Source organism: Anopheles gambiae, chromosome 2, assembly GCF_943734735.2.
Source record: "Anopheles gambiae chromosome 2, idAnoGambNW_F1_1, whole genome shotgun sequence".
In the NCBI taxonomy this organism is placed as follows: Eukaryota; Metazoa; Arthropoda; class Insecta; order Diptera; family Culicidae; genus Anopheles; species Anopheles gambiae.
The window spans coordinates 79397775-79515382 of NC_064601.1; the positions used below are offsets into that span (position 1 = coordinate 79397775).

The 117608-nt window shown below is 42.3% G+C and overlaps 8 protein-coding genes and 1 pseudogene across 14 annotated transcripts; 5 read left to right on the plus strand and 4 right to left on the minus strand.

The window, feature by feature from the left end:
• Positions 1-1446: 1446 nt before the first annotated feature.
• On the minus strand, positions 1447-78484 carry LOC1274821 (mucin-5AC). 5 transcript variants are annotated; one of them, XM_061651251.1, is made up of 9 exons: positions 77540-78484; positions 52562-52597; positions 22322-22386; positions 19741-21232; positions 18305-19660; positions 8122-8284; positions 4957-5192; positions 1947-2153; positions 1447-1868 (listed from the first exon to the last, which is right to left on the minus strand). In XM_061651251.1, the coding sequence occupies exons 4-9, from the start codon at positions 21088-21090 to the stop codon at positions 1590-1592; spliced, it is 3591 nt and encodes a 1196-aa protein (XP_061507235.1). In that variant the 5' UTR covers positions 21091-21232; positions 22322-22386; positions 52562-52597; positions 77540-78484; the 3' UTR covers positions 1447-1589. The 5 variants fall into 5 exon arrangements, with proteins under 5 accessions (XP_061507235.1, XP_061507234.1, XP_061507236.1 ...); XM_061651250.1 differs by lacking the exons at positions 52562-52597; positions 77540-78484 and adding exons at positions 48206-48740; positions 50965-51118; XM_061651252.1 differs by lacking the exons at positions 52562-52597; positions 77540-78484 and adding exons at positions 48206-49765; positions 50008-51114.
• LOC1274822 (replication factor C subunit 5) lies at positions 12275-13777 on the plus strand. The gene is made up of 4 exons (XM_314028.4): positions 12275-12512; positions 12638-13088; positions 13182-13396; positions 13482-13777. Exons 1-4 carry the CDS (start codon positions 12416-12418, stop codon positions 13700-13702), a joined length of 984 nt encoding a protein of 327 aa, XP_314028.4. The 5' UTR covers positions 12275-12415; the 3' UTR covers positions 13703-13777.
• On the plus strand, positions 55969-60973 carry LOC1274825 (nose resistant to fluoxetine protein 6; annotated as a pseudogene).
• Positions 61996-67676, plus strand: LOC3289907 (nose resistant to fluoxetine protein 6). The gene is made up of 11 exons (XM_061646959.1): positions 61996-62143; positions 62300-62610; positions 63356-63518; positions 63608-63739; positions 63820-64004; positions 64100-64272; positions 64431-64599; positions 64840-65033; positions 66013-66157; positions 66280-66609; positions 66801-67676. The coding sequence occupies exons 1-11, from the start codon at positions 62056-62058 to the stop codon at positions 67074-67076; spliced, it is 2166 nt and encodes a 721-aa protein (XP_061502943.1). The 5' UTR covers positions 61996-62055; the 3' UTR covers positions 67077-67676.
• A 4306-nt stretch (positions 78485-82790) lies between the features above and the next one.
• LOC1274828 (activating transcription factor 7-interacting protein 1) lies at positions 82791-93452 on the minus strand. Of its 2 annotated transcripts, none has more exons than XM_061650432.1 (4): positions 93297-93452; positions 87252-90090; positions 86527-87167; positions 82791-84060 (listed from the first exon to the last, which is right to left on the minus strand). In XM_061650432.1, the coding sequence occupies exons 2-4, from the start codon at positions 90068-90070 to the stop codon at positions 83624-83626; spliced, it is 3897 nt and encodes a 1298-aa protein (XP_061506416.1). In that variant the 5' UTR covers positions 90071-90090; positions 93297-93452; the 3' UTR covers positions 82791-83623. The 2 variants fall into 2 exon arrangements, with proteins under 2 accessions (XP_061506416.1, XP_061506415.1); XM_061650431.1 differs by lacking the exon at positions 93297-93452 and adding an exon at positions 90288-90421.
• A 126-nt stretch (positions 93453-93578) lies between these two features.
• Positions 93579-95234, plus strand: LOC1274829 (transmembrane protein 223). The gene is made up of 3 exons (XM_061650433.1): positions 93579-93647; positions 93717-94815; positions 94886-95234. Exons 2-3 carry the CDS (start codon positions 94410-94412, stop codon positions 95179-95181), a joined length of 702 nt encoding a protein of 233 aa, XP_061506417.1. The 5' UTR covers positions 93579-93647; positions 93717-94409; the 3' UTR covers positions 95182-95234.
• LOC1274830 (H/ACA ribonucleoprotein complex subunit 3) lies at positions 95223-95649 on the minus strand. Its single transcript, XM_314037.5, has 2 exons — positions 95487-95649; positions 95223-95427 (listed from the first exon to the last, which is right to left on the minus strand). The coding sequence occupies exons 1-2, from the start codon at positions 95538-95540 to the stop codon at positions 95287-95289; spliced, it is 195 nt and encodes a 64-aa protein (XP_314037.2). The 5' UTR covers positions 95541-95649; the 3' UTR covers positions 95223-95286.
• Positions 95650-97339: 1690 nt separating this feature from the next.
• Positions 97340-107590, minus strand: LOC1274831 (transmembrane protein 170B). Of its 2 annotated transcripts, none has more exons than XM_061650436.1 (2): positions 106455-107590; positions 97340-100969 (listed from the first exon to the last, which is right to left on the minus strand). In XM_061650436.1, the coding sequence occupies exon 2, from the start codon at positions 100011-100013 to the stop codon at positions 99600-99602; it is 414 nt and encodes a 137-aa protein (XP_061506420.1). In that variant the 5' UTR covers positions 100014-100969; positions 106455-107590; the 3' UTR covers positions 97340-99599. The 2 variants fall into 2 exon arrangements, with proteins under 2 accessions (XP_061506420.1, XP_061506419.1); XM_061650435.1 differs by having other exon boundaries at positions 100124-100969.
• Positions 107591-109079: 1489 nt separating this feature from the next.
• On the plus strand, positions 109080-110907 carry LOC1274833 (craniofacial development protein 1). The gene is made up of 2 exons (XM_314040.5): positions 109080-109310; positions 109476-110907. Exon 2 carries the CDS (start codon positions 109487-109489, stop codon positions 110366-110368), a length of 882 nt encoding a protein of 293 aa, XP_314040.5. The 5' UTR covers positions 109080-109310; positions 109476-109486; the 3' UTR covers positions 110369-110907.
• The last annotated feature ends 6701 nt before the right edge of the window (positions 110908-117608 follow it).

Sequence of the window (117608 nt, forward strand, 5' to 3'; positions counted from 1 at the left end):
AATTTCTTCCACATTTTGTGTGTTGTATGTGTGTTTATGTTTGTATTTCGCGATCGTGCACCGCAGAGTGCAAGCTTGCAATTGTTTGCAGTAAACTAGCTTAGTTTATTTTACTAAAATCGGCTTCGATCTTTTGCTCCCATCACACACTCACACACACTCAGAGACAGAGAGAATAAAAATTACGACGGTAAAAGGACATGGGTTTTGGGAGAAGGAGTAGGAGTAAGGTTTGCAGCGGTTATATACGCACAGCATAAGTACAACGTTGCGAAGCGATTATGTGTATGCATGAAGTTGGCTAGCTTCAGCTTGGGGGGGGGTGGGGGGGGGGGTGGTAAGAGGGCAGGGAGATGAAAGGATATACACTACACAGTATACCACGCAGGCAGTCGCATGGAGTCGTTGTAGCACGTGGGACATGACCCAGTACGCAGAGCGATTGGGCGAAACGCGTCGCATGCCAATTGCAAACCAATCACACGTGTGTAAATATCACAATTCTTTTATTACTCACTTTAATTAATGTATGCGCGGGCTTGCACTGTTTGCGCTCACGTTCGTATGGTTAATGTGTGTGTGTGTTTTGTATTCTCTGTATATAGATATATGTTTGTATATATATTTGTTTCATATATATGTTTCTTTTAAATATGCACACCATCAATGAAGCGATGGTGCGGGAGTTTTAATTTTCTAGCAAAGTAAACGAAATACGCGCGTTGTTTCCCCGCGTAGACGCGTAAGCAGCACCCGTGTTCGATTCCCGAATTTCACCATTCGCACGTTCTGGAATGCTCTGTTCAGACGGAACGGGGGTTTTACCAATCTTTTCTATCTACTCTATGCGCAAATACGGCCGTAATGTATCGCAGAACGTACGGTAAGCACATCAAGTCAGATGTGGAACTAAACCCAAAGACAAACAAACTAGGGGAAAACCGGACCGTGTACGATGTTAATCGAACGACTTTTTTTCTTTCTTCCCTCACCTAAACGCTTTACAAATGTAAAGAAATAATGGAAAGGAAAGTCCACAATACTGGCTGGTATTATTGAATCCGTTCGTAGCGGCGGCGTACGTCCCGACGCTCATTTTCTTAACGTACTAGATGGTTGCTACAGTTATTTACCGCGGCGTTGTAGGACCGGGCTAAAGAAATGTGTTGCCATCCCTAGAATTTCTTGTGAGCGCCGTACGTCCCCGCTACGAACGGATTCAATAATACAAGCCACTGACGTGAAGCGACAGAATAAGAAAAACAGCCTACTGCGTTCGCACGTGGCTGCCTGCTAGGAGCCCACGGTTTAAAACATCACCACCACGGTGTGTATGTGTGTATGTGTACAGTGTGGTTTTCTACTTGTGTGTGTGTGTGTAACCCGTAAGCAAGAAGTCCTGAAGTCTCTTCAGCTCTGTAGCTACTGTGAGGACGGCGAATCGAAACCACACGGTTCGCCTGTCCCTCGGAAGCGCGCAAAACGGAAACCGAACGCGAACCCTCTACTGCTAAGACGGCTGCCGCAGGTGTCGGCTTCACCGTGCTCCAAAATGTCCTCTCGGTCGATGGTGCCGACTCGTAGACCCTTTATCGCTGCGGCCCAGTGCTGCTGTGCAGGGCGACGGCTGCATCGTCGTAGTCCACCTCGGTTTCCTCCAGCTTGGCGGCGCCGCTACAGATGCGACACTTGCAGCACACTATGCAGGGTGCGGCCAGCAGGAGCAGCGGCGACGCCACCAGCAACAGTATGCCGAACCCGGCAAAGATCCCGATCACCTGGGCCCGGTGCCACACGACCGAAGCGCGCGAATGGCCCAGCTTGTTCTTGCACGGGCCCTTATCGTAGTGCCGAAGCAGGAAGTCGTCCTGGAATGGGATTGGGGAGAGAGAAAGAGAGAGGTGTTAGTGGGGTTGATGCAGAACGATAAGATGCAGAACACTTACGTCCAGACTGGCGAGACAGTACCAGCAGAAGACGTGCTTGCACCGTTTGCACATCATCTGCGCGCAGCCCTCGTCCTTCTCGATCGGCACGGTGCACATCGGGCAGCACTTGATGAGATCATTGTCGAACGGGATGCCCAACGCGTCCGTTTGGCCATCCACCGCGAGGCGGCGCGAATTTTCCTCGCACGACATCGTTGGATGCCACTGCACAATGGGAGAAAGAAAGAGAGAGACACCGAAGAGAAAGCGTTAGTTTTTATGCATGTGTTCATTTATTGATATGACTAGTAAGCTTTTACTGATCCTGGATCTAAAGATAAACCCATGCCAGTCCTGCAATTGATCTCAACTGTTCCTGAACTTATCCGCTCTTGGAACGGCTCCATAGCTCATCTCAGACATCGATCTGATCTTAAGCCCACACCGATCCAGGAACTAAACCTGAACTGATTCCAGTCTGGCAACTGCTCCTAAATCCATACAATCTCTGAAACTATTCCTGAGCCCATCTGGAACAGATTCGTCACCAATAACCATATGTCCCGTCGAGCTGATCATAAATTCATGATCATACCAGGAACTCATCCTACACTCATATCCGTCCTGGAACGCATACCAAAACCCATACTGGTCTTAAAACTAATCCTGAACCCATGCAGTTCGTTGAGCTTATACAAAACTCAAACAGATCCTGGAACTGGTCACCAACTCATACCAGACTACGATACTCATACCGATACGATAAGGGAATATGAATGTCCATTGAGCTTCTTTGTTGCACTAAAATACCACCTAACAACATACCCGCCATGGGTTGAAATCACATTTGGACCGAGTCCACCATAGTGATGTGCTCTATGGAGCGCACTCCGATCTGACTCCGGGCTATTGTTAGTCCGAGTCTGACTCGGGCAAAATCCGAACCAATAGTGCTGCCCGGAGTCGGAGTCGTCCAGAGTCTACCGGAGTCGTCCGGAGTAGAGTTGGGCAAAACGCACAAAAAAGCGGAACTGGGTCCGGACGATTCCAACAAATTTCGGACCCAGTTCCGAAGGGTAGGTTCAATCCGACAAGCTGGCACCTCCCGGAATCGTCCGGAATCGTCTTGAATCGTCGGAATCGTCGGAATCGTTCGGAGTCGTTGGAACCGTCCAGAATCGTCTGGAATCGACGGGAATCGCCCGGAATCGACGGGAATCGCCCGGAATCGCTCGGAATCGCCCGGAATCGCCCGGAATCGCCCGGAATCGCCCGGAATCGTCCAGAACCGTCCAGAATCGTCCGGAATCACCCGGAATCGCCCGGAATCGTCTGGAATCGTCGGAATTCCATTTCATTTCATGTCATTTATTCAGTGCATAACCTAATACAAATACATACAAACAGTAACACAAGATGCTAGCGTCCATATCGAACTATATTGATGAACTCAGTGCGCGACATTCCTGGTTTAAATGTACGACAGACAGCATTGACATATGCGCGGCGGCCGGAACGTGAACTTGAATCGTCTGGAATCGTCGGAACAGTCGGAATCGACCAGAATCGGCTCTACTATTCACTACTATCGATTGACTACGATTCCGCCCGATTCCGGACGATTCCGGTCGATTCCGGGCGATTTCAGCCAATTCCGGTCAATTCCGACTGTTCCGACGATTCCGGACGATTACGACGATTCCGCACGATTCCAGACGATTTCAGACGATTCCGGACGATTCCGATGATTCCGGACGATTCCGGTGGAACTAGCGATTCCTTCTCTCTGGAATCGGAATCGGAATCATACTTGCCGGAACCGGAGCGGAACCGTGGGTGCGATCCGCAGAACCCATCTCTAGTCCGGAGTCGATTGGAGTCGCCTGGAGTCGTTTGGAGTCGGTGTCGTCGTATGTTGTTATGCGTTGCCTTTGTTTCCGGCCGACTCCGACTCCAACTGACTCCGGACGACTCCAACTCCGAACGACTCGGAACGATTCCGGATAGTGTTGGTTTTCATGAATCTTTCGTTGAGATTCATTCATATGAATCTTCAGTAATGAGTGATTCGAATCTCGAGTCGAATCTTCACAGATTCATGAATCTCTAAAGATTCACGAATCTTCAAAGATTCATGAATCTGTAAAGATTCACAAATCTTCAAACATCCATGAATATTAAAAAAAAACTTGATTCTCTAAATATTTATGAATCTTAAGAGATTTATAAATCTAAATTCATATATCTCTTGGGATTCATTAATACTTAGAGATGTATGATCTCCAAAATATTGAATTTGCCCAATCCCACCTACAAGTTGCCCGTTGTCGGTTCAACTGCGTGGTACTTTCCAATAAGTCTCATAAGTCTGTACAGGCTGGCATAACCACGTAGGTTGTTACGCAAAAAAAGAAGAATAACAAAAAGCTTAAGCTTTATAAATTTTAGAAATTTATGAATCCTTAGAGTTTAATGAATCCCTAGGGATTCGAAAATCTTTCTAGATATACAAAAACTTTTGAGATTCATAAATCTTTTGAGATTCATGAATCTTACGAGATTAATGAATCCTTCGAGATTCTTTCTTTGAAGATTCATGAATCTTTGAGATTCGAATATCGAAGAAATTCCACACTCTATGTGCTTAGAATGCAACGCTATCCGGAGAATAGTTGTATCACGATTATATGTGATCAACTGCTTACTAAATGTTTCTGGGAATAGACTAACAAGTCCATCACGTAACTATCTAGTAAGTGCGATTTCATACGCGTCAGAATATGACTGAGTGTCCGGAGTAATTAAGCGTAAAGCGGTAAGCGCTGGAAATCATCCGACAATTTTAAAACAACTCATTGCAACGCACAGCAACTATTACAAAATGGGGCAATTTTCTTATTTAGTGCGGTTAGGGTATGGAAATACGGTGCTTGATATTAACCATTATTAGCATGAAAACATCCAGTTTTCTCCGTGTTTAATTTTAAATGGTTCGATCAAATTGTGAAAGGTGAAAACCCAAACTTACCGCCTTCTTACAGCCAGAACAGAAGTCCTCCCGACACGTGGGACAGTGCACGGCGCACGGCGACGGCATGCTGGAGGACGATGGCGACAGTGGCACGATACGGTCGGAGCAGATCGAGGAGCCTGTTTGGTTTGCTCCGGCCTGGTCACCTGCCTGCTGCTCCCTCGGCCCAACGAGACAAATCGTTTCGCAGCCCGCTTTTGGGCACCAGGTTCGGAATCGGTCCAGTTCTACCTCTGTGAAAGAGAAGGAGTACAAACGCTTTAGTATGTCGTACGGAAAAGAAAAGCTTCCTTTTGTGTGCGTCCCCAAATAAATGTAACACACCGGCAGCTAATAAACCTCACCGCAGCGGCGGACCGGAAAGCGAAACTTAACATGCTAATCCCTTTTCGGGAAACGTTGAAGCTTCCGGTGGCCTATGCCTCGTACGCCCTTTATGCGAGAGCGAATTGATGAACCTTCATAAATCAAAGCTCCTGCTGTGGGGACGGTTTGTACATTTGCTGTTGATTTGTATAAATTATTCATCCCATTTGCTGGTACTGGTGGTTTGCTGATGATGCTACTACCGTGCAAACTGCTCGTCATTGTCGTAGTGCGCGATTAGTGAGACCACAGCCTGGACACGACGGTGGACACGTCCGGCTGTACGAATGTGAACGGACGTCGGTCCGTTTGCCGCGGATTGATTTATCATTTCTGGATGAAATAATTCATCGATAGGGCGATGCTTTCCCATGCACTTATCATGGAAGGGTGGCGTGATCGTTTGTTTGCGTTTCTTGATGTACAACGTCAATGCCATGCGTTTCATTTAGCTCAGTTTGAATGTGGGCAGCAATATCTAAATCAAACTCTTGATCGATTCAATCGCAAGAATACAGTGTCATTTAATTAAATATGATTGTAATCCGTTCGTCAGAACTTACTTGACACTGACTTTATCAAAAGAAACAAATTAAATAGACATTTAAACTACTCAAACTATTTCATTCATTCCACGCCGTTGTGCTCCCATTCAATGCTGAATACGTTTCCACATAAGACGCCTCAACACTTTCACGCTAACCACCCGGGCGGGCTGGGAGAAGATGCTTGATTTGGAATTTTCGCTCATCGCAAGAAGAACTTTCTCGCCACGAATCCTAACCGGTTGTAATAACTGCATTTTGTACTTTCGCGGTTTACAGCCGTCGAGTGAGAAAGATGGCGAGCGTTTGGCGTGCAGACGAGAAACTGGTGACAAATGTATCTCGTGAATGTCGCCGTTCGATGCCGCTTTAAACAGATTCAAGTTGATTCAGACTAATAATGGTGGTTAATTAATTAATAAATAATAATATTAATTAACCACCAATAACTAATAATTGGTTGAAATTGCTAGAAATTTTAGCTGAAGGGAAAAGAGAAAATTCCCATTAATTGTAAATTTGTTCTTGGATTGAACAACTCTTTTGTGATAATTTTTAAAATTTATAAAGTTGAAAGATGCATTCAATCAGCACAAAATTAATGCTTGCACGTACATTAAAAATATATGCTATAAAGAACCGCATTGAATGCGCTAAATTGACCATGGCATTGAAATTAGTTACTATCCTATTGTTTTTTTAATACATCCTCTTAGAAATAAATAGTTTTCAGATGATTCATACATTATTATTTTTAAATTCAGGAGATTTCCTTAGAACAGCATATGCAAAAGCTATTATAATTGTCTTTTTCTATGGAAAGGTTAATTAACGCATGATTTAGTAAAATTCTGTTTTGGTAACAAAAATAGATACAGTCTTTTCCAGAGTTACGTGAATATTGTGTTCCGAAGATATTCGCGTAGCTCTAATTTTCACGAATGTCGAATATCAAGTTTTTAGCCAAAAGATAGTTGATAAATAGTTATTTACGATTAAATTTAGTACTCATATGCAATTATTTACTTATTAAATACAATTCTAGTGATAAATTCGCTTCATTTTTATTTTTTAGCGATTTCAAACTTTTAGGAACAATGTAATTTAATTTTCATTTGACAATTGTTGGAGATAATTGTACTGTAATTTAAAATTTGCGTAACTCGAATTTACGTAACTCATTTCTCACATAACTCGGTGAGAAAATGTGGCTAAAGGATAATTATGTTGAAATATTGAAGAGAAGCTTATTCCAATATTTATCAAATTGGCAAAGGCAAACTTTTATAAAAACTATTTTTTTAAATATTTTATAATGAATATTATAGCAGCTTTGGGCCTAAAGCATGATATTTGTGAGTTTTAAAACCAATGAAAATAACCATATAATTAAGTAACTAAAGTTTTCAATCTTTTTAGTTTGCGTTATATTTATTTATTTATTTAAATAAAATCAAAATAAAATCAAATTAAGAAGGAACCTTCTTCTTCTTCTTCTTTGGCTCAACAACCGATGTCGGTCAAGGCCTGCCTGTACCCACTTGTGGGCTTGGCTTTCAGTGACTAATTGATTCCCCCCCATAGCAGGATAGTCAGTCCTACGTATGGCGGCACGGTCTATTTGGGGATTGAACCCATGACGGGCATGTTGTTAAGTCGTACGAGTTGACGACTGTACTACGAGACCGGCTAAGAAGGAACCTTCATGACGTTTAAATTACTCATGAGCTGTGTAGTAGCAGTGGTGGATTTAGGGTATCTGGGGCCCTAGGCGGTAAGATTATTTGAGCACGGTTTACAGGGTTAACCTAGTACTATGTAATCTTTTATAAATACTGCATTCTATAGACCAGGGGTCTCTAAACTTTTCTGTTAGAGGGCCTCATTGCTTCACAAATAACGTTGTTACCTTTAGAATGATTAAAAGTTCAAATCTTGTTTTTATTAGAAAATACTAATCTGAATATATCAAATCAAACTAAAAATGTTGTACTAAATCACTATCACCAATCCTTACGAATATCGATAATATGGATTGATTTTAGCAGGAATTCCTCTTTTTTCTCAAAATTCAACTAAATTTTGCAATTTGTAATCAATTACAGTTGTTTAAATTGATTCCTAAACTCATCATACGAACTTTTTGTTATAATCAAGGAATAAAGAATTAGGTTTTATTAGAACTTAATCACACATGAAGAGCTGAAAAGTAAATAAATACAAGTCTTACGGATATTTTTTACTAGCTCACCTCTATTCAGTCGATAACGGTGGTGCTTCTCCACCAGGGAAGATGACGCTAGCGCCGTTATTTCCGCGATCGTTATGATACCCTGCGCGGGACACATCGCATCCGGACAGGACACCTCGTACGCACCTTCGGAAATTTCAAACTCGATGTAGGCCGTCATGCACTGTTGGGGATGGAGAGATGAAATGATCGAACAATTAAATTAAATTATGCTGTAAACGACGAACTTAACATTTAAAATCCAAACGAATGTAGTAAAACCATGATGAAGAAATAACACACAGCTCGAGTGGCAAAATGGCTTGCACAAAGCACAAGTTCGCCTCGCTGTTCCCATTTCTCCTTCGGACAAAAATGCAATTAATTAAACCAATCACTTGCACCGGCAGTCAGTCGTTTCCATGTGAGGGTCAACCAATTATTTTAATTTTTCGCCACAATCCAAAAATTTCTTCATCATTTTACCATTTCCGTCTTGCGTGACAAAGGTCAAGTCTTAAAAGCGGCACATACATAAAAGAAGGGTTTATTGTCTCTTTTTTGTGTGTCGCTCATCTGGAGTTTCTTCATTAAAGCTGTGCTTTCGAAGGCGTCAGTTTGCTGTCTTTTCATGGGCATTGAATTAGGGACTGATGTCTTAACTTAATACATCGTAATTGGTGCTAAATTAAGTTGTGTCGTTTAACGTCCCGTTATCGTTACATTTTAAAACTTATTAAAACAAATTCAATTCAAAGTAAAGCTCGGACACTGAAAAAACGGTTGCAAATATAAAACAAATAAAACATTAGTGGCCGCGGAGGTGGCCGTGTATTGCAGTACGGGAGAGACTAATATTCCGTCGCAAAAGTATCATTACACCGCGATAGCAGTGATTACGAAATGATAATTGATGCTTCGTGACTCTGGCCACCTGCCCACCATCCCATCCCGCTGCATTATGCAAATGTTCCACCATCCTCTCACTAACGTACAATTAAATGCATTGTATTTCCTGACCGATCGATTTCACACATCTGTGTATGCAGTTGGGCCACGCGTTAGTTGCAACCAGGTGTGATGTGTATTGCAAACCGATCGAAACTGTGTCCATATATCCGACATTTTGTCATTTATCGAACGTTCATCAGCTAGCTCGACGCTGTGAACGGTAATTCTCCTCCTCCGTGTTCTGATGCTTATCAAGCGCAGCAAGTCCGTCTCAAAACGGTCCGACATGAAGCGATGGGCTGTACAATAATGTTTCGCGTGTCTAACGGCGATGTTGTAATCGATCTCCCGCCCGGTAATTGTTACTCAAGTTCCGATTTTGAACCGGCCCATGACGAACCGGACATACCGAGACCGCGAGATTCTAGCCGTAAGATAACGAACGAGAAGCGTGCGCCCTCATTCTAAGCCTACCCCCAAGCCTGCCCGGCGATCGTGTGCTTTTGTGCATCTGAAATTGCAAAACGATCAACACCCACTAAAAGTCGCTCGTTTCGCCTGTGCCATATGAACGGTCGGCCGTTGAAAGGAACAATTGGCAGTTTAGCGTAATATTTAGCTCTATTGGTGTCCGTTTTTCCGCTGGCCCGGCACCGTCACGATCAATCAAATTGGTAGAGATAAGCTCGAACTCATAAGCGTCAAGAGGCTTGTTGCAAACCAGCTAATTGCCAGTGGGTCAGATCAGATTGCAAATTGGGTATGAGTTGTGCTTAACCTTCTTCGAGAGGCATTGCTCTTGAACGGTCAAGCGTACAAAACCACTTGATCTCTCCTCTTGAAATTGGTGTTTCTTTTAATGCTTAGTTCTTTTTTTTAAGTAAGCTTCAATCCAACAAAGTCAAAACACTTGTAGCCTCTTTTTTGTACTCATTCGATTATTATTTTTCTTTTAATAGTATCACTTATCGTTCGGTCTGGCATCGAACGATCGAGAATTTGATCGTTGTTTGAAGCGTCCAATTAATTCTAATGATTGCAAAAAATAACGAAAATAAATACAAAAGAACTTATACGTTCTGATACATCTTGAGCAAATTATTCAATCCGTGTGGCAAAAAAAGGAAATATTGAAACAAGATTCTTGCCAAGAACACGCAGAACCAGATCAGATGTATTCGATTCTATTCATTTCTCTATAATTTTGTAGCACGTGATGCAATGTCGATATTACTTTCAACATAAATTCTTACTTCTACCCTGCCCCTACTCTCTTGACGGATAAACACACACCCACTCAGTCAGTTTGTTGATTGAATCAATTCCATCCGCTTCAAGTCATCGCGACGAGTGTGTACACTTTATCAAGAGTTGTGCCTTCTCTTTACGGTTTCCGCATTGGCTTAAGAGCAGCCGTTTTGGTGGATTTCGATAATCATCAGCTAGTGCCGCACTGAAACGGGCAAGCCGTACTCGGGCAAACCTCACACAAACGACTTCTGCATCGTCAGCATCACATTCGTATATCGATTAGCGACGTCCCAGCCGAGCAGCGACCGACTCGTCCCCACGATGCTCCCCACGGGGAAACGGTTAAGAGCTGAGTTTAGCTTAGCTTAAAAAGTATCTTACGTAAACAGTGCAAAACTAAACGAGCCCAAAAACAACATCCTGTTTGCTGAGAACACAGCGGCTCTAGGCCCGTTGGCAAAGGAGCTTTAATCGAGAAAACGAAACGATGACTACAGTCGCAGCGCCATCATCATCATCATCGGCACCTAAGGCGATAGTCTGCCGCTCCCGCGGTCGTATTCCGCCGCTGGACCGCTTACGAAAATTGTTTAGCTAAGACTCTTGGTAATTCAAAACCGATTGAGCGGTTCACGGCACAGAAGCTGCATCGGAGCAGCGAAAAGCTGGCTGGAATGTGTCGGATCTCGATATGTGACACCTCAAGAGAAGGTAGCGTGTGATATGGATGCTGTGGTACCATGAAAAGTACACAACCTTCTTATCTGCTTTCGAGCTTCTGGCCGAAGGAAAAGCACCGTTTAATAATGTCACCGGGATCATCGTGACGTTGGATGGGAAGCGACAAGGCAGCACATTAAATTACAGCGACAGTGTGCTGCTTGCTGCGGAGCTTTATTGCAGTCTCCCGAACTGCTAAGAAATACGGTTCACGTTTCGGCATTCCGACTACGAGCGAGTCGGTACGGGTGAATGAATATTCGATTAAACGATCTCACTGTAAAAGGGTGCTTCCGTACTTGGTGCAATTTATTCCAACCATTGGGAAGCTTCTTTACCGGTTGCACAAAAAAACGAAAGAAGCGGACGAATTCCTGCCGACACTGGTGAAGAAGCATTGAATTAGAAGAGTACTACCACCACGTCGTAATTCGAGAATTTATCGGCTGACTTCCGAATGCGCGAGCAAGTATTGGGAGCCGTAAAGCAGCTTCCATTCTATCCGCTCAGAATATTAAATGAAATGCAGAGGAGAGGGCCGGAAAAGACGGTCGAATAGTTTTAGCAAACGCGTCGATCATCCCGAGCCGCACACCCCAGCCGTGAACAAATGGCGTATGTGAGGGTAGTGTTCAAGTGGATCGTTACTTCCATTGCATTTAATCATCGGTTGAAAGGCAATTCCGGACGGTATTGATGCTGAATATTTCATTATTGTCATTTAATTAACGATTGATTTCATTGTAGGGCTTTAAATCGCGATAGGAATTGAAAAAATGCAATACAATATAATACGGTATGAACAACATTTCGAACGCACATTAGGATTCCAACACATTTTTTAATAAAAAAATAAATATAAAATTATATATAATCCAATAAAAAAGAGAGATAACAATTGTTAAAAGTGTAACTTATAAAATTAATGAGTTCAATTAACAATGTAAACCATGTAAAGCATTATAAAACAATTGGCCTGGATTGAATTGGAATGATTTTTTAAATATATATTTACTGACAAAAAAAGTAAATAAATGAGCCTGTATTAGACCATCTTTATAACCACCATCTTTATAATCAAATAAAAAAACGACAAAAATAGAGCGAAAGAACATCAAAAAATCGTTTCATTATTCAATTTTCCATGAAATGTGCTAATCTTACATTCCCGCCACGTGCTTTGCCATGCCACAAGGGTTAACTTTTGCTCACCTCTCAAACTAGGGGTATAAACGCTACCTCTCAAACTGTCAAAGCTGGGCAGCGCGCCAAAACAAACACATTCTGTCAGACAGTTGCTTGTTATTGCGTGCATGTAATCCATCCATTGCGGTAGCGCTTTCCACAACAAATCGAATTAAATCCGGTGTTATTCGTGTACAGTTTCGTTAGAATGGATGCGAACGTAAAATCGAACCTTCCGTGGGTGGAAAAGTACCGCCCGGCCAAACTGAACGACCTTATTTCGCACGAGGAAATCATTGGCACGAGTAAGTATGGGCACCCGGTGGCTACACGCCCGTCCTTGAAACGAAGGCGTTGAGCAATACCCGGGTGTTGCTAGCCTGGCTCGTGGGGTTGGTTGTGTGTTCATTTTCTGCTTATCGTTCAACAGTCAACAAATTCATCAAGGAAGAACAACTGCCACACTTGCTGTTTTACGGACCTCCCGGCACGGGCAAAACTAGCACAATTCTGGCCTGTGCCCGGCAGCTGTACAAACCGCAATCGTTCGGCTCGATGGTGCTCGAGCTGAACGCGTCGGACGACCGGGGCATCAACATCGTTCGGGGACAGATTTTAGATTTTGCATCCACGAGAACAATCTTCAAGGGCGGATACAAGCTGATTATCCTCGATGAGGCGGACGCGATGACGAATGATGCGCAAAACGCGCTGAGGCGCATCATCGAAAAGTACACGGAAAATGTGCGCTTCTGCATCATTTGCAACTATCTCAGCAAAATCATTCCGGCCATCCAGTCGCGCTGCACGCGGTTCCGTTTCGCACCGCTGTCGCCGGATCAGATTTTGCCCCGCCTGGAGCACGTCATCGAGGCGGAAGGGTATGTGCGCACTAACGCTCTAACGAACGACGGGCCTTCTTTTTTGTTGTTGCGAGTAGGTGCAGTTTAAAACGTTGCCCTATTGTCTTGCAGAATCGATGTGACAGACGACGGTAAAAAGGCGCTCATGACACTGGCTGGGGGCGATATGAGAAAGGTGCTGAACGTACTGCAAAGCACTTGGATGGCGTACAAAAAAGTGACGGAGGTGAACGTGTACAATTGCGTCGGGCATCCGCTGAAGGAAGACATCAATAATATAATATTCTGGCTGCTAAACGAGGAGTCGTTCAAGGCGTGTTATGAGAGTATGTGTGCCTATGATTTGTTAAGTTTTTTTATGAGCTTTTGAAATAATTTATTTTTTCATTCTTCATGTGCTCTGTGTTGCAGAAATCCAGCAGCTAAAAACGCAGAAAGGTTTAGCGTTGGAGGACATTCTGACGGAAATCCATTTGGTCGTCAATCGGTTGGAAATACCGCCGCGCGTTTCCTCCCAGCTGCTGATCAATCTGGCATCGATCGAGGAACGATTAGCGGATGGGTGTGTGGAGAAACCTCAAATCACAGCGCTGATAGCTGCATTCAGCAAAGTACGAAGTGTAGTTGTGTAGCTTATCCACATTTTCCACTTTACGTTATTCCATATTTAAACAATAATAATAAAAAAAACCCATCAAGTGAAGAGATTTATAGTAGTTGTAATTTTCTTTCTACCATCAATCCGTAAATGGTTAACAATAGCAATAATTATTCTCTTACATAGAGCGCATAAAAGTGTCGGTCTTTTGCTAAACACTATTCATGCAACACAAAGAAACTGCATTATGAAACGCAGATCTCCATCCCATCCACTCGGCGGGCCATTTCTTTTTTTCCCCTTTTTCGCTTCATTCCAGACATGCAAGGGCGTTGGGCGCTTGTATCCAGGATCCTACGCAGTCTCGAAAGAATGGTACGCGGCGCTCTTGTAAAAAATGTAGGTCATGAATTTTATACCGAAACAGCGCTCTCCCGTACGCCATACGTTGGCGAGCCAATTCTTATTGTTGAGGCACCATTCACCAGCGCAAGAAGCCGTTTAGAAAATGCCACACATCCGAGTGCTCTCCTGGGGCGGTATCTTAAATCACAATACAGTCACAGCATTACGCTTCGAAAGCCAAACTTTGTTCCACCACAGAGATGAAAGATCAGAGCAAAGAGAGAGAAATACGATCAAACCTCCAGTGGGCAAAATCGGTGCAGCGTGAGCGGTGTTCCGGTGAGGTACGGAAAACGGCAAAGAAAGAATTCAAATAAAAAGGAAACTTTTGTGCAAAATCGCTCCACAGCGCTGTGAGTCCTGTGTGCCCCGGAAGGGTAAAGGTAACAACCACTGTCCTATGTAATCTACTTAACACAAAAAAAGGCTGACCCTGGTGAGCGTGTAAGTGAGCTCCATTTAATTTTCTCATTTTTTATACACTTTTTTGTCGACTTCGTTTCACCGGCCTGTAGTGACTGAAGAGGGGAATTGCAACTGACCTTCGGGGGGATTTCGTTTTGTTCTATCCTTTTTTAAGCTAGCAGCACGTTCTCGCAATACAAACAATTAAAAAAGTTTCAATTACGGAGGTGGCATCAGTAAAGTGGGGAGCAAAACTGTTGAAAAGAGTGCTTTACAGTTTCTATTATCATGTTTTTTCTTGTTTGAGATTGAAACAATTATATTATCTTCTCCTTTGGAGCTTGAACAATTTAAAAGAATAATAAAAAAACATGATAATATAAGCTTTATCGCCGAGGGAGAGTTTGAAACAGTGTATACAATAATTCGCACTGATATGCTACACGAGTCGAACTGCATACAGCCTGTCAAGAATTTGCATGAAGACAGATAAGAATAACAACTATGCATACAACACAACGTAAACGGGGTAAATTTACGCTCCTAGATGGCGGGTCGCTTCATAGCCACGCTGGAGAAAGAAAACACTACAAACCTCTGCCGCCACAATAGCCGCTGCACACACCAAACCAGAGCGTACGCCGTTGGGAGCTGCAGATCATTAGAGACTGGAGGGCGCACCCAGCGATGTTGCTGACTGGTGGATTAATTTACACCGGCAGTCGCTCTTGCAGGCATCATCAAGAACGCAGAAACGCAGATACGATGAATGCGGCTGCTGCTGCTGCTTTTACACAGATGAGAAACAAACGTCTTGCGTGCTTCAGGCGTGCGATGGAGGCGCATGGCTTCCTATGCATAATCGCATTGCCATGTGAAACGTACAACACACACACAGCCTTAGACACACACACACACACACATGGGTTGATGTAAATTTGAAGAAAGTCATGCAAACACGATTTGCCGAGTGTCCAAGTGGACCGAGGAGTTCTCGAGCAGGAGTTCAGTGACTTCGAGGCACACCAGCCTTTTCTTAACCATTCAAAAATGGACGCAGGGCGTAGTGGATGAGTAGTAGCAGCCGTGCCGGCGACGCGCGCACTGTGCTGGGACAAAATCTGCTTGACATTATTCCACGCCATGAAGTGGTGTGTTTGCAGTGTTGAATAATTTAGACGGTCTTTTGTTGTGTAGTGCAGGGCGGCTGACTGGCTTGCTGAAGAGAAAGCAACGGGGCTGATGTGCTGTTGATGAAACTGTTGATGTTGATGAAACCGAAGCAGCATGAAGCCTTCCAGGCTGGACACGTTATTTGCCGATGCGATAACGGACTTACAGTGTTTGCGTAGGATATAATAACCAATTAGAAGCAAATGTTAATATTTTAACTACCAAAACATCTACAGACGAACTTAAGGTGATTTTTGTAATGAAGAAACTAGCACCCAACGGGAAGACATTATGAAGTAAATCAATCATCGAATGCTTCAGAGTACACTGGAACGGACTTGTTCGCTTAAAAAATCGATCAACGACGAATTTATAATAAGTTATACATCGTAATGCTTGTTCGTAACTGGCTATTTTTAGAATAGTTTCTTGTGGACTAGCATGCCCAAAATCGATTCATTTCCTTCTTCTTCCGCATGGTCTTGTTCTTGCAAAATTTCAACCTTTCAACAGATATCAACTATCCGGTCACACAAAACGGCTCATATTGGATATGAAAATTATACTAATAACTACCTAAAACGTACTACGTAATAAACCGATGGCTTTAGCTGACTTTAGATAAAAAAAAGAAGTTAATATAATGAGTAAACATATTCTATTTTTAGAAACAGCCCCAAGCTCAGATACTAATGCCACCTAGACATTATCAAAAAATCCTTTATCCCAAACCGAACGCAATGATAACAATGTGCGCTATTGACAAGACCCGTTAGGTGTTTTTTCCCTCCCTCTTTCTCTCTCTTTTGTTGCGCTATTTAATACATGCGCAGTAAAGCGAGCATGACATTGATGAGTTTTTGACGACACAACAACAGCAGCAGCAGCAGCAGCAGCAGCATCGGTAGCAATAGCCTAGCTACTACAACACACAGCTGAAAAAGAATGTCTGCAATGTCATGCAATTCATCAAATGGCAAATATTTGCCCCGACAGAGAAAAACCGGTTCCAAACCGGAATCTTGCCGTTAATTTGGGACCGTCGGTATATCATTCTCATTCTCTTTCTCATCACTATGTACAACGTACCACACGCGGTTGGAGAATTTCGTGGAATCACCATCCTTCCGTAGAGCAACCGTACCCCGTAGCCCCGAAAAACATCTTTATTTCCAGCACTGCCCGTAAGCTGCATTGAAAAAGTGCTTCTGCAGGCGGTGCTAGCAGGAGCTGGAAAGTTGCGGAAAATTGCAGATCAAACTAGACACCCCTCCCCAGCTCGGTTCGCCCTCGGTTCGGGTTATGGTGGTTCAAGGTGGAAATGAGGTGTAGGTTACTGTCAGCAATGCTGAAAAGATAACAAGCTAATAAGGTTGATTACGCTTAACGCGACCGCTGTGCGTTGGTGCACTAGATTCGATGAAGAGCTTAAGGGCGCACCAGGGCAAATGTAAGCGAAATGTGCTATACATGAGATGTATTTTGGCCTGGGCAAGGATTTTATTACAGCTCTCTGCGTGGCTTTATCGCAAGCAACTCTCCATTTGTTTGTTTTATTAGCGCCATTCATAATGTGGTCTCGCTTTTATTAGCAATGCGGACCAAGTGCCAAAACAACACGGTGTACACCTATACATAACGGCAGCGGTGACACACCTTGAGATTGAATGATGAGTGTAAGCGTAAGCGTGCGAATGAATAAGCCTGTGCCTACATTTTTATACCGGCCATCATGTACCGGGTCATGCATTGGACAAAAGATGGCACACACCAATCGCGGATATCGCCATTTATTTACGACGCGAAACTGTTGGGTCACACAGAACGCGTTCAGCAGGCTTCCTGGTCGTGCCTACACTGCACAAACACACACACACATACAAACGTACGCACACACATGACCCGAATGTGTGCTCAACACTCAACTGACTCTTCTCCGCGGATGCAACGATACCGGTTTTCACGAACTACATCATGACTAGTGCCCCCTCTCTCTCTCTTTGTACACCACGAGCTGTGTCTGTGTCTACGGAAATGGCGCCGGACTACAGTTATATCTGTGGCCAGTGGCGGGCACGTACCTACCCCCCCACCCCCACGTTTCGTTTCAAACAAGACAACCAAACCAGCTCTATCGGAGTCCAACGAGCAAGCGTGTTAGCTGTCCTTCCGGAAAGGTGGATTAAAGGTGTGTTGGTGCGACAAGGAACTATAGTATGAGGCATGGGGGGCACTGCATCTGTAATCGAGCATCGTGCGAGTTCACACGCAACGGAAGTTCGATGGCATAAAACGGTACTTGTCGCGCACCGAGGCCATCCGTCATTTAACACTAGCGGCATGTATCGTATCACACTTAGAGTACGCCATGTGACATTCTAGAGCACTGTTCGTTCGTCTTAGTTCAAGAGTGCGGGAATTCCGTTAGATCTATAGCAGCAGTGAGTTAGAATCATGCCACCGATTCTTAAACCCAACATGAGTGTTTCCCAGACAAGCTCGAGCCTAAGCAGAGCTGGAGTGAACTGGTATGATCGTACCATATGGTTTTCACGCTGGGGTTTAACTGGAGATCAGGAAAAAACTGATTGCTCCCGGGGTTTTCGCAGACATTGATTTCCAAAAGTTTTGGGAAACTTGAGACGTAACTTACCTCGGTGCAGAACGAGCAAGCACACTGCGTGATGCGGGTCAGGTTCTCGGCACTGAACTCGCCAAGGCACAGTTTGCAGGTGAACTTAATCGTAGGCGTTAAGGCCTTCGTCGTTGTCGTCGTCGTTGTTGCGGAGTGGCTGTTGATCGGCGATACCGGTAGCAGCTGCGTGGGACTAGGGGAAAACATAACGGTTTTGGACGAGACGGACGCACCGGCCGGACTGCCCGTCGCCGAGTTGGGGCTGGGCGAGGAAGCCCCGGACGAGGACGAGGACGGCGTGGACGACGAGCTGGGCAACGAGGCGCCCGAGGACGAACTGGAGGAGGAGCAGCTGGTCGTCGTGAGCCGCAGCAGGTTGCCGACGTACTTCCGCTTCGAGCCACCGTCGAGGGAGCCCTTTTTCGGGTTATTCGGCACTTCGGTCGGTTCGTGTGCCTCGGTCGCGGACACGGGCACGAACGCACCATTGGATGCGTTGAGCGAGTAGCGCGAACCGGCCGCGGCCAGTGACAGTAGACTAGAACAACGGGAGCAGGTGGCCACGGACGCACAGTTACGTAGCCGGTTGAGCGGCCGGATCGGTTCCAGCGTTTGGGAGGTGGCGTTCGTCAGTGCCAGCACGGTTTCACACTTCCGCAGACCGCGGGGACCGCCGGCAGCACCCGCCTTGAGGCCGCCGAGAGTGAGCAGCCCCGGGCCGCCGCCGCCACCCTCGCCGGACGACGCCATCTGGCTGTCCAGCAGCAGGGGCGTCGTCTTGGGCGAAGCGAGGCTGTTGCAGCTGACATCGCGCTTCAGCAGCGGGACCACCGACCACAGCCGCTGGTGCACGGACGACAGCGAGGTGGTGGAGATGTTCAGCCGGCTGCGCGCTATGTCCGCCAGATTGTGCTCGGACGGGCTTTTGCTGATCTTGATTTCGGGCGAGCTGAGCAGTGGCGGGGGCGGTGGTGGAGGAGCTGCCGGTGGAGGCTCTTTCGACGGTCGCCGGCCGACGAGATTCTTGAGAAATGCTTCAAAGCGCCGTTTGCGAGGCACCGGACCGGTCAACGACCCGGTGTGCGGGCTGCCTTCCCCATTGCCACCGGTGCCCCCGACGCCACCGCCGCCCGGTCCAGCTCCAGCACCCGTACCGGCGACCCCACTCGAGGGCACCATCGGGGACGACTGGATCCAGCTCGCTGGACCCCGCCGAAGCCCCTGCCCGGAGCCTCCGAGCGAGGTCGGGCGCGCTGCCCGCGTCGGGACAATCTGAGGCGAGTGCTGCTCGAGCAGGGACACGGACTCATGCGTCCCATTCGCAAGGTGGTGATTCCTTAGCCCAGCCAGGTTGTGAATGATAGAGGCAAAGTCCTGTGGACGAAAAAACCCGAAAGCGATATTAGTCAAAATCATCACTCACTAGGAAACGTGACGTCCTAAAGTCAACGCACCTTCCCAAAATCTCCACCCCTTCGTTCGACTCCCGAGTCTTCCTCGAGTATGTCGTATCCTGGTGCGTTCCAGGAGTGGCGAAACTTGTTCGCAGTATCTGCGCCGCCCCGCCGATTTCCTTCGACGAGGTCGGCCAGCTGTGTCGTCGTTCTGCTATCACCGGACGTTAAACCGATGGGCCACTGTAAGCTGCGCCTTTTAAATTCGACTTTCTCACCGTTATCCACACTTCTGCCCAACCAATCGCCACTGAGTCGCACACGACGGCGCACAAGCACTTTCGATGCACTACACGATGACGCACCAACGCCAGGTGACGTTAAATCACGCTCACTGGAACGGCGAACGGTCGCCGCTGCTTCTGGAATCTTCTTTCTGGTAAACACCAGGGTCGCTTTCTTTTTCTGAAGTGCTAGTGCGGTTGGCGCACGGCCATCTTCGTTCACGGCTAGCAGCGGGCAGTGCTCGTCCACTTGATCGAGCTGGTTCACGATGACACTTTTGTGCACTGGCGCTGCTGCCCTTTGCTTCGGATATTCGTTATTTGCACACTCTTCCCCACTTTCCGACTCGGATTCACTCACTGGCGGTTGACGGTCTGGACCATGATCACCACACTGTGTCACACTGGGCGTTCGTTCGCACACACTTATCTCCACCCGCTTGAACGAGCCGGACGGCGGCGGCGGTTTGCCCGGATCAGGTTCTAAGATCTTGGTATAGTTCGTACCAGCACCACCACCAGGTCCTCCCCCACAGCCACCGCTGGCATTCGTGGTCGTGACTACCGTTGACAGCCGGCTCAGATTGTTACCATCGCTCGAAACGCGCTTCAACCGTATGAGTTTGTTCACCGAAGTGAACGTATCGCACAGGGTGGTTTGTGCGCGACTGTCACCACTAGCGGCACCACTACCACTACTACTAACACGACCGTCGATAGTACCACTTCCTGTAGTGCCGATGCACTGTGGGTGCTGCTGCACCACCGGTCCCGATGACGTCGCTGGCTCGAGCTGCTCGAGTGTGTCGGCGTGTGGGCGCCGTTCGGACGTTTCGCTGCGTCTCAGGCTTAGATTTTTCACCAGAATCTCACTCAAATCACACGACAGTGTCTTTAGCGATGTGGTACGATTGGACTCGCCCAGAAACTCCTTCCTGCGTATCAAACGACCACCGGCACCGGCGTTTGTACCACCCGTACCGTCGCCGGTATTCGGCAGCTCAGCACTGCGAATTGTAACCACCGGCACGGCAGAACGGCACGAAGACGGCAGGACGGCTGGGGTAGAGGGAGCGACCAGCGTTGGCGCTGTCGGTGCAACCGGTGCGATCGTTGTCGATGTCATCGCTGGTCGGACGGTAGCAAGTTGCGAAAGGAAAGGATGCGACGGTATCTACGAAGGTGATCGAGTCAAGATCCTTACAATCATTGAAATTCGCACTGTTTAGCGAGATGACAGGGAGAGGATTCTTTGCCGGTGAAGTAGCCTGATGAGTAAAAGAAACTCTCATTAATTACTTTCATTCAATATTACGTATGTAATTCAAAAGATCGGTCAATAGGCTGGTCTTGTGGTACATTCGTCAACTCGTACGACTTAACAACATGCCCGTCATGAGTTCAAGCCCAAAATGGACCGTGCCATCACACGTAGGAGTGACGTAGGAAGATCACAGCTACAAAAGATAACTATGGTGATGCTACTGCAGTATTGAATTAGTTAAAAAAGATACAACCTTGGTTGCTAAATGTGGGCTCTAAACCACCAATGTTTGACGATCTACATCAATGTTTGCCTCTAAGGCATGTATTTTTATCTGTAAAACAACAATTTCTGGCTCTACTAGAAATCGTTATACATTCATAAAGTATTGTAGCAACTGTATGGCAACTCTATTGTATTTCTACAAAATCAAAGTGAAAAAAGGTAAATTGATTAATGATTTACGGCATTGTTTTTACATCAACATACATGGCAACTTAGAATATTCCATTAGAATTTGTAAAATCGACATAAAAATCGTAATTTTTCAATGTATACGCATTAAATAGAAAATTATGCTATTTACACGGATTAACATAGTTTCAAAAATGAAGTTCAACTTAGTCAACAAAGCTGTTGAAAACATAAATAAATTTGAGAAACAAATTGATGACAACCAGGCAAGTGTTGTTACGGAAGAGGCAAACATTGTGAGTTGCTGTTTTTAATGGATGCTTTGCAGACAAACATTGTTGTCTTAGAGGAAACATTATGTTGACATGGATCGAGAGTAAACTGGTTTGAAGGTCCACTCAATGTAAAATATGTTTTAATCATTAATAAGACTATATGTTGATGTCAAAGTTTAAATCAAATCAAGATCAATATCAAATTCAATGCTAAACCTATTAAATTAGAATAATATTATGCTTCTCCTCTACAAATTGCAAGTCGAATTTTCTTGAACAACCGTCTCATCAATTATTATCATCAATTAAGCATAGCATTGGGCGGTTAAGAATATATATGTTGAAAGCTAAACATACTAGAATAATAATGCGTGTTATGTGTAACGAATCAAATGGAAACTTACCATCTTGAACTAAGACAAATGTACGCGTGTAAATTAACGTTGTCCACCTGTCGACGTACGGCTTCCTGAAAATGATATCAAAAGAAGACATATATGTTAGTAAGATTATAGCGCCATAATCATGTGTAGCATGTAAACGCAACCCTTGCCCCGTCCCATTCTTATGAAACTATTTCAATTAGTTTTCCAACTGAAGGCGATAATTTTTCCACCAACTGGCAAGAAACCATGTCGAATGTCGCTACGAAACTTTCAGGCCCTTATCACGAACCACCCTCACACGCCAGACCGTCCGCAAACCGCACCCGAGATGTGGGTGCTTGTTTGTGTTTACAGAACAGTTTACGGTATGCTAAGTATCAGCAGCCACTGGGTCGAGGTCTGAGTGAACAAGATGCATCCAACAAGACGCGTACTGCCGCGCAGTGTAAACAAGCCATAAATTGCAACCCTTCAGTGGAAGCTCGCATCGTCCCCATAGCGGTCCGCAACAAGATCCGATGAAAGTGGCAACCACATGGGCGGTACAATACTGTTGGGATGTTACTATGTAGCCATCGTGATTCTCGGCGTTATCAGATGCCACAGTTTCATCACCGGATGCGGTGTCCCATCGTCGCTTGGTCGGGTTGGGTGCTACCGATGTAGCAGAGAGCTTTCCGTGCCGGAAGAGATCCGTTTAATGCACGTGTTTTTCTCTATTTTGTACCTATCACTAAGCTGCAAATTTAGCACTTCCGTCACAAAGAGGTACCATCTCGATTCTTTATCTTGGGAGACCTTTAACATCTCCATGACATGTCATTTTCAGAAGCTTGGAAGAGCTGGAGACGATGTTCTAATTTACTCGATCCAACACAAGGGACGATAAATAGTGCTACATCCATTCGGTCGATCTTGTTCTATCGGAAAAACAACATGTAGGAACAGAAGAAAAAAATACATAAAGAAAGCGTACGAACAAGACAAGCCTCGACAACGCTGGGAGCACTATTTTTAGTTCGCCTGCCGACGGATGACGGATGTCCTCCACCTTCGTACGAGTTACAGGCGGTTGTTTGTAAACTTCGTTAGCAAAACGGCGTTCAATATCACGGCCGAGGTCAGGTCGTAATTTATCTCTGCCGTCGCACATTGCACTGGGCCGCTCCGTGCGCATGGGGCCGACCGAAGCCGGGTCGGGTTGGCCGCGGCACACACCAAGGCACACCGCTACAACAACTTAATTAGACGTAAGGTGCGCTATCCTGCCGACGGATTTGGTCACTTAAGGTATAATTGGTTTCAGCAGGCAGCTGTTTTGGATAAGGTGACAAATTAGTGACGTTTCAATGATAGAAAACGTAATGTTATCCGAGTTCTGATAAAAAAGGAATAGGAAAAAATGACATTTTACACACACAATGACGAATGAGAAGAAAGCAACAATTTGCAGTTCGTTACACAACCATTTTCTGCTCAATAGGATAACCGACCGTCAAGTACTATCAGACGCAGCAATCAGCTACAATATTGCACTACCAAGGACTTTCGTGCGTGCAACCGGAAGCCACACGGTGCCAACAAGCCGCTAGTTGTATGGCAAAAAGGAGTTACACGGAGTAAACTGTTTGCTATGGATGCTGTTTATTTCCGCACAGGGCACAACTCGTTGGAGAAGCCTTGGTTTTTAGAGTGGAAAGCAATCATCGCCACATTCTGTCGACGGTGGGGTCAAATATTTACGCGCGTGCGATGGCATTGCAACGAGCTACACACGAGAGATGGTTCAATACAACACTTCATTGTCATGTAATGTCAATCGATCAAGGAAGGATTCGATGTTCTCCCGAAGAGCACAAAAAAGTAAAGACTATACTGTGCTACTATCTCTAGCTCAGCACACTTGGGTGGCACTTTTTGTTCCTTTCTTTTTGCTGCAAAAGAATGACTTGCGAGGCATGCATTCTGTCCGGCAGGAACCGGGTTTAGGAGAAAATCAATGACACTGCTAACACCCGGCGAGTGTTTCGCACGAGCAACGATGATAATGCGACCGTCGTCGATCGCCGTTTGACGTCACCGGTCGCCTTGGATAAGACCAATAGACTGGAGTGGGATATTTAATCCAACGTGTACATGTGCTGGGTTCGTGTGTCTATTTTGTTGACTTGCACTTGGTCCGTTGTGCTGCATTGTAAGGTTACAAACGTTCGCGTCAGCTCTTAACAAAAATATACTCTAATCGATGAGTGTCGATAGTCCCGAGAACGGTTGGGCAGGAAACAAAGCATCGACAGAAGCAAAAGCACTTCACTGTTTCGTACTGAGAGCACAGTGCTCCAGTAAGATGGTGTTTATTGTTTGATTTTGACTGAGTACATGTGTATATTGGTGAGCATTATCTCTATTGGTTGATTCCGAGCATTCAGCTGAAGGTGGTCTTTGTTTAAATGTTATATTTACTCTATACATTATGTAGTTTGTAAGGCATTGAACGATTCGTTGAATGCTAATAATACGTAAAATGAGAAACTAAATCTGCCATAAATTACAATAATTAACTTTAATTAGTCTATTAGCGTTATCAAAAACCAAATAACATTAGATCATCGATATGCTTTCAACAAATAACATTAGATCACCGATATGCATTCTTAGAACTACAAAACGTTACACTTTTTGTATTCAAAACAATCTCCACACAATCTCATGCAGTCTATTGCACTAAAGAAACATTGGGTAAACGAACTTCTAACATGCGAAACAACATTTCAAGACAAACAATCGTCTCTACTACTCCATTCCATTGCTATCTTCCAATCTTAGTACTTAAAGTCATTTGTTGCACGATGCTTTTTCCTGCTAGCAAATCCCTTTCAATTAGCTTCTTTTTAAAAACAATCCACATCCAACAACATTTGTGTGATATTTTTTTTCTACACTAATGAGAATGTTTTTCGTGTTTCAAACGTTTTTCGCTTCAAACACGAATAATTTGTGATGTTGTACAAAAGCGAATCAAAAGTATGTTGTTTACGATTTAGTGAGCTTAGCGGTGGTATTCTCGTTACAACTCCATTTCCTGTATCGAATACAGCGTAAACACATCTCAACTACTGCCCAAAACAACAGCGGATGACTTAACTCAAGCTAGATGACGTCACCGGCAAAGGTTTGTGTGTGTGTGCAATCGACCATGAACGGGTGAGTTGCATCTTGTGTGAAGGGAGCAACACATAAACAACGCTTCCAACAACGACGGGAAGCGGCTGTGCGCGATGCAAAAGACGGAAAATTGCACCGAGCCGATGCATATGTGCGCATGCATGCACATGCTGTGCGTTACAACTTCCTGATAAGCTCGTCGTTCGCCGGCATGCGCATATCATTTGACTCACATTTATGGTAAATTTGCTGCTTCTCGTTCACTGTCTTCCTATTTTAGCTCTTTACAGTAGAGGTTTGGTGTGCATGTTCGCACATACATTCAGTACATAGCAATGTATAACACGTTTCGAAGCATGCCTCGATGCTATGAACGATCATTCCGATGCACATGAATGATATAAATGCCTTCATAATGGTGGTTTTTATATGATCGGAAGTAGAACTATAGTATGCTAACCGAGAGAATGGTAGAAGAAGAGCTTTTGTTTATTGTTTTTTTATGGTATCTGCAAACAATTCGATGCTTTGTATAGGCATGCTTAAAAATACGTTAAACAATATATTATCATTTATTGAGTACACAAAAAATGTCACAATCGATATAACCAATAATTACTTACTGAGCCTTGCAGTACGTAAGGCAGTTTGTTCGCAGTTTCGCGCAAAAACCTGCTACGACACAGCACACCAAACGCTGTGTGGCCCGAGAACCAAACGACAAAGAAACAGGAAATATAAGCGTGTCTTACCACGGTAACCGTTAGGAATTGCGCATCACCTTTGGTCGACCGTTCCTCCCGAACGCGAGCGGCGCGAGGTAAACAACGACCGACCACAGCACCTTGACTGACTTTAACTATATATCTTGATTATCCAGGTGTCATCCGTGTCACTGGTCATCTACCTTTTTCGGATGAGTCAACAGCGACCGCCACCGGCGACAGCGTTGAACGCCGTGTGAAGGAAAATAAAGTAGAACGATCCTGAGAACGGCGCCAACACCGATGCGCTAATGGGCAAAACGAGCGATTTTGTAGGGTGACAATAAACATGTTTAATGTGTACTTTTTTTTGCTGTACTACCTTCTTCAAGATAAAAAGAAGCCAACGTAAGTGCACGTTAGTTGGCACAGTCGCATCGCACCGGATGACTTGTTATTCGTGTTTCACAAGTGGTACACTTTACTTTTAAAAATAGCACGAAACACGAAAAGAAATATTATGTGTTGAAATCGAAACACACGACATTCCCTTTTATGATCAAATTCTATTCACGAAACTCACAAATCCATAGAGCACTACCCAAACATAGGAAACAGGTATGAAAGGTATGAAATCTACAGTCACTTAGCTGTTCAAACTCACTACGCAACAACCCAAGGTAGATTTTTAAGCAGTGTAAACAGTTTGGCTTAAAAAACAATCTATAACTTTACTGCCGTACCCTACCAAAAGAGCCGTATCCACGTCTAAATGTAAGCCGTACGCGTTTTGAAGCGTTCGCTACACTCCGAGTTCCAGCAAACATAGCAACTCGCATAGCAAACGACAAACCAAGCGAAAAACAATGTTCCGTTTGCGCACACCTATTTTCGAGCGTGCAGCTCCCAATATGGAGCTAACCTTCATTGATACACGAAGGCTTCTTCCGAAAGTTAAAAGCATACACCCTAGCAGTGGCGCGCACAATTCTATTGTACGGAAATCTGCTTCGCTGCCATTGCCAAAAATCCACCCTGGCCAGCGTGAACGTCAAATGGAGCAATCAATCAGAGCGTGAAAGCTAATCTCCGCTTTGCCAGCTGTGCAATTTTACATCGAGGGCAACAGATTAAGTCCAGAACTAGAGATGAACTGTTGAAATGATGAACAGATTAATTTCATTATATAAAAGAGTGTTGAAAGTATTCGATGGCATCGCATATCTTACCATCAGCTTGGTGTAAATGGTTGAAACTCATGCATCGTTGCAGCAAGGTTGTGGTTTGGTCGCCAAGGTTTTACCAAAATGTGAACTCTTTCCCCTGTTGTCTTGGCAAACATTTTCTGACATTTAAATTCATTCTGTTTACCAATTATTAGAGTAGTAGGAGGAAACCGGATAGTGTCACCATCGAGTTTCTTATCAGCGTGTAAAGTGTGTATCATTTCTCAATGATTAAGCAGATGAAGAAGCCTCGAGGTAGCTGGAGAGTGAAGTAAGACAGGTTGATGAAATAGTTAAAACCTTGCTTTAATTTGAGACGATCAAAGGCGAAGGAAATCTGGTTCGGTGGCTGTGTGTAAATTTAGGACTTGAAAGTTTCCCCAACAGTCGAATGTTTTGTAATACATCGTTCACGTTACTACATTTTCTGCGGTGTGGAAATCATTCGATCGCCATTAAATACCAAGGTATGCTGGATAGTGTGAGAATTGGCCAATATTAAACAACGGTTAGCTATCAAAATCATCTCAAAATACATTATGATGCCAATAAGATATCACCATCGTTGACCAAAACAGTAAAATTCGAGACCTTGTTTGTGAGATTAAATGTGTCAAAATACACTGTAAAAGCAGCCGGTATCAAGTGCAAACCTAATCATCGTCTAACCTACAGAAACCTACATCCGAAAGATCGGATAATTGTTAAAACTTTCATGCAGGACAACAACCTTTCCCGAGGGCAAGTAGATTTGAAACATTTTTCACAACAAAACAACCTATGTGTTATGTGATAACAAAGCAAGGTCAAAAAGAGTACACACACTTCATTTGAGCAAACAAGCTTTAAGGCCCATTTTGATTCGATCGTGTCTCATTCTCCAACAGTATCCTCACAACCACATGAAATACTTAAAAAGTTGATAGAAATGTGTTTGCCAATAAAGTCGTTTAGCCAAAAACAAACAATGTAGTTAAAATTTGATGTTGCTGATTGCGCTTGTGACGCTTGTGATTTGCTACATTGATACTGATTATCATTGAAATTGTGCACGCTATGATTCACTGAAAAGACTTTCCCTAACAAGGCTAACAAGAAAACAGTGAGCAGATTTAATCATGCCATCTTTCATCCCTAGAATACACAAGAACGATTTTTTTTTATCGTTCTATAACTATCTACTCCCAGTTCGAGAAGTAAATGAGTTATCGGTTTGGCTGCAAATTGCAAATAATGTACCATATTTTGACACAGAAATTTACTAGTAGCTTAACTGTTTATCAACTTCCACCCACGACACGTGGATGAATGGATGTAATTTCCCGACAGGTATCGTGATGATTCAACCTCTGCTTTGGATGGGATGATGTCTTATCGGTAAATCGTGCCCATCCTTCCATCCGGCACCCGGATGATATTTGTTTATGCGCCGGAAATTGTTCTGCTGGAAAAGAACGGAAGGTTGCCTCAGTTCTGGAGGTGGAAAATCGCACTGTATCTGATCCATGCGCTTTGCGAAACCAAGCCGAAGGAAATTTAATTTGATATGAAATATCCGACCGTAAACTTTGGAAAGGTTTGCAGCCGCAAAGCAAACTGACACCCAAAAATAAATTCAATTACTATGATATTCGTTAACTTTGTACGAGCAATTTTGCTAAAAACTAGTGCTTAAAAACTCTGTTATTAATTTTTATCTATTTAGAATAACTACGTTTTTTGTTATTTCACCAATTTAATTTGTAAAAATACTACAATATTATGTTACGTTTTGTTAAATAGATTAAGATTTTAAATCTTTTTTATGAAAATATTTACAAAACATTCCAGTTTTGACTCCACTACATGTTTCTATCAGACTTTGTAACCACAGACAGTCAAAACAAATTAACATCGAATCAATATTTCATATTATTTTTTGATATGTTAATGATATTTGTTGAGATATTTATTTAGTTTTGGGATACTATAAAGTGAAAATCGTAAAGAAAACGTTTCAGGATTTTGAATGCTGTCGCAATCCGTATTGCTTTAGGTGTCTTATGCATAAAACTCTCGAATCAAAATCGCCACAAAGACTGGTTGCCACTGAAACCAATACGAGTCAAACAACGAGCCATGAAGAGCTGGGGTAAAAACGCTTGATTGGATTTTGGTAAGCTGATGAAACATTTCTTGGAACTCAGCTAACCGATGTCACGGCTCTCGGAACATGCCAGCATGCAGGATCAATAGAGACAACAGCAGTGAAATTTCACCACGTTTCGTGAACATGCCAAAGCAGTGCAGAAAGTCCACCAGAGCTTACAAGACACACAATATTGTTTCCCGGAAGCCTTGGGACACTTCTGCAAAATAATATTAGTTACAGATCGTATGTCGTTCCATGAATTGAGAGCATATTTTTCCGATAAACACAGGCACCTCAAGTAAAGCTTTTTTTTAGATATTGTTTTTTGCCACGGATACTTTGCCTAATAAAATTTCCCCCATACAACTAATTGCACTTGGCTAAGTACACACGTTTATTTCATTTACCCAGCCATAAAACATTCTACATTCATTATCTTATCGCTTATCGCGACGAATCATGAGATAGATCGTTGTATGTTTGCATGGAACTAGATAAGCAGCTGGAATATGCAAACCCAGCGAACTGTGAAAAGTTCATAACTATTCTTGTGATGTTTATTCCAATTTTAGCATGGTATATTGTGCATTCTAGTAAGTAACATAAGAAATTGCTTTTTTAACCAAAAATCCATACAACGGACTAGTACGATACTTTGCCTTTCCTTGAAGTGAAATGACAACGGTTTACATGAAGTTGTGTTTAAGCCCTCCGTGGTAGTTGGTAACTAAGACAAAAAGAGAACATCGCAAAGTTCATTTGCATTTTGAATCCGGCAGCGGTGTAATTTACGAGCCTCGTGAGACTCCATGTCTTGACACGTAACCTTACACTGCTCCCAAATCCCATAGTATGATAAGAGAAGCACTCAACCACAATGTGCACAGTCAATCACACATTTTAAATGCAACGCGATGCGTGTCGATAAAGAGCATTCACGCCATAAAAATTGCAAACATGTGCGTTTTTTTTTTTTGTTAGTTGCCAAAATGCAGCATCGCTACACCGCACGATGAACAGAGGGCGCATAAAAAGGTAAACTCCATTACAGGCGCTATCATCTGCAAAAATCCACTATTTTTTTTTCTTTTCTTTGTAATGATCTCACACTGCAGTAGTGAGCCATAAAACCACTAATCCTCACGCAGGAAAAAACTTGCACAAGCAGACGCTTTGCGAGCGTTTTATGTTGAGATGGTGATGATAGAAGCTTTCAATTCAGTGAGCGAGAAAAAGAGCTAGATTACTATGAATTGAAACCTTGAAAAAATAGTAGCTACTGAAAGTTAAGCATAGCGCTATTGTTGGAGAGTGATAAATAAACGACTTCGAATCATGAAACGAATCATAATTAATGTTGCAGTAAATTTGTAAAAATAGTTTTGTAGATCATTCCTTTAAATGCACAGGTTGATTATTATTTCATCTCTTCTATTCACAACATATTAGAAAAGTAATTAGAAAGTAATTTGAAAAATAATTTGCTATATCTAACAATTGTTGATCCACTAAGTTCAGTTTTAAAGCAATAAAAAGTGGAATACATTCCAGTAGTCGATATTTCATACTTCATATGCAAAACGGCGCATTAAATGGATCTCTTTACAAACGGTCAATTATAAATTCGAACAGTATGTTTACATTAACTCGAACCGGTTCAGCATGTACACAACTTTAACTCAGATTCAGATTCCAAACCACACCAACAACACCCACAGGCTAGCGATAAACATTTCCGGCAAACGAAATTCAAGGAATGCGTTTGTTATGGTTTGAGTTTGAACACGAGCGAGACATTATATTGCATATTTCAGCATATTTTACGGTGCAACAAAGCTGCAACGACAGCTGAAGCGTAAAAGTGCCGGCAAAACTGCTACAGCAATGCACAACATCCTGCACTCGCCAGTGCATGATGCGAGAGAAATTGCACAGTTTATCGAATTATTACCACATCAGCAAAAGTACTTTGACGGTAGTGTGTGGCTCTTCCGAATGAAATTCATCACCGCAAATTGATTGTCCTCGGTAATGGTGGGAAACATTAAAATCGTCTTACCAGATGAGATTTCTTGGGCTAACAACCATCGCATGTCTCCCCGGTCGTGCGAGTAGGAACGTGAGTCGATCCGGCGAGACACTTTATACGAAACATGTCGTCACCCTGTCCAGCCGGGCAAGATCGGTTTCGCGAACTTTGAACTCCAATCGGCTGATTCAAGCAAATGTGTTCAAGATACGCATTAGAGGGAGGGTGATGTACAGTCGGAAAGCGGTGGAATCTCGGGAGACATTATCATAGGGCAGGGAGCGATCAGGTCGGGATAATTGTTTCCCAACCATTCCCCGCCCGGATCATGCAGCTGATCATGATGATGGTGATGATGACGATGAACGGCGGTGATGAACGGCGAACCAGAAACAGATCAAACCCGTGACGGTGGTGGGTTTGAACTTTCAGGTGAACGTGCACACTCATCTTTAGACTTTAGACCGGGTGAACGCCAGGCCTACTCACAAACGGCCGAACCGCCATCTACCGCAAACCGGCTGCAGTCACCCGTAGGGTGTTTCTAGGGGTTAATTAAAACCAGCTAGCATCTTTCCCGCATGCGCTCGGAAGCATGCAAAACTGCTCCGCAATCCTCGTAAGTCACCTGTTACAGCGGAAGGGGCACCTGGGATGGGCTTGCGCCGGGACAGAATTCCCCTTGCAAGATACCTCGCTACGGTTGGGGACTCCCTCCCCACTTTTGTGGGTGTAAAAATCACGTTTTTCCAGCGCAAAGCACGTGAAGCACACGGAGGTCTTTGCACAAAGTAAAAACATCCCGCGACGAAGATGGACGATGACGATGTTCGACAATCCGTCCGGCATCGCGATGGCTGGAACACGCATTCGATAAGTCACGAAATCTCGCATGGCACGGAACGCCTCGTGCTGCACGCACAATATTTCGCGACCGACGGCGCCGTGCGGCGGCCTCGTGGCTTAGAATGATTATGCTTTACGGTGGAACACGCGCCGTAAACCGTGCTGGACGGTTTTGCGATAATAATGTTCTGCCTTTAGAAAAAGAAATTATGCTGCAGTTATAAAAAAAAATATGCAATTTTCAAATGAAATCATTAATCGATTGTCGGGATGTCATTTAATGATACAAAGGAAGTAAACTAAAGTGTAAAACTGATATTTTTCGAAACTTTCATGTATACTATAAATAGGTGTAATATTTCATGTACTCTAATATTCAAACAATTACAAATAGTTGTAATAGAGCATTCCTTTTTTATTACTCCGAGCTAATGGTCAATTTTAACCCAAAAGTATTGATTTGTTTTGCCAACATAAAAAGATGACTAGAAACACAGTTTGGGTACAAACATGAAGAGATTTTCAAATAATCATCTAATAAGGGTATATTTCTAAGAAATTTGCACCTTCAACTGGTATTTTTGGTGCCGTACGGTGCTTGATACCAGCTCAAAACTCGAAAAGGTATTTCTACGAAGAGTCTACTTTTTGCCAACCATGTGACTCTTAAATTGCCTACCATGAAGGTGGGTATACAACACAAAAAACAGCCAAAAATATGCCGTAGATTTCGACTAAATTTCGTGATTCGCGACTAAGAGACAGTCTGGGGACAGTTTAATAAACTCCACGGTTAGAATGATTCATAATAAAGAAGCTCTGTATGATTTAAAAACTATTTCGCTTATCTCTTGAACAATTTATGGATAAACACACTACGAGATTGCTTTATAGGTGCCTTCAAATCTAACGATCTATTGTTTAAATCTCGCCGTTGAGAAAATCGATGTACCACGTATAATCATATTGCTTTGATACTTTTTCTGTATTTCAATTAACGGCCACACTATACCCTGCGCACACCCCTACGCGGGACAGTAGACAACAGATTTTGTCATTCAAATCTCATACGACCTTCGGAAATTGGCCGACCGAGGTGCGGTTTGTATCGTCAACAGATATTTGCGTCATCGTTGTTGCCTCGTTTTATCGTCCAATTCGAGGACCGAGCACCGAGAATAACTGTCACCGCTAACGAGTAGCACACTTTTGCAATATAAATTATTTATTCGTCCCAATATGTTCTCCGTGTAGTAGCTCGCGGGAAGGCACTGCACAGCGGTTGGGCGAGTGTGGAATACCTAATGCTGCCGACGAGTCAGGACGACCTCTAATTTTATGGCACTATTAGCAAGGGAAGTATGCGTTTTTTTGCTTTTTTTTTTGCTTTCTGTGCGGTCTTATTCGTAATATTAGTGTATGCCGAACAACTTTAGCGTAGGCTTTTTGTTCGATAGTGAGGGTTATTGTGGTTTGAGGTTGCGTCCGTCCATTTAGCTTCAACTTGTCGATTTTGTTTTTTCTGTTTTTTTTTCTTCAGGAAATATACCAATACATGTAAGCCATAATAATGCACTACCTTTGAACAGAATGACATAAAATACAAACGAGCAGCACACCTTACGACAGTCGGACCATATCGTAAAAGCTGTGAAATTTCAATCGACCACCGACAGACAAACGCCATGGCGTTTGTAAGTGGTGTATTGGTTTCCATATGCAAACCGCAACGAAACACTAAGAGCGAAACGAAACATAGAGAGAGAGAGAGAGTAAGAAAGAGAGAGAGAGAGAATAAGAAAGAGAGAGAGAGAGAGAGAGAGAGAGAGAGAGAGAGATAATAAAAAACACATCCATAAATGTTCGCATTTCGAAGAAGGTTACACGTGAGCCGTGTGCCTAATGAATGACAGTGATAAATGTGAAGTGGTAAACTTTTTGAACCCTTCGACCAAACCGAGCCACCCTCTCTCGTGACGTGTGTTCATTTGTGATTCAATCGGATGGTGTCACGGTTTCAAAAGAATTCATTTTCGATTCATTTCCTTTAAAGATGTTTACAAGCAGCTGATCAGTGTCTACTTGCGTGTACTTAGCGCATAAATAAGATAACTTACTGTAATTTACAGCAATTCTACAAATGTCTACCAGCTTCAGACATCGGCATCATTCGCTCAATAAGGGCTCGAATCGAAAGGCGCAATTAAAAACGGAACGAACGGTAAGAATCTGTGTTCCTCCAGACTGGCACAATTATCATTGTGCAGGTGTTAGACGCTATGAATGGTATGTGCAAACGTCGATCTCGGTGCGTCCGTCTCCGGAACGATGAAACGATAACTACATCCCCAAACACAAACCGGCGACACCAACACACATGGGAAATTCTGCCGCCAGTCAATAATGTATCTACACGATCAATCAGATCGGTTTCCGTTCCATCGGCCGCATCCGTTCGAGCGCGAAACGCTTGCAACGTAATTTCGCACATCGCAGTGGAGCCGCCGCGTGTTAATTTACCACCCCGCTGCCGGAGTGAAACGAACGAAGATGTGATGATGATATTTTTGTGTGGCAGGGAAGGCACACACGAACGAATGGAGCGAAACAACAACAACAACAACAACAAAACATTTCCATTTACATGCCCTGGTACCAATGATGACCCACGCTAACGCTACCCTCGGCAACGCGGTTCGCGCGATAGCATGTCACAAACACTACACAGTGAAGGTGCGTTTTTGCCTTCCCAATATCACCACCACCAACACCGAACCAGCATCATGTTGACCAGCCCACTAACGTAACAAAACTAACCGCGCACAGTGTACTGTAGCTTCGCGAGCTGCGGCCACAAAAGCGCACAATAGATTCGCGCGGGCTGACATTCGTCCGGTTGTGCGGCAAACAGTCTATAGACAGCACATCGAGGGCAAACCGGCGAACGATCCGGTCACGTGGTGTCGGTGTCTCCGTCGATAACGGATCCTGGCCACGGATCAGCGTGATGGGCTGTTTTGGGCAAGATATGGTAGCGGAATTTGGGGCAAGAGTGCCACCAAGCATTTTTTTCCATTAAAACTTTAGTTAAATGACCAATTGAGTATACTGATGGTTTCGTTCCAATGACTAGACGTTTCGTTACTGTGCCAAATTTCATATAGATTAATCAATTTTTCTCATCGTTTTCAACTATTTTATGTTGAATTTCAAAATTGGGCAGAAAAATAAAAAAAATCAACCACAACAAATAAGCTTCAAAAAAATATAGGAACAATGAACTGAGACAATATTTATACCACCGTAAAGCTAAGAAAAGTATTTTTAAAAATCCAATTTTAAAAAAGTTACATCTTTTGGGGCAAGAGAGACACCTCTATTTGGGGCAAGTGTGCCAATATACAACATAGGCGTGGGCTGTCAAATATGTAAACATTGTTGTAGCGTGCAGCGGAATGGTGCGTTTTAAGGTGCGAATTCTGCCCCGGAAAACTGATCAGTAGCTAAGATATTGCAGTACACTTTGTGGCCAAAAATTGTACATTGGTGACACAAGACATGTGGGAACACGTACACTAGTAAAAAAAATCAATTATCCAAGATATTCAATTATTTTACCCATGTGGCCGTCTTGCCCCATACGAGTGGCACCCTTGCCCCATAGCCCCATCACGTCTTTTTCGACCCTTTTTAAAACGCCTCAAAACAGTTTTGTTTGCACTTATATCCACGGAATCTTTGTTATAAGTGAGAAAATAGGTGTAAAATAGTTATGAGATATAAATCGGTTTTTGATAAACGGGTTTTAATGAGTTATAACATGAAATGCTTAAGGTGGCACACTTGCCCCAAATTCTGCTATGCTTTTTTGTATTAGCTAGAATCGTTTTTAACATACCCCACACACACAACCTTCGACCTGCGCATGATATCAGGAGGCGCATGATTTATGACAACCTTTGGTGGATAGCAGCATGCACAGCGTCAGCAAAACATGTCGGATTAATAAATACATGCTTCTGGTAAAAGGTTTAGTTGTTCACTTTATTTTTCTTATGAAATAACAAACATTGATTTTAATTTGTTCGAAAGCTTTTTTTATTTAAAACTAGTTTGCCTTCCATTAAACAGATTTACCAGTTTTCTCTGATCATACAATGGCAAACAGAAGACGAGAAGGGCAACAGATTCGGAATAAAGATGCGATTTATCTCTCCAGCCTTGCAAGGATAAAGCTCAATTAATAACCATTACCGTGAGCATCCTTATTAAAATTCACAAAATATGACACCCAACGCCGCTGCTCAGATTGCAGTAAATCATTACGCAACCAGGCAACAGCCCGATACCCAACAATCTTCGATAAATTCTGGTCAAAGATCATTGTCGTTGACAGGAGCAATTTTACCTTATGCTAATGAACAACAGTGCTGCTGCTGCTGCTGCTGCTGTTGGGCGCGAAAAAGTCAGTGCTTGTTTGCATAAATTTTACCATTCAACACCGAGACCCATTTAAGGTAAAATACGAACCTACAAAAGTGCCTTCTCGCTCGGAAAGCCGCACGCACGGGCACTTGTTTTCTCTCTCACACGCTGACAACGGCGTGCGCGGTGCCGTACTATTTCGGTTAATTGAACAATTTACTTTCCCCCATCGTACTAGCTTTAGCCCCGTTGCGATGGGTAGGATTAATGGGACAGGATAATAACCAAGCCCAAAAGATAATCGTTAAGAGCATAACTTCAATGTAAAGAAAAAGACAACCTACAATCCCAGACACTGCAAAGACACGTGAAGACGTAGTACTTTATAGTAAGCCCCGCATACCGACGGTTATGTTTTGGGGCGGTACAAAATTACACGAGCGGACACCCGGTTCTGTTACCCTCCCATTATCACTTACTCGATGGGGAAGGATGCTACACTGCTTTCGTACCAAATTAGTAGGCTGCAAAGTGAGATCGTAAATGGATTTTATAGATGCAACCGTAGTGGCGAGCGATCAGAGTCGAAGATATAGTACAAACGATACATGATGGTTTAGTGATTACAGGGTTTTCGAGGATTATATAGACATGTTCAGCGAGTTGTAGATTCGTTCAGGCATATACAGGGTTTTCAATGATATTACAGGGTTTTCAATGATATTATTGACATGTTCAGCGAGTTGTTGATTCGTTCGGGCATATAATTGACACTTTCAGCGAGATATTGAATTGTTCGTAAGCAGGCGTTGACAAGTTCAGCAATTCTGTAGTGTTGTCATTTGTTTTGTTTACACACTGTGCCGCAGGGTTCAATTTTTCATTCTGAAAAGTCCTAAAAGTAGCTAATAATCATTCCCCAAGCTGTTTAATTCATGAATTAGTTAAAACAAACATATTTTTACGAAAACCGTTTGTTTACCTTCTGATGAGAATGATCCAAGCTGCAGTCCAAGGGGTACGAAAGTGACAGCTCTATAGTATCGCCGAACTTGTCAACGCCTGCTTTCGAACAATTCAATATCTCGCTGAAAGTGTCAATTATATGCCCGAACGAATCAACAACTCGCTGAACACGTCAATAATATCATTGAAAACCCTGTATTGACATGTTCAGCGAGTTGTTGATTCGTTCGGGCATATAATTGACACTTTCAGCGAGATATTGAATTGTTCGTAAGCAGGCGTTGACAAGTTCAGCAATTCTGTAGTGTTGTCATTTGTTTTGTTTACACACTGTGCCGCAGGGTTCAATTTTTCATTCTGAAAAGTCCTAAAAGTAGCTAATAATCATTCCCCAAGCTGTTTAATTCATGAATTAGTTAAAACAAACATATTTTTACGAAAACCGTTTGTTTACCTTCTGATGAGAATGATCCAAGCTGCAGTCCAAGGGGTACGAAAGTGACAGCTCTATAGTATCGCCGAACTTGTCAACGCCTGCTTTCGAACAATTCAATATCTCGCTGAAAGTGTCAATTATATGCCCGAACGAATCAACAACTCGCTGAACACGTCAATAATATCATTGAAAACCCTGTAATAGACTCTTTCAGCGAGATATAGAATTGTTCGGAAGTAGGCGTAGACATGTTCGGTTATACTGTAGAGCTGTCACTTTCGTACCCCTTGGACTGCAGCTTGGATCATTCTCATCAGGAGGTAAACAAACAGTTTTCGAAAAAATATGCTTTTTTCAACTAATTTATGTATTAAACAGCTTGGAGAATGATTATTAGCTACTTTTAGGACTTTTAAGAATGAAAAATTGAACCCTGCGGCACAGTGTGTAAACAAAACAAATGACAGCTCTACAGAATCGCTGAACATGTCTACGCCTACTTCCGAACAATTCAATATCTCGCTGAAAGAGTCTATTTTATGCCTGAACGAATCTACAACTCGCTGAACATGTCTATATAATCCTCGAAAACCCTGTATATTAGGGTGTTCTTACTTTTTTTTGGAATGATTATGCATTAACATGCAGAGGTAATAAATTAAAAAAGTTTGATTCAAATCACACAGAAATAAAAATTAAAAACAATATTACAGCGATGTGGCATAGTTTGTTAAAGCAACTGATTTCAACCAAAAAGGAAATAATATTTTAAATTCCAAAACATAAATTTTTAAACAAGAGAATGACTGTTAATGCTACTTTAAGTATATCGGAAAACGATTAACAGTTAACTGCTGTAAACGAGTTGAATATAGAGATACAAGGGCACCGCTAAAATCCTTCTTGTTAAGTATTCATATGCAACTTCCCATCCCCACACGGCTGGGAATGAATTTATTTCATTTACGCTGTCCTCACTGTGGTCCAGTGCTTTCAGCACAAAACCACGCAAATGGGTTTATACTTATTTCTTGCCCGTACGTTTTATACTGTTCTTACATAGTGCTTGTCTGACCCCATCCGAAGGTGCGGAAAGACTCATAAATAAAAATTAACCTTTCACGATGGGAGCGAATGGTATTTGTTTCATTTGTTTTGCACTCTCTTAAGCAAGGTGTGTTTTATTAATTTAGACTCGTCAACTCTTTAAATACCGATTTATTTTTATTAATTTACTAACAAATATTATTAAATCTTGAATGAGCGTAAAATCGCTTTAAGACTTTATTAAAAATTGCCATTTATACAAGCACAAATTCAGCCATCAATAAAAGCAAATATTCGTGGCACGTTAAATTATCACACAGGGCAGATGAAAAAGGTTCCTTGACTTACTTTCACACCACCCTGGCCATCATAATGTTTGATTGGATACGCTTCGTGTAACCTTTAATTAATTATATCTCTTGCCTATCAACACGAACACTCACAGTTCTCTCTAAAGGAAAAACAAAACAAACAATAAAACGCAAATTGCTAGAAAATCATTGCAGGGTGTTTTTTAATAATCAAACAGCTAATTTCCGTGCAAACTTAGAAATGGTTCATAATGACTGCAGTGCTATGCATTTTTAATTCGGAAACCAAGCATGAATGGTTTGCCCTATTCGGATGTTCTGGTGAACGTTGTGCATTGAACAACAGCTTCGTCAACTACAATTACTTGCCCAATAACATTATAATTATGTTTAAAAAACCTATTTTGTGGACTATTGTTAAAGTCTTTAGTCTTTAGTCTTTAGCTTAGTCTTTATCTATATTTCGTTTAATAATAGTCTTCCGAAGCTATACAACTAGAATTGGCAATCTCACAACACAATACGGAATTTCGCCAACACACTTTCGCTGAATACTTTCTAGTTTCGATCATTAGCGCCATTGGTTAAGTACAATGAACGAAAATTGCAAAACGATTTCAATCATCACAATGCAAACGGTACACGTGTGCAACCGTTCCACGTGCCATAACTTGTAGGATTTCTGCGCCCGAACGCCCTTGAAACGAAAAACCCACAGAACGCATGCTTTAAAACGTGAAGCATACTAATATCCCCAACAATCAATACAGGCCAGCCGATGGCATCGTTCCCAAATCGCCGATTCTCTTCCTTAAAGACACACATTATCATGTACGTTGCCATACGATGATACTGTTCAATGTCAAATGCTCGCACACACAATCTCACATTCAAACACAAGCACACATTCGAAAATGTCGATTTCTGGCTAAATCTTAATGGTCACGTTCCTGCCCGATCGGCCACTAACCACATCGGTCCGGTAGGCACGGTGGTCCTGCATGATGTTGCAGCTTAGTGTACTAATTGAAAACAATCGGACAAAAATAGCTTACACTTTGCTGTGTGGTTAGCTCGGCAAAGCTTTAAGAGAACCGTACTAGAACCGGATAGTTGGGCATTTGGTAATCAAATTAGTTCAGGATCGGTGAAAATTGTTTCAACCATCGTGCAAATAAATGGCAGTTTGTCGTATTTTTGGTAATTTTCCGTGGAAAACTAATTCAATTATAGTAACGGGTTGGGAGTAGTACGTTATGATAGTGTGTATCAGCTGGTGGATAAACAACACCAACACGCCTGATTCGCCTTTCCCTTTTCTAGCACGTCTGATCTACAACCGCTTCGTAAACATGCACGAATATTTCCGTTCATCTTGATATCCGTACAATTTATCATGCCATCAAACGCTGCCAAGAAAATGAACAGCAACACAGAGCCTGGCCCAGTTTTTGACCCTTTGGATCAATGCCAACCCTGCTCCACGTGCCCAAGTGGAGGCCACACATCGATCCGTAGTGAGTCACGGTTTACTCTCTAGCAGCAGATAATCATTAGTGTGGCCGGAATATAAATGATTATACCTCTATCGGCCATATGACCCAAGGAGCATGATAATAAAACGGATGCATCTAGCCGATAGAACTTGCCTCTTGCAGTAAGAGTGTGTGTGTGCGTTTGAGTGTATTGGAGTGAAACGGGCTTTGCAGCTTCCGCCAATTTCGTAACCAACAATCTAGCAACCGAAACGAAACGGCCTTCCGAAACACGATTCTTGCGCACCAGGCACCACAGTACATTCAAGTCCAAGGTTACTGTGACAACGCCTACATTTCGGATAAACATCCAAGGGCCGAGGAACGCGTCACATACCTTTATTCTTGGTTTCACCACGGCAGCAGGGCTGCGTACGTGTGAGTGAGTGTGTGTGTGTGTGTGTGTGTGTGAACAATTTGTTCACACACTTCACGGTGTGCTCCATCCGTCGCAAGTGGAAGAGGCTTTTACAGTCCGTCGGTTCGCAGTTCGCGTTACGCGAAAAAGTGATACTCGAAGCGTGACATCAATCTACTACGACTTCCGCCTAGCAGCGCACGGACGATTAACACACCTTCGTCCTTGGCCGTAGATGTTGGTGGCTGTTACTAGCAGGCACACACTAAATACACCCAACGACGACACAGACATGTCAACCCAAAAGCCACCCACCCCCACGGTCTCTCACACCGTCGAGAATTGTGTTCTACTACGCTTACCCACCTTATGCGACGAGCGTTCGAGGGGTGTTGGGTGTTCTTCCTTTGCTCCGCTTTACGAAACAAACACGGTACAACAGCAACGGTAACGGTGCGTGCGGTAGTGATGGGAGGATATTGTTATGGCAATGTTTTTCACAACCACTTGGGCGCGACGATATCTCTCCCGTCAGCTCATCAATGTCGATGAGGAAGAAAATTAGCGATTCAAATATGTCATCACCATGCACTGCCCTTCACACGACGCGTTCCGCGGTTATGCATTATTCCATGTACACCACCACGATGAACTGCTCGTGGAGGTCTTTAAGCCATTGATTGTGCAACGGGATAGTGTCAACTGGATGGGTAGCTTTTGTGCTTACGTGTAATTATTTTTCCACTAGGATTATCTGAACTTCGTATGGTTTAGATTCCCCATAACATGTAATTTCACTTTTTATCTCTTGTGCGAAACCTTAAAATTGGAATTGGATTTGGTCTAATACTACCATCCTCCGAGGTCAATACAGACTATCCCCAAGATATCCTAAACAAGAGGACCGAGAAGAATCCGCGTATCTATCACTTCCACGCATATCGTATTTCACGGTTTTCAACCAAAATGTTGCTTACTTTCATGTAAGTTTGCATGAGACGGTTCTGACCACTTAATTGATTCTTGGATATAACTCTGGCCGAATATTAAAATTTATAATCTCGTTGAACTAAGTTTAAAATTCGATTGGTTGGAAAATTGTTTTTCATTTGACAATTGATGTGTCAAATCAGTACAATCTACTCAAACAACTGTCAAAGGGGCCCTTTCCGTTTTAAGTTCGTAGGCTGAAACAAGGTGTGTTTATTAAGGAGGTGAATTGTTAGCGCGTTTTCCGGGCGCCATCATTGAGTATTGTTATGTCAAATCGCATACAATTTTCTATACCCCCCTCCAGCCCTCCCCGATTTTAATACCGGAGCTCCTAGTATTGTTATGTCAAGTCGTGAAATGTCAATTTGCTCTGAAGCACTTCACCTCCTAATATCCATACACCTTGGGCTGAAATTTCAGCCTGTCAGCTTTTTGCATTGTATAGCAGTTTTCGAGCAGCTGTCTAAGTGGGTATAATATATAGGTGGGCTTATCCTAAGGTGTATGAATTTGGAAGGCTGATTTTTATTGCATCTGCTTCTGAATGAAGATTTTAAGAGTATTTTGAGTATTCGTCAAGCCTCCAGAAAGCTTGTTTGAATAAATATGTTCACCCGTTCTGCCAAAAAGAGATGTTAAAATTTTGTTATAAAAATCATGATATGAAACAACCTGGACTACCTGCACCTTGCATCTTGGGATAAATGAAAACACCACCTTGTTTTGCCATTTTTTCAAGCAGGTACTCGAATCTAATTCTAGCTTTGAGGCTAAAATAATCTAGACTGAAAATCGCAGGCTAGTTTTGTGTGAGCGTTTGTATGGAGTGTTGACATGATTACAGCCTCAAACTGTCAAACTCCATACAAAAAACCTGACCAGAATTGTGAAGGGCCCCAAATTCAGAAAACCGCATATTTCTGAATCCGCGAATGGGAGGTACCGCGTATCTCGGGGACTACCAGCAATTATGAAGATCTATACAGGGTTTCCCACGATTTATTGGTTGGTTCCCACGATTTATTGGTGCGTTCCCACGATTTTTTGGTCATTTCCCATAATTTTTTGGTAGCAACCCACGATTTATTGGTCGGTTCCCAAATATTATTGGTCGGTTCCCAAATATTATTGGTCGTTTCCCAAATATTATTGGTCGGTTCCCAAATATAATATAATATAATACCGACCAATAATATTTGGGAAACGACCAATAATATTTGGGAACCGACCAATAATATTTGGGAACCGACCAATAAATCGTGGGTTGCTACCAAAAAATTATGGGAAATGACCAAAAAATCGTGGGAACGCACCAATAAATCGTGGGAACCAACCAATAAATCGTGGGAAACCCTGTAATGTGAGGAAAAAAAACAATTTTCCGTCAATACAATGAGGATTACTCATCTCGCGTTACGTTTGAGAGGAAAAGACCCGTGTTCAGCTGAATCATCACACAATTATCTGAAGCTTGAAAATACCAGCAACATCTTGGCACGATATGAACCGAACTCTGCTTGAATTAATTTGTTTTTATTCTTCAAAAGAGCGTAATTTTGTTTAACTACAACGACGTTGACTATTTAAACCAAGCGCTGTCAAAGCCCTTTTTTACGCGAAAGAACAAACGTTCCAAATATGTGTAGCAATAATTTAAATTCCTTTTTCATAATCCGTTCAACATAAACAATAAAGTCCCTTTTCGTATATGTTTCACTATTATGCTACTGTCCCGCAATTTAATCCGTAGACCGTTCAGACGCTAAACGCTAAACCATTTCTAAACCGATGCTGTTTGTGGCGGTGTTGGCCAATCGAACGGCTGCTGACCAGACCGCGTATGCAACCGCGCACGTACGTGCCGCACTATTTCGAGAGCCCAAAATCCAAAACCAAAACAAACAACCGAAACCAACGACCGACCTCTAAGCATCAGGGACGGAGGAATGCTGCTGCTGAGCGTGAGGGAAGCTGGCGGAGACGATTGCGCGAGAAGAAGCTGGAAAAACACGAACGGCTAGCAAAGGTTTTGGTCAAACGCATAACATTCATCTCCGCTCAGTAGAGTGCCACGGCCATCATCACTACCACCACCACCATCACCAGCCAAAGGCAACGAACTCGGTGGAAATCGCTGCTCGTCCCCCACTCAGTTCGCCCTCATATGCAAACGCATACGCATACTCCGCTCGGTTTTCCAACGCCACCGATCCCGCGCACAACACCACCGAACGCATGAAAAGTCACAGAAAATTTAATTATGCCCACCATGCAAATGCACGCGACCGCACGCATAAAAACGCACTGCACCGCACCGATCCGATCAGGTTGACGTAAGCATTTGGGAGTGTGTTTGTAACCCTTGGGCTTTGTTTGTCTCCGACAACATAGCACACATACACACGTACGGCATCAGTTTGCTTGTTTCAATTCTTTCTCCAGGTCGTCAAACGGTTGAACAAATAGGGAACCTTCACCTGCTTTACCTAATCGCGGTAGTGCGCACTGCACCGGTGTGCGCAGGAAACAATCGCGGCAACAACAACCGTCAACCGTTAGGAGCTCCAGATGACAAAAAAGCAAAAGGTTTGGTCGAGCTTTCTCCATGTGCTTTGGAAAAAAAACACAAACCAAACGTACACAGTGCCAGAGTGTGGTAATGCACGTCTCCCTTGCGCAAATGGCGACCACAAGCACGCATGGCACTTTTGCTGCGCACGTTGATAGGTTGTTTCAAGTGCTTAAGGTGAGCTTGGACCAAAACCGCGCACTAAACGTTACGCAACAACCTTCCGCCAGCGGAAGCTCCACACGCAAGTGGGGGTGGTTGAAGGAAGGTAAAGCCATCGACTGCGGTCACGTTTGCATTTTTTCTTTTCACTCAACTACAGCGTATTACATTAGCATGCTCCAAATGCTTGGAGAGAAAAAATTGTTATCCAAATTAAATAGATTTTTTTTTTTTGTTAGTTGAAATTCCCAACACATCCACTCCCACAAATTTGAAATGAGGAAAGGTTCTGTCCGCCTGTGCGCATTAGGAAAGTGCATAGATCCGTACCCACAGTGCCAGCGCGCACTTTCTTTCGCGACGCTTCACCACGCTCCACGGCAGAAAACATTGCGGAACTGCTGCACTGTTGCTGCTGCTGCGGTTTAAGTGGCGTACTTGTTTCTCGACCCCAGCAGACCATGACGGGAGGACTGAGGGTTTGTATGGTTAGTACAACCGTCAAGTTTTTTTTTGCTGCATTTTTGTTCGCTCTCTCTCTCTCTCTCTCTCTCTCTCTCTCTCTCTTTCCCTCGATCTAGGCTCGCTCTATCCGTTCGATCTTCACAGTTAGGCAAAGCAGTTTGGTTTCTTTTTCTTTCCCTCCGGAAAACCGGAAACGGAGTACTGCTGCGTACATGGGAATGGGTGCGCAAAATCGGTCGTGTGGGTTGGCCGCGGCACAGGGTGAAGGAGAACACTAACTTTCACTTTCACGCCGTTGCCCACCACCAGAACCCCCCTCATTTCACCCGCAGCAATAGAGAGCGAGCGAGGAACACACGGGAACACGCGCAAGACGTGAATCAGGTTTGCGTAGTCAAGCTTTAAAGTGTCGATGTCACCGGTAGAGTGGAGTGCGTTTTTGCGGCCAAGTGTGGACACAAAATTCAGCCCCAAACCGGACCAAACGGAAAGGCTTCTTGTCTTCTCAGCCTTTGATGGTGACACGTTGGGGACAAAAGTGCGGTGCGCCGGGCTAAAGAGTTTTGGTACGATTGCGGCTCGCTTAGTAGCGCCTGCGTGAAACCACTTTCACGCAAACACCACCACCACCGACAGCAGTGCAGGCGCGATGAGAGGCCCCGATGAGGGCAAATACGACTAACTTTTGTACATTTCAAGATGGGCTGCTTTTGGCTCGATTGAAGCGCGTATATAAAAAAGGGGGCTCCCCCAAAATCTTGCGTCTTGAACGCCAACCGATGTTTGACTTTCGCTTGCATAACATGTGCGCCCTTGCACGCGTGCCGCTGGTTCAAGAAGAAACGAGAAACAGACAGAGAGAAAGAGGGAGAGTGAGGGAGAGAGAGAGAGAGAGAGAGAGAGAGAGAGAGAGAGAGAGAGAGAGAGCGAATTGCCGAGGGATACGATTTATTATGACATTCGATACTTTTCAACAAAACAAAAGCCACACACGTGCTTGTTTGCTGTATTGCGAGCATGTTTGTTTGTGGAATACGAAATCAAAGCTGATTTCAGGGTTCGAGGAAACGAGAGAAGCAAAAAAAAACCCTATAATCAAATAAACTTCCACGTGCAAATGCTCTCGATCAATTCCAGCTCAAACGGTTGAATTGGTGTTGCGTAAGATGTGAAATTAAATTTCTGTGCTGATCGGAATCAGATCAATTATTTGCACTTCACACACTTAACTTCACCGGACCCGGCCGATCAAGCGCCGAACGAGCGAAGCACAGGCACTGTCAACCGCAACTGGTTTCCTGCCGCCAGGAGGCTGAATTTAAACACGAGATATAAATAACAAAATAAAAGGGACGGCAAGAAACGTACGCTATCGCAGCCACATTCGTCACCGTGGTTGTCAGCTGATAAGTTCAACAATATTACATCACCATTGTCGTCCGAACGGTGCCGCACTGTTGATGTCGTTGCGATCGCTGGACACTCTCTCTTGTGCTGTGTGGCTCTGTTCAGCAGTGGGGAAGGCCCAGGCCCAAATGCATACGAAAAACGTCGGTCCTTGCATGAAGAGCATGATTAGACTCATCTGTATGATAAAGTCAGGTATGATAAATGAGCAGTAAAATCGCTCAAGGACAAACCCTCATGCTTCTGTGCGGTTGTGATGGCGTGAAGTTGTCACTTTTCCGAAATTCGGATACTACAGAGCATAGTCACTAAGTCACCGATCGAGAGATGAGAGCAAAAACAACGCACATGGAACGAGGAGCCATGGAGTCGTACAGGCCACTGCTGCACACACAGTGACAGTGCCTGCCGGAGAGGAGGTTGATAATGAAGGCAACGTCACCTTGAGGCGCGTTTGACACTGGCCAAGCTGGATCCGACTTAAGCCCGACCCTGTCGTAACCGGGGCCCTTCGCTCGGTTCAATCACACTGCGTTTGAGCCAGTGCTGATTTCGATAGGAATGGAACAGTTTTCAAACCTTAGCCCTTTCGGCCTTTACCTTGGCCCTATCCAAACACTAATCGACTTGTTTTTATGCAAAAGAAAAAAAATGCACTTCTAGATGTAGTCTTGACATTTTTACGTAAACATCGTAATGATGCTATGGAAACAACGATGACGATAATGATAGCTTTGCAGTTGGTGCGATTTAAATACGTCATGATACTTATAAATATAACCGCTGCTGGAAACATACGCCCATAAAGGTAGGAATTATACATCAGATATCAATTTTGTCACAAAAAAGACTGTTATGATAACGAACACTATAGATCAGAGCGGTGTTGTTGCGAGGAAAAATCGGGTCAAGAATGTTACAAATCAGAGCATTATTTAAAAACTTAAATAACTAGCATGCGTTACGTTTGCTCACTCAAACTCTTATCCCCTGTACATAACATACATGTTTAGCTTTAGCTGGTTCGCTATGTTGTGCTCTGACGACACACACGAAAAACGACATTCTTAGGTTCGGCATTCTTTCACAACTGCCAACTACAATCATATGCATCATGTTGCTATTACCTGTTATTTTTTTATCTCTTGCTTTTCACATCAGGCCTCTTCACACATCACACATACACTCAAATGCAACCATTCACCACATCAATACCAGCATAATATGCCTTCGGACGGGGAGAGATCGATTCTGCTATCTTCCGGTCAAGTTCACAAGATGCTTCTACACTCACACACGCGCACTGCAATTACCCTCGATGCTCGATTTCAAACGCAGGGCACGACACACGCCGCAGCACGAGGGAAGGAAAATCGCACGCGAGAGCCTCGCGCGCCGTAGAAACTCGCGATGTTTACACTTCTTATCAATTCTGCCCCGCCAGGCACCGCCACACCGCGCCACCGTACATCGCACACCCGCGCGTCAAGCACAGCAAACAGCACTTGATGTGCGATTGTATTTATTTCTTTTGCTAGCTATCTATTTTTTTTTATTTACTTTTTTCGACACTTCTAGCACCACGGAACATCACACCAGTCGTGGCATGTTTGCACACTCACTCTAATCAGCACAACCACCGTGCCACGGTGCCCGCCTGGACTGCAATATGATATGGTAGAGACAATTATTTGGTTTCACAGCTGCACACGACACAGTGCGCACACACACACACACCCAGCACTGGGCTCGACACGGATGCTGCAAAGTTCACGATGGTTGAATTGGCTCTCCTTCATTCCAGCGACACTTTTCGCTGCCAGCCCAGCTTCGTGCACGGCACACTAACCTCTCCCCCTAGGACACGACCACTGACAAAGCCAGTGCTTGAACGGCCCTTCACTTTTGAATTCGAGCAAGTGCCCACAAAATCAAAACAACACAAATATTCACTGCGGCTAGCGACTAGCAGGTCACAGAATGCTGCCACACTGACACGATTAGCATTGTGCCTCGACGGAAGCAACAGAAGCGACAGCAGCGACACGAAAAAAACAAAACAAAAACCACCCCTGTTCCACTATAGAAATGTTTTACTTTGGCGTTCGACAAACTGACCCTCATTTGTTGAGCAGAGCAACGGTTGGATGAATTTCACAACCATCACAACTATGCGTTACCAAATCGGCCGCAACTGATTTGACGCTTTTTTGCGATATTCTGTGTGCCTGCTTTAGGCTTCAGTAAACTTTCTACTACTAAGAAAAGTCAATCGAAGTCGCCCGCCCGGTTGTCAATGCGGCAAGAAACACGTACGCAAAACACTAGCGCGAACTTGAGTGTACGGACGAATCGATGCGACTGAAATGGGGTGGCGTACGCAACAACCCCGTCGATGTTGTTCGTAAAGCGCACAGGGGTTGCACATTGGGCTGATACGTTGTTATTTCAATTGTGGACATTTTTTTTTTATTTATTATGCACGAATATTAATAGATTTTTTAATCGATTTTTTATAAACAAAAAAAATATTCCACAGACTGTAGCTTTAAATGTAGCTTTGATAAATAAATATTAATAATTAAATAATCGACAACTCATTGATTCATTCAAAAGCAGCATAACAGTGAAATAAAAAAATGGTAGAAGTAGTACAAAGCAAGTAAGAAAAATGACCACATCCAAAGCTGGCAACAAAATATGTGGCATATAATTCGTTGTTTTCTGCTCTTACAATTGAACCAAAATTGTGTGTTTATTTTTTAATGTCTATTCATTTCAAAACGATCTCAACGGGTCAAGTAAAACCCAAACAAGCATTTGCAAATTTGAGCTTTTTGAACAATTTTAGTAAAACAAATTTTTGTCATTGATACTGCATTTCTGTGCACTATTCGCCTCGGAGATACACAACTGCGAATGCCAAGACACATCTGCGCGCGCACACGCAACCACAAATCCCGCACACGATACAAACATCTTGGCAACGAAAAAAGTTTCTCTTTCTGCAAAACGACTCTTTCCTGTAGCCTTCTCCTCTAATGTTGATGTTAAAATACATACCAAAGAACAATTGTGCAGTATTACAACACTATGGAATAATTACAATGGTGTCTGAAATATATTAATTCCTTTATTTCATATCACTACCCTACACATTGGGATAAAAACAGCGACAGATTATTTGACAAAAACCGGTCTCGTGAACGCAAAATCTATCGTTTTGCTTTTTATTTACTTGGGAATCGGAAAGTGGAAGGTACGACCAAGCTGAATAGTTGGTTTGTTTTCCTTTTTTGATTGCCTTCCTCACTTCGTCTCGCTTGTTTCACCCAAACATATTCCTAATCTGAATTGGCAGGCAAACGCTCTCGCTCTTTCTCTCTCTCTCTTGCTCACGCTATGTGTCACACTGAAGTATCTTTCAAATCTTTTTCATTCACTGTTTGTCACACGGGTTTTCATCTCTCCCACAACAGCAATGTATATAACACGCCTCGCAAATAATGACTCGTTTTTGCGTGCTTATGGAATGTAAAGGGTGGCTAATGTGAACCATCGGATTGCAAAGAATCATCTTTCACAACAATTTTGCTCACTGACACTTTGCACACATCAACGCTATGCGAATATCTGTACACCAAGCTTCAGCCACTGTACATTTCGATGCATTACCATCGCCCTTTGCTTTGAAAACAAAAATATCTGACACGCTTCCTAGTTGAGGCGTTCCGGCAAAAAGGCAAACCTCACAACAACCCTTTACGGTTGCTAAGAGCTGAATTAAGTGCGATTCTTCAAGAAAAAAATGTAAAAAACAACAACACCACTGTAAACATTGCAGGTTCTCTTTTCCACCCAACTCCGTCCTCACTCACACACTTACGCAAATTTAACAACTCAACAACACAACACAGCTGCCGTGCACGCCGCACGGAAGGGCAAAGTTTTTTTTTTGTTATTAAAAATAAACTCGCGAGAAAAAAATTGCGTTCTGCTCTCCGCTACGGACTTTACTCGACTGAGAAGCTGAGTCAGAGTATCCGCTACGAACATCGTTCCCGTGTTTGCAAACTATGGGCTTATACGTAATTTGATAGAGTAAGTACTGTAGAACCGTTTTATTTTATATATAAAATCATTGCGCTCATTAGAGTGAACAATTAATTTAAATCCAAATAAAATTACTTCATAGGTTTATACGTTGATGCTTTACAACGAACTCGCAAATGAATTATTTAAAAATACATACAAACCAATAAAGTATAACGGATACATTTAATAAATAAAAAAATATTTGAAAAATTTGAATAAAAAATTAAATCAAAAACAAACAAATATCAGTTCGGATAAACGGAAAACGTCATCTTAATTTGACAACTAGCGGCGCGACAGCTTGACTTCCCTTCTGACAAAGTTGCAATACTTCATGTTGCATCTAACTTTGGCTGGTTAACAATGTTTGAAGGTATTTTAGATAAAAATATTTTAAATGTATACTCTTAGCATAAGCAAAACTTACATTATTATTACGATTTCTTTCTTTTTCTTAAATGGAAATACTTGGAGTGTTTTGAATTGATTTAGTTTTGCAATACCATCATATTGAAAATACACAATAATGCAACTAAATCGTTTATTAAATTAATTGTACATTCAGTTATGCTTTGTAATAATACAAAGATAAAATAAATAATTAAATTGCAGTCGTAATTGCATTGCATTAGAGATATAGATATAAATAAATATTTAAATTCTTATTTCTATATAGTCCCAATAATGCACATAATTCGTAAAGTTTGGCAAAATAAAACAATTATACCATTTATTCACTCTATAATTAGCATTCAAACAACTCGAAGGAACAATGTTGCACCAAAAAGAAGCATCTGCGATGATAAGGGTTATGTTGCTTAGCATAAGCTTGCAAAGAAAAAGCTTTCGACTAGTTGCGCTACATTGGATAGCAACTGCTCGAATGCTCGAGCTAATGTGAGCTTTTATGCGAAAAGCTTTTATCATAGCAAAGTCCTTTCAATTTCAATTTCAAAAGCAAACAAAAAAATAGCATATGACTTTTTCTAAACTGTAGATTTAAAAAGAAATAACACAACTACATCGGACTGTCTCATAACGATTAACCCACTAAATGATTTTCCCCTTAACGAATAAATCTAAATATAGACTAATTGACAAACATGTCAAAAGAGAGCAACGACCATTACGTTCTTGGTACATTTATTGTTTGATATATTTTTTTTAATGTTTTTTTTCTTCATTATTTAAATACATATGCAGTCTGTATGTACTAGCATTGTTTTAACCATGGAACCAACTATTTTACTTATCATACGTTGTATAAATTGTAAAATATTGTACCATTTAACGAGCGTTTTGTATAACTTATGAGTGACAGGAATGGATTCAACTCCTTATAATAAGGTTCATTGCATTACTATTAAAATAATAATTTGTATACGTACCACACACCGGAGGATTGGAGGCATTGCTACTGGGTACTGCAAAAAAAAGAGACACATATATATTTCAATACACAAAATAAATTATTCTCAAAGCAAATAGTTACAGTTTGACAATGTGTAATACCACAATAAGCAACAAAAACTCACTACATGCTTCACATTGCATCAGATAGAGTCGTGATACACGATGGGGAACTAAAAAAAGTCGGAAGCCTTCTAACCGACCGCCAAACACCTACACACTGTTGCTCCCAGCGGAAGCAGTCTTCGATTGTCATCCCATAGAAAGTGGCGATACATGAGACAGGAAAAGTTCTTTCCAGTATCGGATTCATGTTCATTAATCCCCTAGCGGATTTCGACTGGTACTCTTCATTACAAGACGCAACAACGATGACGGGCATTCGAGTTTCAGTGCCCTAGCAAAGACATTTCTAGTAGCTACAAAGTCTTGTCTCTTTTTTGTACTTCTGCCCGCTGCAACCGTAGCATAGATAATTGTTTCCAAGGATTTTCCTTTTCGCCCCTTGTGTATATATCTCAAGGCTAAAACTTTTGCTTCAGCACTTTTTTCCCACACGAAGGGTAAGTGGATACGTACGCCCTTGTCGTCAGGGCATAGTTTGAAGCGTTTTCAATATCAGTCATTATTATTATAATTTTTAGATTAAGAAAAATCACCGTAAAACATTCGCTGAATATTGAAAGAGCATAAAAATCCTAAAAAACGATTCATTTTTTGCCATGCCTACCATTTTACATTTTATACAATAAAAATCTTTTCTATAAAAAAACAATAATAATAATGTATTACCGCCAACAGAAAGGCAATAAAACCAGTTTTACTTTCAGTATGACGTAAGCATATAACACGTGTTGTTAGTGCACTATAAAAAAACATCGACATAAGTAACTATAACCAGTTATTAAGCATTCAAGGTCGGCAGTGTGTGTTTGGTGCGTATATCCTTTCATCTTAAACGAGAGTATTTCATTACCAAAAAGTCCGATTAGCAAAGTTGTTGTTCGATCGGCTTTCAATGCCAGTAATAAGTTAAATTTTACTTATAATTATTGAGTTTGAATTTCATTGTCTTATCGGTTTATTGCAAATGTATTTATGAAAATCCATGTTTATCTTTGTTTTGTGGACATTATTACGATTTATTTCGAAAGAAGATTTACATCAACCAATACTTGAATGCTTCAATTCAATGTATTCATACTCTAATTGATGTATAAAAAATTGAGATATAACGCCATAAAAAGTTTGTTATTTGTAAACTCGACCGTATCGATCCATTCGATTCCTGGTAGCCTCCACCCACCACCAAATAACCTTGAACCTGCGACAATTTCTTTCAATTATGCTACCGAGCTGCCTTCTTATCCAATCGACTGCTGCACATCGAATAACTGTCATTTTCCTTGATTAAACTGGCACCCGCGCGCTTTCCCCTATCCCTTTGCAGGAAAACAACGGCCTGCACGAGCGGTCGTAACAGTTCGCTGCAATGGAAGGAGCGTCGAATGAATGACGTTGATGCAGGTTGCATGTTCACAGTCATAAGCGAGTGCGGCGTGGCGTAGGTTCGACGACCGAGTGTGCACTTCTCTGCAACGATCGTGCACATTCAAAGCAGGAACTGCAACCGGTTCGTACGTTACTCGCGATGCTAAGATACGCGGCGGTGCTGTTCACTGTTTTTCTGCTCAAACTCCGGCTTCTTCAGCTGATGAAGATCCGTCACTCACGGATGGATGGGTCCCACAAACCGACCGCACTGTAATGAACGTGCCGCATCAGGCGAAGCACTGCAAGGTGTGGTTTTACATTTCACAGATTAAAACACATCCGTTCTCGACAAAATGTTACGGCGTCTCCGTCGTATTGAAATGCGAGAAAAAAAACAAAAGACAACTACACCGGTAAGAATAAAAGTGATTTGTCCTAGTCTTGAATGCGACCATCATTCATCTTCCCTCACAAAACACATCACGTACTGACTGTGACACCGTTTTTTGTTTTCCCTTCTTGTTGCATTCCTTTTCACCTGCGGAAAACCGGGGGTACAACAGAAGAACAACATCAACACAACACGTAAAACAAAGTATGTGTGTGTGTTTGCATCCTTCTTCCTCCGCGGTGAAAATGCAGTAGGAACGCTGTGTACGTGAACGCTTTGCAATGCACTGTCGGAAAATTGTCATCACAGTACGTGCTCTTGACGATTGTCCTCGCAAACCGCACCAAAGCAAAGCGCAATGGAATGGGAGTGCACTATTTTGTTTCGCTTCTGCAACGACTGCACCGAGCAGAAAAGGAGGAGTTTTGCATCCGTTTCTGGTTTGTCTGCAATTAAAAGCGAGCGAATGTGGAACAGTGGTTTGGAGGTGTGATTTACATCGAATTCAATCGCAACAATTTTAAAACACGCTACTGCGGTACGGACAAGAGTTTTGCACGTGTGCTGGTAGGTGGTGCCGTTGCAACCGATAGCAATTAGATTTGCTTTTCTGAATACAAACAGTAACGCTGTAGTGGAAACCGTTTCCTTAATGACTTTGTATCTAGTTTCATAGGGAAGTGGAGATTTTTTTTAATTCATTTTTGCTCAGAGAATGTCCATTTGATGGCCTAAACTATTATTTAAAAAATATATATTTCATGCTATGCTTAATTGCATTTCTCTAGCCTTCGTTATCCCAACAACTAGTACACTGGCATACTTATGATTTATTGTTTGGCCTTTGCATTGAGTAATCCGAATTTAAGTACGGAAAATATGATAGATTCAAGATTTGAAATCAAAACTACTGTAATGTAGGATAAGAACCACAGATTACATTTGTATAACTCACTGTAAAAAGAACAAACGAGAAATATATAAAGTAGATTGAGTAAGAAAAAAACATTTTAGTATTGTATGACAACCACCAAACCATGCTCGTTATTTTAAAAATATTGATTGAATGATTCAGATATTCGGTAAGTATATTTCTGTGGTTTTTCCACACATTTTTTTCATGTTTGTTTACCACCCGTTTCGATTTCGTATTTTATGAAAGGTAAATCAAATTTCACTTTATTTGTTTAAATTTATGCATCGAATATTTTTATGCGTGGAATATTCTGCTAAAAACCTAAACCAATGGAACCAGCATCCGTCATTGGCGTCACACGCACATCTGTCCAATAATATCTCGCCATGCCCACGACCAAAGCACATAAGGTCCGAAAAACTCACACTTTTAGCATTTCATCCCCATCGCTTTAGCAAAGAAAATCGTGTTTAGGATCGGGCAGACGGCTGGTTCACATTGAACCAGACCCGCCGCTCGATGATATGTCATTCACCACGAGATGCTGCCGAACGCTTGCCGGCACGGTTAAAGCACCCGATCGCCGAAAATTTGCGTTCAGTTTAGATTTTGTCGCGATCGCGGCTGGAACGCACGCACCCAGTATCTAAAGGGTTGGAACCGACCGAACTGGACCGAACCGAACAGAACCGGGCTGTAGAGGAAGTGGCAGGATGTCGAACCGATTTGGACGGTTGTGGTTTACGGTTTCCATCGCGTGTGTCGCAGCCGCTGTGGGTGCCGTGAGCAGCGAAAGTGATTTACGGGCTCTAGAATGTGCGTTTTTTTCTCTTCTCTCTTTGTGATAACCGACCTGTTTAGCCATTATTTGGAGTGATTTAGCAAAATTTCAAACTTTCCAAAGGTCCTTATTCTAAGTGTATGCTCTCGTTCCAGTGTCGGAGTACTGGCGGATGCCACGCGTGTTCAAGTATGATGATTACGATGTCTGCCTAAACGATAATCCCACCATTCCCTCGGTATACTGCGTAGTAAAGGCAGTCATCCGACCGGACAACAGCTCCGAAGTGTGGGGTTTGATCGAGCGGATATCGAGCAAGTGGAAGATTAAGCTTAACCATGCCCATCTCGATCGTGGTGTTTGCGTACGCGACTGCGAAATGCGGCTGCAGCGCTTATCCGGCCGGCTAAACGACAGTGAACTGCTCGTACCCAAGTTCAACACCAGCTACCGGGTAAATAAAATTACATTTCCATATTGTTTTCCGCCATTCGAATGTATGAATTTTTCGGTGGATAGAACCACCGGGCACTAACCCTTCATGTACAATGTGTATAAATTAATTATTTCATTCTAATATTTGCATAATCTTCTGTTCATCATAACGAGTTTCATAACTCAAAAAGTAAGTTGTGGAAAATTTTATCACAATCGGGATTCCAACAAAGAAATAGATTCTTTGTACTTTATTTGTTAGAATACAGTTAGCAGCTATACCTGCCAAATAATCATTACTTTATGGAAAACCAGCTTTAATTCAATAATTTATTTTGTTTACACATATTTGGTTTTCACAATAATTCAATTGGCTTGATTATATTTTAAAGTTATTAATTCAACTCAATTCAATTCAATTCAAGAATATAATGTAGTTGACCCATCGTAAATTCTCAACAAAAGGTTAATTTTGCTCAAAACGGCATGCCAGATGCTTCTGTCGCTATGCTCACAATGCGTAACGATGATAATGATGATACCTCAGACGTATCGCTTAGGAAAAGCTCATAATTAATTAGGCAACCGGCACATTAGCGTACTTTGAATTACAGGTCACGATTGTGGCAATCGTTTCGGAATCAGTTCAAGGTTTGCCTACTTGTGGTTCTCCGCTAGCCACCGAAGGTTCAACAGATGAAGTGACAACACAAAACAGTCAAACCGTTACGATTCCAGTTTTTAACACTTTTGCTCTTTGTCGCCATATTACAGCTGGAGCGAATGAAAGAGCAACGAATCTAGGCGCAAAACAAATAAACCTCGAACTTACTCGTCCAAATAATGGTGGACCTAACAAACAAAACCGGGTGCACGGGATATTCAACGCGTCGGAATTTACTTAGGCACAGCCCGAAATTATTTCCCCCGAATAGAAACCAGTTTGCCACAATATTTAACATTATTGGTCCGCGGTCACCACCGCATTCGGATTGCAACGCATATTCTATCACGTTTTGGTTTTGAACGGAATCCAGACCTCCGAGGTTGAAAGGGAAATTAACTTCAAAACCTGTATTCGATATGCGTGGATGTGTCGGTGGTATCGGTTTTGCGAAAACGAGCATCACGTTCGATTCTTCGTACGATTCCGGTTCATTCTTTCCCATCAACAAGGTGTCTTCCGATTTCTGACTGATCAAAGCACCCGGTTAACACAGGCTAATGTTTTAGAACATCGGCCTAGCAGCTCCCCATAAGCGTGGCATAAATTAAATGTTACCACGAACAATCTTTACGACGAACTATCTGATCGACGTCATTTTAGGGCCAATTGGTTGTTATTCCAGTCTCAGCAAGGGCCTATCATGAGTTAAGTATATTTTAGCTAACGCCTTGACATTGTCGTTTTGAATGGGTCAGCAACCGACTGACAATCTGCTGTGACCCAGAAGGTAGCTTCTGCTGCGACTGTTCAGCTAGTGTTGATTGTGTGTGTGTATCTGTATCTTTATATTTCCGGTTTATTAAAATCTTGCTCATCCGTTGTCAAAAGCGCTGTAGTAGGCCTTGGTTGAACAAACGCGGCAGACATAAACTGCGTGTTGTTTCAACCGTGAAAAGAGAGTTTGACATTTCGCACCAGTTTTTTAACCCGAATTCCCTCGATGCAAAAAAGCAAGAAAAGGCGGTTTGGTGAGCTTTATATAATTTTACGGTGATGGAGACTCAACATCTTGACATTGAAAATGATCATAATCGGCATAGTTTACCATACGATATGCAGACGAAAGAAAGGCCTTACTCCACATCAACAACTGGCATTGACTATGATAAAATCGAAACAATGAGTGGAAGGAAGTCCCCAAAGTGGAAAGAATTCCGCAACACATAATAATAAGTAACTTTTCTTCTTGTACACGAAAGTATACTTTCAAACCAGGGACATTCAGAGATATTGATCATTATCGACAAAACTATTCTGAATTATTGGAGAAGTGTGTCAACATAGAGCTGTCGGAAGAATTCGGGCTGAAGGCGCAGACAGAAATAGAATATTGCGATAGCAATACAGTATCCTATCCAATAGGTAAGAGTGCCATTAATTATAGGTTAGAATAAAAATCTATTAAAAAAAAAAACATAACCTTTCATGTCCATTTTTTCCTAGATTGGTTAGAAATAACGTTTATAGTGGTGATACTGGCAATAGCAGGCATTGTGTTTACCTCCAGTATGTACGATTTCCGATGCAAAACGACGCACGGGCTTGACCATTACAGACAGGACCTGTCGTCCACGAGGCAGATGTATCTGGTGTCCTTTTCAATCATCCGAAACTGGTACCGCATCACATCGCGAGGGGACGATCAACTTAGCCACGATTTGCGCTACATTCACACCATTCGCATGATCGTCTTTATGGGAGTTACCTTAGGCCACGTGGTGTTCTACGCTCAGCCTAGAACGGCACTAACCATCGAAAGCGTACGTATGCACGCGCGGGTGTATGCAATATTTGACATGATTTCATTCAACTGCTTCCCAATCTCTTACCATTCTAGCGTTACAGCGACCTTTCGACTATGATAGTAATCAATGGTACCCAGATTGTGACGACGTTTTTCGCAATCAGTGCCATGCTGCTGGTGCTGTTCTTCATGCAAAAAGTAGAAGAGACAAAGAAAAAGGTCGGCATTGCGGAAATATTCATCATTTCCGTTGCTCGTTACGTTCGGTAAGAACCTATTCCTCTTAGGAACGCTAATTCCGATGTTGGTAACTTAAGCTAAACCTTCCTTGCTTGCTTCCATGATGCCTACAATCATTGGCAACATAGACTAACTCCTGTGTACGCGTTCGTGATGCTCTTCGAGGCCACCTGGGTGGTGCGGCTGGCTGATGGACCACTGTGGCAGAAGGGCTTTGAAACTGGCCGATCGTACTGCCGCAAGAACTGGTGGGTTAATCTACTCTACATCAACAATTACTACAAAGTCGACGAACCGGTAAGCGCCGATCAAGAAGTCGGAAAGCAAACAATAAAATTTGACATTTTATTTCACTATTCACAGTGCATGCTCCATACGTGGTACTTAGCAGCCGATTTCCACCTCTTTGTGTACGGACTTGTGCTGTGTGCAGTGATTGCCCGCTTCCCGAAAGTGCGGAACGCACTGCTGGGAACGTTGCTGGTGCTGAGCTACCTGGCAACTGCCGCCATCATCTATCTGAAGGAATATGATGCCATACCGATTTTTGCAGCAGAGTACGCGACTAACAATCCAATTCAATAAGGAAAAAATGTAAAACAAGCATGCCCATTCTCACTTTCGTTGCAGACAAATCCGGTACTTCTTCTGGTACTGGGATGTGTATCGGGATGCCTACGTTCCGTCGCATATGTATCTGGTGAATTACACGTTCGCGATCGCTTGCGCATTTTATTACATGCACTTGGCAAAAACACGAACCAATTACCACTGGGTAAGTCGTCATGTCATTGTGGAACAAAATTAAACGCTTTAATGCTTCTTATCTTTCCTGCATGCCTCTTTGTCATTCAACAGCTTATTAAGGTCGGCTGGTTTGCAACCTACCTAATGATTCCGGCACTGTTTGCTATGGGTTACTTCTTTTATCACTACGATTTTGCGACTCCTTCGTTGTGGATGGCACTTCTGTTCCCGTTCATACGTCTGCTGTACAGTGCGATCATCTTCATTGGAGGAGTTGGCCTATCCTTTAGATTTTTGAAACTGTTGACCCGACTATCAGATATCCCATTCCATACGATCATCGGAAGGCTTACCTACAGCGCCTATTTGTGTCATTTGTGTCTGATTAAGATGTCCTTGTTTAACACCAGGAGCTTCTTCCGTTACGAATTGATTGATATTGTAAGTATATTTGAGACATTTTGCTTTAAATGCAACATCATCTCATCGACTACGAATCTTCTGATCATCTGTTCGACAGGGTGCCATTTGGGCAGCTTCCATGTTGCTTTCCTATCTCGTGGCTTGGGTACTCTGTCTCGTGCTGGAGTCACCGTTCATGGCACTGCAGAGGCAGCTCTTTAAACGTCATTCGCGATCGTCAGATGAAACGGATCACTCGTCTAGTGCAGGGGACAATGGAATCGACAATACCTACTGTGAACATCCCGATGAGAAAAGCTATAAGCCGAATGTGATTTTCAGTCAACGATTTTAGCTGCTAACACGAGTGCTATTGAAACAATTGCCATTTTAGAGATAGTTTAGTAGTGTCCGAAGCTTAACATGCCGTTGTAACTTGAACTGGATAGAATAGAAGTTAATGAAGTTTAAGAAGTTAATGAAAAGTTACAATAAACCGTCATCAACCAGTTATCACTACAATTTATTTATTTTAGATTACAAAGATAATTTGAATGACATACTTGGAAGCTAAAAAATGGATAATTCTCGTACAAAAACTTTAAAATCATTATAATTTTTACAAAATTGAAGCTTCACATAAGTTACTTATTTCATAATTCATTGGTGAAATAGGTGCATCATTTTTATCTTTTCCTGAATAGGTGACATCATTTTTATCATTTCCTGTTTAATCAATCAAAAACAATTGAACAGTTGAACAATCAATCACGATCTACAGCTAATTGAAAAAAACAGGTCAATGCTCACCATTTGGTAATATTACATTACGATTAATACTGTTTATGATATCCAAGCGACCTCCCAAAACGTACACCACGACACATTACCGGATCGTAAGTTCGTATGCCTTACTACACCACGCACGGCCGAATCGGTATCTGTTACAAAATTTCGTAATGACGTTTTGCTTGTGCGCATCCTCCCCGTCCTTTGGGCTGACACACCAACGTTCAACAAACTCGAAACTTAACTCTTGCCGCGTCGCGAATGTGACAAACTTCCCGGCTCTGGTTCAGTGAAAAAAGAGGTGGGATAATATTAAGGGTGTAAAACTCATTACCCAATTTCGATCGTGTCTGGCCTCGGTACAATAAACCATAGTAGCCCCATACGTGAGAAGAAAAACGGTGGCTTACGATTGTGAAACGGCTCAATAAAACATATAAAAACATTGCGCTTTTCCTTTCACTGCGGCCCGGCCAAGTACAGGGCTGTTTAACGCAGTTCGGCTCGGAAGACCTCCTTCTCGCGATGCGTCGACTCCCGACTCCATTCTCTTTGGTGTTGCGTTCTCTCGTTTCTACCGATTATCTGTTTCTTTTTGTCCGGCGCAAACTGTACGAATGGCTTTGTTTATCATTCGGTGCTGCCCTTGGGGTAGGACATCCAGCTTATGACGTCACGGAGCGGTAATAGAGCGTCATCTAGCCATCAGGATCGCCCCAAAAAGTAGTAGCGACAAGTCGAGCCGCTAGCAGGCAAGTCGTCGACCACCAGACGGCGTGCAACTGTTAATCGGAAAAGACGTGATCATGGTCTCGATCATGCAACTGCTGATAGTGCTGGTGTGCAGTGTCCTGTGCTGCACCGGGTGGGTGCAATGTGCCGAGGAATTCAACAGTAAGTTCGATGAAGTGATCTGTGCCTCTGATAGAAAGTGATTGTGATGCTGGGATTGCCGAACAAAACTAGTGATGTAATGGGTTTCGGTTTGCGGCCCACAATAAATTAAACCCGCGATTCTTACACCTTTTTTGTGGGTTCTATCGTTTCCAGTGACACAGTATCGGCTGATGCCGCGAGTGTTTCATTTCGACGACTATGATGAGTGTCTTCGAGACGATCCGTCCGTGCCGGATGTTTACTGCATGGTTAAAGCCGTAGTGCAACCGAACGCATCCTCCCCCGCTTGGAACGTAATTGCTGACTTCTCCAGCAACTGGAAGCAGCACGTCAACCACGCACATCTGGACCGTGGGCTTTGTCTCAGCGGTTGCATCAGATTGCTGGACGAGCTGGAGCGCGCTAACGTCACGCAGCAGGAGCTGCAGTCGTTGATCGTACCGAAATTTCAGATCGATTTCCCGGTAAATATGCATGTGATCAAGTAGTGATAGTGACCGTACTAGTTCAACGGGTGCGCGAATTTTGTAAAGAAAAAAAGACCATACCAAACTACACAGCGCTTACAAGGACATTGCAGTTGTTTTGAATGTGTCAATGAGTGTGACCGCTCGAAAAGCACGTTCTATAAATTGTGTTATTTAAAGACTTTGGACAATAATCTTCGTTGGAAACAAGTTATTTTGGTGAATGTCAGCATGATCGAGTGCAATGCCAAGCGAGTTAATTTAATGTTGCTTTGTTTACATGGCAGTTTTGTGCAGAGTGATCATTTACAGTGCCTACGGCAAAGTACATCTCTGCGTAGTTTGTTATTTCAAATTTGACGAGTGTATTTCAAGCGTTGAATGATATTGAGAGATATTGTGGAAAAGAGTAGTCGTAGATAATAGTTAAGGAATGAAAGTGTTAGAAACCGAGAGAGAAAGTAATTTTATTTTGGTTTGCAATAATTTTGTTCAAAAATTGTATCTAATTTCATGAGCGTAAAATCATTGTTTTTTTTTGGCAGAAAAAAACGCGAAAGAATTGAATGTTTTGGTTTCTTTTCTTTGACTGTAATTATTAATCGATTCTCATGAATAAAGAAACCATTCGACCATAAAGCAAAAAGCAAACAACCTTGCAGGACTAATGAAATAGATTATCCCTCCACTCACACTATGCTCTCAATTTGATGTTAATGTACGGTCATTTACGCCATTGCAGTACATCATCAAGAACGGCACGTTTCGGGACGTGGACACGTATCGTCGCAACTACTCGGAGCTGTTTGCGAAGTGCATCAACTACGAGCTGCAGCAGAAGCATGGATTGCGTGCTTATACAGAAATCGAGTACTGCGACAGCAACCGGGAATCGTATCCGATCGGTAGTGTAGCCCCCGCACCCTCAATGTCTGCCTTGTTAGCAATTTCCCTAACCTTTACCATCCTGCCACTGTCGTCCTTATGTTTGAAGATAATTTGGAAATCGCTTTTCTGGTCGTGCTGGCCATGCTGCTGCTGGTGGTGTTTTCCTCTAGCTGGTACGATCATCGCTGCAAGCAGGACCACGGATTAGACCACTACCGCAAGGAACTGTCAAGCAAAGGTACTTTAATTAATGCATCAGCGCGTTTACTAACGATAGGCATCGATTAACAAAAATCCATTATATTCCCGCTACCGCAGCCGCCATGGTGCTGGTGTCTTTCTCCATCATCCGCAACTGGTATCGGTTGACGTCCCGAGGCGATGATTCGCTCAGCCGCTCGATACGATACATCCACGCGGTAAGGTTTATGATTTTCATGATGATCAACATGGGACATAACATCCTTTACGCACAGCCCCGAACGGCCATGACTATCGAGCGGGTAAGCTACGGTACAAAGAAGCAGACTGCGGATATAAATGTGACCGGATTATTTGCGGGATTTCCTTTCCTTTGCGCCCATTACTTTAATTACAGAAATTCAGCGAAGTTGATTCGATGATTGTTGCCAACGGTTCGCACATTGTTACCACGTTCTTCGTCATCAGTGCGCTTATGCTGGTCCTGTCGCTGGTAACCAAACTGGAACAGACAGGGCGGAAAATAGGATTCCTTGAAATCATTATGATTTCAATCGCTCGCTACGTTCGGTACGCAAAACTTGTCAATTTATGTTTGCCCTTTTCCCCTCGGGGAGACACCGTTTTTCTTGGTACATTTTCGGCCACAAACAACATATTCCCACGCAAACGTTTTCTATGTACTAATTCCCTTACTCTTGCTTCTTTTTTCGTCATTTATGAATCAGTCTTACGCCCGTGTATGCTTTCATAATGTTTTTGGAAGCAACTTGGCTCGTGCGATATCTTGACGGTCCCCTGTGGCGCAAAGGATTCGAGACAGGGCGCACGTACTGTCGCAAACACTGGTGGGTCAATCTGCTTTACATCAACAATTATTACGCTACAGATGAACCGGTAAGTAGCGCTTTTCTGAACTTAATTTCTTAATTTAATCATCTTTTCTGTACAATTTTACACACAATCGATACCAACAATCATTGAAAAATGACAAAAGCAACACATCAAGCACTCTGCTTTACGCCATGCAGATAAGGGCCAACATGTTGATTAGATCACGTTTTTACGATCAAGTAGCTCAATCTTGGCAATCGTATTGTTAACGAAATTTTACAATTGCTCTCATCTTTCGTGCAGTGCATGCAACACACCTGGTACCTGGCAGCCGATTTCCACATGTTCGTTTACGGCCTGGTAGTGTGTGCCGTGGTGCTACGCTTTCCCAAATACCGGACGTACATACTTTCCTTTCTGCTGCTGGTCTGCACGATGGTTGCTGCCGTCGTGGTGTACGTGAACGAATACGAAGCTGTGACGGTTTTACCACCGGAGTAAGTTTTAAAATGAACGTTTTCATATTAATTAGATTCATCCCAGTCGACCAAGAAGTGGGCACAGTTAAGCACGCAAGCTGAGATAATTGTTATCTTTCGATATTTGTGTGTATTATTACTATAAATTCAGTTATCTTTCAAATCATAACATCTACTATACAGAATAGTTGTTTTACATTTCCACTAAAAATATTTAGTTTCAATAACTATAATGTTCATTGGTGGATTTTGAGGAACATTAAGATTTTTTACGACATGCGAAAGCTTTTGAGTGTAATTAACCATTTAAATACTATCAAAAAGCCCTTTTTATGTATTACAGTTACACATTTTAGAGTTGTTTTACTAATTAAACCAAAAATGTACTTTGAGTGCTGTATTTTTTTTCTTCTATTTTCTATTAATTTATCCTACAACAATGTTTGTGGCCTCGTTATCACTATACCTCATTAAATATCCTTGCCTTTAAAAGATTCTCTACCAGTACCAGTATTTTTAGTTCGGTTAAATAAACAACAAATGTTATTTATGGAGTTAACTTCAGCGTACTCTTTCAAGTCATTTCTGATTATAAAACTCCAAATCGCTTATTTTTCAAAATACGTCTTCCTAGCGTCTTCTATCATGCCGTAAATGTGTAACATAAGAGTCCCATTATACAGTGTCATCAAAATTAAACTTGACTAAAACAGATTGACTAAAATAACACAAGTTATCACAGTACAATTTTTGTTTTGTCCTTCCCTCAAACGAAAAAACTATTTAAGCAAAAAACGTTTACTTTTGAAAAAAACATTTAACGAAATTAATTGCATTTCTATTCTAATACATATTAAATACATACTAATTACAATGTAGTGTTTTTCCCATTCCTCTTGGGAGAACAAAATCGCTCATGTCGTACTATACGTGTTCCGAGCCCCACCTGCAACACTTCAGTAACCATATCCGTTTTGTGCACCTTTTCCCCCACAAGACCGCTCAGATTTTTCTACTGGTACTGGGACATGTATCACGGAACGTACCTGCCGACGCACATGTACCTGGTCAATTACACGGCTGCCATCATGGGCTCCTTCTACATGCTCCATCTGCAGAGCAAGAACTTCAAAACTCCAAAGGTAACGCACACCACAGCTCGTAGCAATGCTGGACCGTGCAGATGTTTGAATTACGCTGTGCGTACATTTGCCACCATTGTGTCACCTTGTTTTTGCGTCCTGTGTTCTTTCCCCGCCGACAGATGTTTTCATTACTGTGGTTGCTTGGCGTGCTGGCCATACCGGGAACGTTTGTAGCCGGGTACTTCATCTACAGCAACCTGTTCGACACACCGTCCGTGTGGATGGCGCTTGTCTTCCCGCTCGGTCGCATATTCTACACCGCGCTCATGTTCCTGCTCACCATCGGTTTTATCTTCCGCGCCAGCAAGCCCGTCCTCCGGCTGCTCAACATTCACTTCTTCGGTATCCTCGGACGCCTTACGTACTGTGCGTACCTGTGTCACTTTTTCATCACGCGGGCCACCTCGTTCGGCACCAGACGGTTGGCAAATCTGGGCGTATTTGAGATGGTAAGTAAGGCTCGGAAGGTAAAATCAACCGTTCGTAGAAACAATTACTAGCACAAGGACCGACATGGATGCTGCCACTCGTGTAAGGTGTTACGCACTTCTTTCTCGCTCTCCCGCTATTCACTCTGCATGTGCATATTTCATAATGTACTTATTTTTGCTGTTGTTGTGTCTTTCCTTCCTACGCACAGAACACCTCCAGTTGGTCGACACTCGTAATGTCGTACGTTTTCGGTTGGATGCTCTGTCTGATGCTTGAATCTCCGTTTATTGCTCTGCAGAAGATTCTGTTCGAGAGCCTGCATCGCAACAGCAGATCGAACAACACTGAAAGCAATCAGCATCTACAGGAGAACGTTCCAACGCCGTCCACATTTCTTGGAGCCAATGGGAAGTCTGCGAAGGACGATGTAGAATCTTACACAAACTCTACGGCACAGCAGACGGCAGCTTTAAGCGTGCATTGAAGCAGGATTGAACATGCAAAGTTTTGACAGTTCTACTCATACCAAATCAAATATCTGCGTGAGCGAGGAACTACGCTTAAGGCAGTGATAAGGGGTAGCATGCAAGTGAAAAAGAAAATTCGTGCTTTTGGTTGTACTTCATTTCAACACGAGCTGTTACATCAAACGATAGGTGATTGATTTCCCCAATGGATAAACATGAGTTCCAGTGCAATCAAACTCTATGATTCCAGTTTGTCATTGTTCCACCATTTGTTTTCATGTGATTATCGGAGAATGATTAAAAATGTATTTAGAAAAGATTGATTGTACAGGAATTTATAGTTATCAATAGGAAAATTAAATAACCTCTACCAACAGATTGGTAGAAAAAAAAAACATAATATTTCAGCATGTTCAAAAATACTTTTCAGCCAAAAGTTTCTTTATCACATTCACGCTCTCTCTTTTCACACATTCATCCGTAAAAAATGTGCGCAAATACTCATTGCTTCTATCAAATGCAATGGATTTGATACTGTATAGATTTCAATCCTAACTTTAATTTAGCTAATAATAAATATACATAATGCCTGCCCCACGCGTGGTTTGTGTTCATGCAAATACGAAAACTGAAAGAAAACATACACCCCCACGGTGTTAAAATTGAAAATACTTTTTCCCAGAAATAGCTTTCACTGACGTCAACAAAGCATCGATTAAAAATGATTGCATTCTAAAATCAATTAAGCATACTGCAGTGCAATGCACCATCCTTTCCTCCGGTTTTCCTCATTCCGGTCCGTTGAATTCACTTAAACCAGCGAGGTCACGACCGTAATCATCCTGCTGCAAAGAGGTCGCGCCCACAACAGTGCGTCTTCATTAAAACTCGTTAATTATGGGTTTCAATATTGTTCGGTTGGTGTTGTTTCTACTGCTTCTTCAGAGCCAGACCACTGCGACCACTCCACCCGACATACATTCTAATCGAAGAGCCATCCTGAGGGGCGGGTGTGCAGAACAAATATAACTAAGCAAAGCGCACAGCGCTACTGTTTGTCGTAAATAAAACTCCTCGAAGCAACAACAACAAAAAAACCTACATTCGCACATTCCCGCATTGCGGGACACTGGGAAATGGCGAAGGTCGTGCCGCTCAGGGGGCAAGGAATGGAATGGCCACCAACATTTGTGTGCGCTCTGCAAACCTTCTGTTACTGATCGAGGCACGTTGCAACTTAGGTAATCCTGCGATTTTGTGCGCCACAAATGAAGGTGAGAAGAGAAGCATCTGTCCCACCGCCGTGAGCCGGAATGCAAATAAAAAGTAAAAGCTCTCTCGGTACGGAGGCTAGCTTTCGGGGCTGGGTGGCAAAATACACTACGGCAGAGGGTTTTTAGCGATTTAAATGGATCACGGAAAGGTATGGGTCGGTGCGCTACGTCGCGTTCGCTGACGATGATGTAGCCTTAAAAATCCTTTGCTGATAGCCCGTTGAGATTTTTAAGCTTCCCTTAGTGAAAAGCAGCATTGAGTAATGTTTTCCGTATGGTTTATTCAGTTTTATTTCACCTTTAGCGTAACGTTTGTTCCCAGCTCCCAGCTTGCTGTGCCGCCAAGCGCGTGGGGCATATTTTCTTGTTCGTTAAACCAAGCAACACAGAATATAAAACAACGTCCACCCGTAGCAATAACACCGCCAGTCACGCTACGCCGTCAACCTTGGAACCTTGCCGAAATGGATTCACGCACGAATCCGCACCAGAAAACCATCCGCGAAGGCACATCAATTGATACTCATCATTTCTTCTTCCTCCTCCACAGGGCATGCTCGCTGCGTCCTCTCTAATGCGCCTGAACTACACGCGACGGAGCAGAGCCACCCGAAATTGCACACGAACATTCTTGACTTTCGATCGGAAAATCGTGCCGAGGGAATTTTCCCGGAAATGTGCCTTCATTATTCGCACAACGATGACGCTGGAAGAGTAGTGGAAATACACAAAAAAACGACCAGCTTAAAGGTTTTTCGAGCACCTTGCCTCAGCCAGGAACGGGGTTGCAGGACGCGAACGCGAGAGCCATTTGCCAGAAAGTCATGAAAAGTAAATCTTCGTTTTGTTTTGCTTAACGAACCTGCAAAAATGATAAGCGTAGTTACAAGGGCGGTGCTTTAGAATAAGCAAGCGATTTTTATGGCAATTGGGCTTTTTTGTGCACTCCTGGTACCTTCGCAGGACGGAGGATAATAAAGAATGGATATGATTCGCTGATGTGAAGTGATTCTTATCGTGTTTTTGTTTCTTTGCCTTGTGGTTGTGGCGTGTAGAGTTCTTTGTTTTCTGTAATCGCCCATGGGCGGAGGGTTTTAGGGTGTTAGGGCACAGACCGGCAAACTTTCAACACTGGTGAACTTTGGCAGTGACTCATCGGAACCCTTTCAAACAGACACAATTATTGTGTTTGGCACACATTACAACGGCCTGCAGTAAATGGGAATGTTCCTTCCGATTATTTAACGTGCGTGAGTCATTAAGACTTTATGTAGAAAATCATATTGATTAGATTTTATCTTCCTTTATCACAATACAGATAGTCCCCATTATCGTCTGGTATGATAGCTGTAATATTCCATCATCTCTTATGCTCACTAAAGTATCAATGGGGATTTTCAATTTTAAATAAAATCTGCAAGAAGTACGCGTTGTGCATGATGATAGCGAGTCCCATCTTATAACCTGATTAAGAGGAGCGATTGTAGCTTATAGATAATGGATTAATAAAAACTTGTTAATGATGGAAGTAAAACATATTTTAAGCATCAGTAGTTTTTTTTATTATTTTTTGTGAAGAGTGAACCCTATCTCAACACATAAGAACTGCTTTTATTTCTCTTGTAAACCAGATTGAGTTCATGAAATAGAATGTCATAAGTATATGGGAATAGGTTATTTAGAGCCATATTTGATTATTTTAATAACGACAGCATTACTAAAAGCAAGTAAAGCCACGATCTTTAAATTTATGTAATATTAATCATGCGATTACCATCAGGACCGTCACAGGAAATTATTAAAAAAAACAGCAACGTATATTTTTGTGTGTTTCTACCGTATTTTCCAAGTACCCAAACTTTCATTCGGATCAAACGAAATGAGTAGCTACCCGATAAAAAAAACCCCAAGAAATCAATACCGGGTAGTAGGGTTTTGGGGCCGCAACTATTTTCATCCGACCATGACAACACGGTTAAAATATACCATGCAATGCCACAAAATTATTATACTTTTCAATTTATAAAACCACTTTTTAGATTCTTGGCAAAGTTTGCACATTTCAATCAGTTTTTTTTCGACATCCACTATACAGAACCAGTAAGCGACGCATAATCACTTACAGCCCTATTAAATGACTTTCGAGACGAACAACTTTGAGAGACCATTCGTTATTTCATTAGATTCATAGTGATCCATCTAAGTCAGGAGTCTGCAAAGAGTTCAGTTCGTGGGCCGCATTGCTTCAAATTTAACGTTAATTGTTAATTGAGGGCTGTTGAGGGCCGTTTGAAGGCTACCTTTAGAAGGAGTGAAATTTGAAATCTCGTTTTAATTAGAAAATACTAACTGAATGTATCAAATCTCTACAGCTTTCTTTTATGGTATCTTACTTTTCCTCTTTCAAAAGCAAAAAAATAAATTTTGATTTATTAGTCAACCAATAAAACTATATATTTAAACCGTCACAAATGCGGCCCGCGGGCAGTAGATCTAAGATCACAAACTGCATTTTAAAAAATATGGCACCAGAAAGCCCTTCCCAAGGAATGTTTATCGGATCCGACTGACCGAAAGAGGTACGATCATGTGATAATATGCATTTTTGGAGTTCTAATCACGAGAACGTCACGAAAGGTGGCATGTGAAGCTCGAGCTTCGGCATCAAGCGAACGATTTTCCAACGGACTTTCCATAATTTATTAGCAGCCGCAAGAAAATTTAGATCAATATGACGAAGACGAAGATCCTGTTTGCGGTAGGTTCGATCCATGACTCGAGGATAAATTTAGAAATCAGTGTTTTAATGGTAGTGTTGAAGACGTAGTTGATTTTTTCTCAAGGTCGTACATTTGGACCGTGACATCGGATAAAGGAAAATCACAAACTCAGACTTTATAAACTCACAAGAGATATCGTACACACACTTTATGGCTGTTTACGAGTCCTAGACTCATAACTGAGTACAGAATACAAACGTTCTCCTGCAGTCGACACGAACTGTAATGGAATGCAGCCTGCTCTTTGGGTGGTTCAGATGAAGCAGGACTTAGAGTTTGGCCGGGCTCAGGGGCTTACAAGAATGGCAAGCTATAGCCAGAGACCGAGCAACCAAAGAAATTACTAGTGGCTTGAATTGTTGACTCATATGAATCTTCTTATTCATACAGGGTTTCCCACGATTTATTGGTTGGATCTCATCAATTTTTGGTTGGTTCCCATATTTTTTTAGTGCGTTCCCACGATTTTTTGGCCGTTTCCCAGATTTTTTTGGTCCAATTGTATTGATATCCATTCGGAAAATACCAATAAATTATGGGAACGAACTAAAAATCCATGGGATACGACCAAAAATTCGTGGGAACTCACCAAAAAATCATGGGAACTGACCAAAAAATCGTGGGAAACCCTGTAACACATATAATTATTTAAAAATATTTCTTTTATTCTAGAAATTGAAAAAAAACCTGATTTTGATTAAATAAAATAAACCGTATTATTCTAAACGCTAGGTAAATTCTTATTTAGGTGTGTTGTGTAACCAGCAAAACGCGAGGATTTGCACAATCTAGGCTCATGTTTTTATAAATAAACTGCAAATAGCTTGCCTCCGAAATCCCAAACTCACTTACATCACTTTACATGGTTTACCACTTTTACATTCATTTAAAACAAATCTAACCTTTTTACAAATGTGCATTCAAGCAGTATAGCCTGGTCATTCCTTCCGATAGGTATTTATATTACATTAAATACAAACTGTGCCACTGTCCTTAAAACATTTTCCATGTTTCATGCCGAAAAACGCAAAAACCATTCTCGACCGATACACGCACACGTTCTATTTGCTCTATTCTTAAACGCAACCGTTCTCCTCAGCAAAGAAAGGCGTGCAGGAGAAATTATTTTTGTCCTACTCTCTAGCTCGCTAGTTTCAGAAGAACGAGGTCCAGTTAAAGGATAATTTATGTATCACTGGCAAACGCTCCATGTATCCATCGCTAATGCAGTGCCAATGTAGTCAAGGAAAGCACGCTCAATTCTTCACCGCTAGCCTCACATAGCACATTCTTTCCCGGGCAGCGCCGGGCGGAAATGAAAAAACCACCGCACCCCACATTCCACTTCAACCCAGAAAATGAGTCATGCGGAAAATCGATACCGGTAAATAGTTTATGCTGAGTTTAAACCGAACTGAGGTCAAATTTGATCACTGCACAGTTGGCTTCGAGAAATGTGGCGAAGAGCCGGGGTTGCGCCACGGTGCTAACTAGGAACTGTGCAAATTCATACAGCAAATGGGACGACGCGTTGAGCGGGTGTAAAGTTACACCTTAATACCATTAAGTGAGTAGCAAAGTAAGAGCACAAGTAAACATAATCCTTTTGCGAGTGCACACGGCCCTGGGCTTTCACCTCTGCGGCGAAACGGGACGCAGATGGCACTTAAGTGTTTAATAAACACCTTTTTCTGCCGGTAAAGCACACGGGCAAGGGAATAAGCATTGGCACCAGCACTTGTAGAGTATCCGACGTTCTTTGTGTTGTTTTGGATGTTGTCTATGCTTAAAGAAACTTGCAGATCTCCCCCACATCGTATCGTGAGCAAAGACTGTGGGGCTCCTCCTTCGCTCACACCGAAGACCAGAGCTCATAAAAGATGCAGAATTTAATCTTCACATCAACCTTTTGGAGGCAAAAAAGACAAAAAGAGGTGAGCCATGGAGGTGTACATTGCCAATTATGCATGTAGGAATGGTGTAGGAATTCCAAACAAAACACAAACATTACGTGAAACCCCTCATTCGATCGATTAATTAACGCATACGGCAACGGAAGACGCTTATCCTGCTGGACAAACAATGCAAGATGCGCCATTCGTATGGGGATCCTTTTGGAGAGTAAATCCGGACGGGATGGTTGTAAAAGAATCCGACTAAAAATTGTGCAATTTGGAAATCCTCCAACTTGGTTTGTAGAAGGTTTGTTTCGTGCTCTTTTCGTTCAATCAACGGAATGCAATTAAAGCTTTCTACCCTTTTCGACCTTATGCCAACATAGTTGATACTGTCAGCACCGACTGTGTTTTTGTCTTGGTAGTATAATAAAATGCCAGAAAAAATAGCTACTGTCTGCTAGTATGACATTAAACAATTTCAGCCCTGTCAGTGACACATTCATCCTAAACATAGCAGCTTAAATGTCAGCAATTCCTTTCCGAAGAAAATTATCCTTTCGAGAAACTTTGCATAATTGCACCGGGCAGACTTTTTTCCTTTCTTTGCTAATTGAACAAACAGTAAAAAAAACAAAGCTACACTACAAACACACCATCTAAATGCATGCTCCATCGCTCGAAAGTGGTACGGTTAAGTGAATAAATTATGAATTGCTAGCACGCCTAGCACTGCTCCGACGGTGCTTGCTAATTCATCCGTCCATGACGCTGAATCTGACGGTCACATCAAAATTTTGGCACACGTACAGCAAAATGGCTTCGGGAACCGACCGAGCACAGCGATCCAGCTGTGGCCATCGTTCGTTCCTTCCAGCCAACAGAGATTGATGCAATTTCTAGTAACCTACATCGGGCGGACGAACGAGCAGGATGAGTTATTGTCCTTTCCGTGTCCCCGCATCATCCCGCATGGTTGTCGAGGTCAATGTGACGTCCCCGGGTCGGTGTGATGGTGCCCAAGCGAGGAGAAGCAATAAAAGTCACTTAAATTAAAATCAAGCTGCACGGGGAGCTGTCAACGGCGATTTCGGTAACAACGACTCCGCTGAGCCGCTGAGCGTTGACATTTTCCGGTGACACATTCTGCATGTTTCGTTCGGTCGGGTGTTTATTGGAATATCTTTGGCACTTTCTCTCACTCGCTATCTTCCATCCCGCGAGGAACGATCAAGAGGGTATCCGATGTTCGTAGTAGTACAAAAAAGTTTCCTCTTTCGTGCCGTGAGTGAATAATTAATCAAACATTTCCTAACGCTTCCCAAGAACTGTACCAACCGAGCCGAACCGATTCAGCCAAGCAGTGGGCCAAACCACTATACCAGGCCGGCCGCTTTCCACATACCGTGTTGTGTGGAGGGCAGATTTACATAAAACAAAATAATCCCATCGCAAAGCTCAGTAGGGCATCAAAAAAAAAAAAAAAAAACAGAAGGACGCCAAATCCAAGCGCAAAAGCGTCGCATAAAAAAAGGGCCAGTGAGGAATTTTGTCGCGTTGCGACGATTTTTCTCACTTTTCACTTATGGGTCGACATTTCTTTTCTTCCTACTGGGAGTTCACATGCTAGTGCGCTCGAGATTTGATTTGCATTCGCCGAGGGAAAGGTCAAAAATCGATCATCGTTGCAAGAAGGACAAGAGGCAGTAGCGACTGTGAAAACAAAAAAGCAAGGAACACGAGAACGTGATTTTGAAGATTTTGGACGATATTTATCCTGCGGCTAGAGTGAAAACTTTACACAAATCCTGCCCAACGCACTGCCAGTGGGAGGTGAGTGGCGTTTTCATATTCTACCCAATAGCGTGAGAAACAAAACGAGATGGGTTAAACAAAAATCGATCGACCAACTGTATACCGGCCATACATACAAACGGAATATGACCCATACACCATATAACCCATTTTATATAACCCACATGAAAAATAACAAAGCATTTTGTCTTCAAAACCTGTTCCAAAGCTTATGGAAACACTGCAACATGTTTTTGTTACACGAGTTCACTAATGACACTCTATAAAATGATACTGGTCCCGCAAAGGGATGCATTAGCACTCAACAGATCTTACACTCGGGCCGACCGTTAGCTTCCCTTTCGGACCAATAAGATGCCCGCCCAGTATACTGTTACCAAATTTGTGCTAATTAGACCGGGCTTCCCCCGAAAACGACAGTAACAGCGACTTACTGTCAAACCCTAACGTTGAGCGCGCGGATTTCGGTTTCCCTCGTTACGCTAACGCGTCCCGCGTCAGCCGTACCGGTGTGAAGGATACCGTCCATCAAAGTTACGAAACCGCTTAGTAGGTACCATTCTCTCCTCCCCCCTCATTCACGCACTCGAAGGACGATTTTGGTGCTGAAATTTCACCAGAATTTACCATTACCATAGCATCCCTCCTACCCATTCAATCGGTTCTCCGCGGCGTAGACACTCTCGGTGAAAACTTCTTCCAACCTGCATTTGGGTGTGTATGTTTTTTTTTCTCTCTCCTTCGGAATCTGCCAAAAACGTTCACTGAACTTTAAGCACCACGCCATGATAGGAGGATTCATTGAATACAGCGGGCTTCGGCATCGAGGTTAGAGGCCAACCGGAATGTCGATTAGCTCGATGAGTGATTTTCATATTATTTTAATGAGGTCCAAAGCATGGCAACGTACGGAGGAAAGACAAATCGATCGCAAGCGATTCGTCGGAAAGTATGTTCAAGGGATACTCCAAGAAAGTTATCCGTGTTTGCGGGAAAATATCTATTAAAAATCAATCAAAACAATGACAAGAGCTACATAAAAGGAATTCAGGTATGTGCAGCAGAATTTCACATGAGTTTCAATTAACGTTGAAACATAGGTAAGTAAGGAATCGAAATGACACCAAATTTAATATAAGTCATGAATGTTCGAAGAACATACAAGAAATTAATTGTTTCATCTCGTTCGTATGAGATCTTACCCAATGGTTTATTGCATAAGAATCTACATTGTTTATCTTAAAATTAACAACACTTCTTCTCAATTGGCAAACAAAGGTAGCCGGTGCTAAAACTTGTATGAGATGCTTTTAATTTAAAACTGCAAAAAAAAAATCTTTTTCTATACCTCAATGTATACTTTATATAATTTATATTTATTGTGCAAAAAGACATGCCTTTAAAGTAATGGTGGGAACTCAGAATCGGACCTATCCGATTCCGATTCCGTGTTCGGAATCAATTCCGGAGCCGATTCTGATGCTAAAATCGATTCAGATTCTGGAGTCGATTCCGGAGCCGATTCCAGAGTTGATTCCGAGTCGATGCCAGGATCGGAATCGGCTTCGGAATCAGAATCATCTCCGGAATCGGAATCGACCTGGAAATCGCAATTTGCCTCGGTAACGAAATCAGGATTGATTCCACAAATGGAATTAGCTCCGGAATGAGAAATAGTTCTTGAATTGAAATAAGAAGTTTCAAAAGCGAAATCAGTCCGGGAATCGCCAATGAGAATGGATCGTTTACAAATAAATTTTGATTCTTTGCGGCTATCAATACGTAGCATCATTGGACCCAAACGTTTATTCCTATGAAGATGCCGAAACCGACTCCGTTTCGAAGCCAATTCTGATTCCGGAGCCAATTCTGGCACCGATTCCGATTCTGGAGCTGATTCAGGATCCGGAACCGATTCCGATTCCGGATCCTGATGCCATTTCCGATTTCGGAGCCGATTCCGGAACCAAGTCTGGAACCAAGTCCGGAACTAATTCCGGAGCCGACCTTGAAACCAATTCCGGAGCCGACCTTGAAACCAATTCCGGAGCCGATTCCGAAATCGATTCCAGAAACTGATTCCAGACCTACTATCCGGAATCGATTCCAGAAAACTTCGGGGCTAGCCGGAATCTATTCCGACGAAATCTTCATTTTTCCCATCACTTCGGTGAAGTGAGATTGAGTACACTCGGTGAATTACTATTTAGCCAAATTATGTATCCATATTGGGGCGGTCCCGCGGTACAGTCGTCAACTCGTACGACTTAACAACTTGCCCGTCATGGGTTCAAGCCTAGAATGGACCGTCCCCCCGTAGCAAGGATTGATCATCCGGCTGCGTGGTAATGAATTAAGTCTCGAAAGCCTGTATAGGCCGGGCATGTCCGATTAGGACGTTACGCCAAATAGAAGAAGAAGATGTATCCATATTAATTTCATAATGTGCACGAATGGGTATAAAATATTTGATGAATTTGTGAGGCACGAATGGGTATAAAATATTTGATGAATTTATTGAGTCTTTTAGTGAGTTTTTCTTTTAAATACGTTATTATCCTAAATTATTATTTTTATCTATTTTCTTTGCGTATATAACCTTCTTTGGTGAAATAAAGCGAAACCAAACGAATATTTCTATTTCATATTGAAATAAAAATCCAAAAAAATACTGAAATAACTAGTTTTTGCCAATAATAAATCATAAAAAACTCACCAATATATCCTCCATGTTGTATAAACGAGCTCGAGATCCTTGCTGGATAAGTTTGCTTCACCAAACAAAATAAAACAATCACGCCCCACTAACTAACATTACACTCTACACTCTGTGTAAGCGTGAACTTATAGCTTACAATACTACTATCGCACACACACACACCCACAATGTAGTAAATAAATTCAACAATTATGTTCGCACGACACAGATGATCGATTCGCACAGCAGCAAAGACCGGAAAAGTACTCGAAGCGATAACCTTGTGGGTGATTAATCAAAGTGACTACGAACGCCCGGTGGCAGGATCCTGAAGGACCCTGAAGGGAATCGATTGGTATGAAGCCACAGTAAAGAAACTAAAAAAACACACACAGACTAACACACACACCCGTACAGCAGAAACCCCACAGGCACTATACACACGTTCCACTCCTAGCTTTACTGGATTCACGGTTTAACGAACAAAACGGTATAAAATACGACCGGTAACTGTTCACCGAACATTTATAGCTCACAAGTTTCGATGGCCGCTAGGAGCTACAGCTACACTACGTACCGGGCGCGAATACCTTTGTACCGCCGTGGAAACCGATCGGCTTTTAATTAGGGAAATTAATTTCCTCCAAGTTTCACTCGTAACGTCACTCGCCATTTGCAACCGTTGTTCGCACAACAAACCGCCAGCAATATAATGACTTGCTGCATTTGTGCCCCGAAGGAGGCAAAGCATGGATATTTTCTCGTGTTTTTTTTGCCCCCACATACACTACAATCCACAAGGCAAGTTGAAAAAGAAACACAAAACCATTTGAAACACCGTGAAACGCTCTGGCGGCTTGTTTACCAACCAATCCACGCCGAAGGATGTTGTCGACTAAACGTAAACGGAAAATTTGATGGCCAGCAGCGACAGCACCAGCCTACTACGAATAAGCGCTCTTACTACTGAAACTACGGCGGCTAAACCGATCCTGTTTCGGCGAATTTTAAGGACTTTCTCTCACTCTCACCTTCTCTGTGCGATGAGTTTTTAGCTCTCTAATAACAAAGCATGTACAGGGTTAGTGAATAACTGGGCATATGAGGCAACATCGTTTAATAACTGAATGATTTATGATATTTATATAATTATTTTTATCTAGCCCTGAATTATTAATAAACACTAATAGCTCTTTCTAATTTAATGCCCAAATAAGTCTTATACCTGACTTTTTAAATAAAAAGAATAATAAAAAAACTAGATTAGTATGCAGGTCAATGCGCCAGTTGTGGGATGAAAATTATGGTTCGTCAAACCTATGCAGAATGGAGCTTATCTTGCAATGAAGCTAGTTACAGAGCTTTTGCAGAAGTCTTGATTTAAAATAAATCTGAATTTGAATATTATTGACGATATTTTGAGGGTGTCCGGAATATGAATCAAAATATTGTTGCAGTTTCATTATGTTTTGAAATTTATCGAGTAAAATTATTAAAAATCTTTATTTTTTATTATCTCTCTTTTGAACTGTAGAAGGTTTGCTTAGGTGAAGTGAGTTATGTGAGGGTTTGACTGATTAAAATTGAATCAGTAAAAAAAAATATTAAATGCCAAAAATGGCTAAGTGTCCGTAATTCGAAGCTATACGGTATACGAACAATTTTGTATTTAATAATGTCGAGAGGATATTTGTATTGCACTATGATTATCGTCATTGAAAAAATGATCGATTGGTTTAGTGTTTTCTTTAATATTTTCCACATATCCACACATAATAAATACATATCCGTTATCGAATATCATTGGAACCGTTCGTTCGCGTACTCATTTTCATTAATTATTCTGATGTACTAGATGGTTTATGAATAATTCCTAACTGAATAACCCTGCATTCTCAGTGTATTCTCCGTTGCATTGCTCCGAGAAACTTGTTCTCTTTCTCTTTCTCTGTCTTTTGCTTTACTCAAAATATGTTGAAAAATTCGCTCGAAAGACAGAACCGTAAGTCCTTAAACTGTTGTTTTATCACGTCAACCGTTTGTTTGCGGCACATTGTTTCGAGAGTGACAAGAATTAGGCAATAAAGATCAAAGACCCTCGGAGAGGAATTTGGCTGTAGGTTTCCGCGCGGGAAAATGTAACTGCTGAAACATGGGTTTGATCATACCGTCATACACTCCTGCTGCAAATAAATATTTTATTTCTATTTCTTATTTGAAAATGACTTTTTTAAATCAATGTTAGTGTTCACTATAAACCCAGGACCCGATATCCTTTTTATGTTTGAATGCACCATCCGCACCCTCGTATTAGAAAATGAAGTTTAAACACATTTGTAAACAACACATGCGACCACAGCGTGTGCAAATAAACTCCTTCTTCCTAAGCATACATCCACACCACAACAACATTAAAGGACACCGGCGTGGAAGAACAAACCGCCGAGTGGGGAGTAATGGATTAGAATGGTACTAATACGGCTATAGCGCCAAGGACACTAGCCGTTGTGGTACAAGGGCAAACAAAGCAGGATTCGTGGTTTGAGGGCTGTATGTGTGCGTGAGTTTTGCTTTGTTTGTACATGTTAGTTCGTTGTTGCTACAATTATGATGAAGCTGTATCAGCACGGGCTAGATGTTAGATGCTTGATAGTTTTGGTCTTATTCTTGTGTTGCAATTAGTGGTGGGACCTCGAAGTCAGATCCACCCGATTCCGATTCCGTATTCGGAATCAATTCTGGTGCCGATTATAACGCTAAAGTCCATTCCGATTCGGGAGTCTATTTCGGAGATGATTTCGCAGCCATTTCTTTAGTTTTTCCACTATCAGAATCGGCTCCGGAATCGGAATCGACCTGGGAATCACAATTTGCCCCGGTAACGGAATCAGGATTGACTCCACAAATGGGATTAATTCCGGAACCGATTCCGGAAATTGATTACGGACCTACGATCCAGAATCGATTCCAGTAAACTTCGGAGCTAGCCGGAATCGATTCCAACGAAAACTTCATTTTTCCCATCACTAGTTGCAATAGATGCGTTCGTATGTAGTTGTAAATTTGCAGTATATCCTGAGAGGATGATTTGTTGTATTAATTTTGAATTTTATTATTCCTAAAATAATTTTAATTCCACGATAATATTGAATTTCTTTATCTTTTATGAAGAAGACGTAAAAAAAACACAACACGAACGAGAATTAAGTGCATAATTAAGATAAGATTTCTTTTTAAGTTTATGTATTCTGAAATTCTATAGCAAATCCATTTTTCTAGGACTAAAATTACTAATTTCAATTACTTTCGGGTTTGCCATCATCCCTTTATTGAACAGCAAATTGGTAAAAAATTCGAATGCAAAACTGAAACATTTTAGCAAGTTCATGGACAGGGTAAAAGAAAATTTTCTGAAAAGAATACAATGTTATGTTCAAATAGAAACAATCACATTACATCATGTGCAAAGTGGCCGAATAAGAAAACCGTCCAGTGTAACTTCATCCATCTCGAAATTGTTGCCTGCAGAGTACATAACGTTCTATTGCTTACCAATACAACAATCGAATGCATCATTTTTCTTTAGCACAGTACAGTGGAGCTAGATTGAGGAATTGCTCAAATCCGTACAACTGCAAACTAAACTACAATTAGCGGTGGTGGTGCAATAAAAGGTTATGCGACCAGTGACGCAACGCAAAGACGACACTTTGCGAATGGGGTGGTGAACATCATCTTGATTGGCTGTTAATTCCCGATAACTTCCCGATGACGCAGAATTTTACAATCGTAACGTGATACTGATAGTTACGTCCGGTTTGTTTTGAACAGTGCACAATACGCTTGTACTCAAAGAACATCAAAGACGTGAGTACTACTAATAGCATTTTTGCAGAAGAAAAAGTAAGTGCAAGAAAATTTACTTAATTCGAGCGCAACACGATACGGTGTGAATGATAAAGGCAAGCGATAGGAATAAGAATACTGGGATGAGCTGAATCGAAGCAGGTGAGCATGTATCCGTCATCAAAAAATGTACTTTCTTATACCATAACTCGGTTTTAAAGAAAAATCTAATTAATGATTCCAATAACAGCTTACAGGGTTTACCAAGTCAGTTTCGAATGTAAACATTGTTATTCACCGCGTGCAAAATGTTGTTCCACATCGATATGACATTTCATTTCCATCATAATAGTTTTTAATTTCTACAGCATGATTTTCAACAAGTCTCAAGCTGGATTGAGTTTGACAGTTCTTTGTTGAAAATCATGTGTTGAAAATTCATTTTTATACAAATAAACTATTTGATAGCTGTTGAAACACAATTGGATGCCGCGAATAACAATGTTTACATTTAAAACTGACTTGGAAAACCCTGTAATGCAAATGTTGGATCTTAAGATTCATAAATCCTCAGCGATTATTATTCATTATTAAGATTCATATGAATTTCAAAAGATTAGTATTTTTTTAAGATTTCATGAAAAATGTATAATACACAACACTTGTTAAGACATAACGCTCACTATGACAGTTTTGACTGGCATCTGTACTATGAGGATATCATAAATCACGCAAACAGAACTGCGAATTGTTTAAGATGACAAGAGATTTTAGTGACCTAACTGCCTTTACCGCACTTTATGCTAGTCTGGTTAGATCTATTTTAGAATACACGTCTATTGTGTGGTGTCCTTACATGCACGTGTTGATAGAGAGGATAGAATCAGTCCATAGAAAGCTATCTCGTTACGCTCTTCGGGGGTTACCCTGGAATGAAAGCTCTCAGTTGCCACCCTACGAATCGCGTTGTCTACTACTAGGTCTTGAAGCGTTGGGCAACCGCAGGAAAAAGGCTCAGGCTCTGTTCGTAGCAGGAGTTCTGAACCGAACGATAGACGCACCGCGTATCCTAGAGCAAATCAATTTCCACGTACCCAGAGTAGCAGCCCGGCATCGTGTACTTCTCTCACTCGATCGAGGCAACAAGCGTTACGGAGAAAATAACCCTATAGCGTCCGTGTCTAGAAGCTTTAACACATCCGCTGATTTGTTCGACTTCGACTTAACTCAGGCTACATTCAGGGAGCGTTTACGTCTATCTTACACTTACACGCGTAAACTAATATTAGAACACCCGTTTAAAGCACATGAGTTCGATGGGTTAACCTTTAAACAAATAAACAAATAAACTAGAAAAATATATTCACTTACTTGGTATTATAATTTTAGGAATAACAATTGAATAGTGAAGAAAAAAGGCCGATTTTTACTGCATAATTCAATTATTTATTTATTTATTCTTATTCGTTCATAACGAAGGAACACTGGAGGTTCTACAACTGCACATTCTACCACCTTGTCTCGTTCATGTTGACATCGTTTTGCGCTGGTATGAAAACAACGGCACTCCTTCCTTTTTAGGTTAACCGGCCGTCTGCAGGGTCCTGGCTTACAAATCGTTCTGGTACTTTTAAAAACATGTCATGAATTGTGACGTTACTGACAGCCATTGTAATTCAATCCGTTTGCTAATGTATTCCGTTCTGTAGATAAAATTGCCTAAGTTGCCATGACTAAATATTTGGGCGATGTATGTTTTTTGTTGTTAAAGATTCTAACATCCAGATCGTTTTGCACAGCACACGTGTTGCACAGAATCATTTGTTAATAGATAATTCCAGCATGGCACGCCTCACCTTCTTATGAATTTCATTGTACTGCACCACGCAATTCTAAGACAGTTATTTGGACCAGATAACTCAAAATGGTGGACCTACGCTTTTTGGACTATTCGGTTCCTCCCAGCTGAACACACACACGAAGACCATACATACAAAGATAATTTAACAAGAGGATAGATGTAGATCATCAGCTGAAAGATAGATTATTCCGGTTGAAAGTGGAGTTAAAAGAGTATGTACAACGGAGTTGAAATTTTACAACTAATCGAACAAGTCAGTCGGTCTGTAGCAAAACTAAAAAGAAGGTTTGTTTGTTGGCCATGTTTATGAGCATATTATATTATGCAGCGAAAGACCGTGCAATCGTGTTCTAGACAATATTTCAAACGCGGCTACCTTAAGATAACGCTTAACTCTAAGCATTGGACACGCTGCATTCGCTCCAGGTGCGCGGGTCACTGAACATTCCTACACGTTTGTGTTTGTCGATAGCACGTACGGCGAAGTAATAACGCTGCCCTTCCTGGAACTGGGTGAGCGTCACCGCCATTGGCAATAGCAGTGCCTTAACGTCTCCGACATGCCTCCATTCTTCCACCGGGTTCGGGACCGCTAACTCCTGATATGCATAGATCTGATAGTTTTCGATTTCGGAATGCCTGTGGTCGAGGGTAGGCATTAACCAGGATATAACGATGCCGGTTTGTACATTATTCACGCATATAGTTGGTTGTGGTGGGGGCAATTTCCACGACGGATCGTTTTCCGGTTGCGGTCCAGGTGGTGGAAGCGGTACAATCAGAGCTTGTATGGACGGTTTCACTACGATGCGCTTTTTCATCAACGCTTGATCTGCAGGATCCGAAAAGGAAGAATCAAGATTTTGTTTTATTTTTTTAATAATAATGTTATATTGAAACAAACTAAAACTATTTGCAATATTGAATGATTTGGTGCATGAAAGATAAATTGTTACAAATAATTGTGTTTAACTGTTGCGTTTCGTTTCGTTTATAGTTCGTATAAACGTAGATGATGATACGTCGATGACGACATGTTCGTATAAACGTGTAAATGATAAGCTATTCGTGATTTATTTTTGGACAACGGCGCCTATAAACCGGCATCAATGTATCGTTTCGTTTATGGCCGTCTAATCAAAGTGCAATGAGTAACGTGATTAAATTTAGTGCTCTTATGCATTTTATCATTTATTTGATACGATTCGTGCAGAAAAATCTGTTATTTCTGGGGTGTAAGTGGATTAATTTTTTTGACGAAAAAAATGCAATTTATATTGCAATGGATAATTTTTGAAGCAGATTGTTCTGATTTAACTTTTGATGAATCAATCCCAAATCCGCGTAATTCGAGAACCGCGTAACTCGAAAACAATATATAAGTTGAGCTTTTCAAACAATTACTGCTGGAAATGGCTCGTTCATCAGTAATGGAGACTAGATCGGAGTAGAAACAGAATCGGTTCCTGGACCAAGCCAGAATGGCGAATCGTCCATTGACAGACACAGGTCCAGATACAGTTCAGTTAACTTGACGTAAGTTCAGTCTACGTTCTTAGTCGGACATTACCAGGGGATGAATTCCAGAAGATGTATTAGTTCATTGTTTAATGAACGGAAAGTCCTGTATAACTTTTAGTGTTTCCGTGCTAGTCCCCATGGCTGATGACTGCCCATAGACGATTGACCGTGACCGAGAAACCCTGAAACCCCTTCCTGGAAATCGATATCAGTCTAGAATCGGTACTTAATTACAACTAAGATATTGCTATAAGTAATCTGTCTCATTTTGTCCGCTTGATTATCTGTCGAGTCAAACAGAGAAAGACAACACGCTGATTTTGTTTTTTGAAACCATTCGCAAGCACCGCATATCTCCCATAACTATCGTGATGATCACCGACAGAAAATGTCACCAACCATGTGATGGTCGCACCAATTGTTTGAGTCTCACCTCTGATCATCACAGTAGAGCTCGTGACGTTGACAATATTTTGTTTCAGTCATTTTGTCAGTGATTTATCATGACTATGTCAGTGACATTTTGCAGAAATGATCACAGTAAAAAAAAAGTCATGACATAGTGACTGACCAATGACTAATGGTCGCAAAAATGTTTCAAAGCATGTACTGGTCACACCAATCATTTAGCAGTGCTCTCCAACCTTTTTAGGATCGCTAACCACTTGGCTCTGAAAATAAATTAGCTGCGACCCATATCCATTGAGAGCATACATTTTTTAAAACTTAGTTCAAAGTTTTTGATCAGAAATATGTTTAAATCTTATTCTAGCCCACATGCCTGTTAAACATTTAATTTGGACTATGGGCGGAAAATGCACGATATGTATAATATTACAAAAATGCACGGTAATATAAGGTATTCTTTTTTTCATTTTTTTTACGGTTCACATCTGTTAACGCCACGCACCAAAGGTTGGAGACTACTGATTTAGAGTATCACCTCTGGTCATATCACTTGAGGACGTGACGCTGACATGGATTTTGTTTCAATCAGATTTTTTTATGACATCGACAGTTACATTTTGCAGCATTGGTTGTGACCATGTAAAGAAAATTAATTTCCTTTGGCTGACAAACTGCGTACCTGGCCAGTATTGCGAATGGTGACAAACATCGACCATAACATGTAAACATTCACACTGCTTGAAGCATCGCATTCGATTTTCACTCGTTCATTCTACAGTGTCGTCAAAAAATGTCGTCACTGGACGCGTTTTTGCATGAAAAGGCGTAATTCACTGTTAAACTAGCCGCAAATTTTGCCTAGACATTTGGCCTAGATGTTGATCATATTAAAGTCCTATAAAGTATCACATGTAGAACAGCTATTAAAACATATTTCGGTTAGTAATTAGAGTTTGCCAACCAAGCCTAAAAATAAATTCGATTCAAACAAAAACATATTTGTTAGTGTCCGTCATGGATTCAAGTACTGTAGGCACGACTGCACGATCCCGTGGTACAATTGTCAGCTCATACGATTCATGGACCATGCCCCCGTAGCAAGAACTGATTCAAATGCCTGTATAGGTCCTCATGTCCGCGTAGAACGTTACACCAAACACTACAAGCATGACGGACAATCCTTTAATAAGTTCACCAACAAGTAATAAGCTCATTAGTCGATTAGACGGGCCAATACCGACCCTTCTAAGGTTGTTGCGCCAAATAAGAAAAACAATTGAAACTTGTAAGATATCGCTCCGCGTTAAACTAAAGATGGGATGAAATCAGGAAAATGGAAGTAGAAAGATGTGAATTTATTGATTCATACCTGTGGATGAAACCGGCGGCCGTGGCACACTGCTAGTATAGATGGGTTGGCGGATTGGTTGCAACGGGGGTGCATTTACGCGTTTAACGTTTATCGCAGGTCGTACAACGACACCATTATGCTGATATACTGGACTGACGACTGGCGAGTTTGCGGCGATGGTAGCAACAGCTCCACTGCCGTCGGGCTTGGCAAGCCTTGCATGAATGCGCATCAGCTGGTTGGTAGCAACCTGTGAGGTTGGAATTGCTGTAGGCGCTTGTGCTAATGCAAACGTTTGCCCACCATTCAGAGAAGGTCTCGGCCGCTTGGCAGCATTCGACGAGGCCGTATCGCCTTCCCCTCCCTGCGTTTCATCTTCCTCCGTCAAATCGATCAAAGAATCGTCCACGGAGGAGGAAACAACCGTGGACGATGGTTGAGGGTTCGGTCTTTTCTGGGTCGACGGCGACGTGGTGGAGCTTACAGTGGTGGAAGAAGTTCGCAACGCACTGACCGAAGCCAGTTGGAAGCTGCTCGTTGCGAGAGGAGGCGGGTTGCTATTCAAGACACGGGCTTGGACATTTACCGGGCGTGGTCGGCTAGAATTATCCACTAAAGGTCGGGCGAGGGAATTTTCACCCGGTTGCACATCTTGTCGGCTGTGGAAGGTAAAAAAAAAACAAATTAATAAAATAATTTTAATTATATGCGCATATTTCGTTTGCGCTTTCTGTTGCACTTACGCATTGGTTTGCGCTTTCCGTTGCACTTGCTGGCTCTGCTCGTGTATTTGTTGCAGCAGAAGCTCCTGTTGCTGCCGTGCTTGTTTCTCTTGCTGCGCCTGCTGGTACGCTGACAGTGGAGGCCGCATGGGAGTAATTTTCTGCAGTTGCTTTTTGCGCACAGGACTATCAACTCCAGGCGAAACGCTATTAGTTCCGGAGTCACTGCTTGTCGCGGTAATGGCAAGGGGTGGTGGAGTATTGTTGAGCGCCGGTACTGCGTTTGAACCATCGCCGGCATTGATCGACAGTCTGTTCGGTGTGACCGGTGGCGTGAACGTGGCAACCGTTGTCACGGTATTGCTAAGCTTCGCAACATAAGGTTTGAATGATCGTGCCACCCCGTTCGCCGTAGTGGAATTGTTTGGGCTCGTGCGAGTTGTTATCATCTGCGGTGCATTATTCGGTACATGATGCCGCTGCACTGTGACACGCTGCACACCACCGATCACTGCCTGCTGGCCGGGTCTTTTCGCCATCTCACTGGAAACCTCGCGCATACCGCCACCATGCTCACTAACACCGTTCACCGCTGCTGTTGCCATGGCAACGGCAGCTGATTCACCCTTCCGTTTTCCGGAACTACTGCTGGACGGCTTGTGACCCGTCTCCGCTGCATATCCACCCCTCGACACTTGCAGCCCAACAGCGCGAGTAATTTTCACCGGTGCGATGTAAGTGTTGGCCCGCTTTTTCATGTCCTCTACCGCTCGATCGGCGACCAGCTTTAGCGCCTCATAGTGGCTCGTCATGTCCGCCAAGCTGCGCTCAAATCCTTGCAGCTTTACAGCCTGCTTCTTGATAATCGCTCGCAATGCGGCATTATCCGATTTGTACACCAGCGCTTCGCTGATCTTCTGCAGCACCAGTTGCTCCAAATCGGAGCGCGTCATTCCCGTGAACGGTTTGCAAAACCTTCGCAAAAAATCCATCCGCATCGGTACGTCGCTCTTCAGCTCGGGAGGAATTGGTGAGAGTCGTACCTTCGAATCGACCGCAACGGACTGATTCGCCGTAGCATCTCTGTTTTGCTTCCCGTCCGCTGGAGCAGAGTCCGCCGTCGCGTTTTTATCAGAGTGGGTCATGCTTTGGACTTTCGTGTCGTCTCCGGCAGTCTTTTTGTCGGTCTCGTCCTCATCGTCGTCGTCATCTATCACCAGCACGTACGGGTATACTGAGGGTTCCGTTGCGGCGGTACGCTTTTCAGCATCTGCTACGGCGCACTGCTTATTTGCAGGGTTACTATGCTCTGTTGCGTTATTTTCATGCGGCGCACCGCTGCGTGTTTCCGCATTCGGTCTAAGTGAGTCTAACGCCGCCGATTTAGCTTGCGCTTCGAGCAAATCGGTATTCAACCTAGCAGGTACATCGATCTGTTCTTTTGAAGGGTTAGTTAAATTATCTATGTTAGCAGCACCAGTTGTAGACTGGTCTTTTCCTTCCCGAGTTTCGTGCTGTTTCGCATGGGATGAACTATCGGCCGGCTCAGTCGACGGGTACTCATCGGTCGTACTCATCGAGCGAGCCTTTTTCCTGGGCGGTTCATTTGCTTCGGACGCTTCGCTCTCATCCATCCGGTCAGCATCCGTATCGGTTACTTTCCCATGATCGCCATTATCGTTCCCAACCGGCGCCGATTTATCCCGTGCAACATCTTTCGCAACATCGGTGCTCGTACCTTCCGGTTTGTCGCTCATGCACGGAGAGCTCGGACCTTCGTTAGCCTCGGGCTGCCGTTGACTTTTAGCTACATTTGGCATTTCTTCAAGCATGCATACATCTTCATCAATGGGTACAGTGTCTGAACAGTCCACCGCTGGCACGGTGGCACCTTCTTGTGTTCCCGATTCACTGTTTTTATCAGCGGAGCACTTTTCCGTATCTGAAGAAATCGCCGCCTGGTCGACTTTATCAGAATTCGGCTGTAAGGATGTGGCAGTGCTTTCCGGCGGTACACTCGCACCAGAGGGACCGTTATCCTTTCCTTCATTTGCTTTACCGTCCGTAAGGCAAATGGATGTATCATCCAGCGTTACAACCGTATCATCCGCTACTACACTCGCACCATCCTTCCGCTGATCTACAGTTTTGTCATTGAACTCAATCAAATCGCTCCGATTCGCGTCGGATGCCTGGTGCGCAGCAAATGCTTCCTCTCGCGCTCCCAGTAACGACTGGAGCAGTTCCTGTGCGGTCATTTCGGCGCTAGACTTTGCCGGCGTCGTCGGAGGTGCTGTTACTGTTGCTTTCTTCACCCTCTGGGCGGGCTTTTCACTGCTCGGGTCCTCGCTAATGCCCGATTCCTCCGCACTGGAAACACCGGTCAGATCAATGTTTTCGACCAGTGAAAGGTCTTCGTCATCTGGCGGCGAAAGGGAGGCCGTTTCCTGCCGCTCCGCCGGCTTCTGTGAGGCTTGGTCGTCGGTCTCAGCCACTGTTGTTGGCTCTTTTTTAGCCTCACGGTCATCATGTTTGTCCTTAGAGTCCACGCTTACTATCGTCGTTTCGATCGGTGTAATGCCGGAAATGTCCCCGGGGGCTACATCCGGCTTCGCGGGTTCCGAATTATCGCTGGCCTTGCTCTTCCCCTCCTCTCCGGCCGGTGCCTTCGGTGGATCGTCCTCATCACTGTCACTAATCAATAGGGCAGGCAAATCATCGTTTTCACGCCCAACAACCCCGGGTGACTTTTCAGCGACAAGCTCCTGTGCTGTTTCGGCATCCGGTGCAGATTGCTCCTTGTCGTTGGTGGATGAAACTGGCTGATCCACGTCCATCATTGCTCAAGCACTAGCGACGGCTGCAAGAGAAGTAGGAGAACACACATCAGACACACAGTTGCTTCACCAGTGCTACCCCCCGCACAGGGAACGGGGAGAAACCCAAACTAACACCCAACGTGAAGTTACACCAGTTTTGTGTACATTAAGATTGCAAATACGAGTAGGTACGCATTTTAGCAAGCTCACAATTAAAGGGAAAAATTGTCAAACAAACCTCATAACAACTCTAAACTCCACTTTTCTGTCCAGCAAGAGACACCGAAAACCTATGCCGCGTACGCGTACGCATGTACTGTTTGTGTGTATGTGTGTGTCAAACATCACACAACGACTCTGTTGCTGCGTGAGCGTGAGCGGGAAGGTTATCGACCCGCTCTTTCTCTCTTTCTCTCTCACTATCTGAGAGCGCACGGGAGAGCAAAACGCGCGGTAACGTGTTTGGCGCGTGGCTGTGTAGTTGTGAGATCCTGTACCTCTTTCCCCTTCCCGGCAAAGGACAATAGGGTCGGTAAATCCAGCGTGATGATCCTATCCTGTTTCCTCATTTCCGCTCGCCCTCTCCCGCGCTCTCTCTTCACCTTCTCTAAGTACATTTCGATGTAGAATGGATTCCACCGCACCTACCCATAAAAGCTACTACTAGGATTCTAAATGTAGCTCGATCAACTGCTCAATGAGAATGATCGGTAGATACCACGCCTTTCTTTCTCTAGCTCGAGGCAATCATACGTTTTCGCTCAAGTCCGTACAAAGCAGAACCGAACTTGTCGGATATCTTGACATTTTAGGCACTCAGAGAATAGAACCGCACCGATTCGATCCGGTTGGTAAAGCTGTTCGTTACTAGAATACCTTGCAATATCATTCCCTTGCGATAAAACGATATTTTACAAACGCTAGTACCGCTGACGATCCCTGGAGCAAAGAGTGGCAGCAGTGCCGGCATCGAAAATAGGACGAACAACAAAGCATCAAGAGAAATCCCTGAGAAGTTTGCAGATGTTTGCGAAGACGCACCCTACTACATCGCTATGGACAATTCTTTGAACGCTCTACAGTGGCGAATACATTACACAAATACTATAATGTCACAGCCTACGTGCTGCGGCTAATACGCTCTGATGCTATATCATCATCTCAAAAGTATGCGGAATCGTTCGCGACCGTCAAAGTACGCTGTGATGAAAAGATGATCAAGTTTTAACATTTACTTTTGACGTCATGTTCAAGGCCAGAGGAAAACACTTTCAGCTGGCAAATATCATGTGTCAATTTATGTCAAGAGTAACCAATCGCCAACGCCCTTCAATGGTTAGTTAAGACCACCGTTCTTGATATAGACCTAACACAACATTTATACAACGAATACCCCGCTTCCATTGGAATATCAACTATGAAGAGCGAGTTCCATTTAAATTCATTTTGAAGAATTGGCTTCGCTACATATATTTTGCGATCGTTTCAATATATATTCCTCTATTGCTATATTCATGTCATGCAATACTTTTCGTCGAAAAAAAAGTCATTTGAGCAATTCTGCTAACAAACGTGAATGTGTATGTGTGCAAACCTTCCATTTTGTGTCCACACAACGACGTCGACGTTATCAATCCGAACATCGCGAGAAAAGTATTGCATTCTCTAGGGATGTACAGCAAGAGCAAAATTTATGTTTCTTTATTGTTGTTGTTGTTGCGGTTGTGGTTGTTAAATGATTATTTGTTTCTAACTTTCTCTGTTTTGATTGCATAAATTAATTATTTAACATCTTTCTGTTTTGTAAAGACAAATTTTTTACGAGATTGAATTTTCGACCAACGGAGGAATTAAAGCCTCTAAGCTAAATGAACAAGTACCTCTAGCTCATAGAGCAGTGAAAACGAAAGCAGAAAAACATACAACGAAAAGAAGAAAAAGAAGTTATCAAGCTGAAAGACCTGCTAGAGACCATTTCCAATAGAGTTCAAGATATCAACATGAAATAAAGATAGCAATACTACTACCATTTCGTAAGAGAAATACAGGCGGTCCCCGAGATACACGGTTAATGGGGACCGAAAACGGCCGCAAAATACCGCGTATCTCGAATTTCCGCGTAAGTCGAATCTCGTGATTTCCAGCTGAAATTTCACTAATTTTCGTGTAATTTTGCAAGTAAGGGGTGGTTTTAGTCACTTAATGAATTATTTGATATTATTCTGACTGAATATAACTGTTTTAAACCTTTTGAAATAGTTTTTAACATTCGATCAAAACGGAAATTATTTGGAAATTTGCAATTGATGTGTCAAATCAGTACAATTTGCTCAAAGAATTGTCAAATTTAGAAAACCGCGTATCTCCGAATCCGCGTATAAGAGGTACCGTGTATCTCGGGGACCGCCTGTATACAACCATCCGTCCACCACCATGATAAACAATGATGAAATTGGTTACGGGTAGAATTTTATTTCAACCATTCGAGGTTTTGGGATTGATTGCGGGGAAAATACCCAACACAACTATCATTGCAAACAGAAGTCGTAATAGACAACTCTTGCTCATACATCGTTCACAGTGATATTTCGACTAAAAACTAGCGAAACGATAATCCTCCTTCACCATGTACATGGACTGATTGGCGAAAAGGTGCTACAACGTGAACGAACAGATCGCAGGCGGCTGTTACTGGCCGGGTTTGCTGTGCCTCCGTGAAGCACGCTTACCACCACCACTAGCACCGTCACACACCACAAGAGAGACATGTTTGCGCGTCGGTAGCTTTGCTGTGTGTGCGATTTCGCTGCACGCACACACACTCATGCGCGCTGCTATTACCGACCGCTATTCTCGGTGTGTTGCGTTGTACAGGCATATTACCATACAATAGTTATATGAGGTGAACCTTATATAAGCGTACACAGGCACTCGTATGGAGTTCCTTATGCCGTTCGGAGCATTGTAATGTTGTCATTGTCAACTAATGACGATAGATTAGTTAAATGAGGATTGTCGTCGATTTTTATAATGTCAACATAGGACTGACCTTTATAGTTGAACATTTAGAATAATGAGAATTTAGCATTAGATTTGTATGATAAGTAATAAATGTTTTAGAATGTCAATTATATAAGGTTGACTATAAAACGTTATTAAAAGTGCCAAATAGGAATAAGAAATATTATTATTAATAATTGCTATTGTGTAATGTAAACATATAATGTACATATTACCAACTACTTACTGTGTAGGAGAAATTGTTTCATGTGAAACCTTAATAAGGACCACGGGAGCACTAAGAAGCACTAAATACACGTCCTCACTGCACAAAGGCTACACAAACACTAACGAAAAGTGATAGTGAAATATTTTTCACAGCTTGCTTTGCTCTCTTTCTCTCTGTCTTTCTCACAAAGGCGCCTATAAGTTTGACAGTTCTGGCAATGACGGTCTCTCTCTCTAGCCATCTATATTTCTCTTTCGCAGTTGCGCTCTCTCCGCGAAAAGTGTGTGTATGTGTGTTTTTTAGAATTTTGTTTCATTTAGTGATCACCTTCGTTTACTCAATTGTTTAGCTGGTTTAGTATACTATCAGGTGAATATCATTTCTAAAGAATGATCATCATGTCCTATAACATTCACAGCAGCCATGCACTGTTTTCAGAGCTAATATGACAACTTGCTGCTACAATATGATTGTTTTAGTAAGAAAATACGGCTCCAAAGGGTTATGATAATAAGAAGGTAGCATAATATATACAGAGAATGAGAGAGGTTATGTAGCATTTTGCGCATTATATAGCAAAAGCAATATGATAGTTTTCATAAATTGTAAAAATAATATCATTTATCGCAAAGTGCATGTTGTGATTAGAATCAGATCATTGGCGCACTCCACACTATCTGTTTTGATGTCAATCGCAAATGTCATTTTTTGAGTTTATTTTATCTATTGCCACTTAATTACTCTGTATGAAATTCTATTAATCCTTTGAGTCATAGAGTAGCATAATAATGCATTCGTTTGACCAATTTGAAAGCTAATGTAATTGAATATTTTTTATAAAACAAATAAATTTGACGTTAAAAGATGTTATCTCTAGACCGATGTATCTCGTGTTTTAATCAATATTTATTTGTGTTACTTTCAAAACACACTAATAAAAGTATTTTCTATAGTTTGATGAAAAAAAATTGTAATTCTGTTTTAACAAATGTCACGTTGATGGCCATTTGCAGTTCCATTTGATTAGAGGGGGTATTCTTGGTGTAAATATAAACAAACTTCGCCGCTTCATTATGCAGTTAGATAACTAATAATTTATTCGCGCGAAAAGAAACAACAATCGTATTAAACATGATTTTACGGTTGCTGTCTTCGCTCAATGGTCACCTGGGTAAGCCTACTTCGATTCTAGCTACTCTAGGAACCCGTTACCCGTCCTGCGGGAGTGTGATCCGTTCGACCGTACAGCGGGGGCAGTCGACCCAAGCACCGGCAAACCGCGTGTACGATGTGAACACCAAAGTTCCCAAGGATGTGATGCTGTTTAAGTACGAAAATCCGCGCTTCTTCAAAGTGTTGAACATCTTTGCCGTGTCGCAATTTCTGTTCTGGGGCTATCTGTGCCACTTTTCCTACACCACGCTGAAGGATGCCCCCGTGCAGGAAGATGGCAAAGAGGACCTACCATGGTACAAAAGGGTAAATTTGGGAGAAAATAAATACCGCAATGGCATAGCGATAATGTGCTTCTTCATAGGTGAGTGATGCTCGAAAAACAAATTAAAAGAGGTCTATAATTCACGCCAATGTGCGGGGTTCCCTTCTAGGATACGGAGTGCTGTTCGCTTCGTGGATGTTCACGTTACGATCCGTACGCTATTTGGTGTTGCGCAAAGGTGGCGACAAGGTGAGCGTCGTTACATATGCTCCGTTCGGGACCAACCGAATCATGGACGTGCCGCTGAAGTACGTTTCCGCGCAGGAGTCTCGCGAGGCAGCACGTGTCACGGTACCGGTGAAGATCAAGAACAGGGCACTGTTTTACATGCTGGATATGCGGGGCGAGTTTACCAACACGAAGCTGTACGATTATACGGTCGGTTTGAGCCGAAAGCTGAAGTAAATCGAAGCGATAGAAACGGACACGCAATAAACGGTAGGAAGTTACATCTTAAATTCGGAGCTTTATTTTTAAACGGTAGAGTGGAATTTTGAACGATTCAGCCGATCAGTACACGGGCTCGGGCTTCTGCGTCAGCAGCAATCCAAAACGCTTCTTGATGATGATACGGTAGCGAGAGTACTTGTCCTCTGGAGAAAATCTCGCCGGATGTGCTGATTGGGTCGGCTTGCCTTCTGCGTTGTTTTTCTGCAAGAGCAGGGAAACGGTTAGAACGACTGGTCTCGAAGAATTACGCTCACACTTACCTTCAGGGTGTAAACCCTTTCGCCATTTTCATTTAAATCGTACATAAGATACATTTTGATTTAGTTTTAGTTGTCTGATCGACGCAAAGCTTCTGTAAAATCGCTTCCCGAATGCACGTGCGCGTTGTTTACGGTTGGATCGTTTGACGTTTACCAAATTTCGCCCCAACATATGTTTTCGCCAGCAGCATAAGGTGTGTACACAAAGGTATCTACAGCGCATAGCGGACGAGCTCAAAGTTTGCGAACTTGAACTTACAGGACCTTTCGGCGACAATCAGTGAGAATTCAATATTTGAACACTTTTTTTTAGTTCGCATGCTTTTTAGTTGAACGCGCGATAATTTGCTGATAGTTCAATTAAAAAGCATGCGTTTGTATGGAAAATCCGGTTTTTTGAAAAAATCACAACAATCTCACCCAAATAGCCAGCTCGTACTTTATAGCTGATTTAGGGCTGTTTAACGAAAAATCGTTCCGATGTCGTACTTTGTGGCTGATTAAAAGATAGACGGTACTTTGCGGAACTATGGAGCTTTTTAACAGGCACATGGTACTCTTTGGAACTTTGCGGCTGATTAACACTATGTGTAGGGTTCATGATGGAACTTTAAGGCTTGTTTAGAACGTGTACCGAACTTGGTGGAACTTCATAGCTTTTTAATGCATGACATCGGTACAAGGTGGGTCTTGTCAAAGTGTCAAAGACAGACGCCGCCAATCATCTCATTGCTGCTGTACAAGTTAGATTAGTTCTTTGAAGAAGGGATTTTGAAGCAAGTGATTGTGATTGTACAGTAAATTGTGATACGTTTCGTGTAATTTATGAATATTAAGGATTGAAAAATAAACACATGTACACAAACAAAATAAATCCTGTTGTTTATTTCATCGATGACGCTTGCTTGAAAATAAAACACAAAGAAAAATAATCCCCGGCACCGTAGCTTAAGGAAGCTGCTTAGGCGCTATTTAGAAGGACCGCCTGGAACTTTGATGCTGTTTATCTACTGCAAAAGGCGAATTAGAGCAGCGATCTTTAGCGTGCCAAAATGAGCTGCTTAAGCAATTCTGGTTATTTGGGCATGGCCTGTAGAGTAAAAATTAAAAAAAAATGTATGGAAAAACGTGCCTCCTAAAAAGCACATACAGTGGAGCGCCGTTTATCCGGATACTTTTTATTCGGTTTTCTGTTTATCCGTGCTGTTGAGAAATGACAGTTCAATACAAAAGTGATATTGCGTTATGAGGAGGATATTTGAAAAAGCGGTTATAAGAGCACATTGTCATAACAAAAAACACTATAATTAGTGGCAAATTTTAAATATTCTCTTTGTAAAAACATGAAGTTAATAAAAACTGAGTTATTTTTATCAAAAAATAAGATAAATTTCCAAAACATAACCAGAAATTGGTGATAAAATATATCATTTGACTCATTATCCGTGATATTCGCTTATCCGGGCAAGGTCAAGTCCAAGGTGTTATAAATGACAAGGTGAAGTTGTTCAGAGCAAAATGACATTTCTCGACTTGACATTTCTCTTCCTGGGGCTCCGGTATAAACATCGGGGAGGGGTGGTGCGGGGTAATGAAATTTGTATGCAGAGAGTGACAGATGTCCCCCACAATGTCGCCCAGCAAAAGCGATAAAAATCAACCTTCTAAATACATTATCCTTGGTCAAGTCCCGAGAAGCCCGGATAAACGGCGCTCCACTGTATTTAATTGTTGGCATGTTTCAATCGAAGTTCAACCAGTGAGTTCAGGCTGTATTTATTAATTTTGCCGTTAATTTGCAGAGAGGAAACAATATTTCGAAAGGTCAATAAAAAAAGAAACAATTTGTCATGTACCTTATTGTTCTTGAATTGATTCAGTTTATTTCCATATTTACGCTAGTGCAGCTTACTTGCTGCCCTGCTGATAATCGCTTAAAACTTTAAGTCTAACACCGTCGGCCGTAAATCTCATGGAAAAATGGATAAAATCAAACTTGACGCAAACACAGCTTTTAAAATTAAAATAGAACCCTTTTTTATCCCTAAAGCCTAGTCAAACTGTTCCTTTCCCTCCCAGCACAGACATAATAAACGCAACGAACAAAATATACAAAACAATCGTTCCTTCGGTATGGAATAAACATAAAACATGATCAGTAAAATAAAATAAAATAAAATAAAATAAAAAGTTCCCGCTGCATCATTCTCTACGCATGTTCGGCTACCAATCGCTGATGCTAATTATATTGCTACTAATCATTTCAATGGCTGAAGCCATCCAGCACGTGTTATGGCTGCGCTGCAGTTGCCATGTTCTTCGTTCGCCGCAGCGTTCCCTGTCCTGCAGTGTAGTCAAACCTTTTCTGGCATAATCAAATGGCCCAGGCTGTAGTGATGTTTAGTGTGTTTGTGTTCCAGTTTTACTTTCATCTTTGGTAGTAGGAATTTGCCGGCCTTGCTGCTGCCTTGGTTTTGTTCCTCTTGCTTTGATCAATTCACAATTTTCTCAAAGGTAGCCACCGAGAATGTTACGAATCTTTTGTGTGTGTGGGTTTAAAATAACATTTCCTTACAATACAACGACCCTTGGTGCTGCTAGTCGTAGCTTTCGTTCGTTTGTTTTCTTTTGTTTCCTTCATCTCCTCTCCGCGTAAATGATTGATAGTTATATATCTAGCAGGTTTGACTTACGATACACTTGGATCACTATTACTCGATTCGTTTCATATCATGGATTACTATAGTAATTGTGGCTATTCATTATTGATTTCGCTAGTCCGAAGCCGCTTTCAAAGCATACAAACACGCGCGCGCGCACACACATTCACTCGGACACAAATGGACATTCATTAGATACACAAGCTGGGTTCATCCTTTTCCCTTATTTGTCGGTCTTTCGTCCCCGATGCCTTCCTCCACACACACACACGCGCACGGTTTGGGCGTTGTGAAAACGGTTTGTTCGCGGCTTATCTTTGTTTGCCCCCACCCCGATCGTGCCATCGGATGAAAATCACATGTTGTTACGCGACGCACTAAGCGACCGTTTGGAATACGCGTGGAATTATCCGCGAAACGTTCAACTTAACTACGGCCGCTGAACTAACTACGGCGGAGCGCGTGAGTGGTTCATGTGGCTAAACGCTTCCTTTTCATTGATTTATTAGCTTACGCCATTCTTCTGTACAAACTAACGGGGACGACTCTACTTCCGTTAAACTATTGCCTAATTGGTAGTGGATCTCCTTCCATATGCAATCGGTGTGTTGCATTATGCTTGAATTAGCTGTTTTAGAATTTCACCTAATGCTATGAAGAGAACACAAACTCAGACACAAGAAACGAAATGAAACTCCTGCTTTCTGCAAAGAAGCTTCCGCTCCTGGTCTCACGTGTCATGAACGGCTGCCGGGCCGTGAACAGTGACGTATGTTGCGCTTTTGTTTTGTATCGTCCTCACGTTCTGTTCCATTTTCAATTTTCCTAAGCTCAGCGCGGTCAACAAATGCGTTGATTGCACGCGCCTTTGCGTTTTCCCTTTGGCGTGATGTGATTTGATGTGTTGTGATGTGTTTCGTTTCTGTCTTTACTATCAGTGGGGAGGTTAAGTTTCCTTTTTCCCATTATTTCTTCCCTACCGCCTATGTGTTATGCATATTACTGTTTACAGGCTACAGCTACGTTTCAAAAAATCATTGGTGCCCCTCTTATACCTTAGAGAAATTTTGATTTCCACCGCCACCACCGCCGGTACTCTAACCAACTGACGGAGTAGGAATAACAAAATGAAAAAAAAGCCAACGTATTCGTGCCTTTCCTTTTTATCGCGAATTTTCCCCTCCCAAAACGCGTTCAATATCACATTCATACCAACATGGCTTGCAGCAAAATACCAGTCTTCCAACGAGGATGAGCCCACCCTCCGCACGGGTCATTACACAAGTGTGTAAGTGTGTACAGGACAGGTGTAGCAGTGGATGAGTAGTTTGTTGAAAGGGTAATCCCCGACCCCGGATGGAGGAAAGAAAAAATGGGGGCAGGGAAGGGGAGAATAAAGGGGGGAGACAAATGGATAGGCAGGTTGGCCAGCAGGTTGATGGCGGTCGGTCCCTTACAGTGTGGCCAGGATGCGCGTAAACCCGAAGCAGGCGGACACGATGGTCTGCCCGACGCCCCAGATCATGGCCGCGATCGGCGACATCTGAAAGTTGGAGGCTCGGTGTACAAAGGCAATGACGGTACTGTTGACGACGCCACCGGTCGCCGGCGACAGGACGCCCATCACGAAGATGAAGATGGAAAAGAAGCGCCCGAACTTGTGCTTGCGCAGCGTCACGAACGCGATGACCGCCGCGCACGTGTGCACGAAGATGGACGAGAAGAGGGCCCACAGAAAGATGTGGTACCACATCTCGACGAACGTGCGCAGCGACGACGTACCGACACCCTTCAGACCGATCACATTCGCTATCGTGTCCAGCTCCGAGATACCACCTCCACTGCTGTCCTTGCCATAGTACATCATCGCTGGTGCGCTTTCAGAAGCGGTCGTTGAAATCGGTCACCCTCTGATTGCTTCAAACCGGGATGATGCAAGTGGCTCTCAAATCTCAAGCGAGTCGCCAGTGGTAGTTTGCTTCGTCTCGAGCAGGACAAATAGTATCTTCTGCCACAGAATTGCCCTTCGACCTTTTTGTTCGCACTCTATACGTACTGGTGCGTTTACTTTTCTAAATCCTTTTTCTGCCCTAAAATTATGATATACACATCAAGGAGCGTTTATAAAACGATAGGAATGAGATGGGAGGGACTAAGACGATACAATATGCTACGCCGGTTCCCTGTTGATGGTGGCAAATCACACACGGAACACACTTGCTGCTGTTATAAGTGAATAACACACGACTAACGCCGCGATGTCGTCACTAAGGGGACTGCGACTCTGCAATTCTAGTACAACGAGACAGCGGTGCGCTTTACTATCTCATTCGGGCCTTCCAATAGCCTGGTGCAGCAATAGTTCTGCTGCCTACGATCGATCTTCGACGTTGACGGTACCTTTCGCACTGCTGCTGCTGATCGATAGGGACTGTGGGCTTCGTAAATGAGTCTACCCTTCTTCCGGGTGGCTTCTTCTCTGCTGTATCGCTGTGTCGACTGTCCTCCTTTCAGGACGATTAAAATTGACATAGACTTTGGCTGCGACAGCCACACGTTGGGCGACAAACACGATGACGCTAGCAATCGGGACGCAGCAACCAGCGCTCGCTCAGAAGGCTGCGGCGGTACGGTTGACGGCAAATGCACGCACGGTTTTACAGACTGTAGTAGCCTAGGGGATGTTGTTTTCGACGAACTGCTGCTGCTCTGATGGTCCAGCAGTACGGTGGCAACGCGCGCAGCAGCGGCGACAGCGGCAGAAGATGATGGTCGCAGCAGATAGTGCGGTACTATCGCACCACTGTGCACCATTGTGTGGTTCTGTAAGCAGTACGGGAAAAAAGGTAAACACAATCAGATTAATATACATTTGCTAGAGTGATACATGTCGACGTTCGATTTATAAATTAACGTTTAGGAAAGCATACATTAGTAGGACTGTGCCGTTATTCTTGGGTGTTACTAGAATTGTACATTTCGTTATCAAAATCTAATTGGATTGATAAGCATTCTTCGTATTGCATTCTTCATATCAAGCTTAGGCACTTTCAAGTGTGACTGCTCAAACCAACAAGATAAATCTTTATACAGTGGTAGCACTTCCCCTAAGTGCACCATTAAGGCCGGGCTACATTGATCGTACTCCGTAGTGTAATTTCGATGTTCACTAGCGCATCTGGCGGCGGCTGTCGGAAGCAAATTGGTAAACAAATTGAAGCCGCTTCAGAAAATATGTAATTTTTCCATGTTTTTTACTTAATTTGGATGAGAAAAGTTTTGTAAAAGGTAGATGCACATGTCTTGCACGCATTCCATCCATTTTCATGGCAAAAAACGATGGAAAAACTACTTAATTTTGAGATCCGGCACGACCATTCCCTCGACGACCAAAAAAAGCTTCGGTCAGCCGCCGCCAGATGCGCTAGTGAAAATCAAAATTACACCAGAGAGTACGGTCAATGTAGCCCGGCCTTTATATTTTTGCCATTTTTGGTCCATTTTTTATTTCATTTCAAATAATAAATCACAAACGGAGTAATCAATTTTTGAAAAGAAATTGCTGGCATATTTGAATGGCTGTTTAACAGAATATTCAATTTTACCATTTTATTATCATTACCTATTAGTGTAGGCTCAAATAAACAAACAGAACCAAAAAACACCAAAACACATGTCAGAATGTTGGTTCCTACGGGATGTTTTCATAATAGGATTATTCCTATTGCATTGATGATGGTAATGATGAGATAAAAATAAAATTCAAAAAATATGTGCAGCTTGAATTTCATTGTGTTTCATTTCATTGTGCATTGAATTGAGTAGGGGAATGCGGGGCAAAATGGGCAACTACTATTTAAGAATTATGTCACTACAAAGATGCATTCCAATACTTAAAATGTATTCATTGGAGTGTTTTATGAACACCATGTAAGTTTTATAACCCTTTAATAACAAATGTCGTGGTACAGTCGTCAACTCGTACGACTTAACAACATGCCCGTCATGGGTTCAAGCTCCAAATAGACCGTGCCGTGTCTGACTGTCCTGCTATGGGGGGTAATCCAATAGCCATTGAAAGTCAACCCCACAAGTTGTACAGACAGGCCTTGTCCTACACAACCGTTGTTGAGCCCCAAAGAAGAAAAAGAGTGATAATAATAATAACAAATAACCAAGTAAAATGCAAAATAAGATTTAGTAGCATATTGATGTAATTTTGTGACTTCGAAAATAAGCTTAAACCAATGTAACAGAGATGCGTGAATGTTTTACATGATATATTTTTAAAGATATGATATTTCTATACTATTTGTCCGAATAAAGCAAGGCAATTGAATGCGTATTTTTACGATTATAACAAAAAATACAAAAATATTTCACGTGGAGCAAAATGGGCAGATGCTTTTGACATATGGCGCTTGGTGAGGCTACACAGCAAATTTTCTCATCCTACTTCAGTAAAGTTTTTTACTGAAACGGTTCAGTAATAGAATATTTTACTGATTTTCAGCATGAATGTCATGTTTTTACTGACTTTCAGCAAAGTACTTTACTGAATTCATTTCAGTAATACGCATTTTACTGAAAATCAGTAAAATAAGTGTCAAATTAGTCGTTTCACTGGATACCAGTAAAACAAATTACTGAAAATGCAGCAATTCATTCTGTCAAATCGACCTGTCAGTCAGAACATCAAAACAAAACAATGCGGTACCTACTTGCTCGTGATGTGCAAAAAGTTGATTTTGTAGGCGCGTACAGGCACCCTGGTGAAATTTCAGGTGATATTACGGCTTACGGGATTTATTTCACACAATTGGCAGCCGTGTTGGTGTGTAAAATATTTGCTACAATCCACTGTGCTTGCTGAAATTGCGTGGTGTCTGTGAGCGCTTACTGAACCATCTACAATTGCGGCGGCAAAATACAGTATAAAAACTGTATAAAACAACACAAAACATGTATGAATATGAACTGAGGGACTGGCATTATCTGCGCATCAATAAAAACTCAATTTAAAATAAATATTTCGTCATTTTTTAATCGCTACCAACTACTGAAAAATCAGTAATATGTGAATGGCTTTACTGGGATTTCAGTAAACGAGCTGTCATTTTGGTGAGCACCGGACATTACTGAATGATTCAGTAAACATTCTTTTTACTGAAAGGATTACTGAAACTTCAGTTAAAAAAAATTCAGTAAAATTTTACTGAAGTTCAGTAAAAAAAGTTTTCTGTGTATGTTGTTGTATTTGTCCCTACAATAATGTTAACAGGCACAGCTTCAAAAGATTCGATTTTGTAGATTGATACGTTTAAAAACTGTTTTAGTTTTGATAAAATATTTTTGGAAGAATTTTAAGGGTTTTTCTTAACAGCATGACAAAATATACACATTTAAAAATATTTCACGACCTCGGTTAAAAATACTGCCGAAATCCGACGGCTCTTTCGATTCTTGCTGATATGTCAGTTGAAAAATCCCAGTAGCCGAAAATCAGTACCATTTAAAACTGAAATATCAGTTAAATAAATATTTGAACCGAAACTCGGCAACACAACTTGCCGAGAACATACGTTAACACAGCTGTCACCGAGTTAGTCCGTCAAAATAACCGAGATTTCAGCTTTACTATTTGGATTAGCCGAGGCTCGGTATTCTATCTGTCATTCGCCATTGTGTTAATCTCGTGCTAATGAAACGAAAACCTTTCGGAGTGATGTTGTGATGCAAAATTAAAAGTGTAAAAATATAAGTGAAAATGAGTCTCTCAGCGTGAAAAAAAAAACCGAGTGTCAGTAGCGTGCGATCGAGCACGGGTATGGAACAGGGTTGGGGCTAGGAAAATCCATCAGCGCACGCAACCGCTGCTCTTCAGAGCGTCGCTCGCAGCAGTCTCTATTGAAGGATCATATGTGGAAGCTAATCCGATTGGTTCAACCTTAGCCAGGCCGTTCAGACTTCCAGGATTCATTTCCAGTCACCTACACGAGTAAGTAAGTATCAACACTCGACCACGTAAAATCTAAACAGGGTTCACTCAGACTTGTTTCACTCTGTCCACTTTACAGAACCGTGCCTGTACCAGTGCCCGCTCCTTGCCCGGCTCATTTTCCTGTACATATACCACATCCAAACGCTGTGCCCCATCCGGCGGTTGAACCGACGCCTGTCCCTACGCTTCCCATCACACCAGAAATCTCATAAGATTAAGGTGACTTTCTGCCGTCCTGCTACAGTAAGTGGCACGATGGTGACATCATGCTGCAGAAGGTGTACACCGGCTATCATCATGGGCTCAGACTGCTATGACTATTTCTCCCAGTAAATAATATTCTTTTTTTTTTGAGCCGGTCTCGTAGTACAGTCGTCAACTCGTACGACTTAACAACATGCCCGTCATGGGTTCAATCCCCAAATAGACCGTGCCGCCATACGTAGGACTGACTATCCTGCTATGGGGGGAAATCAATTAGTCACTGAAAGCCAAGCCCATAAGTGGTACAGGCAGGCCTTGACCGACAACGGTTGTTGAGCCAAAGAAAAAAAAAAAAAAAATAAAAAAAAAAAAAAATAAATAAAATAATAATAATATTCTTTATTTATGTTACCTAAATAAACCCACTTGATACGGAAATAAAACCACTAAAATAAAGATAAAATGTTTTTATATTTAGCCGAAATCTCGATTTGCTCTAACCGAAAATCTCGGTTAAACGTAAACGTCAAAACAAAATGTCATTAACCGAGATGTCGGCAACAGAAATTTAATCGAGATCCTTGCTGAGATCTCAGTTGTGCAGATCTCGGCAAAAATTAACCGAGATTCGGCAAAATTTTTTAAGAGTGTAGGACGAGAATAAAATTTAAACCAGCAATTTTAAAACGGTTAAACCGTAGATAAATGGTGGAGGCATGTAATAATGTAAGAATAATTTGTGTTTTGTGGCATATTCAAAGGAATATTTAGTAATCTGCTTAACATGCCCATTTTGCACCGCTTTCCTCTACAAATTTACCAGAATTTTTGTTGTGTAGCCCTGTAGCCAAGCCAAATTAACTAGTGGCAATTGCGTTGGCTACCAACAAACAAATATAATTTCTAAAACGAAGAGTTCGTCATTTAAAAAACTGTGGTCGGCACGTGATTGGTGTAGTGATGTGCTCTTTGGAGCGCACCCACGACTTCAATCCAAATCCGGTTATCGTTAGTCTGATTCCGACTTTGGCAAAATCCGAACCACTAATTCTGGGCGGAGTCGTCCGGAATCGTCCGAAGTCGTCCGGAGTGGTTCGGAGTTCGGAGTTGGCCGGAGTCAACCGGAGTTCGGAGTTGGCCGGAGTCAACCGGAGTTGGAGTTGTTCGAAGTCGTCTAGAGTAAATCGGAGTTTACCGGAAACGTAGTTGGTCGGAGTCAACAGGAGCCGTCCGGTGTAATGTGCTTGTGATTAGGCATTTCATTTCGTTGTGTTTTTTTTTCTTTTACTTTGCGCGTGCACTCTGTATATAGGCCTTTGTGCCGAAGGCTGTCGTGGATCGACTCCAACCGACTTCGACTCCAACCGATTCCGGACGACTCCGAACGACTCCGAATGACTCCAAACAACTCTGAACAACTCCGCGCGACTCCAAACAACTCCGAACAACTCCGCGCGACTCCAGACTACTCCGACTTGGAACGACTCCAGACGACTCCGACTTGGAACGACTCCAGACGACTCCGACTTCGAACGGCTCCGGACGATTCTGAATGACTCCGGATATTGCTGAGTGGACCCAACTTCCAGAGTCGGTTCCGAAATTATCGAAGTCGGATGGGAGTCAACTCCGGATTTTTGCCAACTTTACCCATCACTAGATTGGTGCTGCAAGGATGCCAGAAAACGTGAACATTTTGCACGGCTTTAGTAGAACTAACAAAGAAGCGGCAAAAGTTTAGATTTTCTACTCGACATCCTATACTCACACGGCCAGTAACAAACAGTTGCTTGACAATTTTGAAAACGCAATTGACAACGATGAGAAAATTGGTGACAATTATTAGGTATTAACACAACGAACTAAGGCGAGAATTTATATTGCAACATATTACGATTTAAAAAATAATAATAACAATGCGATTTGACAATTTACATGATGAAAATTTAAAGCGCTTATAACAATTTCTATCACTGTATCTTCGCGTGTATTGTGCACAAGTTGTGCTGCATCCAAATATCCTTGTCTGTTTCCATCCCAAAGGAAAAAGGTAAAATAAAACAAGAAACTAAAAATTAAGGCGAAATAACAAATGCTCTGTACCTTTGTATCAGTATGTTTTCCCGCTACAGTTCCTCCCACTGTCCTCATCCGCTGGATTCTCCATTTATCGTACACCAGATGACTAATGCCCTGTTTGGTTGATGCTATCGACGCACTGGACACAGGAATCGCTCGGTTTCGGCCGTGGACTAATTTTGCTGTTTCGGTGTTCGGGGTGGTTCTGCTGCTCTGTCGCGGTACTGGGAACTGAAAACTTAAAAACAATGTTCATACATCGCTTTTACGGCCACTTGAAGATTGTACGCGCAGTTTAGGCGGTGCTGTAGTTGGTCGCAGAGTTGGTAGCTTTTGTTTCGGCGAAGGTACTAGGGGGCGGTAAACTTTTTATTCCACTGTACACCAATTACTTCGGCCTACTTTGGAGCAACGGGCCCTCACCCGCTCGGAGGAAGTTGTTGCAATAGTTATTGTTGCTGTTGTTGCTGCCGTTCTTTCTTTGCTATGATGCCAAATCGTACTGCGGCTTCATTAAACTTTTTCACTTTCCAATCGATCCATACCGCCCCAACTGTTTTTCACTTTTCCTTCGTTTACCGTCTCGTCCCTTTCGGTAATAAAGCACACGGCTGCTCCGTGCACCACACAGGACACAGTATTTCGTTGAATCACAATTACAGTGGTGCAACAATGCTGCGGAAGCACAGATTTTCGACCTTTGAGCTGAGTATTTTCCAATGCGATGAAAAGGCAAACAACAAAAAAACATACACTTACACACGCACACACACACACACACACACACACACACACACACTAGGCAGCAGGTCCACCCTTCTCAAAACACTGCAGCGATATATCGAACGGCACCACACAAACGAACGAACCGCAAATATGTTCCCCCTCTTCGCTGACGACAACACACTGGGGAATCGTTCCTTTTTAGGAGGACAAACCTTTGCAGAGGACGAAAAGTTCACGCACTATCGCGAACCATTGCCATTTTTTTTAATACAAAACAGTCAAAGTATGTACACGCCAAAGAGACACAAAAACGTTTGTTGAGCGTAGAAAAGTGTGTGACAGGGCTTCTTCTTCCACTTCTTTTTGGCTCGATAGCAATCGCACACACAGTTGTTTGTATCGCAGGCACACGCTCGGTGGAATGGATGTGTGTGTATGTGTGAGTGTGTGTATTTATTTATACGTCATCTGGTTGACAGTTGATAGCAGTGTGGCCAGATCATAATGGTGGTTTTCGATAGGAGCATCAACATTGTATCGGTAGTTTTCGATAGGAGTTTCAGATGTTTTTTGGTAGTTTTTGGTAGGTGTAGAAATTTAAAACACAGTTAAAATGGAGTGGTAATTGGTGAGAGGAAAGGGGTACTAATTTTCAAAATGAAAGTTCCATATCATGACTAATACATCCGTTATTTATTTAACGGAGATGGATTAGATTTGGTTCATAGCAGTAACACGAATGTAAGCCTTTCGGAAGTGTCGTTCTGAACATTGTACTAGGGATTCTAAGCAAACGAAGGATTGAGATCCCAAACGACCACTAAACGCGTTCTAAACGATACAAGATCTCTACCTAAACGGAATATAGAAAGACTTCGTTTAGCAGACGGCAAACGACTCATGCATTCTAAAAATAGAAGCTGGTAGCGTCATCTATTGGGGCACACCCAACCAGTTGAGCCTTCCACACGTGGAGAGCTTTTTCATTACCTCTGTACTGTTGTAGGATTTCGCATTGAAGTTAAGCATCGCTAGAACTAGAACGGCGATACGATTGTTTAAATACAAAACTCCAATGGAAACCACCAGTACTGAAGCAAGTGAGATTTGAATAATGGTCGATGATGTTGATACCTATTTATCTGACCACACGACCATTCATGTAGATTTTTGCTCGGAAAGTTAGAAGGATATATAGATAGGCCATGATTAGATGAAGCTTGTCGAAACACATTGCAAGAAAAGGACAGCAATATAGTGTTGATAATACGCCATCTATTGTGAGCGCACACCAGTTAAGCTATGGAGCTTTCATTTTTTTCTGTGGATGCATAATTTTCCAGTCATTTAAGCTTCATATGTGGCGCTTCGGTTGTTCAGGTCGCCAGTGATTTTAATATCTTCAAAATAAGTTTAATGCTTCAACTGTTTGGGATTATAATTTTAGGATTTTTTGGTGAGTATTGTTGTGACCCGACCTGCCGAACTTGCGATCGCCGTTATTGCAGTCACTCACCGCTGACAGTCCTGCCAGCGTGTTGATGTGTTAGTGAGAGCGGTTCGGCAGGATAGGGCAATGATCGCTCGCCAGGCCAATGAACGGGAGCGATGGTGCCGAACACGTTGGTTGTAACGCGGCACTTACAAGAACGTCCTCGGTGCAAGCAGTCAGATTTTTAATAATACATTTATGTTAATTTATAAAGTTTTAATACGTGTGCAGTTAATGTAGATAGTAACACCAACATTAAATATCACAAACCCCGTTACAACACAAAAAGTATCATGAAAAAAATCGGTAGTTTTAGGGTGCTCATCTATGCATCAGTAGGCATTTAAAAAATCGGTAGGAATACAGATAATTCGTTATTTCTGGTCACTCTGGTTGATAGCGCCCGTCCGGATATGCGCGAGAGTCGAGTACTACAGATTGGGCGCCCGAAGCGGGGCCGAAGTTTGACAATACAGCGAGAATCATTGCGCTTCCATCTGTTTCACTCTTTGTCCACAAAGTGCGAGTTAGTTCTAGATTTTGGCCGGCTTTTGCTTCAAATAAAACTTTTCAATTAGGCAACTCTCAGTGCTGGTGAACGAAAATTTGTAACAGACTATCGGAAAGTGCTGTAAGAAGAACAAACACACATCGTTGTAAAGGTGCGTTGTTTTGCCTATACGCTTGCCGAGAAGCAATTCAATCACTTCTGCCTATGGCTTTCTTCGGGCGTGACGGAAGGCGTTATCCTTTTTGACGTCCTTTCGACCAGCTTATTTTAAAGGAAATGCTCTATAAGCTTATGTTTTCTTTCATCTCTGCAACAGGTCCGCAAACTATGAACCAGGAGGATTACCCGAGCGACAGTGATGCCAGCGATGAAGACTTCCGCCCGGACAAAGAGGATGTAGAAACAGGAAGCGAGTTAGATTCGAACGACGAGGAACAGGAAGAGTGCGGTGAGCAATTGGAAGGCAAATCGTCCAATGGAGGTGGTGCAAAGCGCAAGCGAAAATCAGATCCAACCAGCAGAAAAAAGACAAAGGCAAATGAGAAGGAGGTGAAAGCTCACCAGAAAGCTCACCGATCGGATGAGGAAAAGGACGAAGAGTTAGATGAGGAGGAAGAGAAGCGAAGGACCGATGCGTTGTGGGCGGATTTTCTAGGCGGTGGTGGCAGTAGTGCGACCAGCTCTAGCACCAGCAGCACCCAGCAAGCCAACGGTGCCACTTCCACCCGCACCAGCAAACCGAGCGTGGAAGTGAAAAAGCCCGTTACGGAGGTTAAATCCTCACCCAGGCCAAAGGTGCCCGAGAAGGAAAAACCAACCGTAGCACAGCTGTTTGAATTCGCCGGTGAACAGATCGTGCTGACCGAAGAGGGAGGCAGTAAGATTTTAGCTAGTGCCGAGAGTGAAAAGTCCGCTACGGTGTCCACACGACCGGCGGTACCGAAATCGATCATTCCTTCGCGCAGTTCCTCCGGCGGATTGGGGGCAGTATTAAATCAACTCAGTAAGAAAAACCAGCTGAGCACGCTGGAGAAAACGAAGCTCGATTGGACGAGCTTCAAGCGGCAGGAGGGCATCGAGGAGGAGCTGCAAACGCACAACAAAGGCAAGGAAGGGTTTCTGGAGCGGCGCGATTTCCTGGAGCGTACCGATTTGCGTCAGTTCGAGATAGAGAAATCGTTCCGGCAAACGAAGCGAAGTAATCGATAATTACCATCACGGTGAGTGCATTCAATTCCAGCATCGATTCAATGTCGGTTTTTTTTTTTTAATTATTGCAGTACGTACTCCGTAACATGCAAAATCCTGACCCTACTGTATCTGTCTCTGCATACCGATTTAAGCAAAAAGGATTCGTTACCTTTTTTCTAGATGGTGACAGCCTTTCTCAAATTGTTGTGACATAGTCTGGCAAAAAAGATTCAAACAAACTAAACCGACACTTGCAAGAAATTGATTTATGTCACCAAATTTCGAGAAAGGGTGTTCCCGTCTTGAGAAAAAGTAAAAAAAAAAACCTTGTGCTCAGTAACTATATTAAGAAGCAATTGCTGACCCATCTTTGTACTCGCGTGTAACTGGGATTAGTAATCAATATTGTGTTTGTCTCTCCGTACCGATCTAGTATAAATAGAATTAAGCATTATCAGTTTACATTCAACCCATAGTGATGTAGAAAAAGCTCTCCTATATATATTCTAAACAACCACAAAATAAGCTGACCAATAAAACTGCTATTTAAATTAAAATTACTTTTGCTCTTTGTATGGTTTCTGTCTTTAATTATAAAACATAAGTTATTAATTTTGTGGGAAATACCGTTCCATTCACTACGTGATTTGTTTGTGTTTATACACTTGCTGTATTGGCACGGCTACCTGGCTGTACAGCAGATCATCGGGATATCAAATTCCACATATTGAAACATTTGATATGATGAAAGTGCCAGCAACGTCCTGGCAGGCTCAGTTTAATCCATTCTGCATGCTAGTCTATTTTGACTATTACTAGTTAAATTGGCCCAATTACAGGGTTATGTAAGAGGGTTTCGATGGTATTTTATAACTTTAGGGTGCGTGCTAAGAATTTTTGAAAAGGCAACGCAAATTCCAGGTGACATTTAGTTCCAAGGGATGCATTAAAAAATACTGATTCAAAATTCATGCTGATCCTGGGATTAATCCAGAACCCATTTCCATGGAGAAATTTTACTAAAATCGTTCCGGGTGCTTTAACTGATTCCAACCTCAAATACCGTCACCATATCACTGGTTGAACTTCGATTCCCTGCCAAATGTTTAATTCGTGCGTTTTAGTTGGCACGTTTAGCGTAACAAAAAAAACCGAAATTTTTCTCGTCAGGTCATGAGATATTTATATTTTTTCAAAAATCGAGTTTTCCATACAAACGCATGCTTTGTAATTGAACTGTCAGCCAACTATCGACCGGTCAATTAAAAAGTATGCCAACAAAAAAGCATTCAGTTATGGAATTCTGACTGTATGTGTTAAAATTTGTCATTAACCTGGCCCTGGAACCAATCATAATCCATAACCGATCTTTTAACTGATCCTGACACCATACCGGTCGTGGAATTGATCCCGATCCCATACCGCAGTGGTCTTCAACCTTTTTAGGATCACAGATCAATTGGTTTTGAAAACACATTTGCCGCGGCCCACATTTACAGGCATTACATTTTGTGGATTTAGTTCAAAGCTTTTTGATCAAAGATATGTTAAAATCTTTTTCTAGACATTCCTGTTGAAATGTTTATCTCGATTATAGCGAAAAAATGCACGATGTGTAGTGCATTCGGCTTTTCTATTAAAAAAATCTTTTGGGGACCATTTCTTTTCACGCCGCGGATCACAGCTTGGATAACTGCTACAAAAACCATACCGGTCTAGACATTGATCCCGAACTCATACCGGAACTTACACTAAACCCATAACGATGCTGGAACCGATCCTAACCCCATGCAGATCCTGTTACATACACCTACGGGTACTGGAACTGATCTCAAACCCATACTGCTCGCTTTTATAATTCGGGACATGAATAGTATCTGAATCTGTCTCAATCATGGAACTGTGCAAAGCAGTATAGTTGTTTTCCCTTTTTTTACATCAGAGGGTCCCGTGGTGCTATTGTCAACTCAGACAATTTAAAAACATGCCCATCTTGGGTTCAAGCCTCGTATGGAATGTCGCCCTAAGCAAAGATTGACCTAAGCAAAGATCTGGCTGCGTGGTACTTAATAAGTATCGAAAGCCTGTAATTGCCGGTATGAGCTGTTACCCCTAAAAGAATGTTACTTTTTTGTACAAATATTTCCGTTACATTTTCATATACTATTCACGCTCGGTAATCCGTATTTGAATCGAGAGCGGATTATCAAATGATGTTTTAATGTGTGTGTGTGTGTGTTATTTTTTTAAATATTTTTGTCACGGTTCTTCAGTTAATTATTACATTACCTACATTTTCATGTTATACAAAGAATGTTTATAATTTTAAAAATAGAAGGATATTTATCTTTTTAATCATATTTCACTACTTTTGGCCAAACATTGTTTCATCTCATGAATTTGTTTGTCAAAAGTGCGGATTGCTGAGCGTATACAGTATCTGGACCTTTAAGAGGCGAAAGAACTCCGTTGGAGCCAGACTAAAGTTTAGATCTCTAAACTATTCCAACAACAACAACAACAGTATCTGGAGCTACAGTAGCGGCTACCTAAAGTAGGACACCAATATTCTGATTTTAAGGCATCCTCGACAGTTCCTACACTTATTGGAAAACTATCCTAACACATCGTTGATGACATAAAATTTAGGCCAATATATGAAAAAATCCCGAAAAATCACGCAAAAGCCTGCAACTATAGAATTCTGACTGTAACTTGTATCGTTCTTTCCTTACTCCTCGAAACACTCAAAACCAAGGCGGCGTTGCGTTTTCCATAACCAAATCGGTTACCATTGTTGGCATTGGCTCTTTGCGTTTGGAGAATTAACTTGATCGTTTATAACTCAGGCGGATTAAGAATGTTAAATTAAAACAGCAATTTGAATTTATAGTTAGAACTAATTGTTTCTTTACGAAAAATAAATTAATAAATGTTATCTGCAAATTGTATAAACTACAGTGGTGGTCACCTAAAGTCGAACGTCCTACGCGGACATGACCGCTACTACAGGCATTCGATACGTATTCAGTACCATTCAGCCGGATAATCAGTCCATGCTACGGGGGAAAGGTCCATTCTAGACATCAACCCACGACGGGCATGTTGTTAAGTGGTGCGAGCTGATGACTGTACGATAGGTCCCCCCCTGTCCTGTCTTATGTTATGAAGTTATGTAAAAAACTAACAAAATCTTCAAAATTACTTAATTTCTGTTTATTGTAAAGGATAAAAAAACTTTGAAATACTTACTTATTTATCCTGCGCTACAACCGCTTTGCGGTCTTGGCCTGCCTCAGGATTTGGACAGTGTCTATGTCTTAGAAGCATATGTGAGTACAGGTACAGGTGTCCCCCGAGATACGACTGTATTTGGGACCGAAAAAATGTCCCAAAGCAAGGCGTAAGTCGAAAAAGTCGTATGTCGAATATCTATGAATATTAAGTTTATAACCGAAGTTGAAGAGTTGCAATTTATGATATCGTGTATTTTATTTAAAATAATGTTTGATAATGTAATAATTATATTTTAAAAACCGTACACAATATCGATATTCAAGATAGGGTAGTTGTGGAATCTTTGGAAATGTGTGTATAACGGTTATCAGCCTAGATATTCACAAAAATACATCAATTTCTTGTCAATGACAACTTTTAACTGTCAAAATCAAAATCGTCGTATCTGCGAATCGTCGTAACTCGAGGGGGTCGTAACTCGGGGGACGCCTGTACTATAAAGGTACTATATAGCCCCAGCTTCGTCCGTCGCGACAGGTTCTTTGAAGTGAACTGATTTTTCAGGCTGTAGAATGACCGGTTCGCAGCCAGCACCCTTACGCGCATCTCAGCTTCCATGCTATTGTCGTTGTTGACCTTTGACAAAATAGGTGAATTGTGGGACGACTTCAAAAGTTCGTTCACCTATCTGTACGTCACGACCACGTAGGTTTGGATTATTTATTGGTAGGTCCGCTGATGTTGCCACCATCAGTTTGGTCTTTGCCTCGTTTATCTGTAATCCGAGGCTCTCTGTCGGCTGCTCGATCCTTTGGTAGACTTCTGCTACATAGGAGAACCGAAGACCAATGATTTCTATATCATCAGCGTATGCCAGGATCTGGGTTGACTTATAGAAGATGGTTCCCGTAGTCTCCACCCTCTAGTCGCGGATGGCTCTCTCTACCGCCAAGTTGAATAGGAGACAGGCAAGCCCGTCCCCCTGGCGCAGACCTTTGGTGGTAGCAAAAGGCCCTGAGAGTTGACTTTAAAATACTACTATGTACAGTCATTATCCGATATACGCTATCGTACGGGACCGAGCGCAATAGCGTATCTCGAGTTTTCGCGTACAGCGGATTTGTATGGAAAAATAGTTTACACTACCAGTTCGAGGGTTGAAAAATATCGCCACAGAGTTTTGCATTAAAGTTTTTTGTTGTACAACAGGTATCTTTTGCACAAATTTAATGCAAAATGCAAAAAGAACATTAAGGAAACTCAAAAAGAGCATAAAATATTTCAAAGTATTAAAAAATTTGTAAAAAACACATGGAGCTGTCAAATTTAGAGCAATCGCGTACTGCGAATTCGCGTATATCGAGTATTGCGTACTGCGGATAATTGCTGTACTTTAAAATTATGAATAACAACCAGAACCATATTGGCCAATATTGGCACGCTACGTGATCATTTTGTTAAGGAATGGAGGCTTTACATAGGCATACCTGAAGCGTGTCTTCAACTGTCAAGGATGTCCGATGAGTCTGAAAATGGGAGAAAATTAGAGGTTTCCGACTTAAGGTGACCGCCACTGTACATCAAACAATATAAAAATTTAAGATATTGATATAAATTTTCCTGTGTCTCGTAGATTCTGCTTATTATTCAGTGTGTCCCAACTTATCATTTGTTTCCTTTTCTTTTTTTTATAAAACTCTACTTGGCTCTCGAAGCTCTACTGTTATGTCAATATAAATTTCCACGTATCCACCCTGTGTACTAGATCATCTCACATTTATTGCTTGATGTCAATTTCTATGTTTGTTGTAACAAAACCAAATTTTGGTCAAAACGATTTTGGTCGACTACGAGCGAAACCGGGCGTGTCCGGATAGTTCAAATACTCCTAACATGTCTGAGTGACAATACAGATTGATATTAATGCAAGAAAGAAATATTTAATAGCTACCTTGTCTAAAATCATACACACTCTTCGAGATTTGTCCGAACGAATACATACAGTAATTTCCAAGATTTGTAATTGTAATTCGGGTCGCTTTCGGATGGCTTCGACCCGATAGGTGCGGATCGAGACTAGTTTGGAGTCTAATGGACGAGTCCAGAGACGAACAGAACCATCCCGACCCGTCTGGACCTCATGAGGAACGGACTCACCCCCGATAGACTGGTCTTAATATAACTATATATAATTTTCTCTCTTGTTTTTACGTTCTTATTACTATCATTCCTTCCTCACTACTACTATCACGTGTCGGTCCAATAGTACAGTCATTAACTCGCACGACTTAACAACATCCTCGTCGAGGGTTCAACGTTTCGATCGAGATAGGACGTAGGACTTTTGACTACCCTGCTATGGAGTTTAATTAAAGGTAACAGGTAGCCAAACCCACTTGTGATTTAGACAGGTCTAGATCGCCTACGGTTGTTGCTCTCTGTAGCATCAAAATAATTCTTTCATTCTTTGGCGTGTTTTCGAGAAATTTTTTTCTTGATCGTATTTTTTTACATTGTTTTGTAATATTCACAAAATGGATACATGGTTACTGTAATTCTCTATTTGCAAAGGACCTCTTTTCGTTTTTTCTTCTTGGCGGAGTTTCGTAAAAAAAAATTGGCGGAGGACCGCAATCTGATTTTTTACCTTATTTTTGTTCTTAAGACGGGAGGACGAACTGTCCGGATGAGCACCGTTCTTATCGGATCTGCAATTGCTGACAGTTTTTTTAAGTGTTATGATTTTACAAATAATTTGACTTCGATAAGACTTTTCTGTAGTGAGTTTATAGATACACAGATAAACTGGTGGCTAGCGTTGATTTTGGATGCGGTCCGCGCAAATATTTTGAGAATTGCTTAAAGCATTGCAAACATCTATTATTACAACTTTTAAGTGCATTAAGTTTTCCAGTTTTCCATTAGGAACTGTTAGAGTCATCCGTTGTCGCACGGAGCCGCTAGTCTGCAGCCAGAGTTTCTACGAGTCCAGTCGGTGCTACGAGTTCTTCTGAGTAGAGGCTTCAGTCTGCTCCGGAGTGCTTCGAACGGCTTCAAACGGCTCTGTACGGTTCTGACCTTGGAATGTTACATCTTTGATGCCGAAGGGAGCCCCTTCTGGATTTGTCGTAGTGACACCACCATAACAAAAATAATCAGTTAATATCTAACATGTATGACTCATTAGCTGCGTTTTTATAGCGCATATTCTGTTAGAAAAAGATAAGTCAAACACACTTTTTCACTATAGTAGGGGAAGTCCAGCAGTGTTCTGCGAATTTTTGTCCGAAAAATTCAAGCTATCCACCTATTTAAAAATTTAATTAATAATACTTATTTGAATACTCCCTGATCCGTCAGGATCGCCTTGCCCCGCACGTCGAAGAGATAGTCGGAAACTATCAAAGAGGATTCCGTAACGGAAAATCAACCACTGATCAGATCTTCACCATATGGCAGATCTTGGAGAAGATGGTTGAATACAGAAACGACACGTACCATTTCTTCATTGACTTCAAAGCCGCATATGATAGCATAGCCAGGGTAAAACTATACGACGCTATTAGCTCATTTGGAATCCCGGCCAAACTGCTAAGGTTAGTTAGCAGTTAGTTAGTTAGAATGACTATGACCAACGTCATTTGCCAGGTGAGGGTGGATGGAAAACTCTCAGGACCTTTTGCTACCATCAAGGGTCTGCGAAAGGGGGACGGGCTTGCCTATCTCTTATTCAACTTGGCGCTAGAGAGGGCCATCCGCGACTGGAGGGTACGAGACTACGAGAACCATCTTCTATAACTCCACCTAGATCCTGGCATTCGCTGATGATATAGAAATCGTCCGACAGAGAACTTCGGATTGCAGATAAACGAACGTTACAATGAACGAATTGTTACAAAGATGGTATTTTTAATGTGTTTTTTAACTATTAGGCTGTATTTTTTATTCTCAACTTTGCGGCCCCCAAATCACAGCTAATTTGTATTTGCGGCTCTCTGATCAAATGAGTTTCACACAGCTG

Bases quoted from the DNA above. Each gene is read 5' to 3' on its own strand.
- LOC1274822 (XM_314028.4), top strand. From the start codon at position 12,416: ATGGATGCGAACGTAAAATCGAACCTTCCGTGGGTGGAAAAGTACCGC. The intron at 12,513-12,637 runs GTAAGTATGGGC...ATCGTTCAACAG, and splicing joins CGAGGAAATCATTGGCACGA to TCAACAAATTCATCAAGGAA. The intron at 13,089-13,181 runs GTATGTGCGCAC...ATTGTCTTGCAG, and splicing joins CACGTCATCGAGGCGGAAGG to AATCGATGTGACAGACGACG.
- LOC1274821 (XM_061651251.1), bottom strand. From the start codon at position 21,090: ATGACATCGACAACGATCGCACCGGTTGCACCGACAGCGCCAACGCTG. The intron at 8,285-18,304 runs GTAAGTTACGTC...CATCCCCAACAG, and splicing joins CTTGCTCGTTCTGCACCGAG to TGCATGACGGCCTACATCGA. The intron at 1,869-1,946 runs GTAAGTGTTCTG...ATCCCATTCCAG, and splicing joins ACTGTCTCGCCAGTCTGGAC to GACGACTTCCTGCTTCGGCA.
- LOC3289907 (XM_061646959.1), top strand. From the start codon at position 62,056: ATGGTCTCGATCATGCAACTGCTGATAGTGCTGGTGTGCAGTGTCCTG. The intron at 64,600-64,839 runs GTAAGTAGCGCT...TCTTTCGTGCAG, and splicing joins ATTACGCTACAGATGAACCG to TGCATGCAACACACCTGGTA. The intron at 66,610-66,800 runs GTAAGTAAGGCT...TCCTACGCACAG, and splicing joins ATCTGGGCGTATTTGAGATG to AACACCTCCAGTTGGTCGAC.
- LOC1274828 (XM_061650432.1), bottom strand. From the start codon at position 90,070: ATGATGGACGTGGATCAGCCAGTTTCATCCACCAACGACAAGGAGCAA. The intron at 87,168-87,251 runs GTAAGTGCAACA...TACCTTCCACAG, and splicing joins CGGAAAGCGCAAACCAATGC to CCGACAAGATGTGCAACCGG. The intron at 84,061-86,526 runs GTATGAATCAAT...CGGATCCTGCAG, and splicing joins GCCGCCGGTTTCATCCACAG to ATCAAGCGTTGATGAAAAAG.
- LOC1274829 (XM_061650433.1), top strand. From the start codon at position 94,410: ATGATTTTACGGTTGCTGTCTTCGCTCAATGGTCACCTGGGTAAGCCT. The intron at 94,816-94,885 runs GTGAGTGATGCT...GTTCCCTTCTAG, and splicing joins GATAATGTGCTTCTTCATAG to GATACGGAGTGCTGTTCGCT.
- LOC1274830 (XM_314037.5), bottom strand. From the start codon at position 95,540: ATGTATCTTATGTACGATTTAAATGAAAATGGCGAAAGGGTTTACACC. The intron at 95,428-95,486 runs GTAAGTGTGAGC...CTGCTCTTGCAG, and splicing joins AAAGGGTTTACACCCTGAAG to AAAAACAACGCAGAAGGCAA.
- LOC1274831 (XM_061650435.1), bottom strand. From the start codon at position 106,502: ATGAGGACAGTGGGAGGAACTGTAGCGGGAAAACATACTGATACAAAG. The intron at 100,970-106,454 runs GTACAGAGCATT...TACTGCTTACAG, and splicing joins GAAAACATACTGATACAAAG to AACCACACAATGGTGCACAG.
- LOC1274833 (XM_314040.5), top strand. From the start codon at position 109,487: ATGAACCAGGAGGATTACCCGAGCGACAGTGATGCCAGCGATGAAGAC.